At 39.8% G+C, this 144,179-nt stretch overlaps 3 protein-coding genes and 4 long non-coding RNA genes across 15 annotated transcripts in view; 4 read left to right on the plus strand and 3 right to left on the minus strand.

The window, feature by feature from the left end:
- LOC105923080 (Golgi apparatus protein 1-like) overlaps positions 1-29,204 on the minus strand; it is a gene marked incomplete at its 3' end in the record, with an annotated part of 52,340 nt that extends 23,136 nt beyond the window's left edge. Inside the window, 8 exon segments of the mRNA XM_036130875.1 lie at positions 6,086-6,300; positions 6,496-6,682; positions 6,914-6,985; positions 10,268-10,471; positions 16,376-16,591; positions 17,490-17,576; positions 17,844-17,873; positions 28,861-29,204. Of these exon segments, the coding sequence (XP_035986768.1) occupies positions 6,086-6,300; positions 6,496-6,682; positions 6,914-6,985; positions 10,268-10,471; positions 16,376-16,591; positions 17,490-17,576; positions 17,844-17,873; positions 28,861-29,190 (1,341 nt within the window).
- Positions 26,235-27,998, plus strand: LOC118560129 (zinc finger BED domain-containing protein 4-like). The gene is made up of 2 exons (XM_036130876.1): positions 26,235-26,695; positions 27,145-27,998. The coding sequence occupies exons 1-2, from the start codon at positions 26,561-26,563 to the stop codon at positions 27,577-27,579; spliced, it is 570 nt and encodes a 189-aa protein (XP_035986769.1). The 5' UTR covers positions 26,235-26,560; the 3' UTR covers positions 27,580-27,998.
- Positions 29,205-40,872: 11,668 nt separating the features above from the next.
- On the plus strand, positions 40,873-116,029 carry immp2l (inner mitochondrial membrane peptidase subunit 2). 9 transcript variants are annotated; one of them, XM_036130862.1, is made up of 8 exons: positions 40,873-41,106; positions 46,617-46,698; positions 56,449-56,537; positions 58,985-59,126; positions 84,256-84,359; positions 104,057-104,122; positions 114,208-114,310; positions 115,806-116,029. In XM_036130862.1, exons 4-8 carry the CDS (start codon positions 58,992-58,994, stop codon positions 115,929-115,931), a joined length of 534 nt encoding a protein of 177 aa, XP_035986755.1. In that variant the 5' UTR covers positions 40,873-41,106; positions 46,617-46,698; positions 56,449-56,537; positions 58,985-58,991; the 3' UTR covers positions 115,932-116,029. The 9 variants fall into 9 exon arrangements, 8 of the variants coding, with proteins under 8 accessions (XP_035986755.1, XP_035986756.1, XP_035986750.1 ...); XM_036130861.1 differs by lacking the exon at positions 40,873-41,106 and adding an exon at positions 46,900-46,975 and having other exon boundaries at positions 46,687-46,698; XM_036130864.1 differs by lacking the exon at positions 40,873-41,106 and having other exon boundaries at positions 46,556-46,698.
- LOC118560126 lies at positions 78,059-79,804 on the plus strand. Its single transcript, XR_004929098.1, has 2 exons — positions 78,059-78,480; positions 79,742-79,804. It is a non-coding gene; the product is annotated as an uncharacterized LOC118560126 (long non-coding RNA).
- On the minus strand, positions 92,876-98,639 carry LOC118560124. The gene is made up of 4 exons (XR_004929096.1): positions 98,381-98,639; positions 96,951-97,128; positions 93,762-93,968; positions 92,876-93,647 (listed from the first exon to the last, which is right to left on the minus strand). It is a non-coding gene; the product is annotated as an uncharacterized LOC118560124 (long non-coding RNA).
- A 20,700-nt stretch (positions 116,030-136,729) lies between the features above and the next one.
- Positions 136,730-140,570, plus strand: LOC118560127. Its single transcript, XR_004929099.1, has 3 exons — positions 136,730-136,969; positions 138,314-138,545; positions 138,640-140,570. It is a non-coding gene; the product is annotated as an uncharacterized LOC118560127 (long non-coding RNA).
- Positions 140,571-141,303: 733 nt separating this feature from the next.
- Positions 141,304-144,179, minus strand: part of LOC118560125 — a 5,698-nt gene continuing 2,822 nt past the window's right edge. Inside the window, exons 3-4 of the long non-coding RNA XR_004929097.1 lie at positions 142,192-142,407; positions 141,304-142,077 (exon numbers count right to left, since the gene is read on the minus strand). This is a non-coding gene — a long non-coding RNA (uncharacterized LOC118560125). The remainder of the gene's footprint in view (positions 142,078-142,191; positions 142,408-144,179) is intronic.

The following is a 144,179-nucleotide window of genomic DNA, read 5'->3' on the forward strand; positions in this document are numbered from 1 at the left end:
ATATCTGAATATTTGGAGCGTGTAACTAAAGTAATTTCATCATCTCAAGTCTCCGCTATGTGGAGAACCAACCCCCACACCCCGTCCCGCCCCCCTCCGCTGGCTGGCGCCTTGGTGTGGGCAGTGGTCCTTGGGTTTGGGGGTGGATGCCTGGGTGGGTGCCGGCTCATTCCTGGCGGCTGCTTCTCGGTCGGGGCTCCCGCCGGGGGGCGGGGCGCCCCTAGGGCCTCGGGTCCCTGGGGCCCATGGCCCGTTCCACTTCAGCATAGCTGGCTGCCGGCGGAGCCCAGGGGTTCTCCCCCGCGGCTCCTGGGGGATTCGGCATTGCGGCAGCTTCATCGAAGCAGTCTCTCCTCTTCCCTTGGTTGGGGGGCAGATTTCCTGTGTTGGCCCCTCTTGGGTGCCGTTGCTTTGGGGGGCCCTTTGGGCGTCTGGGGTTTTGGGTCCCCCGGCGCCTGCCTCGGTGTTCTGGTGGGACTAGTGTTTGGCTGTTCACAACCACTATTGAGCATTTTTCTTTTGGATAAACTTTACATACACAAGTGCACTCTCACAAACACCTACAGGTGCTGGGTTCCAGGTACTTAGAGATTCACTTCTATACAGAAAGCCCATATTTTTTTTAACTTCAGCTACCACATTATACATGTCGGATTAAATAATAATAATACATATAATTCATGCTATCAAGGTGTTACTTTATCTGTTATACTATATCCGTTGGTTGTGTTGTTCTTTTTACATCTCTCTTTGCAGGTGATGAACCAGACTGAAGACGTTTTATCATTCTCCCTTTTATCTCCTCTTTCTTTCACCTTTTCTTTTTATTTTTTTTTCTTCTTGTTCTTCCTTTCCTCTCATACTTTCCCATTGTAGTGTCCACATAATTTGAAATACTCCCTGCATGAATCATAATAAAACTATATACATGCATAAATCAAGCGGAGCAGTATGGTGAAAGCTGGCTGCTCCACTTGTGAAAGTAAAATCTGTTGAGCTGTTTTTGACTTTTGACTCGTGGAGCGGGGTGGGGTTGGGGTGGCGTATCCATGTATTTTCGCCTGTTTTTTCCCTGCCAATCACTGTATGCACGTGCGAAAGCAACAACAACCGCGTGTTAATGTCAAATAAACATGAAAGTAGATCGAGTTACTTTTTTTTTTTTTTTTTTTTTTTTTGGAATGTTAGCGAGGCGGTAGCGTGAGTTTGGCGAGGCAGCCGCCTCGCAAAGATAGCGCTGCGGGAAACACTGGTGTTATAAAGGAATAAGGATCCAAGTGTCTGCGAGACGAAGAGACGTATCCTTACGGAGCCGCGGCGTAAAATTGCCGGTAAGTCGAACAATGACCATGGTCGGGGTCATTGTTTTGCCACCCGCACACCCATCTGGAGTTACTGCGGCGCGTTAGATATTAAAGAACTATATAATTCAGCATTGGCTCTTAAGCAAAAACATTTAAAAAATGAAAGACCACAGATCTGTGTAAAAAATAGTGTGAAAAAACAGGCCTGCGTGTGTCTGTGTTTGTTTGTCTGAATGTCTCATTTTTGTGTCTAAATCTTTCTTAAATGTGTGACGTGCTTCAGTTTAAATTACAAATATCAAGGTTTTGGAAATGTTTATTTGTGTTGAGGCGAATGCAGCCCTGAAAACAGATTAATTTCAGAGACCTCAAATAAAAATTAAATACTTAACTCAAAGTTTGAAAGAAGGAAAAGAGAGAGAATGTTAAAGAAAAAAAACTTGAAGTTTAGCATTTCACGTTAAATGTCTGGCCCAAATTAAATAGATAAATAGAGAGCTTAACATATCTTGAACGAAAAATATTTCCAGTTTGTTACAAATAATTTGAAATGAAAATAAGCTGCACATAAAGGTTTGGTTTGGTGTACTCCAAAATTAACCTCAAGACAGCTGTAGAAATACCTGCTTAGAGGCTCTTAAATTGTGATTTTAGTATTTAGTATTTTAATAGAATGGCAAACAGCAGCACAGTGGTGCAGTGGGTAGCGCTGTTGCCTTGCAGCAAGAAGGTCCTGGGTTCGAGTACACCCCAGGGTCTTTCTGCATGGAGTTTGCATGTTCTCCCTGTGCATGCGTGGGTTCTCTCCGGGTACTCTGGCTTCCTCCCACAGTCCAAAAACATGACTGTTAGGTTAATTGGCTTCTCCAAATTGTCCTTAGGTGTGAATGGTTGTTTGTCCTGTTTGTCTCTCTGTGTTGCCCTGCGACAGACTGGCGACCTGTCAAGGGTTTACCCCGCCTCTCGTCCAGTGAACGCTGGAGATAGGCACCAGCAACCCCCGCGACCCCGCGAGGGATTAAGCGGTTTGGAAAATGGATGGATGGGCAAACAGCAGCAAAGCAGAGATCCTATCACTTGTTTTTAGCCCTACGTAATATGAAAATACAGAGATTAAGAAATTGGTTGTAACATTAATGATTCATAACAAACCTGTCCATTTGAAAGATAGCTCTAAATATACTTTGAGAAGTAATATATGATCAAATATATGAGGAGAATATGAGCAATTATGCACATGACCTTTGATTTAATACATGTATAAAATGCAGGTAGAATGTTTTCTTTGGCTGTGATCAAAACTGTATAAAATTAAATTGGACATGATGTGTTTTTTTAGGGAGATTTTTAACTAGAATTTTACTGCAAGTAAGAGAAGAATTTTGACGAGCTTCAAGATATCAAAAAGGCCACGCTAAGCACGTCATTTGATGTTGTCCAGTTGGCTGGGCTAAGGCGGATCTCGGAGGGACAGTTTGGCCTGAAAAAGGACAAAAGGATATGATAAAACAAATCTAACCATGAGGTTAACATTAGGGAGAGATTGCTCATCTGGCTTGGTGTCTTCTGGCCTTGATGGACTAGAGCTCGAAAAGGTTTTCAGATTATGTTTACAGGACGGGTGAAAAGGAACTACTAACTACTGGTCATATAATAACTGCACACTTATATTGTAAATACACAAAAGGGCTTACTGCTTAGAGGATCTTTTTATTTATAGAGTTGTGGTCTGTTAAGCATGAAGGTCAACAATGCTCTAGGGCGGTGTTTCTGGCAAAATGGTGGGAGCTTTAGCTCTGAAGGATCTGTATAGTTCGATTATTGTTCTTGGCTTTGTTTTAAACAGTCTTCTGGATGTGCTGAATTAGGGGGGGGGGGGCATTCCAAAAAGCACTAGAAGTTCAGAAACTCATTGCTTGTGCTCATGAATAATTATATTGAACAAAATGTAAGTCAGTTCACTTTAAAAGATTTTAACTTAGACCAACTGAGATTTGTAAGGTTATATATTTAAAGGCAAAGGAGCCGTAAATTCAAATGGTCAAAAGGACCAGACTGAAATCAAAAGTCTGAAATAAGTCAATAATCTGTGTATTAATGAGATAAACATAATTGTGCTCCCTGGGAGACATTTTGGTTTGTTTATTTTCTTGTACTTTGGTTATTTCTTTGTTTAATTTTTATTTGCTTTAAGTTCTTGGCATCTCCAGTGACAAAAAGGGACTTTATTCAATGTAATTTTACAAATATTAAAAAAAAAGATGTTTTTGAAAACATGGTATTTGCAATAAATTTGCAATATATTTTCCAGGATCAGCCAGGAATTAGAAAGATAAAGATAGATATAATGACAGTAAGAGGACAAGGTTTTGACTGCATGCCTTACCTAAATACTAACATAAATGTTTTTCCTGAGCTATTGCTTTCCAGACGTAAATCCTGAAATGCCACCTTTCTTCCAACAAAAGACTGAGAAGTGAGCTTTTGCAGGCGTACGGTAAGAAGTCATAATCAAATTTGGACATGCAGGGATAAGCAGATATGACTAATTTATGATAAGTTTTAACAAACTTAAAAAAAAAGATAAGATGAGATCTTCCAGCGGATAAAGGTGGTGGCTTTATAAATTTTGTTGGTTCACCTTTCTACTGACTAGTATTGACACTTCTATCTTGCTTTCTGCTCATTTATTTGCAAAGAAACCTGGTCAATATAATTGGAATGTGCTAACAGAGAGATTTTAGTCTCTTTTTAGACATTCTCAGATGCGAGTGACTACCTAACGGTGCAGCAGTGACATGAGAGGCTGGCCCTAGGAACAAAGAGAAAAGGTGATGTCATTGACTTCTGTCTAATCCAGTTTATGATAAAAAGTTTGGACAAATATTAAGAATGTTTGCAAAGGCTGCATAAAGGTTTAATGTGGAAATGTGATGTTACAAGGTTTTGAGAGAAAATTTCCGTTCCTCTATTGTTGAGGCGGCTAGTCGGAGTTGTGGCCGCAAGATTGTCGTGGATGTCGCGGCTACAACCCTCGAACATGCTGGTGGACACCAGCAGTGAAGGGAGCTGTCAAGCTGTAGAAGGAAGCCGCTGACGTGTACTGGCAGTCAAAGCGGCAGCCGGCTCGGCAGGTCGCTGAGGCAAAAGCTTGGACGTGGGAAGAATTTGGAGAGGCCATGGAGAAAGACTTCCGTATGGCTTCAAGGCTATTCAGGTCCACTACCCGGCGTCTCAGGGGGGAAACAGTGCAGTACCAACACTGTTTATAGTGAGGGTGGTGTACTGCTGACCTCAACTCGGGACGTTGTGCGTCGGTGGGCGGAATACTTCGAAGACCTCCTTAATCCCACCAACACATCTTCCATTCAGGAAGCAGAGCCTGGGGACTCCGGGTCAGGTTCTCCCATCTCTGGTGCTGAGGTCACAGAGGTTGTTAAAAAGATCCTTGGTGACAAGGCCCCAGGGTGGGATGAGATTCACCCGGAGTACCTTAGGGCTCTGGATGTTGTTGGGCTGTGTTGGTTAACGCGACTCTGCAACATTGCGTGGACATTGGGGGCAGTTCCCCTGGATTGGCAGACTGGGGTGGTGGTCCTATTTAAAAAGGGGGACAGGAGGGTGTGTTCCAACTACAGAGGAATCACACTCTTAAGCCTCCCTGGTAAGGTCTATTCTGGGGTTCTGGAAAGGAGGGTCCATCGGATAGTCGAATCTCGGATTCAGGAAGAGCAGTCTGGTTTTCGTCCTGGCTGTGGAACACTGGATCAGCTCTACACCCTTAGCAGGATCCTGGAGGGTGCATGGGAGTTTGCCCAACCAGTCTACATGTGCTTTGTGGATCTGGAGAAAGCATTTGACCGTGTCCCTCGGGGGGGTCCTGTGGGAGGTACTCTGGGAGTATGGAGTACCAGGCCCTCTAAGAAGGGCTGTTAGGTCTCTGTATGACCGGTGTCAGAACCTGGTCCGCGTTGCCGGCAGTAAGTTGGACTCGTTTCCAGTGAGAGTTGGACTCCGCCAAGGCGGCCCTTTGTCACCGATTCCGTTTACAACCTTTATGGACAGAGTTTTCTCCGTAACTGACACTTGAACTGTTTCAGATTACAGATAAACAGACTCTGGAGGCACAGAGCCTAACATACTTAAATTGGACAGAATGACTGATTAGGGGAAACGGGTCAGCTACGACATTTCTGCACTATAGTATCCTCTCCACCAATGTGATAAACAGAACACTGTTATTATACTGTGCACGCCCCTGAAACACCACATTATTCAGTAAAAGAACCTGGGGTGACCGCAGCAAGGTCAAGAGATTGTAATAGTAATAACCATTATTGTCAAATTAAGTGTTAGGGTTCTCTCAGGTCCACTTTGTTTGGCCTGCACAATGAACATGCAGTTTTAACTAGCATTAAACACAAATGTCCGGTACAAGCTATCCACCAGAGGGGACTACTCTGTTGTTTTTATGGTCCTAAAAGTAATGCAGTGGAAACTGCGTGTTTGGTATGCTTGGAAAAAGAACATCTTCTTAAAGTATTACAGGTCCCCAAAAGTCAAAGTATGATAATTAAGCTACTACAATTCAGTTGATGAGAGTACATTAGCATTGGCATCAGCAACAGTTTAGAAATGTATGTCTTAAAATGATTTGACAGGTAGACTTGGCACAAGGCTAACAAGTACAGCACCTAATCATAAAACTTAAAACTTCATTTTTTTTTTTTCAATTTGCCAATCCTTTATGGTCCAAATGAGCATAAAGATATTTCACTCACTTCTTTCTGACATTTGGTTTCAATGGCTCCCATGTCTCCTCGGCCAACCCTCATCAGGCAATGCAGTGTCCGACCTTTCCGATGCAAACCAGAGCAATGATTCTCAATTTCACTGCGGCAGTGCAGCACAATCTCAGGACTTAGGGAGAAATCTTCCATCAGCATCCGCCTGTAATCCATCATTTCTCCCTGACATTCACCATTTAAGACTCGACCTGAAACATATTTTATGGATCAAAAGACATAATGTAGAGTTGCAGTTCCCCTTAGGGAAGTTAGGATTCAAAACACCTCCACCCATATAGTTCTGTAACCAGTCACAACATATGCCAAAAAAACCTGTGTCATTAACAACAAATTCCCACAAATTATTGATTGGAACTGGTCTAGATAAGTGAAAAGGTGTTCACCTCGATGTACAGCAGCCTCAAGGCACAGCAGAAGGTAGGAAAGACGAGTTTCCCTGGCTCGAGGCATGTTTGTGTCCACGTTGCAATGGTACTTCCTCAGGTCCGATTTGCAAGCTTTGGCGAGCGAATAGCTCACCTTATAGTCCTGGGCAATCAGCTTCTGTCTAGTAGTCAGCGCCTCGCGACACTGAAGACACACACCATCAATATCAAAAACTTTAAAAAATGACCTGAAAATGTACACCACTTAGTATGGAATCAAGCCAAATCAACTGTGTTGAATTTTATCCCATTGTATCCTTTAGCAAACTGACTATGAACTGACTGAATATGTTTACTCTTTAGTAATAATTAAACAATGCTGTGCAAAAAAAAAAAAGAAAAACAATGATATGAACAGCGCATGAACTGCACTCACCCTCTCAGACATTGCCTCCTCAAACTTGTGATTGAAGAGGCATTTGTAAACTCTGCCCTCCCCAGCTGGTGTCTGAGAAAACAAAAGTACAAAACTATTATGAGAAGTGAAGCCTTTAACCGCATCTACAGACATGCTCCTGCTTTAGATTTTGATTAAATTATTCCCTGGTATGATGCGTCATTATTTGCATATCATCTGCACTTCATTATTCATCTCAAATATAAGATCTGCTCAAGATCACTATACACTGTTTTTTTTATATTTTATCTATGTTGAATTTGGCCGTCTTCATCATTAATAGTAGTAGCAGCTGCAGTAACATCAGCAGTATTAACAGTAGCAGCAGAAAGCATTCACTTTGGTACCTCACAGGAACAATACCTCACCTTGAGCTCTAGTACATATTACCATGTTTAAATAAATCCTGGGGTCTAAAGATTTTAAATTGGGGACACTAGATGACGTTTTACCCAATTTTACCCCCTAATTCCAGGCCAGGACTAAAATACAGTAAAGATTGATCAACGTGAGATCAATAAAGCCTATCTTATCTTATAAGTAGGGATGCAAGTTATCAATTAATGAGTTAATCTAAAGTTGATTGATCTTATCGCTTGACTAACGCTTAATTGATAAGCGTCCATTTTCTTAAAAACCTGATTTTTCTCTTGTATCAAGAGGATCTTTTTGTTTGTTTTATATTTTGTTTTCACAATATGCTGAATATAAAAAACGTATTTTTCACTATTTATTGTGCCACTTGTATTAAATACTGACTGAATAAGCAACAAATTGTAGTTTTCTCACACATTATAAACTTGGACATATCTAAACAAAATATTACAAAACAGGGACCTATTAGGTTACTGACTGGAAACATTAATGGAATAAAATACAGGTGCTGGTCATATAATTAGATTATGATGAAAGAATATACTTTTTTCAGTAATTCCATCCAAAAAGTGAAACTTGTATATTACATTCATTCATTACACACAGACATATATTTCAATTGGTTATTTTCTTTTGATTTTGATGATCATAACTGACAACTAATGAAATCTCCAAATTAGAGTATTGTGAAAAGACCCAATGTTGAAGACACCTGGTGCCACACTCTAATCATTATCTCGAAACACCTGCAAAGGCCTTTAAATTGTCTCTCGGTCTAGTTCAGTAGGCTACACAATTATGTGGAAGACTTGACAGTTGTCCAAAAGGCAACCAGTGACACCTTGCTCAAGGAGGACAAGACACAAAATGTCATTGCTAAAGCGGCTGGCTGTTCACAGAGCTATGTGTCCAAGCAGATTAATAGGGGGGCAAAGGGAAAGAAAAGATGTGGTAAAAAAAAAAAAAAAAAAAAAAAAAGGTCTTCAAGCAATAGGAATGACCGACCCTGGAGAGGATTGTGAAACAAAACCCCTTCAAAAATGTGGGGGAGATTCACAAAGACTGGACTGCAGCTGGAGTCAGTGCTTCAGAGTTCTCCAAAGTTATGTTCTTTGATGAAAGTAAATTTTGCATTTCCTTTGGAAATCACAGTTTCGGGTTTTGGAGGAAGGGGAGGCACAGAATCCATGTTGCTTGAGGTCCAGTGTAAAGTTTCCACAGTCTGTGATAGTTTGTGGTGCCATGTCATCTGCTGGTGTTGGTCCAACTGTGCTTTCTGAGGTCCAAGGTCAACCCTGCTGTCTACCAGGCAGTTTTACAACACACTTCATGCTTGCTGCTGTTGACCAACTTTATGGAGTTGCAGATTTCACTTTCCAGCAGGAGTTGGCACCTGCACATTGTCCCAAAGCTACCAGTATCTGGTTTAAGGACCATGATGACCCTGTTCTGAATTGGCCAGCAAACTCGCCTGACCTTAACCCCATAGAAAATCTTTGGGATATTGTGAAGAGGAAGATGGAATACGCCAGACCTAACAATGCAGAAGAGCTGAAGGCCACTCAGCACAGAGCAACCCGAACGATCAGTCCCTGTACATAATTTTGATCCAGACTACATCTATTGATCAGCTTGCCCCTGTATAACTGGCTGAATAACAGACAGGCCCCAACTTGTCCATCTGGGCAGTGTTCTGTCTGATATGGGGGTTACTGGTGCAGGGGCTCCACAAGGGACTGTGTTTTCTACTTTTCTCTTTACCTTGTACACCACTGACAGTACAGACTCATACTTTCTAAAGAAATTCTAAGATGACTGAGCTGCTGTAGGGTGTAAAAGAGGACAAGAAGAGGTGGAGTACCAGGGCACTCATAGACACATTTGTATAATGGAACAAACTAAACCACCTGTAGCTCAACGTCGAGAGATGAGACCAGAGGCTTACACTGTGACCTGTGTCAGGCTGGAGACCTTTGAGACTGTAGTGGAGGGAAGGACACTGTGGAAAATGTCATTCATTGTGGAGAACCCGGCCCACCCCCTCCAACCCAAACAGGACAGAAAGTGGGATACCTTCCCCAACAGACAATTACAACTCCACTGTTGAACAGATAGCTACAGAAAACCTTTCCTGTCATGTGCTTTCGCTCTGTACAATAAATCGCTTACATTTTTACTGCCACTGATCTAAATCACACTGTTGACTTTCACATGCACAATGCAACACATCCACATTACTTTTGAGTTCTCCTGTACAATTGCCACCAATATATGCAGCTATAATAGCTACAGTACATACACACATTTTTAGATAATACCTTTCTATTTGATATTCTTAGGTCTGGTGTTGAGCTTGTCACTGTTTTTTGTATGTTTTGCTGCTGCTGCCCAATAATTTACCAATTCTCAGATCAATAAAGTACAGCTTATATTACTATGATTTAAAAAAGCCCAAGGTCAGGAGTCAAGAGGAGTATGGATACAACAGAGTCAACAATGCCAATGAGCTGAATGCTGCAATTAAGGTCAGCTGGGCTTGCTAAGAACCTTGACAGGTGCTTCCTTTATGGAATGTAATATTAATTCATACAAGGAGGCCCAACAAAGAACTGAGTACACATACTGTACATTAAAATTCCAACACAAAATGGTCTTATGTAATATGCTAATGTTTAAAGAAACTGAAGTTTAGGTTTTCATTAGTTGCAAGCTGTATTAAAAAAAAGACAAATAACTGCTTAAATACATCTTTGTGAGGAGTAAGTATTTAAGAGTTTCACTTTTTGAATTTGATTAGTATAATTAACTTTTAAAGCTATTCTAATTCACTGAGATGCACCTGTCCTTGCAAAAACACAGGTTCTGACATCAAGCCCTAAAACAACAATTAGTCTTGTCACTACATCACTAGACAATTACACAAAGTAATTGTGGATAAGACAAAAAGGGCATTCTCACATTTTCACAGAACCGTTCACGGTCATCCCTGCAGGCTAAGTACAGGTACCGGTCGAGGTGGAAATCGTCAGAAGAGAGTTCAGCAACTCTCATGATAGCCTTCTTACAGTCGTCCCTGATGTGGTGTGCACCTAGTTGCTCCTCATTCTCACGAACTAAAGCTTTCTCCAGACAGGCAATCACTTCTCCCTGTGAATGGATGTCCTGCAAAAAGAAAGTCAGTTTGAGCAGGTCACATACAAGGTTTAAATCAGTACAGCTGTATCAATTTAACTTTTCAGTCCACATGTAAGGGGCAAAAAAAAAAGAAACTATAAATGCCTATTCTCAGCAGCCTTTTGTATTTGTATGTCCACTTTATTGGAATATTACTGAAGAATACCCTCCCCCCCCCAGGGTTAGGGGGCGGAGATGAACGGCTGAGATCTCGCAAGAGCTGTACATAAGTAAAATGGCAGTATACATGTAGTTGCAACCTAACCCACCCAGGTAAGAACAAGCCAATAATGAAAATTTAAATAAAGGTTTAAACATTAACACTAGTCTCATATTTCACGATAAAACAAACTGGACGAAGAGACCTTGACCAGCCTTGAGAGCTACCTGGACGAGTGTTTCGACAGCATCGTAATGGGGAAGCCGAAAAGTTCCATAACCACGAGCACACCATCAAGTAAACAAACATACTATCAAGTAAACGCTCCTGTTCGAGTTCAACCAGCACTGCTTCCACATTATCTCCAGATAGGAGCTACAACAAAGTCCTGGAATCCATCGATAAGAAGCTAACTAGACTGGATGCCAGTCTTGCCTTGGTGAAAGTTATACACTAGGAATTTCAAGCCCCGAGAGTGTCGCTGGAATACAAGCCAGGAGCAGCTAGCCTCCATCACAGCCGAGAACCAATCGCTGAGGGGGGAAGTCAGGAAGCTCACCGAGGGGATGATTCAGCTGTCCGATGAAAACAGGAAGATGAAGGAATCCATTCCGGACAGTCAGTCAAGTATGAGAGACAACCTCGTCTTTGCCAGCATTCCGTAGCAGCAAGGGGAGGATGTTGAGGGAACATTCAATGATTTCCTCCAGCAGAAGTAGAAAATCTCAACGGAACAAGCAAAAATCATCACCTTCCATCGAGATCACCGGCTCGGAGGTAAGAAGCCTGATAAAACCCTTCCTTGACCGATTTTAGCAAAATTCGAGCATTACAAACAAAAAGAGCAGATCAGAAGTCGGGGCAGAGAGCTCAGAGCAATGGATTTATGAGTAAATGACAAGTTTCCAAATTAAATTCTAGATCAAAGGCGAGTTTTATTCCCAATTAGGAAGAAATACATTCCAGAGGGCGTCAGGGCTACAGTAGCTGAAGATAAGGAGTGAAGTGGTGGTCTAGTGGTTAGAGCAGTGCGCTTGCGCTCTGAGAAGGTTATAAGTACCCGGTTTGATCCCCACAGCCTGCACTCTGGGTCCCTGAGAAAGACCTTTAACCCAAGATTGCTCCCCGGGCGCCGCACATTGGCAGCCCACTGCTCTCCAAGAGGGTGGGTTAAAATGCACAAGTGAATTTCTCCATTGTGAGATCAATGATGATCAATTATTATTATAAACTTTATATTAATGGTCAGCTGTTCAGGGAGATCACTCTGTGGCTTTATTTTTTAACAGGTGGATATAAAGCATGTGAGACTTGTTAAAAGAGAATAGAAAGGGGGCGTGCTTTAGTGGTTAGCGAGCACGACCCATGTACGGAGGCCTTAGTCCTCCATGCGGCCGACCCGGGTTCGACGCCTTTGCCACATGTCTTTCCCCCGCTCTCATACCCCCTGTCCTGTCAGCCCACTGTACGGAAAACGAGCTACTAGTGCTGTAAAAATCTAAAAAATAAAAAATAAAAAAAAAATGATGGAACACGGTGATAACTTAAATGTATGCACAGCTCAAGAGCACATTGGCACGGTATGGTTGTTAATCACAGCTGGGTTGTAATTATTTTTCTTTCACCCTTTCTCACTCTCTGCACTTTCCTAATTCTCTATATTCTTTTATCTTATTCCTCTGCTTCTTTCCTGTGGATCAGTCAATCACAAGCACTTTATATGATGTCACCTGGGTCTGTGTTTATTTATTCTATAGGGACACGCACATGTCCATCATTCCTACTCTCGTTTGGACTATTTCTTAATCAGCAGCTCCCTGCTGTCTGACATTTCAGATGCTGTAACACATCCAATTGCTGTCAGTGATCATGCTCCTGTTTCTTTATCCCTAATAAATAAAAAAATAACCTCACAAAACAAAATCTGGAGACTAAATACATCATTGCTTAAAGATAAAGAATGTATCAAATATTTTAAAGAGTGGGCTTCATACTTGGGCTACAATGATCTACCAGGGACATCGGCGTCTATCCTCTTGGAGGCAGAGAAAGAAGTGATGAGAGGTAAAATAATTTCATTCTCATTTCATAAAAAGAAGTTAGAAAACAAAAAGATTCAGGAATTAGAGGAACAAATTAAGTTACTATAAACCTCCCAAGAAGAGGAAAAGTTGGGTAAAATTCCGTAAAGTAAAATTAGAATTAATCAAATATATTATAAAGCAAAATAAATTTTTAATTCAAAGACTTTGAACAGAAAACTTTGAACTTTGAAATCTTCCTCAAACTCTAGGGTCACCTGTGGAGTACCACAGGGTTTAGTCCTTGGGCCAATTCTCTTTACGATATATATGCTTCCGATCTGCAAAATTATCAGAGAGCATGGGATTAACTTCCACTGTTATGCTGATGACACTCAGCTATATTTATTCATAAATCCTGATGAATCCAATCAATTACTTTGACTGCAGTCATGTCTTGATGACATCAAAAGCTGGATGACTTTAAATTTCCTGCATCTAAATTCTGACAAGACCGAAGTTGTAATCTTTGGGCCAGAGTCCTCAAAAAATAAACTTCTTAACCAATCACTTAATCTGGGTGGCATTAACTTGGCCTCTGGTAATAAAGTAAAAAATCTTGGTGTTATTTTTTACCAAGACATGTCATTTAAATCCCATATTAAACAGGTTTCCACAGTTTCCTTTTTTCACCTCCGGAATATCGGCAAAATTAGAAACATTCTGCCCAGGAGTGATGCTGAACTAGTCCATGCATTTGTTACTTCAAGGCTGGACTATTTTAATTCTTTACTATCAGGAAGTCCACAAAATGCAGTTCAAAGCCTTCATCTGATCCAAAATGCTGCAGCAAGAGTTCTGATGAAAATCAACAAGCGGGATCATATTTCTCCAATTTTAGCTTCCCTTCATTGGCTTCCTGTTAAATCAAGAATAGAATTTAAAATTCTTCTTCTAACGTATAAAGCCCTTAATAATCAAGCTCCATCATATATCAGAGCTCTGATTACCCTGTATGTTCCTAACAGAGCACTTCGCTCTCAGACTGCAGGTCTGCTGGTGGTTCCTAGAGTCTCTAAAAGTAGAATGGGAGGCAGATCCTTTAGCTATCAGGCTCCTCTCCTGTGGAACCAACTCCCAGTTTTGGTCCGTGAGGCAGACACCCTGTCTACTTTTAAGACTAATCTTAAAACTTTCCTTTGTGACAAAGCTTATAGTCAGAGTGGCTCATGTTACCCTGAGCTACCTCTATAGTTATGCTGCTATAGGCTTAGGCTACTGGAGGACATCAGGGTTTATTTTTCTCACTCTGCTGAGTTCTCCTACTATTTACCAATTTGCATTTCTTGATTGTTATTTCATCTTTTACCTTTTTGTTCTGTCATTTTTTCTTCATAGTAGGCACACCGGGTCTGACGTTCTGTTAACTGTGACATCATCCAGAGAAGACAGATCACCTGCTATTACCATCTAATGTAGAACAGATTACTAGATCAATGTGTGCTTCTGTGCTTGTTTGTCTCTCTTGTTGTGTCTCTGCTCTGTCTTCTGTAACCCCCAGTCGGTCGAGGCAGATGACCGTTCATACTGAGCCCGGTTCTGCCGGAGGTTTTTTTTCCCGTTAATGGGTGGTTTTTCTTCCCACTGTCGCTTCATGCTTGCTCAGTATGAGGGATTGCAGCAAAGCCATGTACAATGCAGATGACTCTTCCTGTGGCTCTACGGTTCCCCAGGAGTGAATGCTGCTTGTCGGGACTTTGATGCAATCAACTGGTTTCCTTATATAGGACATTTTTGACCAATCTGTATAATCTGACCCAATCTGTATAATATGATTGAACTTGACTTTGTAAAGTGCCTTGAGATGACATGTTTCATGATTTGGCGCTATATAAATAAAATTGAATTGAATTGAATATAGCCACATGATATGCTCATAAAAAGAACTTTGATCATGATAAAATAAAGTTATATACACCAAGCCTCCATCCTGATAATGTTTTGATGGTCCTTTTTGTGGATAAAAATAGTCCCAGCACCTTGCGCGATAATCAGATATAAACATATGTGGCGCTGAGTAAAATTATATTTTGGTTTGACCCACTCTGTTCATAATGGTCCATCATATTAATGTTGTTGCTCTTCATTTGTCTGTACTTGCTTGGAGAAACTTCTCATTTCCCGAGAAGTTCCCAGGCCAACCGAGAAACATAGTCCCTCCATCGTGTCCTGGGTCTTCCCCTGCCCGCTTCACAGCAGACGCTGCACCAATCTGCCTGTCGATCTCCCGCTCTATTTTCCCCTCATTCGTGAACAAGACCTCAAGATACTTAAACTCCTCCACTAGGGGTAGTACATCCTCCCCAATCTCCATTCTCCCAGAGTACCCCCCACAGGACCCCCCGAGGGACACGGATGAATGCCTTCTCCAGATCCATAAAACACACGTAGACTGGTTGGGAAAACTCCTATGCACCCTCCAGGATCCTGCTAAGGGTGTAGAGCTGATCCAGTGTTCCACAGCCAGGACGAAAACCACATTGCTCTTCCTGAATCCAAGATTCGACTATCCGATGGACCCTCCTTTCCAGCACCCCGGAATAGACCTTACCAGGGAGGCTTAAGTGTGTGATTCCCCTGTAGTTGGAACACACCGTGCGGTTCCCCTTTTTAAATAGGGGGACCACCACCCTCGTCTGCCAATCCAAGGGCACTGCCCCTGATGTCCACGCAATGCTGCAGAGCCGTGTTAACCACCACAGCCCCACAACATCCAGAGCCTTAAGGTACTCATCTCATCCACCCCAGGGCCTTGTCACCGAGGCGCTTTTTAACAACCTCAGCACCAGAGATGGGAGAACCCGACCCAGAGTCCTTAGGCTCTGCTTTCTCAATGGAAGACGTGTTGGTGGGATTAAGGAGGTCTTTGAAGAGCTACCCTCTCCTGAGACACCGGATAGTGGACCAGAATCACTTTGAAGCCGTATGGAAGTCTTTCTCCATGGCCTCACCGAACTCTTTCCACGCCCGTGTTTTTGCCACAGCAACCAGCCGAACCGCCTGCCGCTTTGACTGCCCCACTGTCATTTTCCACGCAGTTGCAATCCCCTAGCAAAACGAGGGAGTCCCTAGGAGGGGCACTTTCCAGTACCCCCTCCAAGGACTCCAAAAAGGGTGGGTAATCCGAACTGCTGTTTGGCGCATAGGCACAAACAACAGTCAGAACCCGTCCTCCCACATGTTTGCGGAGGGAGGCTACCCTCTCGTTCACCGAGATGAACCCCAACGTACAGGCACCGACATGAGGGGCAATAAGTATGCCCACTCCAGCTCAGCGCCTCTCACCAGGGTCAACTCCAGAGTGGAAGAATGTCCAACCCCTCTCAAGGAGACTGGTTCCAGAGCCAGATCGATGCGTTGAGGTGAGTCCAACTATCTCTAGTCGGAACCTCTCAACCTCGGTTAACCCAAAACCTGCACAAGTCAAACAGTACGTTTATAAACTCAATGATACATAGAAAGAAATAAGCAAACTTATTGACTCTAGATGTGCAAAACAATATCCAAGAGCATTTGAAACTCAAACCAATGACAAAATATATCTACAAAGTACTGGGCTATAGGAACCGTTGCTTTAGAGCTCTCAAATAAGAGAATTTTCCTTTCGCTTTTGTACATTATTGAATTGCCAGTGTAAAATGTACAGCTTACCTTCTCTCCAGTGCTGATGCTTCCACAGTGCAGAGTATTGATGTCATCCCGACATTTGTCCAAGAAGCCGCAGATCAATCGATAATCACTATAGATGATACTGGCCATCTTAGTGATGTACTGGTTGCACTGGTAGTCAGTGATGTTACCACGGTTATCCACCAGACAGGAGACAAGGAAGCCCTTCCCCAGCTCCTCTGCAGCACATTCTTTAATCTGCGTGTAGAGAAACCTTACTTTGTAAAGGAACTCCATCAAATGTTCGCTCCATCAAATGTTGAACTTGTTTGAAAAGTTATGTATAGGTATGCTTTCAGTGCCATCTTTGACTGACTTAATGGGGCATTCCTCAAATGATGTCAAATGACTAAATTTAGAGCAGGCAGTGCACCTGCGTAGCCGGCATCTAGTGGTCGGACAAGCTGTTTAGAGTGGTGAAGCAGACAGCTCTGTCCCGTACAAATATAATGGTAACAACAAAATACTGCTACTTCGGTGTCTGCTGAGTGACTCTCGATATGGCCATCGTGACAATATGAAAAGGAGGGTTTTTTTTCATCCCATTTCCTAAACCCTGAAAGAATGCCAAGAAATGCCATCGTTGGACGAGAGCGGGTAAGCGGCAGGGATTTACATTTCAAAATGTGACCAAACACCAATCATCTTAATTCATCAATACAGTTTTTAAAATCATTACTATGGAACCTTTATTTATGCAGGTAGAGAACGTTCTGACACGTTTGGAAGATTTTTTTAGACTACAATCAGTGCTTGTGAACTCTAATCTAGCACTAACATCTATTTAACATTGGAACTGGAAAACAGTTTGACCTGCCCTGACTCAAACTTCCTGGATCAGAGGACTAACTGACGCCCAGATACGTTTTGCTGTTTATCAAGCCAATTTAAAAAGAAAGTTTCAAAATCCATAAAAAAAATCTAATTAGCTCTGCAATAACATAGCTCATACTATTTTACTCATATTTCCGTTTAGCACATTTATCTGGTTAGTTTACATAAATTAATTTAGAATTTATGGTCAACTAAATATTCCTACATAAAATGTAAGAAACAGTCTGACTGTTAGGCCAAAGGCTTGATGTTAGCTTCTGACCTCAGAGATTGTCGTCTTGCAGACTTCAACAGCCACAGACTCAAACTTTGGATCAGTGGTGAGGTTCAACTTATAGTTCCACAGCAGCTGGAGAAGAAAGCATACATGTTACAAGTCAGTTGCATGGATTAGTTATGGTGGATATGTTATTTTCTGAATGTTTCATTTTACCAAAAGAATGGTTTTGAACTAAAACTATTAAAAACGGAAAACCATTGAGCTTTCACATTAGGAAGATGAACTGTAAAGTAGGAGGGCCAAACCCCTGCCACCATTCTATACATACCAGACACTGTCATGAGCAGAAGCACAAACAGAACAAGACACAGGCTGCTTTTGAATAGACAAACTTACATGATTGCATTCAGCAGCAATTTCGGTATCCTAAAAGAAACAAAAAAGATAGTCAAGAGCAGTGGTTGACATTAACAGAGTACATTTATTGGAGTTCTGCATTTTTTGAGTATCTTACTTTTGGGGAAATGTATGGCTTTTTTTTAACTCTTTCTGGGTTTCTACGGCACTAGTGGCTAATTTTTAATACAGTAGACTCAAAGAAAAGGGGGCTTTGAGAGAGGGGGCAAGATATGTGGCAAAGGACCACATGGCGGAATCGAAACCACGTCGAGGACTATGGCCTCCGTATATGGGCCGTGCACACTACCCCTCCGTGCACACTACCTCTGCGCCATCGGAGCATGCCCAACTCATTACTTTTACTCCACTACATTTCATAGACAAATATCTTAGTTTTGACTCCACTTCATTTTCAGGAAGCTTGTCCCTTTTAGGCTCAGCATGGTTTTGTAACCCGCTTTCTTTCTTTCCTGAAATGCAACTGGCCACACACTGTGCTCTTACCAAGAAGGGAGCCTATCAACAGATGCCGATCAAACCAGGGATGGGTCTGGAAATACGTCATCCTTGTTCAGTATTCCAAGCACTCTTGCCTTCATTTAAACATGAGCTCGGCAGTGAAGAAAATAGGAAAAACTCAAGTGAGAAACTAGAGCACCCATGAATGTCTACAACTATGGCAGTAATATCTCAAACATCTCAGCTTGATGTTTGAGATATTTGGAATAAAAAATAGTTTACATCAGTTATAACACGCAGCGTCAACGTAGTGTGCGTTAAGCTAATAACAGCTATTTATTTCAGTAGATTTTATCCCAAACGGGAACTTTATTGACCATTTTCTGTTGCTCTTAAGCATTGGGACGTGTCAAATAAACAAACTACATGTAGCCTGGCAAGGGCACGAGTAAAGTATAATAAGCCTGGAAACCCTGATTCATGTTAAAACTTTTCAATTCAATTTTATTTATATAGCTCCAATTCACTACACGTCATCTCCATGCAAATTACAAAGTCAAATTCAAGCAAATCATTCAGACAGATTGGTCAAACTATTTCCCAAATAAGGGAACACAGTAGATTGCATCAAGTCTTGACAAGCTGCTTTCACTCCTCCTTAAGCCGGGCGTACACTGTACGAGTTTTTCCCCTTTTCGGGCCGATTCTTCAGTCGTGCGAGCATTTTTTGAATCGGCCGAATTTCAGCTTGATCGTAGAGGGGGGGAGGAGGGGGGACTGGCTTCTCACGACTACCTCCAGATCAGGAATCGGACGATCGGTGAAAATCAAACATGTTTGAAATTCAGTCGGCTGTCGTGAGGTTTTTGTGAGCGCATCCTGCTGTTCAAGCAGAGCTACGAGGGGGCGCCCTCCCCTCCTCTCCGTCCCCGCCAGCGGAGGGAGGGAAGCGGGCGTCCCTGAAGCAACCTCCGGCCGGTGTTGGGGAGGGCGAGCCGTCCGGTCCGCGCAACGCGCTGGCCGCCTGTTTCGGCACTCCTCCGCGGTCCGCAACGCGCTGGCCGCCTGTTTCGGCACTCCTCCGCGGTCCGCAACGCGCTGGCCGCCTGTTTCGGCACTCCTCCGCGGTCCGCAACGCGCTGGCCGCCTGTTTCGGCACTCCTCCGCGGTCCGCAACGCGCTGGCCGCCTGTTTCCCTCCGCGGTCCGCAACGCGCTTGCTTCCTGTTTCGGCACTCCTCCGCTTGTTGGGGGGGCGGGCCGGGCGACCTGCCGTGCCGCGCGGCCGCCGGTGCGTCTCATCCCTCCTCTCTCCCCTCCGTTCCCCTGACGCCCGGTGCCTCCTGCGGGCTTCGCCAGAGCTGGGCTCGAACCCCTGCTCTGGGTCCCTGTCACCTACCGTCGCTCGCCTGCCTCTGCCACCACAGTGAGCGGTCCCAGAGGGGACACGACGTACAGTGTGAGCAGTCCGGTCTCGTCCGAGCGTAGCGCCGCACAGATCGTGAGCGGTGAACTTTTAAACCCCGCGGTTCCCTCGCACAGTTTGAGATGTATATAAGTACCACGACTGAAAAACTCGTACAGTGTACGCCCGGCTTTAAAGAGCATGTAGCCACAGTGGACAGTCATCTGCATTGTCATGGGCCTTGCAGCAATCCCTCGTGCCGAGCATGCATGTAGCGACTGTGGAGAGGAAAACTCCCCTTTAACGGCAATAATAAAAACCTCCAGCAGAACCAGGCTCAGTGTGAATGGTCAGAGAGCAGAGACACATAAAGCATAGAACCACATATTGATCCAGGAATCTTTTTTATGTTAGAGGTTAACGGCAGATGGTTTGCCCCCACGCCCCCACCCCCCTGCTTGCTTGCATTTTCCTGCCTTTTTATCCCCTTTTTATCTCTTAGCCAAAACTACAGAAAGTTGGATTTAGTTATTTTATTTATTTTGTTTTATTTATTTATGATTCAGTTTTTTTTCCCACGTGTGGACTATTTTAGTTTTCAGCTAATCCACAGAAGATGCCTCTTTACACCCCAGAGGAGTCAGTTCTAAGGAAAAACACTTATGGAAAGAAGTCAACATGAAGTGGATATGGAGAAGAATCACCCGATTCAAAATATGCCTCACTTCACCACAGAGGACTTTGACACGCTTCTACAGAAAATAGCTGTTATGGAGCTGTAACTCCGCCGACTCGAAGTGAATTATGATGTAAACGGCACATATGGAAATGAAACAACGCTGCCTGTGATTCTGAACGGTGACCACCAGCCCAACGACTCAGTGAACAAACAGTTAGTTCCCTGACGAAAATGAGAATCCCTGGACCACTCTGGGTGCAAAGTCAAAAGATCAACGAACCCCACACCTAAACAAAGAAAACTGTCAGATCACAGAGAGGTGTCCCCAGAAAAGTGAAACAACAATGGGCTGTTCTCACAACAAATGATAAGAGTAAACCTGCTGGAAATGTTGGAATTCCGTTACTAAACAGATTCGCTCCACTCCAACATGAGACCCAGGAGGATCATGACAACAACCAAAAGGTATGTCAACAATCTTCACTCTAAGCTACCAGAGAAAAAACACGCCACAGGGCCAAGGACCCCGATATTATGCAATGGATCTGTAAGTGGGATTAAACATTTCTGTAACAAGAAAAACAGAGGTGTTGATTTATAGCCCTTTGAACAATACCCTGGTGTCTAATGTATCAGACATTCTTCCAAAGACCATGAAAAAACACCCAACCCTGGAAAAACTCATCATACAAGCTGAAGCCCTGGGCGACGCCACACAGAGAAAATCAGAAATATTGAAAGAGGATTACATTCGTCTGCTTAATTTAGTTGATGGACTTAATGTCAAGGTGTTTCTCAGTGGCCTTCATGTGCCCATTAAGTGTGGAGATGAGATTTTTCCCAGAGTTCTGATGCTGAACAAATTACTGGAAAAAAACATGCAAACAAACAACTGTAACCTTCACAGACAACTTTAACATCTTTTGGGAGAGGAGGCATCTGTTCAACAGAGATGGTTTCTCTCTAAATATGTCAGGTGCAAAACGGCTGATTTCAAACATCGTCTAGTCTGTGAGCCATGCACCATCAGCTTTGTCGCAAAACAAAGCTCAACCAGTGCCAAAACAAATGATAAGCCCAATACAGCCCGAACAAGCCAAGATAAAGATAGCCAGAAAGATGACAGAGAAAGAGGCTACCACAGAGAATTACAGGAGGATTTCCAGATCTCAACAGGAGGACAAAGAGAGGACTCCCCTTTATCATCCAAAGAGAACCAAAAACCTCCATCCTCACAAACACCGATCCAGACTGCAACCACCTCCCCCTCTTCTCCACAAAGCCCAGGTGTTCCTTTTCTGGAATTTTCTCATAACTTGAACAAAGCTTTTAAGATTGGCCTACAGTTGACATCCTCTCCACATAGCCATTCTGACAACCCCAGCGGTGTGACTAAACCAGCATCATCCAAAGGCCGCAGAGCCCCAGAACCTCCTCTACGTATCACGGAAGCTCAGGACCTCCACACAACTTCTCTGTGATTCACACCAGGCTCTAGCAGCAAGTTTATCAGACATGACAGTTTCCAGCATCAGCTTGGGCCTCTTGTCGGAGAATATGGAATATCTGTGATGATACGTGGCAGAAATAAGAAAAACAAAAGCGTAACAAACAGAATCAAACACTTAAAAGTCATAAACTGTCAAATGCAACCTGCCACAGAGAAAACATCAACAACTAAGTTATATAAACTGGGTTTATTAAACATTAGGGGTCCGTTCTTCGTACGTTGCTTAAAACATCCGAGATCAAATGAGACATCCAAGATGATTTCATCCGGCTAGTCATGATCCGGCTAATTGGGTTCTTCGAACACACCTGTTTATGATTAGTATGGCTGGATTGAGTTATCTGAGACAACTGCATGTTCATGCGTTTGTTTAAAAGGGGAAATATATCGATAGTAGAAACATTGATCAGCAGCGCTGCTATTGGCTGTTCAGCATGGCCAAAGAATGCCCCCAGTTTTTCTCCCAAGCAGAACACAAGCTTTTAATGGAAGGTTATGCCGAATTTGAGTCATTAATTAAAACGACAGGTAGCACCTCAAAATCTGTTAAAGCCAGGAGAGAGGGCCGGCAAAAAGCAGCATACAAATTAATGCGTAAATACTGTCCATGGTAGATGTTTCTATCACATTCTACAGCATGAATTTTTGCATTTTAATAATTTGATATTATTTGTTCTTTTATATCAGAGCCTCCGTGGGACCCACTAGAACATGGGGACAAGTAAAAGTGAAATACAAGAATATTCTACAAAATGGTAGCCTTTAATTATTATACTTTATTTTAAAAAGGCACTTATGTCAAGAGATCCAAATTTCAGTATCATTCCTTAGAGACGGGAGGTAAAGGACACGTGCAAACTGGGAATTTTAACAAAAAAAAAAATCTTTATCCATAAAAAATGAAAATCTTCCTTTTCCAAGTCATCCACAGTTTACACGGTAAAACTGTATTGCTCCGTGTCTAGATAATCCGTCCATAGTTTTTTCTAATACAATATACGGCTCGACAGGAAGCAAGCCTTTCAAAGTAAAACTAAACTTCACAATAAAATGGCCCGAACAACTCTTCTTACTGAATATGATAAAAATAAAAAGCAAACTATCATACAAATAACTTAAATATTTTAGATTTATGGCTCCAACATCACGTTTTCCTCTTTAAAAGCCGCTATTAAATGATGTGTTTGTCTGTTTATAACAGCCACCAAGAGAAATCTCTCTACAATTACACTGTCGCGCTGCGCTAAAGGATCCTGTCTATTGCGCAATACGCGATTAATTCGAAAAACTCTGCAAATTATTCTTGCACCTTCCGCAACAGGTTGCTGTCGTAAAAAATGGACATGGCTACGGGAGACTTCCCTATCTCCTCCGCTTATACAGCCTGATCTAATCTTGTTTACATGAAATAAGCCTGCTCTGGAGCAGGCTTAAGCTGGCGCACATGTTGCTATGACAACAAGTGCAGGATGTCTTTCGAAGAACCAAACGATCCAAGATCATGCCAAATCGTCAACAATCAAATCCTGCTAACGGAGTTAGCGACGTACGAAGAACGGACCCCTGGTGGGCCATTCCTCCCAACCACGCCCCTCCAGGTCCCACTGTCATTGCCCACGTGAGCGTTGAAGTCCCCCAGCAAAACGAGGCAGTCCCCAGGAGGGGCACTCTCCAGTACCCCTTCCAAGGACTCCAAAAGGGGTGGGTAATCTGAACTGCTGTTTGGCGCATAAGCGCAAACAACAGTCAGAACCCGTCCCCCCACACGAATGCGGAGGGAGGCTACCATCTCGTTCACCGGGGAAAACCCCAACGTGCAGGGGCAAAATTCATGCTGTAGAATGTGATAGAAACATCTACCATGGACAGTATTTACGCATTAATTTGTCTGCTGCTTTTTGCCGGCCCTCTCTCCTGGCTTTAACAGATTTTGAGGTGTTTTAATTAATGACTCAAATTGGGCATAACCTTCCAAGCTCTTGTTCTGCTTGGGAGAAAAACTGTGGGCGTTCTTTGCTGAACAGCCAATAGCAGCGTTGCTGATCATTGTTTCTACTATCGATACATTTCCCCTTTTAAACAAACACATGAACGTGCAGTTGTCTCAGATAACTCAATCCAGTGATACTAATCGTAAACAACAGGTGTGTTCGAAGAACCCAATTAGCCGGATCATGATTAGCCGGATGAAATCATCTTGGATGTGTCATTTGATCTCGGATGTTTTAAGCAACGTACGAAGAACGGACCCCAGGCACCGAGATGGGGGGCAACAAGTATGCCCACCCCAGCTCGGCGCCTCTCACCATGGGCAACTCCAGAGTGGAAGAATGTCCAGCCCCTCTCAAGGAGACAGGTTCCAGAGCCAGAGTGGTGCGTTGAGGTGAGTCCGACTATCTCTAGTCGGAACCTCTCAACCTCGTGCACAAGCTCAGGCTCCTTCCCTGAGCCCATCGGAAGGGGGACCCATGTCGCCTCTTCGGGCTGAGCCCGGCCAGGCTCCATGGGCAAAAGCCCGGCCACCAGACGCTCGCCAACGTGCCCCACCTCCAGGCCTGGCTCCAGAGTGGGGCCCCGGTGACCCGCATCCGGGCGAGAGAACACGAAATCCAATAATCTTGCTCATCATAATGGGGAATTTTGGGCTGCGCTTTGTCTGGTCCCTCACCTAGGACCTGTCTGCCTTGGGTGACCCTACTAGGGTCACCCAAGGCAATGATAACTGGAAGTTATATATTCCATGATAACTGGAAGTTATATATTCCATGATAACTAGAAGTTATATATATATATATATATATATATATATATATATATATATTTTAAGGCTGGGACATTAACGCGTTAATTTCGATTAATTAATCACACAAATATTAACGCGTTAAAAAAATTAACGCATTTTAATCGCACACCACAGTCTCCTGGAAGTCGTTTGGGATTTCACCCAAGTAATTATTTCACCTGTGGGGGCAGCATTAGAACTATGGCCAGAATACCGTCGGACGGAAACTGAAGAAGAAGAACAGAGAAGAAAGTTGCTTTTAACTAGAAGGAGAGACAACCATGGAAGAATTAGACGAAGCAGATGAAATCATTTTAGTTGGTCCTTTGCAGGGGAAATTTTGTTTTAAAATACAGGAGGGAAGAGTCGATAAGAGCGCGGTCATATGTAAATTATGCAACAAGGAATTCGCCTATCACCGCAGCGTATCAAGCCTCAAATATCACCTGAACGCAAAGCATGTAGCAGCTAGCTTGGCAGATACTAGCGTGGAAGCTAGCCCAACTGGGAGGAAGACGAAACAACCCACACTACACCAGCTGACTGGCTTCAAGGGCAGGGTAAGCAAGACCAAGGCCGAGAAAATTACCAACGCGCTGACTTACTGGGCGGCTCTCGACTGCAGACCCATTGCTGTGGTAGAAGATAAGGGGCTGGAAAAGATTCTTCAGATTGCCCTGTCTGACCCCACGTATGAGCTGCCATGTAGAAAAACGGTGACAAAGAGGGTCCAGCAGCTCTACGACAGTGAAAAGGGGGAGAAGGAGAATTTGTTGAAGAAAGCCGAATGCGTCGCTATTACTGGAGATCACTGGCCCTCAGTCAGCAACGCAAATTACCTCGGCGTGACCGCACACTTTATTGACAACAAGTGGCGCCTTCACTCGTTTGCCTTAACCATCAAGAAGATAACCACGAGGCACTTTGCTGAAAACGTGGCAGAAGATTTTGAGTCTGTGACGGAGGCCTGGGAAATCACACAGAAAGTCACCACAATCGGAACAGATAGTGCCCGTACCATGATCGCTGCAATGAGACAGCTCACATTTCAGCACATCCCGTGTGTTGCTCACATGTTACAGAGGACGATCACAGTTTGTCTTAGTGACAGCGGGTTCACAGCCACACTGGCGAGATGTCGTAAGATAGTTGGGCATTTTAAACACAGCCCCTCAAACACAGAGGAACTGCACAACGAACAAACACAACTGGGCCAAGACAACGAGCCACTGATACAGGACGTTCCCACTAGGTGGAATTCCACCCTGTTGATGGTCTCTTGTCTGCTGAAAAACCAAGATGCTGTTAAGGCTACGCTCGCCAAACAGAAGCACAAGCTCACCATGTTGAATGCAGCAGAATGGGACAGACTGCAGAGGCTCGAAACCCTACTTTCCCCATGCAGGTAAATACTCATCAACGTTCATTAATGGGATTAAAAACGTTATGACTTGACTATGAGAGTCCTGTATAATTTAAATTGCCTTTCCAAAATGTATTGTACTGAATAATATTAATATCACTATGACTGTAGTATAAAGTTTTTAATCCAATATTAAATGGCAAAATAATGTGTCACTGTAATCAACGTTTTGGCACCTAGGAACGTTGCATAAATTAAAAATGCTGTATGTAAACAGAGTTTGCAGAAATTAATCCATGCTTTATTTACCTGTAGAGTTGACAATTGCAATACCATTCTTTCTTGTCTTTCTCTGCTCTTTAGCACATTGAATCACAGTAGTGTAAAATGTGCTATATAAATGATATTGATTGAGTGATTAACCATCCTCTGCAGAGACGTGACAGAGCTCCTTGGGGGTGAGAATTATGTGTCATGCTCAGTTGTGTTGCCTGCTCTCCGCCACCTGACCCGCACCATGAAGGCCTCAGATGATGACCCAGCCTATGTGGTGAAGTTCAAGGCTGCTTTTGAAAAGGACCTGTCTCAGCGTGAGGATGCCCTAAATTACAGATTTCTACAAGTGGCTACAGCACTCGACCCTCGCTTTAAGGTGTGTAATGGTCTTCTTTATTTTTCTCTTTTATTGCTTATGACTCTTTTATTTCCTCGGCCCCCTCCCCTCCCCTCTCTTATGGAATAACAACATCAACATGACTTGTATAGCACATTATCATACATAATTGTCATTCAATGTGCTAAAGAGTAAAAAAAATGAAAACAGAAAAAAATAATCCATGTTGTTTTTATGGATTGAAGATAATTAACCAACTATTACCAAAGGCAGATGAGAATAATGCTATTTTAATTTCTTTTTAAAACAAGATGCTGTTGGGGCAGTTCTAATTTGGACAGTTTAGACTTGACCATAGGCACAACCAGTAGAGGAGATTCTGGATGATGGAAACCATGTATACTAATGAATTTCATCCAGCTTGTACTCTGTAAATCTCTGATTAATGTGACCACAAACCTGATTCTGATTCTTTTTCTGATCTTTAGGACCTAAAGTGTCTACCAAGAGGAGAGCGAGGAGAGGTGTGGACCAGCATTGAGGCACTGGTGCAACAACAACCAGGCAGAGCCACTCCGGAACGCACAGAGGAGCCAGCAAGGAAGAGGAGCCTCCTGCTGTATAACTCCGACTCTGACTCAGAGGATGAAGATGGGCCCAAAGGAGCCTTGGCCCGCTACAAGGCAGAGCCTACCATCAGTGAGAGAGACTGCCCACTGCAGTGGTGGTCCACTCATGAGAGAGCCCATCCACAGCTCTCTGTCCTGGCCCGCAAGTATCTAGGCAGCCCTGCCACTTCGGTACCCTGCGAAAGATTATTCTCCCTGGCAGGTAATATAGTTCAAAAGAAGAGGGCAGCCCTGAGCTCCGAAAATGTGAACAGGCTAGTATGTCTCAGCAACTGGCTGAAAGAGAGGAAGTAATCAGTTAAATGTGTATCCTGAGGCCAGTTGGCCAGTTGTGTTTCAAATGGGGAAAATTGGAGGTCAATCACTGTCACTTTATGTTGAACTGAACTGTCTGAATGGCCAATGTTATAAAGAGTTGGACTGAATTTCTGACTTATTTTTTGTAAACAGTTGAACTGTTGATAAATCCACGAATTGTGTTAAAGCCTCAGAGGCTTTTTGTTCTGAATGTACTTGAGAGTATTGCATTTTTGCATTTAAAAAGCAGTATTAAGCTCTACCTATACCTATAGAGCTACCTGAATTTCTGAGTTTAGCGTTCCTAAATATGTTGAACTTTAAAATTTTAAAATTTTATTTAAAAAAAATAAACAAACAATATTTTGTTTATTAAGCTTATGTGTTGTCATTCAAAATCCATGTGGAAAAAGTTACTTCCTGCTGTTTCCAAGTATGCGATTAAAATGCGATTAATTCGATTAATTAACTTCACAGCCATGCGATTAATCGCGATTAAAAATTTTAATCGCGTCCCACCCCTAATATATATATATATATATATATATATATATATATATATACATACATTTTTTCCCCCAGTCTTGTACATTTCACACAGCCAGAAAACTGCTTGTTGTTGCAACCAAATCCTATGAGATTTTGAGAGAGTAGGGAGTAGCAAGATGGCGGCCTGTGACTTCAGTTTTTCGGCAAAATCAGCACTGCAGTGTCTAATATAGCTCAGTGGTCTCAATACCCTTTTTGCACTTTTAAATGATCTGTGCGTAACATCAGCTTTGTCCGTGTACAATAGGTGAGTCATGCACACGTATTTAAGGATTTGCATTCGTATGAGTAAATGTGTGTATCATTTTATTCTGTAATTTTCTTTATATTTATTTCATTATATTTTTTTATATTTGTATGTACATTTGAGCACACAGTTACAAATACCCAAAGTTACGCACATAATGCTTAAAAAGGGTTTATAAATCATGTTTTACACATACAAGTACCCAAATATACACACAAATAGGTTTACACAGCGTACGAATGATTACAGACACACGCCTATATTGAGTCTGTTTTCTCTCCATGTTATTGTGTACTCTAGCTTGTTTTGCATTGCAATTCACAGTAAAAAAAGGTTATCACTTAAAACCCGATTCGTTTTGACTGATGTTTTGAATGAGCCTCTTAAAATACGAGCGCTAGGGCGAGTTAAGTTAGCAGCAGCTAACGCGGGCGCACCCTGCTGCTGGTGTGAAACTACATCCCCCAACAGCACTCATTTACCTCTTTTTTGTCTTGAAGACACTCTAATATCGCCAAGTTGTTGTTCCAGGAATGTTTCGGACAACGTCGGGTCAAATCCTCCCTACAGGCCGCCTCATCAGATAACTTCCAGCCGGCAAAGCGCCTCCGAGTTATCAAGGCCCCCGCACCCTGATTCCTGTCAGCAGCTCCTGGGTTTACCAAGGGTCCCAAAACTGCGGCGGGATTTGGGGGGCTGTCAGCATTAGCAACGACTTTGCCGACGCCGGTGATTTCACCTCGAAGTTGAAGTGCTAATGAAAAGATGCACAACACCAGCAACATTTGAGGAACACGTATACAGTCCGCCATCTTCACTGAGCAGCTCATCCTACTGTGACGTTCAATGAAGCTCGGAGAGACTAGAACTGTAAATAAGGGTAGAAGGATTCGCTAATGAATTATGCATAAGCCCAAATATTTAAATGAATCCTGGAAGCGTTACTGAATCTTGGAAGCTTTTTTAACATTTACGGCTACATATTTTTGTATTATGTTTGTTTCTACAAAATAAAAATCACAAAAGGAACACTATGGGCTTTGTAAATTTAACAGAATAGAATGGTGTGTTTGCACTGTTAAACGACAAGACACTTTTATTAAAAGATAAAATAGATTGATGGATTTTAACTTGCTTTATTTCAACAATGGAAACACTCGTATTTGTCCAATCCTTTTTCTGCCACTCTTGGTTTTATTCACGTTAAGTGAAACACACTACTCAAAACAAGGTGAAAAGAGCTCATGAGGTAAATGCATCTAAAGTCTACTAAATAACAACATTGACAAAAAAATTTGCTGCTACTTCTGCTGGGCGGTAGAGGGATTTTCTATCAGTATGATTAATATTATTATGGTTTAACTAAGAGCCTTCAGATAATTTTGGCTTCTTTCTGATTTTGTTTTATTTACGTAGAGAACCACAAGGGGTCCGTTCTTCATAGGCCTACGTTGCTTAAAACATCCAAGATCAAATGAGAAATCCAAGATGATTTCATCCGGCTAATCATGATCCGGCTAATTGGGTTCTTCGAACATGAATAGTATGGCTGGATTGAGTTATCTGAGATAACTGCGCGTTCATGTGTCGCTTTAAAAGGGGAAATGTATCGATAGTAGAAACATCAGCAACGTTGCTATTGGCTGACCAGCATTGCCAACGAATGCCCACAGCATAGACATATGGCCCACAGTTTTTCTCCCAAGCAGAACAAGAGCATTTAATGGAAGGTTATGCCGAATTTGAGTCATTAATTAAAACGACAGGAAACACCCCAAAGTCTGCTAAAGCCAGGAGAGAGGGCTGGCAAAAAGCAGCAGACAAATTAAATGTATAAATACTGTCCATGTTAGATGTTTCTATCACTTTCTACAGTATGTATTTTTGCATTTTAATAATTTGATATTTACTTTGTTCTTTTATGTCAGAGCCTCCACGGGACCCACTAGAACATGGGGAAAAGGTGAAGTACAAGAATATTCTACAAAATGGTGGCCTTTAATTATTATACTGTATTTTAAAAAGCAACTTCTTCCTCTTTTTTAAAAGCCACTGTTAAATGATGTGTTTGTCTGTTTATAACAGCCACCAAGAAAATAGCTGGAAAAAAAAAAACAGGTTCTTTTTGCTTTTGTTGCGTGGGGCATGTTTCTATGGAGGACCAAGTCTTCCATATCTAAAAATAAATACAGAAATAAATAAATGCTCAATAAAGAAATAAGCATACAATGCACCAAATTAATAAATGTAGGTAGAAATTAAATTATACAGTGAGACATAAATGTATATATCTCTTTTAATTAGCTTATTCTTTTATTCGCCTTTGTAATAATTACCTTATTTATTTATTGTGCGTTATAATCTTCAACTTTATTTATTAATTACTTATTTTTTTAAGTATTTATTTTTGTGCATGTTATAATATTTTTGTCTGTTTTATTCTTCCTTAGTATTTTTTTACCCTATATATTTCTGTGATGTTATTTATTTCTGCCTGTCGTTTTTACATTTCTGCCTGTCCTTTTTACATTTCTGTATGCATTTCTGCCTCATTATGCAAATGAGGAGGGCTGTGCCTTAAGGGCTCAACTTCTTCCCATTGGTTGGTTAGCATTTTACTGCATCGGTCAAATCTACAGGGCTTTTCCCCGCACTAAAGCATTGTTTAGTAATGTCAAACTCAGCAGGCAGACGTTCAGTGGCCGACCTCTTAAGGAAAGCTGCTACTAGACTGGAAGAGTTAGAACGCTGTACATTTGGGATCTGAAATGTTTTTCGGTGGTTTCAGATTCGGCTTTCCAGATCAGTAACTTATCGGCAGATGATTTATTCTACAAAACAGACACCTCTCTGCAACCACAGCAAGGGAGACAGTGAGCTACAACCATAGTTTCCTCAAAACGAGTCTCCCATCGCGCTGGGTGAATTACATTGGACCCTATGCAGAGCTCGCTTGATAAGAAAATACTGTAGTTGATTATAAAAGTCCCGTTGACTCCACGGAGTCAACAGGATCTAGCTCATGGTTGATCCGGTTGAGGGACTCCAATTTCGGCCAGCGTCTATCAGCTGCTCCCTCCTCCTCCCACACGCGGTGGTGCATTTAGGGACCGTCAAAAAACGTTTGAACCAAGCACTCTTGAGAAACAAAAATCAATAAATTCCGTATTTTGTGACCACCTATGACAAAACTAATATAAAATCATGCCACTAAATAACATCTGTAAGACACACTTGTTTTCATTCCATTTTAAGCTATTTTCAATTTTTAAGATTTATTCAAAGACAATAGTTGGCTGAAGTAGTAGAACAATTTCACAAAGAATTTGAGTGAGTGGATCACATGACCTGGAAGCTATTGAAGAAAAGTCCCAATTTTTGTCTTGAAAATTGAAAATAGCTTAAAAATGAATAAAAACAAGTGTGCCTTACATATTTTATCTATTGGCATCAATTTATATTAGTTTATCTTAGCTGGTCACAAGATAATACATTTATTGATTTTTGTTTCTCAAGAGTGCTTGGTTCTAAAGTTTTTTGACGGTCCCTAAATGCACCACCACGTGTGGGAGGAGGGAGCAGCTGAGAGACGCTGGCCGAAATCGGAGTCCCTCAATCGGATTAACCATGAGCTAGATCCCGCTGACTCCGTGGAGCTTGAATGTCCAACATTCAACTTCAAACCAACTTCACTGCGGTGCTGGATCATGCTTAAAGACGCAGCATGAACCCCACGTGTTGCAGCTGAGGGGAAATGTTGGATCGGCTTGATGAAACTCCGCCTCCTTCACAAATTAGACCAACATGGATAGAATAATGATAATCTGTAGTGCTTTTTATTGCCTGGATGTGAATCTGATAATTCATACTGTGCCTTTTATAATCAACTACAGTATTTTCTTATCAAGCGAGCTCTGCATAGGGTCTAATGTAATTCACCCAGCGCGATGGGAGACTCGTTTTGAGGAAACTACGGTTGTAGCTCAGTGTCTGCCTTGCTGTGGTTGCGGAGAGGTGTCTGTTTTGTAGAATAAATCATCTGCCGATGAGTTCTTGATCAGGGGTCCGTTCTTCGTACGTTGCTTAAAACATCCAAGATCAAATGAGACATCCAAGATGATTTCATCCGGCTAATCATGATCCGGCTAATTGGGTTCTTCCAACACACCTGTTGTTTATGATTAGTATGGCTGGATTGAGTTATCTGAGACAAGTGCGTTTGTTTAAAAGGGGAAATGTATCGATAGTAGAAACATTGATCAGCAGCGCTGCTATTGGCTGTTCAGCGTGGCCAAAGAACGCCCACAGTTTTTCTCACAGGCAGAACAAGAGCTTTTAATGGAAGGTTATGCTGAATTTGAGTCATTAAAACACCTAAAAATCTGTTAAAGCCAGGAGAGAGGGCTGGCAAAAAGCAGCAGACAAATTAATGTGTAAATACTGTCCATGTTAGATGTTTCTATCACTTTCTACAGTATTAATTTTTGCATTTTAATAATCTCATATTTACTTTGTTCTTTTATGTCAGAGCCTCCACGGGACCCACTAGAACATGGGGACAAGTAAAAGTGAGATACAAGAATATTCTACAAAATGGTAGCCTTTAATTATTATACTTGTTATATCAAGAGATCCAAATTTCAGTGTCTTTCCTTAGACACGGGAAGTAAAGGACACGTGCAAACTGGGAATTTTAACAAAAAAAAAAAACCAATCTTTATCCATAAAAAATGAAAATCTTCATTTTCCAAGTCATCCACAGTTTACACGGTAAAACTGTATTGCTCCGTGTCTAGATAATCCAACCATAGTTTTTTCTAATAGGCTACAATATACGGCTCGACAGGAAGCAAGCCTTTCAAAGTAAACTAAACTTCACAATAAAATGGCCCGAACAAATCTTCTTACTGAATATGATAAAAATAAAAAGCAAACTATCATACAAATAACTTAAAATTTTAGATTTATGGCTCCAACACCACTTTTTCCTCTTTAAAAGCCACTGTTAAATGATGTGTGTGTCTGTTTATAACAGCCACCAAGAAAAATCTCTACTTTGTCACGCTGCTCTAAAGGATCCTGTCTATTGCGCAATACGCGATTAATTCGAAAAAGCTCTGCAAATTATTCTTGAACCTTCCGCAACAGGTTGCTGTCGTAAAAATGGACATAGCCACGGCAGACTTCCCATCTCCTCCGCTTATACAGCCGTGATCTAATCTTGTTTACATGAAATAAGCCTGCTCTGGAGCAGGCTCAAGCTGGCGCACTTGTTGCTATGACAACAAGTGCAGGATGTCTTTCGAAGAACCAAACGATCCAAGATCATGCCAAATCGTCAACAATGAAATCCTGCTAACTGAGTTAGCGACGTACGAAGAACGGACCCCTGGAAAGCCGAATCTGAAACCACCGAAAAACATTTCAGATCCCAAATGTACAGCGTTCTAATTCTTCCAGTCTATTAGCAGCTTCCCTTGAGAGGTCGGCCACTGAACGTCTGCCTGCTGAGTTTGACATTACTAAACAATGCTTTAGTGCGGGGAAAAGCCCTGTAGATTTGACCGATGCAGTAAAATGCTAACCAACCAATGGGAAGAAGTTGAGCCCTTAAGACACAGCCCCTCCTCATTTGCATAATGAGGCAGAAATGCATACAGAAATGTAAAAAGGACAGGCAGAAATGTAAAAACGACAGGCAGAAATAAATAACATCACAGAAATATATAGGGTAAAAAAAATACAAAGGAAGAATAAAACAGACAGAAATATTATAACATGCACAAAAATAAATACTTAAAAAATAAGTAATTAATAAATAAAGTTGAAGATTATAACGCACAATAAATAAATAAGGTAATTATTACAAAGGCAAATAAAAGAATAAGCTAATTAAAAGAGATATATACATTTATGTCTCACTGTATAATTTAATTTCTACCTACATTTATTAATTTGGTGGCAATTAATTGTATGCTTATTTCTTTATTGAGCATTTATTTATTTCTGTATTTATTTTTAGATATGGAAGACTTGGTCCTCCATATGTTTCACACTTTCTTTTTCTTTCACAAAATGACTTAGGGTGCCATCCGTTCTCTATATAAACGGCTTCTTCAACAAAAACAAAAAAAATAGTATTTTGATCTGAAAAAACCCAAATTAAGAGGAGAAATTGAACTCTACAACTTAAGAGAAAAATTGCACTAGAGATTGAGATGCTTCAAAAGGACCTTCAGAGTAAGTTCTAATACACCATTTGACAGTAGTATTGCTGACTTTACATAACTATTTATTTAAAAGATGACTTGCTGTCTTTTCTTTATAAAGAATTGTTTAAATAAAATGACAGGAACTAAACATTATTTGTTTCGTCTTTTATTAAACATTAAAAAATGGTGTTCCACAATTCTGTCCCGTCCTCTGCCACTAGGTGGTCCAAGTGCACTGGCTGGATAGACTTCCCTATCTCCTCCGCTTAGAAAACTGTGATCTAATCCTGTTTACATGCTGCTCGCAAGCAGGCTTAAGTTTGCACACATGTTGCTATGACAGCAAATCCAGGATGAGTTTCGAAGAACCAAACGATCCAAGATCATGCCAAATCGTCAACAATCAAATCCAGCTAACTGAGTTAGCGACGTTCGAAAAACGGACCCAAGGTTTGTGTAGAGGCATGGCACTGTACTTGATGTTTAGCACTGGTCACAAGAGGGAGCCAGTGTGTTTGGATATATGTTTGTGTGTGTGTGTATGTGGGTGTGGCTGGGTGTGGATGATGGCCTGATAATTAGCACCTGTGTCTGCCCATGGAGTTTTTGTTTCTTTTTGTCTTTTGTTTGTGACAGAGAGGGTTGAGATAGGGGCCGATATTTTCTGTTGACCGCAAAGTAACAAATCAATAACTAAAGTATTTTTCCAGTCCATATACAAACTTGTCAAAGTGTATTGTGCAAGAAGAAGAAAATAAACACCCTTCAACCAGTATTGGAGCCAAGTTTCCTCCTTCAGTCAGCGAGTCAGACAGACACCTACGTCCTTCCCTCAGTGACTAACCTAGATTGCGATAGTCACATTATAGTTTGTATTAGGAATGGCCAGATCAAACAGAAATTTAGGCTGAAAAGTCAAGCTGATGGATAATCTCGATCAAATCTACAATGTGTCTGGCCTAATTTTTTAATGATTTAGGACATCATAGATTTTTCATACACACTGGACAGTATTAGGCCTTTCCCCCGCTCAATAAAACTTTGGCAGACTGAAAATAAGTTAAACCAAAGAGCGATTGAATGCATGCAGTGTCTTCTATTTTCAGTTTTTGGATCAGAACCAAAGAGGTGACTGGTCTTATGAAATCCACTTCTGTAAAATGTTCAAAGATAAATTAGATGGCAAATGTAATTTTTTTGGCAAATCCATAGGAAGAACCCTTCTTGTAATACATACTGTGATCTTGTTGACTAAATTATTTTGTGTTTTAGTTAGTAAATAGTTGTTTTGGCAAACAACTATTTACTCGCTTGGTGCTTTACTGTTACTTTTGCTTTATAGTATAGGGGTAAAGAATGTTAAGAAGAATATAAAGGATGTTATATTCAGATTATTTTTCAAACAGTAATTGTTGTGTGGTAATAGTCTATATAGAATAGAATGTATTTATTTCACACAATCTAGGTAAAATTTCAATATGTTGTGCAATTATACAATTTAAAGTTATTTAATGTTTAACAAATAACTCTGTTAAGTATTGTCAGGTGAATATCAGCTCTTAAGCTGATATCAGGAGAGTGGTTGAAAGGAATGATTCGAGCACTAGCGAACATTCAAAAGCAAACTCTGCACACACATAGAATGAGGAGTGACAGCTTCTCTTCAAGCTCAAGAATTTAACAGAAATTAAAAGAACATCCAGACTACATCACTATATAATGATGTTTATCAGAATTAACACCATATTTCAATCAACAAATCCTCTCTACTAGGCTAGTGAAACTGTTGTGTTCAGAATTCAATCTGACTTAATATTTTCATAATGGCTTTTATGGCACAACAAATGGAACACATAGAAACATTACATATAAATAATGATATATAATTATATTTATAATTTAGGGAATTTGTTTGAAAAGATATGAAGAAGTGGGTATGAGGAAGTGAATTTTATTTAATTCCTTCTCCTTCCTAGTCCTGAACACCAACAATCTTCCTGATTCCTACTTCATTTATGAGTCCATACTACTCTAAAGTCCATTTAGTATACAAATAAATCAATATACTGTACATATAAACATATGTATTGTGGCATGAGAACAGTGGGATTGTAATATTAGAGGCTGTGGTGTCTCTGCATTTGGGGCCGGTGGGACCTGGCCCCACCAGATGTCGCTGTGGAGCTTTATGTTCACAATAATCAGTGGGACAGGATCGTTCTTTAGAGTAATACTGTAAAAAAAAAACAATTCCCTTACCAATAAAATTCTGTTATAAATATTTGGCAACTGTTTTAAAGAATTGAAAGCTTCTCCAGCTTCAGTAGTTCACACAAGGGGTCAGTTTTGATTCTTCATTCCCTGTTCCTTCACCATGACCCTAAGTGGATGTGTCAACCCTTGTAGCAGCCGGGGATAGCGCAGTTGTTGCCCTGATATGTAAATGAGAAAATGTCCCTGCATTGGTCTGCTAAAGGACAGAAAGACAGAAAAAACAGCCAGGTCAATGCAGGTAAACCATTGTTTTATGGGGTCAAGATTGGTTGGGGCAACATAAGGATTAGGCACATGTAGCAGTTTTGTCACCAGAATGTTGTTACTGTTTCACCGTGTCCCGTCTACGGTGAAGCACCCTCGGTGGACCCAGTTCTTTTTACCCAGTCAGGCGACCCCCACTTACTTATTACCTTGAATGTAGGACGCATAAAACAGACAAGTATGCTTTTAGTTATATTTTATCTACGTAAAGACAGAGAAATAGTTACAGTCACACCAGCGCTGATGGGCCCCTGATCGGCAGGAGGCCTCGAGTGCTCATCACACAAACATTATAAAGGGATCTCGGGACACACCCATACAAGGGCGGTACAGATCCAAACTGTGACATCAGCAGGGAAGCTGTGTCACCTCTGGGGTGGTATCTGATAGATATGTGCCAATCTTTTGGGTCAGTGCCATCTAAGTGTGCCATGCAGTTCTGGGATAAACAGCTCGTTCCACTTGACCTTGTTGATATCCTAACAATGTTGTCATGAGCCATGCAATAGTTACCAGTTCCCTTTTTCTCCACCGGTAAAATAGGAGTGTTCCAACAAAAAGCAGAGGGTTCTAACACTCCAACCTGCAATTCAATGGTGTCTTGTACTCCCGCCTCTGCCTGAGGGTTATGGAAATACTGAGGCAACCAAATGGGTGGTCCTCCTTTGACCTAAAATGAGACTGGTAAGGTGGTGGGTCTACCTGGGTGACAGCAAAGCCCACAACAGAGGTGGTGCGGTCCGACAGCATTTCAGACAAAGGAGTCACATTCAGAGTGGAATATATGGCTCTTGTGTCCACCAGAAAAGGTAGAGTCTCTTCACTGACCTGAATTGACAACATGGGGTCTGCCATTGCCCTGTTGTCCTTCGCCTCTCTGTAGGATGTGTCTTTATGCCACGCGCAGGAACCAATCCGAGTTCCAGTGACACAACACGCGTGCACTCAAAACCGGTCTGGCGCGCGCTCAACTCTGAACAATTCTTCTCAACCCACTGTCCTCCACGTGCTCAATTCCATCTCTGCTTGCGCGCTTGACCTTTTCCTTCCACGCTCAACACCAGCTGTGGGCTCGCTCAGCTGTCTCTGCGCTCACGACTTCAGAAACTAAACTGTCCACCTCAATCACAGACAGGTTTCTTTCCTATGGCTTGCAAATACTGCATTCAAATGGATTAAATCCAAATGTTGCAGCTTTTGGCAGAAATTACTAAACATAATGGTGGGATTTAAGAAAAACAAAAACAGTTTAATATTTTAGCCTAAAATATTACTAAGAATACTGTTGTCTCTTTTTAAAAGATTTTTTCCAGCTTCTGGCAGTTAATGTAAAATTCTCTTTGGTTTATATTGAAGGAATTACTACACTACATCCAGAATCAACATTTCATTACTGTATGTTTTTCAATATAGACCTGACCTGATAATACATATGGAAAGTCCTGAATTGAATGAGATCTATATGTGACCCCAGGTACGGTTTCTAAACCCTCAACTGTTTTGGTACCAGACCACAAAGAAAGGTTGCAAGGACTAACAGAGGCACAGGTTCAAATTGAATATAGTTTATTGGTTTTACAAAACAATTTGGAACAATTTACGTGTTTTATCGTGCAGGGAAGAATAACCACCTTAGCACAGGCACCTATGCTGGCCTGGAATCCAGATAGCTAAGAGGGATAGTTAAAAAAAAAAAAAACAATTGAATTAACTAGACCATTTGGAAGAGAACTACTAAAGAAAACACAAACGAAATACACCTTGGTGTCTCCCAACAAAAACACACTCACGCCACAAACCCTAGTGAATACAACACAAAAGACAAGAACTCTCCTCCCACTAGTCCCCTCAATCTAATCTGAATAAAACCGGCACAGGACCCAGGGACAGCATGGGACCCCAAGTGAGATAAAACCAGCCCGGGGAGCTAAACAATAAAAACTCTCCCCTCCATTTTGTTAAAACTAGAAATAGCTAAAATAGGGTCTAAGCAGTGGTTAAAACAGTAAATAAAAACACAACTGAAACAGTAGCAGGTCAGCCTGCACACAAAAGAAGTCATGTTAGAACAGCACCTTAAACATCCAGGTAACATGAAACTGTCAATTTATCTTTAGGGTGAAAACCGGTTCATGGTTCTTTGTGCTTCTTTATAAATGAGTTGCCTAAAATAATCGGAGAGAGGGATTTAACTAAATCATCCTGCAGTAGTGATGTTACGTGATGTGCCGAGGCTTCGAGGCGTGTGTCGAGTAATGGAGGGGGCGTTTCTGTAAAGCGCGTATCGAAGCTTGGTTCATTTAGGGGAGGAGCCGAAAACAATGACGTCCGAAGCCTCGCTGCCCGGCTGTACCACGTGACTGCTTCGGGAAGTGGCTCAGATTTTGCCAGATGACCGGTTCATTCAGAACCAGTTATGGCTGCACGCTGGATCATAAAACAGTTCTGCTAACCAGATGCCGTTTAAAACGCCACTTAGTCTGTTTATAAGTTTCGTTTTTATTAATTCTGCATTTTTTTAACTACATGCACCGTATTTCTGTGCCTCAGCGCTTGCTCCCCCCCCCCCCTCCTTTCCCTCGGAGCAGGTGCTTTTATCACCGTTCACCATTCAAAACGTGAATCATTACGTTTAATGTCCTCACATCGGTAGCAACGTGTGCCAGTTAAAGTCAATAGGACAGTTAGTAGCTGTGTTTCATGCTCTTTTGTTTTTAACAACATAGAATCAGTGGCGCTTCGGTGGGCTGCTGCCTCGCGCTTTACTTCAGGTGCGCACTTAAGGGTCATTTTAAAGAACTTGTAACATCAGGGGCTTCATCTCAGATCTGTCAGTACCCCTGTTCCCTTTATAGAAGCCCTTTACAGTATTTAGTCATGCATTTTCCCCACTGTTTATCCATCGCACGCAGCGCACCAACGGGGGTAAAATCCGCCCACCACACCGCTAAGAGTGCACTGACGAGAGCAATAGAAATTTGTCTGGGCAGACAAATGTGAAGTCATTCCCAAGAGTAATAATAGACAAAAAATCAATGCATCACACGTGTTAAAATACAGCTGGCTGTGATTATACACCTCGCCAGTAGGTGGTTTCGTGTGCACATGAAGCTCCAAGAAATGAACCCTTTCTCGAACCAGTTGGCTCAAGTGGTTCAATGCCTCATGAGGCTTCATCTCGCCATACCTTTACAGGAATCCTCAGCCTCGAATGTGCTTTCCTCACCTAATTGCCCCCTTTTAACTGGAAAGGCTGATTACCTTTCTCGTTAACCCCCAGCTGCACGCGATCACAGGCCGCGACCCGACCCCGGATAAGCGGAAGAAGACGGACGGATATATATATATATATATATATATATATATATATATATATATATATATATCCGTCCGTCTGTCCGTATATTCACCAATGTCTAAAGCTCTGATGCCTTCACGGAGTAGATGCAATTTTGGAGAGACTAAGTCACAAAAACTTGGACGTGTAGAGCAGTATCTCTCGATCTAATATTAGAAAAATCGCATTACAATATAAACAATATCTTTTAATCTTACTTGTGAAAAGTTATCCCTAGAGCCCTGACGTCAATAGTCCGTCGATTTAAACAAAAATACGCCGCCCAGTGCTGAGGTATAATTTGTGTGTTCAGCTTGAATCAGCAGGTTAGGTTAGCAGGTCGACCGCCCCAAGATGGCGGCTGTAATTCCTGCGCCGCGACAGTCAATGCGTGGTCTACTCTTAAATTATGTCTATGTGTGGCGCTACCGGTACGGATCGGGTAGTGACATTCACAATTCTCCAGTTTTGTACACTTGTAACCTGCACACTCGAACCCTTAAGTACACTTACACCTGGTGCACACTTCAAAGAGGGAGGATGTAGTGTAGGGTGTTGCGACAAGGCAATCGTATAGTGACAGGACCAAGTGATCATACGAAAAGTTGGACTAGAAATGAAGTAGCGTTGCTGCTTTTAAGGTAGGTGTGTTTTCTTCATTAAATTAGCCGTTGTATAGAAAAAGAAGAGCTCATATTTAGGATGGCTTCTGAGAGTGTTTAAACACCTGAACCAGTTTTTTGGCTGACATGTAGTTTTGGACATTTACCTCTACGAACTGGAGCATTTTACCAGCATGGCTAGATGTTAGCACCACTGATCTCTATTTATTTACTGGATTGCTGATTGGCCGTTGGTAGTACACGTCGCTGTGAAGCCACCAGCCGCCATATTGGTAGTTCCTATTTTCCTCCAGTAACTAGGGAATACGTGCGCTACAGCATCGAACATCGATGATTTTCTCATGTTCAGGGGGTTTAAGACTTTTAAAATGTCAAATGCCATATACTTTTATGCTGTGTCTGTGCATTGGCCTTTTAAATCTCTCATAGATTTACAATAAAGCTAAAATAATGAACCAATTTAAGATCCACAGTGCTTCAGTTTCTACACTAGAAAAATCACATACATTTGCAAAATACACTCAAGCGTACATGTATACATTACATACACAGCATGTGTACACACACACACACACACACACACACACACACACACACACACACACACACACACACACACACATATTTCTGCATAATAATAAAAATAATGCTAATAATAATGTAATCATAATAATAATATTGAAAGTAGCAGTAAACAAATGACCAAAAATATCTTCAATGATGTAATGATATACAGAGTTGTTGTTCTTGTTGAGAAGTTGCATATACTATACATACAAGTATGTATGCACATACTAGCACCCATTGCACCCTTCTTACATTCTGCAGCCATTGTTTCATCCGTGCAGTATCACGGTGTGGAAATCTGCAACCAAATCAATATACACGTGTGTGTGTGTGTGTGTATGTATGTGTGTATATATATATATATATATATATATATATATATATATATATATATATATATATATATATATATATATCAGGGCTGGGCAACGATTTAAAATATTTAATTGCGATTAATCGCATAATTTGCCTGATTAATCATGATTAATCGCATTGTATTTACAAACTCCAAGAATGAATTCAAAAGTAGTGTAAATATTGACAAATTTAATAAAAAGTTACTTAAAATTACCTTAAAAGGACAACATTTTTAAAAGTCAAAAGGCTTATTTAATGCTTTGAGAACATCTCTTCTATTCGGCTACAATATCAACCAAAGCAGGATAATCTTTTAAACTATAAGACCATTTTTAAGATGTCAATACAAAGATTTTAAGATGGTGGGTCGCCACTGCCTCCGGTGGCCAAATGCATCGCTGCATCAACTGATCTGCACCAGATTTTTTGCGAGTCGTGGGGGAGCACTGCTCAATGCCTTCGTGTGTATTACCCGGTGGACAGGCGGGGAAAATGCGTGACAGCTTCTGCCGTGGCTTGCGGCCGGCGTTGCGCGAACCCCTGCGGTGGCTAATAGGCCGGAGCGGAGCACAATAAAGATTTAAAAAGAATTGTAAAATATTTTTCTGGAGCTTGACTCAAAGCAAAACAATGTTTATAATTATTTGTAAACATTTGTATACTCTATGTTTATCTTGTTTTTAAGTATTTTATGTTTACAATAAAATGCATAATTTATTTTTTAGACTAGTTCCATATATGAGGTTGCAAGAAATCTTGTAACTTTACTGAATTTGCAGCTTAGGAAGATTGGGTTTGACAGACAACACCAACTGTCCCCTCAATCCAGTGCACACAATACCATAACAGACCTCATCACGCTCTACAGTACATCAAGAAAACTAAATCAACTAAAACAAGTTCACGAGTGCACATGAAATTAAATTAACCCATATTTGTGTGTCAGGATGTCTAAGCATTCTCCAGAATTTGACATCTCAGCAGAACCTGTAATAATTATAGAAAGTAACGTTATAGTTCTGCCTTTTGTTAAGACAGCAAGGAATTCATGTCGTGAATACATTACATAAATAAGATATTAATTAATTCTTAGTCAGAGGAAATCCATGGTAAAAACAGAAACGTTTTGGGTTCATATTTAATCAGTGAGACATCACAACTTTGTTAGATCTCTATGTGAATTACGTGAGATTATGAGTGCTCTCACCTGTTTAAGTTGAATTTGTTCTACACGCTTCTGCCTTGGAAAATATTTGTCTTTTTACAAAAACAATGTTTAAAGCCAGATTTGGGAACAAAGGTTATTCAGAGAACGCAAGAAAAGGAAGCTTTGTGTGGGGAACTTTTGTCCTAGCTGTCTAGCTGCATATGGCCCCAGGACAGCACAATAGTTTTCTTGAAGTATAATTTTGGAGAAGTAGAAACAAGTATTAATTTCAAAAGGTAGGTAAAAAAGGAAAAAAGTTTTTACAAAAGCTTAAAATGTTGGATAATCCTTATTTCCATCTTGCTGTGAAAATTGGTGAAATATAATTTTTAATGCTTAGATATAAAATTGCAAGGCAATTACTAAAATTGCCTTTTGTTGAAAATGTTTTTTGGCATGCCATACTTTATATTTATAGGTAGCCTAGATGTGCATAATAAAAGAGTGGAACTAAAACCTGGTCTAAAATTTTTATGGAGCTTTAACTTGCTAAGAGTAATAACGTTAGATGATTATATCTTTAAAATGAGATAACTGTCTCATAAAATGATGCAATTCAATGTTATTTATATAGCGCCAATTCATGAAACATGTCATCTCAAGGCGCTTTACAAAGTCAAACTCAATCAGATTGTACAGATTGGGTCCGATTATACACATTGGTCAAAAAATCCTATATAAGGGAACCAGTTCATTGCATCAAAGTCTTGACAAGTAGCATTCTCTCCTGAGGAAGCGTAGAGCCACAGGGAGAGATGTCTGCATTGTCCATGGCTTTGCAGCAATCCCTCATACTGTACAAGCCTGAAATGACAGCGGGAAAAAAAACCTCCTCATTAACGGGAAGGAAAAACCTCCAGCAGAACCGGGCTCAGTATGAACGGTCATCTGCCTCCATCGACTGGGGGTTACAGAAGACAGAGCAGAGACACAACAAGACAGACAAAAAAGCACAAAAGCACACATTGATCCAGTAATCTGTTCTACGTTAGATGGTAGTAGTGGGTGATCTGTCTTCCCTGGATGATGTCACAGCTAACAGAACGCCAGACCAGGTGTACTTACTATTAAGAAAAAAGAGAGTGAACAAAAAGTTAAAAGCTGTAATGACAACAGTGATGCAAAACTGGAGAACAGTAGACTGGAGAACAGTAGAACTAGGTAGAGTGAGAAATATAGGCCCTGATGTCCTCTTGTTACTCAAGCCTATAGCAGCATAACTATAAAGGTAGCTCAGGGTAACATGAGCCACTCTAACTATAAGCTTTGTCAAAAAGGAAGGTCTCAAGAGCCAGCTTCTAGTGGAGGAGTTCAAGTATTTTGGGGTCTTGTTCACGAATGAGGGGAAGATGGAGCGGGAGATCGACAGGCGGATTGGTGCGGCATCTGCTGTGAAGCGGGCGCTGTACCAGTCCGTTGTGGTGAAGAGAGAGCTGAGCCAAAAGGCGAAGCTCTCGATTTACCGGCCGATCTACGTTCCTACCCTCCTTTATGGTCACGAGCTTTGGGTCGTGACCGAAAGAATGAGATCCCGTATACAAGCGGCCAAAATGAGTTTTCTCCATAGTGTGTCTGGGCTCTCCCTTAGAGATAAGGTGAGGAGCTCAGTCATCTGGGGAGGACTAAGAGTAGAGCCGCTGCTCCTTCACGTCGAAAGGAGCCAGTTGAGGTGACTCGGGCATCTGGTCAGGATGCCTCTTGGACGCCTCCCTGGTGAGGTGTTCCGGGCACGTCCCACCGGGAGGAGGCCCAGGGGACGACCCAGGACATGCTGGAGAGACTATGTTTCTAGGCTGGCCTGGGAACGCCTTGGGTTTCCCCCGGAGGAGGGCCTCCCTACTAAAGCAGCTACCCCCGCGACCCGACCCCGGATAAGCAGAAGACGATGGATAGATGGATGGAAAAAGGAACGTTTTAAGATTAGTCTTAAAAGTAGACAGGGTGTCTGCCTCACGGACCAAAACTGGGAGTTGGTTCCACAGGAGAGGAGCCTGATAGCTAAAGGATCTAACTCCCATTCTAGTTTTAGAGACTTTAGGATACACCAGAAGACCTGCAGTCTGAGAGCAAAGTGCTCTGTTAGGAACATACGGGGTAACCAGAGCTCTGATATATGATGGAGCTTGATTATTAAGGGCTTTATATGTTAGAAGAAGAATTTTAAATTCTATTTTTGATTTAACAGTAAGCCAGTGAAGGAAGGCTAAAATTGGAAAAATATGATCCCTCTTGTTGATTTTCATCAGAACTCCTTCTGCAGCATTTTGGTTCAGTTGAAGACTTTAAACTGCATTTTGTGTGCCTTTTTTTAAGTTAAACTTCTTGGTAAGCTGGCACACATGTTCTCATTTAATGTGTTGGAACTGCTCCTAGCAGATAAGCTGATTTATTGTTTCAGTTTTTGCACATTTTCAGTTTTTGAAAGAATGTTTTATGTTTAAAAAGCATTTATTTGATAATTTAACAAGTACATTCATAGTGATAAGCACTACATAAATAAAAAGTGGAGCAAAAGAGATTAAAACTTTAAAGGGACTAGTCACACTTGCAAATTGTGACTGCAGACAATATACAAAGGTATTTTGGGATAAATTTGTAATTTTAAGTTATTTAAAATGGAAACTAAACAGCTAAGCTGTGATTTGTGTTACATTTTGTTTATTTACAATCTAAAATCCTCTTTAGAAGGGTTTTCATAAGAACTGTATACACATTATACTGTAAAATGTAATGTGTTCGCCATATGTAAGTGAATTCATTGATAAAATGTTATATTTCATTTTATTGTACATTTTATTTGTTAAAATTACATTTTGGCAACAATGGAGATTTTATTTTGGAAATGACTAGTTAACCGTTGTTAACTCCTGTTGGTTATTATTCCAACTGAGAATTTGAATTTCTGTTGTACAACACATTTAAATGTGTTGTACAACAGAAAATTGACGTTCAGACCTCAATAGATCCAGTCAACTGTGTCGTTCTCTGCAGCCTGAACTTAAATAAACATCTTAAACTGCGCTCTGTCCTCCGTTTTGTGTATGCATGTGTGCATAACATATAAAAACCATGATATATATGTATGTATGTATGTATGTATGTGTTAGGTTTAAACACCAAACATCTTATTCAGCAACCTGCACAAAGAAGACACAGAGAATCAGTTAAATTTGTCTTGCAAGGAGAGTGCTCGGAGACTGCTCAGTTACAATCCTCCAAACCACTCTGAAGCAGTCTCCGCTCGCCAGGCTTTTTATTGAAAATTGGAACGCCCTAGTTACACAGGATTTCAACTGCTGAGGGAAGGGGAACAAACCAGTTGAAATCCATTAGGCAGGGAACCAATACACAACAACAGCATTCATTGTTATGGGAGTAACTTCTTTATCTTCCACAGGCAGCTGCAAGATACAATTGGGTGCAACCTGCAACTGCTCGCATGCTTGTGTTCTGATACAAGGAGAAATAACACTTCAGTTGTAAGTATAATATAATATTGTAAATGGTCAAGAATGTTATTAGTAAAATATAAGATTGCATAGTCATTTAGTTATTATAAGTGAAACATAATATAACTGGAATATAGATTAAAAGTAGAATAACTATAATAAATCCAACATTACCCTCCTGTTTATTCACTTTAAGCTATGTTTCATCCTTTATTGGTCTCTTCTTGTCAGATTTTCAACCATAAATTCATTCACAACTTAAAGGTTACACTCAGAGGTCGTCACAGTCGTCGGGATCAGGATTCAGGTCTGGAAAATTAAGAGATGTCTCTTCGTCTTCATTTTCAGAATCAGCTGGTGATTTTTCAGTTACAAGCAGCGCATACATTTCCTCTTTTACGGGCTGTATGGCTGTTGTTATCACTCTAGTGCACAATGCTCTTATACACGGAATACAACAACATCCACATAAGGTCAGAATAGCTGCAAACACAGCAATAGACATTAAAATTGATACCATTAACTGTTTGTATTTTCCAAACATTTCTCCAAAGCCTTCCCACATAGATGTATCAACTCCAGAATGGTCTTTCATTTTGCTGTTTAAGGAACGGAGGCCTTCTAGGGCCTTTGTCAAGCTGCCATCTGCCGCAGTATTATTTGGAATAAAGGTACAACACTGTTCTCCAAAGATGGCACAGACACCTCCTTTTTCTGCTAGGAGCATATCAACAGCAATTCTGTTCTGGAAAGCCATTATAGAGGTAGCTGACAGTTGTTCATGGATGGCTGCAAAACCTTGTTCTGTTTTATTACCTAATCTCTGAACGTTATAATGGATGTAGTTGATCCTGTCTACGTTTTTATTTATAGTGCACCACCAACAAAAAAAAGATTCAAATCCTGCTGCAATCTGATTTACGATTTTGTACTCATCTGGAACTCCGCGGGGAACTCCTATGCTATCAATATAAGTTGGATCGTCCTCACTCCAACCTTGTACTGCTCTCTTGTTTCTTTTTTGCCAAGTGTGTGGAAAAACACTTTTCATCGCGGTCAATAATTCCCGTACTGTAAATGGAGTTATAGAAACTGGCAAAATCAATGTTACAGATGCACAAAGGCCAATGGTGTTATAAGGGAGTTTGTCAAACAATCTATTATCACCACACCACCACCAGATGTCACTACGTGCTACAGGTTTGAAAGTTATGTTTACTGAAAGTATTTCTGTACACTGGGTCTCATTTAATTTTCCTAATTTTTCGCCTGATCCAGTTCTATTTACACATGTGAAGTTACCTGGAGCCACATGTTTTGAAAACAGCGGTTTTCCTTTATCTTCAGTAGTTAGAGGGTAAATAGTGTCCCAGAATGTACAGTTTCCAGAAGGAACTGTGTTATTCATTATTTCAGTCAGACATCCAGGAGTCATTGTTGCTGGTACAACCTGTAGCAAGGGTCTGGGACCCATACAAACTAAACAACCTGTGGATACAGTATGAGCAGCTTGTTCCACCATTAAAAGCCAATTATTGCTTTTTCCGGACATTCCTGTGGTAATTTTGAACCAATCATCTGCAGTAGGATCTACATATATGTGTGGAGTTATTGGAGAGACAGTTTTTTGTCCTAAAGTAACTTCAGACATCATTATTGTTGTCAGGTTTGGGCAGAAAAACAAGTAATGCACGGATCTGTCTGGTGAGGGCGCCAAATACACAGGGCTAAACCATGACAGGGAGGATCTTTAAATTTTCTGAAACTGGCTGGTTTTCCAAAAGGTTTATGGGTGGTATTTATCGTCAGGAAAATAGTATTACTGGCATCAGTTAGTTTCACCTTTCCTTTCCACTGTCTGGCAATGTTACTCGTACCATATGTGTTTTGTCTCCACGTATGATCTGTTGTCTCAAACACATTTTCCCAATTGTGCCCAGTCTGTTTCATTCCTGTGCCATCTAAATACCATTTGTAACCTTTCCAATCAGAAGCTTTGTAACCTCCTATCTTGAATTGGTCTTTATTAAAACTAATCAGTCCGGATCTTATTATTCTGATACCAAAAATATAGCTCTTCAGTTCTTTTGTCATCTTTCGACTCTTTACATGGATTTTGTAATAGTTTCATAATTTGGGAAGGTTTAGGATTGTAGTGCCCCACTCTTCTTGGTTCTCTGGCTCTTTTAGTTCCATGAGGAATTTGAGCTTCCCATAGCCATATAACTACTGCTGCCACTAGGGGTGGGTATTGCCAAAGAAGTCACGATTCGATTCGAATCACGATTCACAGGCCACGATGCGATTCTATCACGATGCATCATGATACTTGAATTATTGCGATGCATCTCGATGCATTGCAATATTTTCACTGAACACTGTTAGAAAAAAATGCAGCCATTACCAGTGGCTGACTGGCTGAGTATGATCTGGGTAGTGTCTTCCAATTGATAAATAACTGAAAGCAACTGCATTCAGAAATGGCTTTTGAAGGTATTGCCATGAAAACAAATATTACTGTAACTGGACACAAATATTACTATTGCTGGAGTGGACACATTGAAGTGCTTAGGATTTATAAAACTAAAAATAACAAAATAAGGATTATCAGTGCCGGGTACATGGTCTCAGTGGTCCTTTAATTCAATGAAATGAAAACATTTGGAAGTAGCTGCCATTATAACAATATCATTCCATAAACACAAGAGGACAAACTGAGACAAGAAAGTGCATAGGCTTTATAAAACTATAAAAAATTTAAATATATATTGCAAACATCCCTTGCAGCGAAATACATTAACTGTGCCCAGTGTCTACTCAAAAAACAAATGAACAAGTATTAAACTAGTAATAAGTACAAAGGCAACAGCTACAATGCCATTCTTAGTGCTTAATGTTTTTGTTTAGGAACAGAAGCTGGTCCAGGTGCTCAGGGGAAATTACACTCCTTTTGGCAGTGATAATGTCCCCTGCAGTAGAGAAAACTCTCTCCGAGGGGACACTAGTACCTGGAATGCTCAGGTGTTTTTTAGCGACTCGAGACAGAAAAGGATACTGGCCCTCATGTTCTTTCCACCAGCCAAGCGGATTATCACTAAGGGCTAGGGATGCTTCCTCCTTGTATCTTGCCATCTCGTCTTTTGCCTGGTCTTCAGCAGTTTTTAGTTTCTTTGCAGGACCTGCAGTATGGGAGGACAAGGCAATAATCAAAATAAAATAAAAAAAATATATATAAGATATATACACTATATTACTCAGTACATTAAATCGTCATCATCATCATGTTATTTGTTACATTACATTATAATTAAATGATATATGCATGTATAGTTTGTGGGGCATCCTTAAATTAGGAAACACTCACTAAGAATATTTCTTTCAGCATGTTGTGATAGCATATTTTTAAACTAACCCGCTGCTCCATACGCCTGTCCAAGTAGGTCCGCTAGAGAACAACGTTTGGATGTTTTTGATGAAGATGCAGCAGGCATGTCTTCTTGTTTAGGGTTTGGGCTGCCGTTGTCCACGTCCATTGAGTCTGCCTGAAGTCCACTTGTGCCTTGCTAGAAAACAGTAAATCAACACAATCTTCAGAATTATGAATTATTTTATCTTGCACAACACATTATCAATGACAGCTACATTTACCTATGATGGATTTACTTATTCGTGAATTGAGTTATAAAGATGTATTTCTTATTTATTTATGCTTTTTAAACTGAATATATACGTTTATATTTTATATTTCTATAGTAAATTTCAACTGTATTGCTATTAATGTTACCTGTAATGCCCACTTGGTCCTGGTAGCTTCTTCAGTAATTCCATTGTAGACATCTTCCCTCTCATCCTCGGAAAGGAAAGGCAAGGCCTTAAAACGGGGATCAAGAGCCGAGGCTTTATACAGAGCTTCCTTTTCGTTTAAGTATCTCTTGTTAAGATCCTGGCACATTGTGGTTTTTAGCTCCCTTGTTAAGGTGGAATCACTCGGTTTGTCTTGGAGCTCATGGACGGGTTGGGCATGGAGTGGCGCTACAATCGATAGCGTTGGGCTGACCTCCTCTGATACGGCGAGTGTAGCCACTTTCATAGGTTTCATGGCAGCGACAACCTCCTCTGCAGTTGTTATGTCAGAATCGGTGAGTGTGCAGATTTCCTTCTCAGACTTCCGTACTTCGGTAGACAGGAGCGCAGCGTGGATGGCAGGCTGTTGCTCTAAAAAGCGCTCCAGCATATCGTGTGCGCTGTTCCAGCGGGTGGCGACATCGGTTATCAATTTGTGGAGAGGGAGGTTCAACAAAGCTTGCTTCTCACGCAGTACATGGAACGCAACAGTGCTGCGTCTGAAAAAAGTTGTCACCCGTCTTACTTTCACTAGCAATCTAGTCACAGCGGGTAGTTTCAGGGCACGCTGGGATGCCAAATTTAGTGTATGAGCAAAACACCTGAAATGTGGCATATCGGCCAGCTGAGCAGCGATGGTCATGTTCGACGCGTTGTCCGTCACTATTGCAGGGTCTTTGTCGGTCAGATCCCATTCTTCGAGTGCTGCTCTAAGCACCTGTGCAATGTTGGTGCCGGTATGAGACTCGAACAAAGCTCTGGTTTGCAATACATGGGAAACTAATTCCCAGCCGTCGTTTATGTGGTGAGATGTAATCGTGATGTATGACTCGGTGGCTCGCGAAGTCCACCCATCGCACGTTAGAGCAACGCATTCGGCGGAGTCCAGGGATTTTTTTACCTGTAGTTTCACCTCATCATACATCTGTGGGACCAATACTTCAGTGAACTGTTTCCGGCTCGGGATTATATAACGAGGCTCCAGTGTGCTGATCATTTTTTTGAACCCACGGTTCTACACCACACTATATGGTCGCAAATCCTGGCAAATGAATTCGGTGATGGACTCTGTAATCTTCTTTGCACGTATGGATGTTGGGGCTAGCTTGCAATCGAACGTTGTTTGTTTTAGCACATTTTGCGGCGCTGGCGGCTCTTGATTTTCTGGATGGCGCCTCTGCATGTGTGTTTTAAGGTTCGTTGTGTTCCCACAGTATTTAATTCTGGTGTAGCAGTGTCTGCAAATTGCGTGCGTCATATCAACTTCATTTTTACCTTTGTTTTTAAAACCGAAATGCTTCCAAACATCGGATTTGAAATGTGATGGAGCCGGACGAAGTTTTTCAATCTCCTCCATGTTTTGTTTTTGAATGACTCGGCGCAGTATCCCGCGGCCGGAAATGCTTGTGACACAAGGCAGCGTGCGTCAACACATCTGCAGCGACATCTACTGGACTGGAAGTTGTATTACACTTGTTTTTGGCTGATGTTCGCCAACCATTCATGCAATTTTATTTATTCATTTTTTTAAATTAATAATCGATACTTGGCGTCAAGAATCGATGCAGTAGATCATGAAAATTAGAATCACGATGCATCATCATGACGATTATTTTGCACACCCCTAGCTGCCACGGTTAGGATGGCTATCCCCAACCACACAAGTCTTTTCCCTTTTTCAGTTAGCATTCTGTTTGCAGATTGAAATCCTTCCTAAAGACCCCTCGGCAGAGGTGTGGACAATCTTCACCGATTTGAGACGATTGTATACTAGAAATACAACCCCCTTTGTACAACGGACTTACTCTGAGGGTCGTTGAAGAATTACAATACTACAACAGATACCACAAAGCAATCACTAGGAGGCAGACTAATACAGTCAAATTGAATGCAATAATGGAAATTGTGACTTTAGTCATGTTTAATGATTCTTTTGCAATGTGTTAAGTGAATCCACGTGCTCCGCTCTGCAATCTTTACAGCAGTTCCAGTGGTCAGCAAAACCTGGAAAGGTCCTTCCCACTTAGGTGCATGCCAATGTTTCTTCTTTATGCTTTTTATCAGAACCCAGTCCCCTGGTTCAACTAACTGGTTTTCTTGTGGAGACACAGAAGTTGTAACACTGTCAGTTTGTTCTGTCACTTGTTTCTGTTTTTCCAGCATTTTTCTCATATAGTCTGCTAGAGTGCTTTCATCGTCAGTTTCCCATTTGTTCTCAAAATAGGGCAGTTTATATGGTTTACCAAACACCATTTCATAGGGTGTCAGGCCATTTGTGCTAGTAATGTTTATGTGCAGTTTAACAAGGTCCAGGCACTGAGTCCACGGCCTTCCTGTTTCTTCCATGCACTTTCTTAGTCTGTTCTTTATTGTTCCGTTAGTTCTCTCAACTAACCCTGTGATCCATTATCACTGTAGATTTTTTCTGGTATCCCATAACGAGGGATAATGTCTTTACATAAAGCTTTTGCCACTGTTAACGCATCTGGATGTTTTGTGGGAAATAGTTCTATCCATTTGGAAAATGAATCAACTATTACCAGACAATATTTTTTCCTTCACTAGGACTTAATTCAATAAAGTCCATGTGTAGATGTTGAAACGGATAATCAGGTTTTGGAAACTGACCTCTTTTTGGTCTCAGGTTCCCCTGAGCATTGTGTTTTGCACATATCAGAAATGATCTACAAATTTTTTTGGAATAAGAATTAAACCCATAGGTGGTGTATACTTTGTTTATTAACCCCACCATCCCTCCTGTTGAGACATGGGACTTCCCATGGCTCAAAATTGCTGCCCATTTATAGAGATTTTTAGGCAGAATGGGTTTATTTGCTGGTCAGGTGTACAAGCCATCTGTCTGTACAGCACCATTGCGCTGCCACAGTTTTATTTCTTGTTGTGGGGCCTGGTTTTGCATTTCCCTTAAAACATCATGAGTTAAAGGCTCAGGGTCCGTAGAAAGTGTGCACACGAAAGTGTCTGTCATTGCAGCTGTTTTGGCAGTTTTGTCTGCAAAAGCATTTCCTTTAGAAATAGGGTCAGTAACATTTGTGTGTGCAGCACACTTGCAAATAGCGAGTTTCGCAGGAAGTTGTACGGCTCGAAGGAGTTCTTTTAACAAATTTGCATGAGTTACTGGTTTTCCAGTCGATGTTATCATGCCTCTATTTTTCCAATGTTGGGCAAATGTGTGTGTGGTTGCAAAGGCATACAGGCTGTCAGTGTAAATGGTTACTTTTTTTCCTTTCATGAGTTTACAGGCCTCAGTCAAGGCCACTAATTCTGCAGCTTGGGCAGAGTAGTGCTGTGGCAAAGAAAAAGCTTTTAGTACTGTGTCAGCGGTGACTACAGAGTAGCCAGTTCTTGTTTTGCCTTTGTCATCCTTTTTGGATGAGCCATCTACAAACAATGTTTCTCCCTCAGTCAGGGGAACGTCCTTCAGATCAGCCCTGCTTTTGGCTGTCTGTTCGGCTAAAGCTTGACAGTCATGATGCTCGCCATCAAATTATCTAATTTAGAGAATGTGTTTACATTAAAGAAATACTTTGGGATCTGCCCTTTAATTTTTCCAAATCCTTTTTTGTTCCTGTTGATTTCTGTCGCTCTGCAAAGTTTAACTTCTGTGGTAAAACAATTTAAACCAGTAACATTCTTCATAAATTCTTAAACATCAGCAACTCCATCTGAGGATAACTGTAAAACTGATACATGACTAGACGTAGGGCTGATAAAATCTATCTAATCAACCGGGTTGTACTTTTACCAAACAGCTTTAAGTTCCATTTTAACTTTTAACTTTTGTTTCTGCTAACTGGTGATTCCTAGACCTACAATTAGCAGAAGTTGTTAGTGAGCTAATTCCTGCTTTCCTTAGATCAACCAGATTTAAGTCTAGTGTATTATATTCAAACTAGGGCTTTCAAACTATTAAAATTTTAATTTCAATTAATCTCGTATTCTATCTTTTATATTTCTGAAAGTATAAAAGCTCATTTGGAAATTTTAATATGCACTTTTGCAATAAACCACACTAGTTAAAATTATGCTTATACAAACACAGATATAAGTTTTATTATTCATTTATTATTCACTCTCTTTCTCAAACACATATTCCTGAGCGGTCCCTAAGTTTGTCAATGCAGAGACAGCAAGTCTGCCTCTAGAGGGGAGGGCTGCGCCCTGAGCAGCAGGCGGGACATATCAACTATCAGTGACCAATCCTCGGCTGTTTTCAGCGATGTTGGGGCTGTAGGTGTAGTAACAGATGACGCGCATAGTTGGTGGGTGTTTCTAATAATGTGTTGTTCCTGGGGGTGTCACCAGGAACCGTTAATTCTCCACCCAACACATTCAGATGTTTAAATCATGGTCAGGTTTGTTTATCATATCTATTGTCCTGCTTTAGGTCAAACCGTCCCCCCGAGGTTCGCCTCAGCTCAGTGTAAAAAGTCTCCCCTACACATATTCCATCCATCTCCACTTCTCCCATATAATCTCCCCACATGCTGTTTGCCAAGTTAATAAAGTTATAACATTACAATATAAAAAGACCCTACTCTATTATTTTTTACAGCTGTCATGAATCCATTGATATCCATGCTGCACAATTCTATTTATTTTCACTAATATCCTGATCAAATGCACCGTAATTCTCTTACGCTTCAGTTGCTATTCTCAGCTCTGTCATACGCACAAATCTACACACACAGACTTACACACCAAAACCCATTAGCGCACAGACATCAATCTCCGCGGATCCAAGCAGTCTCTCCCCGACTCACTCAAACAAAATGATCTCATTTCCACAGACACAATATGTTGTACAAGACAGACAGACAGCTTGCGCGTAGTGTTCTGCGAGACGTCTCTCTCTTTCTTTTTTTCTTTCTTTTCTTTTTTTTTTTTTACGAAACGTCCTTGTTCTAAAAAACTCCCAGAGTGTTGCTCTGTATTTCCCCTTTAGATTTCCCGATTTATTAATGATAGCTTCCTGGAATTTTAGCTATTTTCTGTTTGTTAAGTCACCTCTTAAACCTGAATTGTATTATTTTACCCATGTAGCTAAATGTTAAATTTGATCAGAGTGGGTCCTGCTGTTTTTATCCAGACTTGGGTCTGGGCAAAACCTTCTTTTGCCATTTGCTTCTCCTTGTTTTTGCATTTAAATTTAATTTTTTCCTGTAGTTCGTTTATGTCAGAAGTGGATAGTTTGCCATTGAAGTTGTACTTTTTTATCCAATAACATAAGGGCACAATTGCTGCTTTATCTTCTTTCTCAACAACTTTCCAATCTTTACATGTAAGTTCTTCAAGCAGCTCGCGTTTTTGTTCACTTTGTCCCTTTCCCATTTTGGTGAATGTTTGGACCCAGTGGGTTGCAACACCTGCTGTGTTCTAACACTGGGTTTATTTAGACAAGATGACGATCAATAACTGTTTGTGGTAAAACTCACTTCAACCTTCAAGGTGGAGTTTTCTTGCCTACATGCATCCACAAAAGCTCGTCATATTTGTTCTTGCCTGTTTTGGTATGAAATAAAATACCTAGTGGTATTTGTATTTCCTCACACACACACAGTCACACTTTTGAGCTCTTACTTTTAATCTAACACAGAGGACGCCGCCGTCCTTCACAGAATTTAACTAGTTAGTTTAAACTAGAGGAGTCTGTCCTCCTGCGGACTTTAACTGTTTAGATTTCCTATTTTTTTAAAACAGAGGACGCCGCCGTCCTTCACAGATTTTAACTAGTTAGTTTAAACTAGAGGAGTCTGTCCTCCTGCGGACTTTAACTGTTTTTTATCTGCTACCTGATAGTGCCTAGGATTGTCAGGGTTTTATCTTGTTTCTCAGAAATGTTCACTCATTCCTCTTTAACGAAATTCTACTCACAATTCTCTGTGTCCCTGGAATTCTTCAACCTTCGGATCCCAGCCCGTAAAGGAGGGACCAGTCCCGGAAAGGGTCTTAGTGCTGTGGCCACAGACTTGCTGGAACCTCACTTTACCTGCTGGGATCGTTAGGTATGTTGAAATCCGGCTCGAAGGACCATTTAATGTTAGGTTTAAACACCAAACATCTTATTCAGCAACCTGCACAAAGAAGACACAGAGAATCAGTTAAATTTGTCTTGCAAGGAGAGTGCTCGGAGACTGCTCAGTTACAATCCTCCAAACCACTCTGAAGCAGTCTCCGCTCGCCAGGCTTTTTATTGAAAATTGGAACGCCCTAGTTACACAGGATTTCAACTGCTGAGGGAAGGGGAACAAACCAGTTGAAATCCATTAGGCAGGGAACCAATACACAACAACAGCATTCATTGTTATGGGAGTAACTTCTTTATCTTCCACAGGCAGCTGCAAGATACAATTGGGTGCAACCTGCAACTGCTCGCATGCTTGTGTTCTGATACAAGGAGAAATAACACTTCAGTTATAAGTATAATATAATATTGTAAATGGTCAAGAATGTTATTAGTAAAATATAAGATTGCATAGTCATTTAGTTATTATAAGTGAAACATAATATAACTGGAATATAGATTAAAAGTAGAATAACTATAATAAATCCAACTGTATGTATGTATGTGTGTGTGTGTGTATATATATATATATATATATATATATATATATATATATATATATATATATATATATATATATATATATATATATATATATATATATATATATGTGTATGTATATATATATGTATGCAAAATATTTCAGCCCCTGACTTTCTCAGTACTTAATACTGTTAGTACATCCACTGACTGTAAAAGTACCTGTGAAAAGTTTTCCCACAGCCAGAAATTTGCTTGTTGTTGCAGCCAAATGCTATGGGGTTCTGTGAGAGTAGGGAGTAGCAAGATGGCGCCCAGTGACTTCAGTTTTTCGGCAAATCAGCAATCCAGTGAATAAATAGATATCAGTGGTTAGCACCAACATGGCCCTGCCTGTGCCCCCATCCACTGGGTTCCAGTGAGCCAACACTTAGAAATAGACATTCAAGCCAGCTGACGTTAGCACTGTCGTAAAGACTAACTTTGCGCATATATGCTGCATTACGGTAACAGACCACAGGCCACTACTAGTGTATATTTCAAAGATAAATACTGTATATTTTAAAGATAGAAATAAAGAAATCAGAATCACAGTCAGAATCAGAGATACTTTAATAATCTAACTAATAATCCAAATCTTTTGTAAGCATAACCCTTACAAAATGTATATCTATGACAGAGCTATTACGTTAACACACACACACATATTATAACCCGAATAAATATTTCAAAATTTTACTGTGAATTTTGGGGAAAAAGAGTCAAAAGTTCCTCATAATGCATATGGATAATAGAATTAATCTAATTTTCTGGTATTTATTTCTCCAAAATCATAAGAGGAGACAACAAACTCTTAATTTTGTGTTAAGTAGTCACTTATAGTATTACCAGAATTAATAATTCTTAGACTTTATTGTCATTTTGTATGTACAGAGTGCATACAGAATGAAATTTCGTTACATACAGCTTACGACAGTGTAATGAGATTGCAGTTGGAATAAGGCAAAGCAAGGCAGGCAAATTCATTTGTATAGCACTTTTCAGTACAAACACAATGCAAAGTGCTATACATGATTAAAATATAGGAAAATAAAACAGAATAAAAGCAGTTGGAATAAAATGTAGAAACAAAATAAACCATAGGAAAATAGAAATTAAAAGCAAATAGTATAAACAGTTGGACTAAAAAGTTGAACTAATGATGTTTCAGTAACACAGTTTAACTAGAACAGTCGAAGGCAATCCTAAACAAATGAGTTTTTAATCTTGATTTAAAGGAACTCAGGCTTTCTGCACTTTTACAGTTTTCTGGAAGTTTGTTCCAGATAAGTGGAGCATAGGAACTAAATGCTTCTTCTCCGTGTTTGGTTCTGGTTCTAGGTATGCGGAGTAGGCTGGAGCCAGAAAACCTTAGTAGTCTGTGATGTATTTAGGTGCTACGCCATTCAGGGATTTATAGACTAACAGAAGGATTTTAAAGTCTATTCTCTGAGATACAGGGAGCCAATGTAAGGACTTTAGAACTAGGGTGATGTGCTCTACTTTCCAAGTGTTCAGTGGAAAGGTTCAGGAGTAATACTTAATGTGACACCAAGAATACTCTGACATACAGTGTCTGTGTAATTCAATTAAACTGAATTTTATTTATATAGCACCAATTCACGAAACTTGTCATCACTTTAGAAAAGGCTGGATTTTTATTTAAAAGTTATTTCTGTCTTTCAAAATGCTGTTTGTTTGAGAGGCATTATTTTTATGTTGTTGAAATTGTTTTTGTATTGTTGCTCTCTATCAGTCCTAATTCCTATGTTCTGTCTAATATAAATGTCTTAATCTAGAATAAATCCTGCCGATTGCCTAGGATAATGTAAGAGTTCTGATTATGTTTTGTTCTATTGTCTTTTCCAGTTTCCAAATGGCACAGCAGACATCAGCATGGAGGCGATACATGCAAGCGTTCATTAGTGGATTCTTTGTTGCTGTTCCTGTCACAGTTACTCTACTAGATAAATTGGCTTATGTGGCTCGAGTTGAAGGAGCTTCAATGCAGGTGAGACTATATGATTCATCCTCTCAACCAAAGAGAAATTCTCACATTGCACCGTCTAGGACAGCTCTAAAGAAGATACATTATTTTACTTATCTATTATTGGAAATACCTTATTAACAGCAGGGAACAGTCAAAGCTTTATTACAGCATTCCAAAAAAAAAAGATTTAAAAAAACCAAAACAACTGGACTTCTTTCTGAAGCTGAAGATGTTTCGCTTCCCATTCAGGAAGCTTTCTCAATTCAAACTGTCTGGAATTGTGTGGAGCAGGCCATGTGGAGAATATGGGAATTCTCTGCCCTCTGAATCTGTGAGAAAGGCTTCCTTTTTCATTCATCATTTCATTCGATCAGAATCAGTCAGTTTTGTTGGCCATAATGCGGGATCATTGAAATTAACGGTGTGATCCATCTCTGAGCGAATATGCTCAGATTATCCAATCGGACAGTAAGCCTCTCCACCCGCACTGTCTCTGTTTTCGCTGGGGATGGCTCTTTCTGTCTCCTCCTCAAACACACGCTGGCCCCCCTCCCCCCCCCCCCAGCTCCCCGCTAGAGGTGTGCGATACCGGGAATTTTATCGATCCAATCCAAAGTAAATACAGGGTGATTATCGGCGCTATCAATACAATATCGATACTTTTGACATTTAAGCTTGATGTATCATGAAACTGTTGACCTTTCGGGTTTTGTGATTTTTATTTTATTATTACAATTAAATAATAATAATAATAATAATAATAATAATAATAATAACAGACAGCTTTTGTAAGCAACCCTGGTTGTATTTTATGTACCCCTGTTTGAATCTTGTATGAAACAAACCTTTAAACTTTAGTATGCTGTGAGCAGTAGCTCCTTGTTTCTCTTTAAAAACATCTCCTCCTGATCATGTAACTGCTCCATACTGCCCTAGATAGATTTTTTATGAGACTTTAAACCTGTCTCAGTCATCTAACATTTGTTCCATTGATAATACTCCCAAGCATAATTTTAATCCCATGTAAATCAACCCTTTAATAAGTATCCTGTTCTCAGTTCTCACGTGTTTAGTTTACCTTTGAAGAACTTTAAGCAGACATTACTCGGAGTGATTTTCTTACATTTTCATTTATCCATTATTACTACCGTTGCTTTTTCTACAGTTTTTCCAAAATCAGGATCTGTGTTATGTTAACTTATATCACCCAGTGAACCATGAATCCTTATATGATGTTTGCACCGTGTCATGTCCCAGCAGATAAAAAAATTCCCATTCTAGAATTTGCGTTATTGTTTCATCAATCACTGTCTGTTGTGATTATTGAATAAATTGTGCAGTTCCTTTGAACTCTCTTAAATATCGACCACCCATTGGTAAATGATCAGCATTAAGTTTTGCCCCTCTTCTAATTCTTTGTTTAGCCTTATTATCTGCATCTTAATTTGTGGATTATTGGAATTCTTTGTATGAACATTTCTATGTGTCCGTATTTGTTTAGGCCTCTGTAATTTTGTTCTTTGCGTTTTAAGTGCGGACCTGGTCAGGATGGAGAAAGTCATCTCCGATGCTCCTTTTGGCAACCCCAGCAAACCCAAAAACAAATGCATTCACAGTCAGTGTTGGGTTACAGGTAATCCCTGTGGGAACACGACGTCGTCTCCTTGGTCCAACCTGGTTCCAAGTGCCTGGGCCATCGAAACACTCTACCACCTGTGACAAATCTTTGACATTTTCAAACCACAGCAGCTATTTCTGGGTGTCCATACCCCCTGTTTGTGAAATGTCTGTCGTCGTAAGCCCAGGCTTTCAGCTCATCTCCTGCTAAGTGTCCCCCTTTAGAGCCCATTTACCCCAAGTTGCATATTGTTGAATCCCCATTTTCAAATGTTCTTTAGTTAAGTCCAAGAATGTGTTCTAGGTGCGTTTCCTGAACGCCAACCTGTCCATGTCCTGTTCGTGAAACCTTGTAGTTGAAATCCATCACCTATGAAGCAAAGCAGTCATGCATAGTCCTGTTCAAGATGTTCTTAGCACAGCAGGAGTTCCACTGTCGGGTGCCATTGCAGCTCTGATGTTCCTCAGAGTCAACCTTCATTCATTTGATATCATTTTCAAGCTCTTATCATCATCTTGTGTCCAGGAGTCGCTTCTGCTGTCCTGACCAGATTCCAAATGTCCAACTAATCTAATTGACCTAATTTCTTTTCTGTATGTACGCAAGAGGACAATCATTAGATTATCCTGGTCTACAAGACCTCTAGGTTAATAGTTGGCTAAACTCTGTTTATGCGTTTTTCCCCTCTGGATGTTTTAACATCTAGTTAAAGGAGAAATATTGTGCTATTTTACATTCGAACGGAGAGATGTTAAGTCTCCTTAGATCATTTAAGTTACTGCGTACAACTCCAAACCATTTGCACTGGTGCTTTAATCCCTAATTTACCCATGTTATTTAGTAGAATAAGGCATTATTCTAATCTTGCAGTTTTATCCATTTAAATCTTTAACCTTTGTGGTGCTTATTGATGTCTGCCGGAGTGGCAGATTTTACAGCCATCCTACCTATTTGGTTCTTATTTGCGCCTCTGCTTACTTTAAGATACCCAGTAAATGTGGTGCTCACAATTTCTCCTTCGCTTCAACAGGTAGCTTAAAAGGTTCAGAGTTTATTATGCTTATATAGAAAAATTAGTTTGTTCACTCGTTCATTCGTTTATCTTATTAACAGTTGCTGTAATGCCTACTTCAACTTTTTCGCCCACTAGTTCTTTCATGATCATAATTATCTCTTATTAATGTAAATTTACTTTTCCCATATCGTCTGGATTACAAATGTTTTCTGACTCACTTTCCTTTTCTTAAACGGCCCGTCTATGTATCCCACTTGTTGCTTTAATTACTAATATTCATAGGTTGTCGAACATGTTTATGTTTAGCATAATTTCTTAAGATGCTCTATGCTTCCTTCCTGCAAATTAACATTTTCATGCAAAATGAATTTGTTTTAGCGGTGTTCCCTATTTCTTCTCGTGCATGTTGTATTTTGCAAAGTGTTTGTATCATAAAGGTGCCTCTTTAAATCTTATTCAAACACCTTGTGGGGTTAATTAACTCCAAAACATATCTATTTATGTATTAGATGATTTAAATAAAAGCTTTGTTAGAAAAGTAAAAGAAAATCCCTCATGTCATCTTTGTGTCCAGACCAGAACCTCTTGTCCGAATGCGTTTGACCCTCTTATCGCTCACTAATAACAGCTCTGACTTAAAACAATTAACATCCTAGTAATAATCTTGATTGCTTTTAATCTGAAAGTTTTCTCCTAAGCGCATCCGCCAATGTGTTTGTTTCTAATGTGTGTTTTGTTTTTTAATTGTGTACAGGAAAATCTGAAGTAAAATGCAGAAGGGGTGTCTGCCAACTCATCTTTGTTTCAAGTTGCGGTCCATTGAAGGTTATCCGATGCCTCTGTCTTTGCCCCCGCCATTAGCTGTCCATTTTCAGTCCTCATGTCTGAGTTCAGCAGCACAACATCGTTCCAGGACGAGTATTGTCCATGAATCTTCTTTCTCCAATCGTTGTGTCTGAAACCACAAGGAATTCTGCCAGCATTTTGCCAATATGGATTTTGTCCAAAATCAAATTGTCTAACACAAGAATTGTCCATCTTCATCCGTAGTGTAGTGTACATAAGGTAAAAAGAAAAAATTAAAACAAAAAGCACGGTAAAACTGTCTCAACCAAAATCAACCACAGCGTTCCCTCTAAAACGAAATATTAAAGTTCTTCACCTTTACCACAGATCTTGATCCCTTAAAAAATGTAACCAAGCAAAATATTTTACAGATAGTTCAACCTCTTTGTATAAGTTCAATAAAAAAAACAGATTTCTCTTAACCTTGTAGCGTCACATTCCCCATTAAACCTCTATGTAGCTTCTGTAAAAATTACTAATTTTTGTCCAAAATTTTATTAAAAACTGGATTAGGCTGGAGTCAAGTACATCACCTTTTTTCCTCTGTCCCCTGGACCACTGTGGCACCGTTTGGTACTAACATGTCTCTGAGAATGCCTAAGAAAAGAGACTAAAATCTCTCCGTTAGCACATTCCAATTATATAAAGGGAATAAAGTTTGCTTCAAAAAATCTCGGTCCAGCGAGAAACTCGAGCACGTGGCGTGGGGGGGGGTAAGGGGGGGGGATTGGAGTAGCAGCTGCATGCCTTCCCTGACTGGCTGAATGCCAACAAGAAGAAAGATTTTGGTCTGTTGCTGGGTTTATATAGCCTCGTGAGACCATCCTGATCTCGCGAGCTTTCAAGGTTTCACTCGCAGATCAGTCTGGCTACTCTCCGTTGAAGAAAATTTGGAGCCGTTCACCAAACGAACGTCCAATCAGCGTTGGCTTTGAGGCGGGTTGAGGTGTGACGCAACGGGAAGCGCGACAGTTCAGTCTAAACAACATGGCGGCTTCAGCCGATGAAACTAGCGTTAGCGTGGCTATCGAGCAAGTTTTATCGGAATTACAGAGTATTTCTTTGCTGAGCTAATGAGCCTTTACCTGCAGCAGCAAGAGTAGCTTGGCTTGTGGTTGTGTTTTCGTCGTCGCTCTGTTACGAGCGACGACGAATCTGATTGGTTTATTTGGCCCGTCTATCACCAACATAGGCCAATCAGCTAACCAGTATTTTCGCCCCTTCCCAAAATTACTTCAACGGAAGGTTTCCAGATGGATATGCGGAGCAAATCTATCTGGCGGAGTCAGGTAAGGGTTTATAGTCATCACCCTTGTAACCTTATCTCGATCGGCGGCCATATTTGGGTCGTGTTGCATGATGGGAGTTGGTGGCCATTTTGACCACATTGCATCATGGGAAATGCAGTTTGTCACGTCCCGTCACGTTTGAATTGGAAAAACAATTCTGTTAGTGTTTTAGGTGACAAAAGAAAACCTGGTCTGTCTAGTGTCATGGTTGCTAATGTGATGTTTCTAAGTTCTCAGTTGGTCCAGGGGAGGTAGGAATCTTTCTTTCCTTTTGTTTCAGCATTTTGTAATAAAACATTTCCTTCTCTTAAATTATCTGCAGAACTACCTTGAATGTTGTCACTTTTTTGTCACTTGTGATACAAAAATTAAAGCAAATGAATCATTTAACAAAGAAATAACCAAAATACACGAAACAATAAAAACCCAAAAGTAAAATGTCTCCCAAGGATCGCAATGTGTGTTCCAATATGACATAGATTATTGTCTTATAACAGTCTTTTTACTTCTTTCTGGTCCTTTGACCATGTGTATTTCCCGTTAGCAATACTTTTATTTATATGTATATACAACTTTCCAATTTCAATTAGGGTGAAACTTTAAAGCAATGATTCTCTCTTGTAGTTTTTGAACTTCTAGTATTTTTCTATAAATGATAAGAGGTTTCCCCGTAAGTACATTGAGAAGACTGCCCAAAACAAACCGAGATTAGAATTAGAATTTAACCCTTCAGAAGCTCGCTTTGCTGATATATTTTTCAAGCCCCCCCCCCCCTCCCCCCTTTCCGGCCAGAACACACTGACCCAGCCTCGCCATAAACATTCAGATGTTTTCACTGCGTGAGCAATGGTTTGTTGCTCCAGATTCTCTCGCTTTTATCTTTAATCTATTTGCTGTAACATCTGTTTCTAACACATAAGCACTTTGAAAACATTTTCTGTTGCTGCACATCACGCTTGGGAACTCCTCGTGTTTCACGGTTTGCTCTCTTGGCGTGGTAGAAGGGCGCTAGCCTAGCTTTAGCCTAGCCTAGCTTTAGCTCCACAATGGCTTCCTCAGCGACACACCCGCTCAGAAGCCGACCCTGATTATTGGGAGCTCAATAGTCAGAAACGTGGCACTAGAGACACCAGGGACCATAGTTAAATGCCTGCCAGGGGCCAGAACGGGCGACATAGAATCTTACCTAAAACTGCTGGCTAAGGATAAGCGTAAATACAGTAAGATTGTTATTCACGCTGCCGGTAATGACACCCGATCACGCCGATCGGAGGTCACTAAAGTTGGTGTTGCTTCGGTGTGTGAGTTTGCTAAAGGCAAGGCAAGGCAAGGCAAATTTATTTATATAGCACAATTCAGGACAAGACAATACAAAGTGCTTTACATGATTAAGATATACCAAAATAATAAAATGTAGATAGAAAATAGAATAAAAGCAAGTAGGGATAGAATGTAGTAACAAAAAAGAACATTAAAAACAGTAAAACTGTTTAACTAGAACAGTCAAAGGCAATTTTAAACAGATGTGTTTTTAATCTTGATTTAAAAGAACTCAGGCTTTCCACACTTTTACAGTTTTCTGGAAGTTTGTTCCAGATAAGCGGAGCATAGGAACTTAATGCTGCTTCTCCATGTTTAGTTCTGGTTCTAGGTATGTGGAGTAGACTGGAGCCAGAAGACCTTAGTGGTCTGGAGGGTTGATACACTGATAACAAGTCTGTGATGTATTTAGGTGCTAAGCCATTTAAGGATTTATAGACTAACAGAAGTATTTTAAAGTCTATTCTCTGAGATACAGGGAGCCAGTGTAAGGACTTTAGAACTGGGGTTATGTGCTCTACTTTCTTAGTCTTAGTGAGGACGCAGGCAGCAGCGTTCTGGATCAGCTGCAGCTGTCTGACCCACTTTTTAGGAAGTCCTGTGAAAACACCGTTGCAGTAATCAATTCTACTAAATATAAACGCATGGATTAGTTTTTCCAGATCCTGCTGAGACATTAGTCTTTTAATCCTAGAAATGTTCCTCAGGTGATAGAAAGCTGACCTTGTAATTGTCTTTAGATGCTTTTGAAGGTTCAGGTCTGAGTCCATCACTACTCCCAGATTTCGGGCCTGATTGGTGGTTTTTAGCTGAAGCGACTGAAGCTGTGTGCTAACTTTTGATCTTTCCTCTATTGGTCCAAATATTATTACTTCAGTTTTGTTTTTATTCAATTGGAGAAAATTTTGGTACATCCACGTATTGATTTCTTCTAGGCATTTACTCAGTGCTTGAACTGGTTTATAGTCACCTGGTGACATGGTGATGTAAAGCTGTGTGTCGTCTGCATAGTTATGGTAGCTGATGTTGTTATTTTTTATTATCTGGGCTAGAGGGAGCATGTAGATATTGAAGAGGAGGGGACCCAGAATGGACCCTTGGGGAACCCCATATGTGATTTATGTCATCTCTGATGTAAAGTTACCTACTGATACAAAAAAGTCCCTGTCCTTTAAGTAGGATTTAAACCAGTTGAGAGCTGTACCAGAAAGGCCGACCCAGTTCTCCAGGCGCTTTAACAGAATGGAGTGATCAACAGTATCAAATGCTGCACTGAGGTCCAATAGAACCAGCACGGTGGTTCTTCCACAGTCTGTATTTATATGGATGTCATTAAACACCTTGATAAGGGCGGTCTCTGTACTGTGGTGAGCACGGAAACCTGACTGGAAACCATCAAAGCGGCTGGTCGTTGTTAAGAAGGTGTTTAATTGTTGAAATACAACTTTTTCAATAATCTTACTGATAAAGGGGAGGTTTGAGATGGGCCTGTAGTTCTGGAGTAGAAGTTTGTCTAAATTGTTCTTTTTCAGCAGTGGTTTGATAATTGCTGTTTTTAGGGACTGGGGGAAAACACCTGACAGAAGGGACGCGTTTATTATCTGAGTCAAATCAGATGCTATGACAGGTAAAACTTTTTTAAAGAAAGCTGCGGGGAGAACATCAAGGCAGCTTGAGGAGGAACTTAACTGCTGAATTATCTGCTCTAAGCTTTTGGAGTTTATTTGGCTGAATTGGGACATTTGGTCAAAATCAATTCTGGTAGGAGACAACGTTGGTACTGAACTTAGTATGGATGTACAAACAGATCCTCTAATCTTTTGGATTTTTTTCAGTAAAGAAGTTTGCAAATTCATTGCAGGCCCTGGTGGAGTGGAGTTCTGAAGCCACGGACACAGGAGGATTTGTTAACCTGTCGACTGTGGAAAATAAGACACAAGCATTATTAATGTTTTTCTTAATGATCTCAGAGAAGAAAGATTCTCTTGCATTTTTCAATTGTAAGTTATATCTGTTAAGTCTCTCTTTATAGATGTCATAGTGAACCAGGAGTCTATTCTTTCTCCACCTGCGTTCAGCTTTCCGACATTCCCTTTTTTCACTGCTGGAGCATTTCTCCAAGGAGATTTTTTCTTCCCGGAAACAACTTTCACTTTAACTGGAGCAATGCAGTTAATGATGTCTGAGACTTTAGACTGAAAGTTATCTACTAGCTCATCTACTGAGTTGCAGCCCAAGGTTGAAGTAGCAGAGTAAGCTTGAATAAAAGTTTCAGTGGCATTGTCCTTAAAGGTGCGTTTTCTTACGATGTCCCTTTGGCTAAATGAGTCACTGGTAATGATACATTCAAAGGTAACGGAGAAGTGATCGGATAAGGCAACATCAGTTACATTGACCTGTGAAATGTTTAGACCTTTAGTGATGATTAAGTCTAAAATATGCCCCTGCTTGTGTGTTGGCTGTTTAACATTCTGAGTTAAACCAAAGTTTCTAAGTGTGTCACACAGTTCTTTTGCACTTCTGTCTTCAGGGTTGTCAACGTGAAAGTTGAAGTCTCCCACAATAATTAAACAGTCATAATCAACGCATATCACAGACAAGAGGTCACTAAAATCCTTAAAAAAGTTTGATGTGGACTTAGGAGGCCTGTAAACATTCAGAAACATAGTTCGTACCGGGCTCTTTACCTTGAGAGCCAAATGTTCAAAAGAGTCAAATTTTCCCAAAAACACCTTTTTACACTTTAGTGAATCATTAAACAATGTTGCTACTCCTCCACCTTTCCTCTGCTGTCTGCTCTCACAAAGGAAATTGTAGTTTGGAGGAGTCGACTCCAGCAGAATGGCTGCTTCATTAGATTCATGTAACCATGTTTCTGTTAAAAACATAACAGCAAGATTGTTGTCAATAATAAAGTCATTAATTAAAAGGGATTTTCCTGACAGAGATCTAATGTTTAATAAACATAGTTTATATGATTTGGTGGTTGATGATGTCTCTGTGGCAGGTTGCATCTGACAGTTAATGACTTTCAAGTATTTGTTCCTGTTTATCCTTTTGTTTTTCTTTTTTCTGCCACGAATCATCACAGATATTCCGTAATTCCCGGGAAACGACCCAAGCTGAATCTCGAAACTGTCTTGTCTGATAAACGTGCAGCGAGGGCCCGCTGTGTATCACAGCGAAGTAATCTGAAGGTCTTGAGGACAGGCATGTTCCGTGATACGTAGAGGAGGATCTGGGGCTCTGCGGCCTTTGGAAGATGCTGGTTTAGTCACAGAGCTGTGGCTATATGGAGAGGATGTCATCTGTAGGCCAATCTTAAATACTTTGTTCATGTTGGGAGAAAATTCCAGAAAAGGAACCTCTGGGCTTTGTGGAGAGGAAGGCGAGGCGGGTGTAGTCCGGACCGGTGTTCGTGACGATGGATTTTCTTGGTCCTCTCGTTGTCCTGCTGAGATCTGGGATGAATCCTCCTGTAGCTCTGACGAAGCCTCTTTCTGTGTCATCTTTCTGGCCATGTTTATCTTGGCTTGTTCGGGCTGCACTGGGCTTATCTTTTGTTTAGACACTGGATGTACTTTGTTTTGGGACAAAGCTGATGGCGTATGGTTCACAGAATAGAAGATGTTTGAAATCAGCCGTTTTGCACCTGACCTATTTAGAGAGAAGCCATTGCTGCTAAATAGATGTCTTCTTTCCCAGAAGATGTTAAAGTTGTCTATGAAGGTTACAGTTGTTTGTTTGCATGTTTTTTCCAGCCATTTGTTTAACATCAGAATTCTGGAAAAAATCTCGTCTCCACAGTTAACTGGTGCGTGAGGCCCGCTAAGAAAAACCTTGACATTAAGGCCCTGAACTAAGTTCAACAAACGAATGTAATCCTCTTTCAATACTTCTGATTTTCTTATCCGGGTGATGTCGCCCAGGGCTTCAGCTTGTATTATGAGTTTTTCCAAGGTCGGGCGTTCTTTCAAGATCCTCTGAAGGTTGTCTGATATTTCAGACACCAGGCCAAAGTTCGAAGGGTTATAAATCAGCACCTCTGTGTTTTTCTTGTTACAGAAATGTTTAATCCCCCTTACAGATCCATTGCATAATATCAGGGTCCTTGGCCCTGTGGCATGTCTTTTCTGTGATGTCTTAGAACGAAAATCGTTGACATACCTCTGATTGTAGTCGTGATCCTCCCTGGTCACATTTTGGAGCGGAGCGAATCTGTTTCGTAATGGAATTCCTGCATTTCCAGCAGGTTTACTCCTATCATTTGTTTTGAGAACAGCCCATTGTTGTTTCATTTGTCTTGGGACATCTCTCTGTAGTCTCGGCCAGTTTTCTTTGTCTGGGTGCGGGGTTCGTTTATCCTTTGGTCTTGCACCCAGAGTGATCCAGGGATTCTCATTTTCCTCCGGGGACTGTTTGTTCGCCGAGTCGCTGGGCTGGTGGTCACCATTCAGAATCACAGGCAGGGTTGTTTCATTTCCATGCGTGGCGTTTACATCATAATTCACTTCGAGTCGACAGATTTTCAGTTCCATAACAGCTATCTTCTGTAAAAGCTTGTCAAAGTCCATTGTGGTGACTTAAAGCAATGTCGGACTCCGTAATTTTCTCTGGTCCCCTGCCTGATTTGACTAGTGATGACATGTTTAGCCGCATGTCATCATTCAACCGCTGGTTGTCTAGGTGGTGTCCTGAAAACGACGTGGGCTACATTGATAACTGGAGAACTTTCTGGGGAAAACCTGGTCTGATCCGGAGAGACGGCATCCATCCTACTTTGGATGGTGCAGCTCTTCTTTCTAGAAATCTGGCCGGATTTATTAGTCCTCCTAAATGCTGACAACCCAGGGTCCAGACCAGGAAGCAGAGCCGTAGTTTAACACACCTCTCTGCAGCTTCTGTACTGTTACCCATCCATTATCCTATTGAGACGGTGTCTTTCCCACGGCCAAAACTTAACAGATCAAAAACTTATCTAAAAGGAACAAATCATAAAAACCTAATAAAAATCAATACGGTTCACCTTGAACCTAAAAATAAAACAATTAAATGTGGTCTATTAAATATAAGGTCTCTCCCTCCAAAGACTTTGTTAGTTAACGAATTGATTTCTGATAAACAGATTGATTTGTTTTGTCTCACAGAAACCTGGCTACAAGAGGACTACGTTAGTATAAATGAGTCAACTCCCTCCAATTATTCAAATTTCCACATTCCCAGATCTGTGGGAAGAGGAGGAGGAGTGGCAACCATCTTTCAGTCTGATTTATTAATTAGTCCCAGGCCAATTAATAACTACAGTTCTTTTGAACATTTAACCCTCAGTTTCCCTCATCCAAACTGCAAAGCAATAAAACCTCTTCTGTTTGTTGTTTTGTATCGTCCACCAGGCTCTTACACTCAGTTTTTGGATGAGTTGTCAGATTTCTTATCTGATTTGGTGTTAAATACTGATAAGGCTATTATAGTGGGTGATTTTAACATCCATGTTGACACAGAATGTGATAACCTTAGTGTAGCCTTTAAAACTATCCTAGATTCAATTGGTTTTGCTCAAAATGTGCATAAACCGACGCACTCTTGGCTCCATACTTTAGACATTGTGCTGACATATGGCATTGATTGTGAAGAATTAACAGTATTTCCTCACAACCCTGTCCTATCTGATCATTTTTTAATAACATTTGAGTTTAATCTAACTGAGTTCTCCACCCCCAAAAGAGGGTTCCATTATAGTAGATCTTTATGGGATAATGCTGTATCAAAACTTAAAGAGTCTGTCCCCTTTTTAATATCCTCCGTATTGCAGAAATGCCCTGTAGATGGCAGCAATGTTGTTTCTTCCAATTCACAAATAGATGTCTTTGTAAACGGTGTGACTTCGTCATTGCGTTCTGCATTAGACAATGTAGCTCCCTTGAAAAAGAAGGTAATTATTCACAGGAAGCTGGCTCCTTGGTTTAATTCAGAGCTGCGTTCCTTGAAGCACAATGTTAGGAAATTGGAGAGAAAATGGCGCTCTACACACCAAGAGGAATCCTACTTAATCTGGAGGGACAGACTATTGTTGTATAACAAGACCCTCCGCAGAGTTAGAGTAGCATATTTTTCATCATTAATTGAAGAGAATAAGAATAATCCTAGATTTCTCTTCAGTACAGTTGCCAAACTTACCCAGAGCCACAGCTCTGTTGATCCATCCATTCCCTTAGCTCTTAGCAGTAATGATTTTATGGGATTCTTCATAAATAAAATTGATTCCATTTAAAATAAAATAATTGGCATCCTCCCAAACATGATTACCTCATCCTCAGTAAGTGAGGCAGCATTGGAGGAATCCTTAGAACCTGCGCAGTGTCTGAACTGTTTAAAAGCAGTAGAGCTTTTTGAGCTATCTAAAATTTTAGCTTCATCTAAACCTTCTACCTGTATGTTAGACCCAATCCCAACGAAGTTGTTTAAGGAGGTATTCCCTCTGATCAGTGGTCCTATTTTAGACATGATTAATCTATCCTTGGTAAATGGATATGTACCACAGGCTTTTAAAGTAGCTGTTATTAAACCTTTACTTAAGAAACCATCTCTTGATCAAGATGAGTTAGTAAATTACAGACCTATATCTAATCTTCTTTTCTTATCTAAAATTCTTGAGAAAGTAGTTGCTAATCAACTATGTGAACATTTACAAAGTAATGACCTACTTGAGGAGTTTCAGTCAGGCTTCAGAGCTCATCACAGCACTGAAACAGCTCTGGTGAAGGTCACCAATGATATTCTCATGGCCTCAGATAATGGACTTGTGTCTATACTTGTCCTGTTAGATCTCAGTGCTGCACTGATACAGTTGATCACAATATTCTCCTACAAAGACTTGAGCATACTGTAGGGATTAAGGGAAAAGCATTAGGCTGGTTTAAATCTTATCTGTCGGACAGATTCCAGTTTGTTCATGTTAATAATAAATCTTCCTCAAACTCTAGGGTCACTTGTGGAGTACCACAGGGTTCAGTCCTTGGACCAATTCTATTTACTACAGTTTTGGTCAAAAGTGTACATACACTTGTAAAAAAATCATAATGTTATGGCTGTCTTGAGTCTTCAATAAGTTCTACAACTCTTATTTTTCTGTGATAGAGTGATCGGAACACATACATGTTTGTCACAAAAAAGAGTCATAAAGTTTGGTTCTTTCATAAATTTATTATGGGTCTGCTGAAAATGTCACCAAATCTGCTGGGTCAAAAATATACATACAGCAACAAAATTTGTCAACTTTGGTGATGTAGCGAGTTGTGTCAATCAAATTAGCTTCATGTCATGGCCTCTTCACTTCTTCTAAGTGATTCTGATTGACTACAGCTGTTGACTTCTCATGAGCCCATTTAAATAGGGCTCATTTGACCCAGTGATTAGACTCAGCTACAAAAGCTACAATGGGAAAGTCAAAGGAACTCAGTGTGGATCTGAAAAAGCGAATTATTGACTTGAACAAGTCAGGGAAGTCACTTGGAGCCATTTCAAAGCAGCTACAGGTCCCAAGAGCAACTGTGCAGACAATTATACGCAAGTATAAAGTGCATGGAACAGTTGTGTCACTGCCACGATCAGGAAGAAAACGCAAGCTATCACATGCTGCCGAGAGGAGATTGGTCAGGATGGTCAAGAGTCAACCAAGAATCACCAAGAAGCAGGTCTGCAAGGATTTGGAAGCTGATGGAACACAGGTGTCAGTCTCCACAGTCAAGCGTGTTTTACATCGGCATGGACTGAGAGGCTGCCGTGCAAGAAAGAAGCCCTTGCTCCAGAAAAGGCACCTTATGACACGGCTGAAGTTTGCTGCTGATCACATGGACAAAGATAAAACCTTCTGGAGGAAAGTTCTGTGGTCAGACGAAACAAAAATTGAGCTGTTTGGCCACAACACCCAGCAATATGTTTGGAGGAGAAAAGGTGAAAAAATCCCAGGAACACCATGCCTACTGTCAAGCATGGTGGTGGTAGTATTATGCTCTGGGGATGTTTTGCTGCCAGTGGAACTGGTTCTTTGCAGAAAGTAAATGGGATAATGAAGAAGGAGGATTACCTCCAAATTCTGCAGGAAAACTTAAAACCATCAGCCTGAAGGTTGGGTCTTGGGCGCAGTTGGGTGTTCCAACAAGACAATGACCCAAAACACACATCAAAAGTGGTAAAGGAATGGCTAAACCAGGCTAGAATTAAGGTTTTAGAATGGCCTTCCCAAAGTCCTGACTTAAACCCCATTGAGAACATGTGGACAGTGCTAAAGAAACAGGTTCATGCAAGAAAACCATCACATTTAGCTGAACTGCACCAATTCTGTCAAGAAGAGTGGTCAAACATTCGACCTGAAGCTTGCCAGGACCTTGTGGATGGCTACCAAAAGCGCCTAGTTGCCGTGAAAATGGCCAAGGGACATGTAACCAAATACTAATGTTGCTGTATGTATATTTTTGACCCAGCAGATTTGGTGACATTTTCAGCAGACCCATAATAAATTTATGAAAGAACCAAACTTTATGACTGTTTTTTGTGACAAACATGTATGTGTTCCGATCACTCTATCACAGAAAAATAAGAGTTGTAGAACTTATTGAAGACTCAAGACAGCCATAACATTATGATTTTTTTACAAGTGTATGTACACTTTTGACCACAACTGTATATATATGCTTCCGATTGGCAAAATTATCAGACAGCATGGGATTAATTTCCACTGTTATGCTGATGACACTCAGCTATATTTATCCATAAATCCTGATGAATCCAATCAGTTACTTCGACTGCAGTCATGACTTGATGACATCAAAAGCTGGATGACTTTAAATTTCCTGCATTTAAATTCTGACAAGACAGAAGTTGTAACCTTTGGGCCAGAGTCTTCAAAAAATAAAGTTCTTAATCAATCCCTTAATCTGGATGGCATTAACTTGGCCTCTGGTAATAAAGTTAAAAATCTTGGTGTTGTTTTCGACCAAGACATGTCATTTAAATCCCATATTAAACAGGTTTCCAGAGTTTCCTTTTTTCACCTCCGGAATATCGCCAAAATTAGAAACATTCTGTCCAGGAGTGATGCTGAAAAACTAGTCCATGCATTTGTTACTTCAAGGCTGGACTATTGTAATTCTTTACTATCAGGAAGTCCACAAAATGCAGTTCGAAGTCTTCAGCTGATTCAAAATGCTGCGGCAAGAGTTCTGATGAAAATCAACAAGAGGGATCATATGTCTCCAATTTTAGCTTCCCTTCATTGGCTTCCTGTTAAATCAAGAATAGAATTTAAAATTCTCCTTCTAACGTATAAAGCCCTTAATAATCAAGCTCCATCATATATCAGAGCTCTGATTACCCCGTATGTTCCTAACAGAGCACTTCGCTCTCAGACTGCAGGTCTGCTGGTGGTTCCTAGAGTCTCTAAAAGTAGAATGGGAGGCAGATCCTTTAGCTATCAGGCTCCTCTCCTGTGGAACCAACTCCCAGTTTTGGTCCGTGAGGCAGACACCCTATCTATTTTTAAGACTAATGTTAAAACTTTCCTTTTTGACAAAGCTTATAGTTAGAGTGGCTCATACCCTGAGCTATCTCTATAGTTGTGCTGTGATAGGCCTAGGCTGCTGGAGGACATCAGGGTCTAATTTTCTCACTCTACTGATTTCTACTGTTCTTCAGTCTACTGTTCTCCAGTTTTGCATTGTATTACATTGAAATGACTGTCGTCATTTCAGCTTTTAACTTTTTGCTCTCTCTCTTTTTCTTCATAGTAGGTACACCTGGTCTGGCGTTCTGTTAACTGTGACATCATCCAGAGAAGACGGCTCACCCGCTACTACCATCTAATGTAGAACAGATTACTAGATCAATGTGTGCTTCTGTGCTTTTTTGTTTCTCTTGTTGTGTCTCTGTTCTGTCTTCTGTAACCCCAGTCGGTCGAGGCAGATGACCGTTCATACTGAGCCCGGTTCTGCCGGAGGTTTTTCCTTCCCGTTAATGGGTGGTTTTTCCTCCCACTGTCGCTTCATGCTTGCTCAGTATGAGGGATTGCAGCAAAGCCATGTACAATGCAGATGACTCTTCCTGTGGCTCTACGCTTCCCCAGGAGTGAATGCTGCTTGTCGGGACTTTGATGCAATCAACTGGTTTCCTTATATAGGACATTTTTGACCAATCTGTATAATCTGACCCAATCTGTATAATATGATTGAACTTGACTTTGTAAAGTGCCTTGAGATGACATGTTTCATGATTTGGCGCTATATAAATAAAATTGAATTGAATTGAATTGAAATTGAATGAAAATTTAAAATTTACTCTCATTGTTGGCAATCGGTCTTACAACATTACCAGCCGCTCTCTAACAGGGAGGCAACAGCAACGTATGCACGTCACGGGACGTCCAAATATGGCAGCTGAAAGCACTAATGTATTGGCCAACGCATGCACATATCGGCCAATACAAGACAAAAGCGCAAATATCAGCCGATGACGTCGGCTGGCAGATATATCGGTCGACCTCTAGTACTGGGACATCCAATGTCAATAAATTAAGTGAGCTACCTTTAAACATTGTCTTCAATTTCCCTGATGCCCATATCACATTTTAATCAGGAAATTGTTTTTAACACTATCTGGTAATTAATTTGGGTGTTTCCTATCAGATTTATTGAGGAGAGGGGTTTACATATCACTGATCCCAACTTTTGTGTCTCAAGCCAAGGACATTGTGACTGCCCATTGTTCCATGAGGAGAGGAATCTGGCCTTAATTGCCAGTATATAGTTTTCTTTATTTGGTCTGCTCCACCATCCTTGTTCCTTTGGCATTTGCAGAGACACTAGTGTTAATTTAGGCTCCCTGCCAGATAAAATAAAATCTGATATGGTTTTATTTATCTCTTTGATATCCTCTGGTATAAATTCACAAACAATATAGATACAGGGTAGATTATGTTTGGGAGCACAGACATCTTGATAAGATTAATTCTTCTTAAAAATTACAATGGGAGCTTCATCGATCTGGTCAGATTTTCTTGGAGTTCTTTCATTAAAGAGTTAATATTTAGATATAATTGGTCAATTTTCTTTGTGATTTTGATTCCTAAATAAAAGAATCCTGTTGGTGCCCAACGGAAGGTCTTAACATATAAAGGTTCAGTATTACCACTTTGCCCTAATGGCATTACCTCTGATTTGTCCAGGTTAACCTTATAGCCAGATATTAGGCCAAACTCCAGGATACATTTTCACAGCTGGTAGGGATTTAGTTGGTTCTGTTAAGATTAACAGGACGTTGTCTGTGTATAGCAGAATTTTTTGTTGCATTGTGCCAATGGTTTGTCCTCAAATATTCTGGTCTTGTCTAATAGAGATAGCCAAAGGCTTGATTGCCAAAGTAAAAAGGAGAGGGGATAATGGGCTTCCTTGTGCTGTACCTCTGCTAAGTTTAAAAGGAGCTGATAAGAGACCATTTGTTAAAACTGAAGCATTGGGAGCTCTGTATATAAGTTTGACCCAAGCCACATAATTTGGTCCAAATCCAAATGTTTTATTATCTCAAACATATATTCCCACTCCATTCTATCGAATGCCTTCTCTGCATCAGCTGACGGAGTAACTACATTGTTTGTTATTTTAATTATTGACAACGGTTTCACATTCTCCGTGACTACTCTGATTGTCACCGTCAGTGGACCCGCTTTCTGTTGTTCACCATAAAAATGCGGAACAACTCCAGTTTTCTGATCTGTTCCGGTTTGTCTGGCTCTGGCGGGGTCAAGCTCCACAATTGCAATCATAGCAAACAGGAAAAAGAAGAACAACCTCCGGTTTGTCAAATTTAAATGGTGTAGACTTCCGGTGTCATGGCGACTACTGTACAATAACTGCATAGACCAGTGGTCCGGCATCGATAGATTTAAAAAAAAATAAAAACTCCCCAAAGTTCAAGCTTCTTACACATTAAAAGCTACTTACTCAAGAATAATGAATGGGGATAAAAACAAGGAGGGCCGAGTCCCATCTCGGAGCTCAGAAATGCGACACAAGATTAGACCGTGTGGAACATGCTTAGGACAAGAGGACAAGAAAATGGAAGTCGAGGCCTCCCCTACACTCAGTTCACTCAGACAGGTGGTGTGTGAGGTAGTGACAGAGGGTATGCGGGATAGGGCTGGACGATAATTCAATAACAATATATATTGATCGATAGACGTGTGGCGCGATAGGAAAAAAGGGGTCGATAAAACTTCGATAGAGACAGTTTTCCTTCCTTCCTTTCAGCCTATCATATTAGTTGATGCTACAGTCACTACTTCCTCTCGACCAATTGTAATCGCGGACCCAGGCCAGTGTTGCCAACTCAGCGACTTTGTCGCTATATTTAGTGACTTTTCAGACCCCTCCAGGCTCTTTTTCAAAAAAGCGACTACCGACAAATCTAGCGACTTTTGGAGACTCTGACGTGAAAGCACGTATCGTTCCTACTCTTGTCCTCCAGTGGCAGGTGCTGCCGTGGGGCGCCTCCCCCGTTCTCCCGCTACCGCAGGAGTCCCTCTCAGCGCCCTCTCAGCGCTGCAGTGAAGCGCGCATGCGCCGGGATTGACGGCGCAGGTTGATCATAAGTAACTGAATTTGAAATACTTTATCCTAAATAAATAACAGCATTTGATTCACACAGCCACATGTGCGTGTTTTACGGTGATTTGTAGGCTCCTTGGTGGACCACAAGGGAAAAAAGAAAACGTTAAAAAAAGTTTTTTTTTTTTTTTGTAACTCCGCCATATTGTCTCTTTATGGTTCATTTTGCCGGTCTCAAACCCGGGTAAAGGAGGAGGGTTAGTATTGTAATAAAATAAACATTAATATAAAATAAAAAATAATAAATAAACATTAATGGACAGAAAAAAGTAGCTCTATATATATTCTGAGTGTTTTTACTCACTTTTTGTCTCTAATGACGTTATTTCTCCCACAGCGTCAATAATATGCACATCACATCATGTGGCAGATTATGCAAATTAGGCGTTGACGTCATTCAGCGACTTCTAGCGACTTTTAGCACAGCCAATAGCTACTTTCCTTACTGAGGAGTTGGCAACACTGACCCAGAGCCATAGAGCTAAAAAGAGTCGCGACACTCCCATTGGACTCCGTTGTAGGCTGTTTGCCGCCCACTTCCGGGGTATGCAGCCTCGCATAGTTCCAAAAAGCCATTCTATGGCGTCGGACATCATTCACTTCCATTGCTGACTCTCGAGTAACTTCTGAGGTAAGTTGATTAAATAGCTACCTGTTTTGAATTGTCAACTGTCTATATTGTATCATAGGCCATGTATGATGCATATTCTGATCTTTTGTTGTATGTACACAGCGTAATTATATATATATTTTATATCTTGGTAGACGACCGATTGCCTGCTAGTTTGTTAGCTTGACTTGCCTTCTGTGAAGGTAAAGTTATATCCAGGGGTAAATTGATTAAATAGCTACCTATTTTGAACTGTCAACTGTCTATATTTTATCAGAGGTCCTTTATGATGCATATACTGATCTTTATTTGTATGTACACAGCGTAATTATATATATATTTTATCTTGGTAGACCACCGATTGCCTGCTAGTTTTGTTAGCTTGACTTTGCCCTCTGTAAAGATAGCACTAACGTTATATCCAGGCGTAAGTTGATTAAATAGCTACCTCTTTTGAATTATCAACTCTGTATATTATATAAATAGGCCCTTTATGGTGCATATACTGATCATTTGTTGTATGTACACAGTGTAATTATATATATATATATATATATATATATATATATATATATATATATATATATATATATATATATATATATATATATATATATATAATTTTTTTTTTTATCTTGGTAGACGACCGATTGCCTGCTAGTTTGTTAGCTTGACTTGCCTTCTGTGAAGGTAACGTTATATCCAGGCCTAAGTTGATTAAATAGCTACCTCTTTTAAATTGTCAACTCTGTATATTATATTAATAGGCCCTTTATGGTGCATATGCTTATATTTATTTGTACGTGCACAGTGCAATTTATAAATATATTCTTAACTTGGTAGACAACCGATTTTCAGTCATTGCCTGCTACTTTTATCTCGATTTTGCCAGCTGTGAAGAAGGTATCGCTACACCAGAAATTACACAGTTCATTAGTGAATCTCTGACATCTTTTATTAAGTAAGTTATTGATGTTAGATTACTAGGATCATTAAGGTTGACTAGGACGTTTTTTTTTTAGGTTGTATCTGCTGAACCTGGCGGTGTTAGCCAGTCAGCTGAGTACTGTGTATCTGATGCTAGTAGAAATAAGGTTTGTTTAATCACACCCTTGAAAGGGCTGTTTAGTTGTATTGCATGTAGGAATACAAATTATTCCACACAAAAAATTATCATAAGCCATAATAAGCTTTGAGTCTGATGTATGCAAGAGAAAGTATTTTTCTAGGCAGTCCTGAATGAACTGGCTTAATGAACATATTTGTGCCCCTGTCTCAACAGATCTTGCTGGACCAGCAGTATCGTTGTTGTGGCCATCACAGGTTTCAGTGGAGCCCCCCCCCCAAAAAAATGGTTACAATACCTGTTCTTAACGCCTGTTTACACATTTGTTGTTCTTGTTCACACATACTGTACGTATGTTTGTTGATATTATTCATGCTTGTTCCCATTTTTTTTGTTCCACATTGTTAATTTTTATCTTATGCCAGCTTATACCTTTATTATTAATGTTGTCCTTCCCTTCAGCCCTGATGCACTCTGAAGCCTGATGTATGTGGAGGATTTTTTTTTTAAATGTATTTATAATATTCCTCCCTGTTCCTTCACTTTGTTCTTGTTTTTCCAGTTAGATACATACATTTACACACACACACATCTTGTTGTCTCACTCAGTATTTTTTATTAAACAATATTTTATTCATTCATCCAAGCTTAATGAGTTGTTATTCTTTAATATATTTGATTCTTTGTGCATGGCTTAGTATTAAAATTATCATTGTTGTGTGGCCAACTTGTGCCTCATCAGAAAAAGTGGGTGTAAATGCTGAATGGACTGTTCTTTCTCAAAAAAGCAAAAAGCAACAACGGAGTCCAATGGGAGTGTTGCCTGTCACTGTTCTCCATCACTCTCTCTGCAGCTAACCTTACTCTTACTCTGTGCATTAACCCAGAGACGTAGAGAAAAATCTTAATAGCTCTGCACTTACCTATAGACCCAAACATATAAGCATAATGCTTTTGATAATATGTGAATGGCTTAATCTTAAAATTATATTCTTAGTCTTAACATGATCATGTTTCACGTTGTGGTCTGGGGGTGACCACTTATCAGAAGTGAGCTAGCTGCTAGGCGAATGCTGAATGGACCACGGCAGACCTAACGCTACCACGAAGGTAAGCTAATGGCTGAATGGGAATTTATAAGCAAAATCACAGTAATCAATAATACAGCCCAGTCGCCATAAAATGAAAATCATGAAACATCTGTCATCACATGAATGATATGGAAAAGAAAACTTAAGTTAGAGCCGTTCTAGCCTGTACTCCTGTCCATACGAACATGAACATAAGCTTTTCCCTCCAAAAAATGTAAAACGTATCTAAGTAATATACAGCTTTTTGTTGTCACCCTGCCTCTCAAAATGGAAAAATGACATTAACAAATATGTAATCATGCAATAACAGCTGAAAAAGTAGTAGGGTGTATGTTTATATATGTATTTACCGTTAAATAATGCAATCGCTGCTGTCTGTCCCATAGAAGAACATGACAGCCAGCGTATGTTTTGGAACTATAGCGGTCTACATGAACCACGTGACTGCCCTGGCGGTGACATCAAAGAGTGTCGCAACTCTTTTCAATCTCTATGGCGCTGCACTGACCCAGGCACATCGTCACAAAGTGCCGCCCTCTCAAACCACAACACACAGCACGTGAATATGTCCCAGCAAGGAGCGGCGGAGGAAACGGTCCTAATACGGGGTTTTACTAGTTCACCAGTCTGACAGAAATAAACAACATTGATTTGTAAAACTTGCAAGGAACCGGTAAAAACACAGTCTGGTAACACAACCAACTTGTTTCATCACGTAAGCCGCTCAGCTGCTCACACCCGCAGCAGCTCGAGCTGTGTCAGCCCCGCCGCGCACCGCGTCTTCGTAGGAATCTTCTGGAAGTTCTTCCAAAACACAGCAGGTACAGCAGCTAAACTGGGCTCCCTTCTTTGTTATGCCGCCTGGACGCTTTGTCATTTTATAAGGACATCACGCATGCAGTAACATGCTTCATAGTGATGGAAAAACCTGGCTTGATCCGCGATATAAAGTTCTGGGATGCAAGTTTTTCACTCCTTAAATTGTGCAACTAATGCAGGGAATCAGTGCAAAATGAGCTGCAATCTGTGTCTTTCCATGCCACAATCTCAGACCTCAGCCCTGCGTCAGCCTCTCAATTATAAAACCTGAGAAGTAACTAGTGTACTATTCCCACCTAAATAGGCTATTTTATTTATTTATTTGGTATATTTATTTTGGTCATTTTACTGGTCATTCTTTGTCTGTATTTAATAACATAACTCAGGTCTCTTAAGTTATTTTTCTTTAAAAAAAAATTCTGTTATGGTTAAAAAAGTTGGTTAAATAAAGATTTCATTGGAATTCTGTGTTTGTGTTCTTTATTAAAATTAAATCATTTAGCAATATCATAAAATGTCCAGGCAGAGCTGCACAAAAAATATGGTTTTAAAAATGTTAAATAATTATCGATATCGATCAATATGCATTTTTTTTATCGATAAGCTTTTTTTATATATCGCCCAGCCATAATGCGGGACATAAAATAAGAAATGAAGGAGGAAATACTGCAAGTGGGACAAACCTGATGGAGGAAATGAATGACCAACTGCTCACAAGTGAAATAAACCAACAGGTCAACGGCATCATTACCAAGATTGTGTAAGTGGGTAAGTGCCTTAAAGAAATAAAGAGGAATATGGCAGGGAAAGGGAAATGGGACATTGGATGCTCCAATGGATTGGATGTTGGATGTTTCAGCCACTGAATGATCAAAAGTTGCTTCAGGAAAAGATTACAAACTTGGAGGGACGCTCTTGTCAGAATAACATACAGCTATATACTTTACAAGCATCTACTGACATCATTATGCTCAAGTCTAGTGCATGTAATGCTGTGTTAATGTTTGACATTGAAAATCGTCCACTCTTCCACTCCCTCAGTGTCACAATGCTGCATTTGATTTTACGTGAATTGGTACCCGGTAGTGCCTACGGGATTCGGTCAGCGACTATAAAAGCATAGAATTCGGTACCCATCCCTAATGCTAACCATCTCTTTCCAATCTGACTCACCATACAGCCTCCCCAGCCAACACACTTGAGCACAAAAAAATAGATGCCACTGAGCCATGCAACAACCCTACACCAAGACAACCCTACACCGAGACAAGAACAACCCACTTGCCAAGCAGTCAGTGGGGACCCACTGCCTGCATACGTACCCCCGGCGAATAGCACCAATTTCAGTCCATCCGTCCATGACAAGAATACATTCCTACCCCAGCCCAGTACCTGCACCCTGGCCAATCCTCTGCCCCAGGCCCAGCACACCACACCCGCCCCCACAGTGCAGAAGAAAACAAAACAAACCTTTATAATCAATCACTTTATCTGGATGGCATTAAATTGGCCTCTGGTAATAAAGTAAAACACGGTGGTGTTATTTCTGACCACGACATGTCATTTAAATCCCATATTAAACAGGTTTCCAGAGTTTCCTTTATTCACCTCCTTAATATTGCCAAAATTATAAATGTTTTCTCCAGGTGTGACGCTGAAAAACAAGTCCATGTATTTCTTATTTCAAGGCTGGACTATTGTAATTCTTTACTATCAGGAAGTCCACAAAATGCAGTTTGAAGCTGATCTAAAATGCTGCAGCAAGAGTTCTGATGAAATAAGAGGGATCACATTTATTCTATTTTAGCTACCCTTCATTGGCTTTCTGTTAAATCAAGAATAGAATTTTAAATTCTTCTTCTAACAAAGCCCTTAATACTTAAACTCCATCATATATCAGAGATCTGATTACCCCGTATATTGCTAAAAGAGCACTTCGCTCTCAGACTGCAGGTTTGTTGGTGGTTCCTAGAGTCTCTAAAAGTAGAATGGGAGGCAGATCCTTTATCTATCAGGCTTCTCTCCTGTGGAACCAACTGCCAGTTTTGGTCCGTGAGGCAGACACCCTGTCTACTTTTAAGCCTAGGGTTAAAATGTTCCTTTCTGACAAAGATTTTAGTTAGATTTGCTTATGTTAGTAAGCTATCGCTGTAGTTATGCTGCTATAGTCCTAGGCTGCTGGAGGACATCAGGATCTATTTTTCTCACTCTGAGTTCTCCCACTCCCATTTGCATTGTTTGTTGTTATTTCAACTTTCAACTTTTTGTTCTCTGTTTTTGTTTTCATAGTAGGTACACCTGGTCTGCCGTTCTGTTAGCTATGACATCATGCAGGGGAGACAGATCATCGGCTATTACCATATTATATAGATTCCTGGATCAATGTGTGCTTCTGTGCTTTTGTGTCTCTGCTCTGTCTTCTCTAACCCCCAGTCGGTAGAGGATGATGACTGTTTACTCTGAGCCTGGTTCCGCTAGAGGTTTTCTTCCCTGTTTTCTCCTCTACACTATCTCTTCATGCATGCTCAGTATGAGGGATTGCTACAAAGCCGTCGACAATGTAGATGACTGTCCACTGTGGCTTTATGCTTTTTCATTAGGAGTGAATGTTCGACTTGTTGAAACTGTTAAAAATCAGCTAAAACAGTAATGATAGCTGTGAGCTTTCACAACTCTGATTTATTTTTATGTCCAACAACCTCAGGTTCACGTTGCATCTTTCTATGACAAAGGAGAGAATTATTAGCAATATTACCTTCACAGAACCTCACTCAAAATAATCTCCAAACCAACATTTAACATTGCTGTATTTCTGAACAGCCGTTCCTTAACCCAGACGTGGGAGCCCAGTGTGATGTTGTCCTGCTGAATCGTTGGAGTGTGAAAAACTACCATGTTCAAAGAGGGGACATCGTCTCTGTTGTGTGAGTAAATGTCTGAAACACCATGTACATACATCAGGTTTTCTTTTTGTTTTTTAATGAAGCACACTGAATTATTTAAAATTCAATAAAACCAAATACACACCACTGGACACCAGCAAGGATCAACCGACACCCTTTATATAAAATTTCTCTCCTACATTTGACATTTTGCACTTTTTGTTACCATAATTTGCTGTAATGTCTTGCTGTTCCGAGAATAAGAATAACAATTCTTTGACATACATTTAATGGCAAAAATGTATTATCGCTCCATGACAACTGCTACCAAATACCTGTTATTTTCACACATTTGGCAGCATCTGTCTGAAAGACTTGCCTCTTTTTAAATCTTTTTTTTTTGGAATCTCCTTTTTGATTTTTGGTACTCTCTGTTGTCCTCTGTTCTCTCTGTGATGATTAATTAATTGACAGCAGTGACCCAGGAGGGAGGGAACATTGGCCCTCGGCTGCTGTAATTGTTCCGGTCCAGCATCAATCATGACTATTGGGCCAATCAACAGTTTTGTGTACCAATAAGCGTCATAACTAGGAAAATAAAAAACAGACCGGCCCAAAATCACCACCAGCCCACCGGGCAAAACATGATACATTTAAGTTTTGTCTAGAAGGCAGCTGCTGTCTAACTTTGAGACTTAGAGCAGCTGGCTGCTCTCTTAGAACTGCCCACTTCGAGCGGCTTGCAGCTAACCTGACTCTCGCCTGATGGATTTTGTTCCGCAGAGCTCTTCACATCCATCTGGGATTGTTCCATTGGAGATTTTCTTGCATATGATTGGATAAACCACTTGGCCGTCATCTTTACTGACAAGCTACTTCAACCACTCACATTGAAACCAACCCATGACGCTAACTAGAGCGACGCAGGGAAAACCAAAACAGAACAGCTGTCATCATGGATATAGCACAATGTCGGTAAATGACTGATGTTGATATTCTTTTAAGGAATTACTGGCACACCGGATTATAAGGCGCATTAGACATTCTTCCCCTATCAATCCACCCCTCCACGGACACATAATGGAGTGAGAGAGCTATCCGTCTCTGTTGGAGGACGGTTTTTAAGTACAGTATCGCACATTTTTGATCACAGCTAAATTATTTTTTATGCAGGTTGAAGCCAAGCTATATGAGCTGAGCAGTTCTCAGTCAGGTAAATGTGTATGGAAACGCTACCCGTGATTTGTAAAGCCACAGGCTTATGGGAAAGGGTCTATTGTTGGCGCTTGTTTCCTCGCTGCGGGCCTTCTTCTTCTTTTTCGTTATTGGCTGATTGCAAACAGCTTCAAGGTGCATACCGCCACCTACTGTACTAGAGTATGTAACTTCATCACCTCCACAGAGTAAATTCTATTTTTCAGTTTAGTATTATGTAAGTGTATTAGTAATGCTTTCCTAACATTATAAATATCTTCTTTGTCCCCTTCTGTACCTAATATTCCTTTCAAACTCCATTCTCATCCTGCCTTTTGCCACCTTTCCTTTAATTTCTTTGTTTCAGCTAAATATACTACACATTTCATTAATACATGTTTAACATTTTCTTTTTCTGCACAAACTACACACTGTTCATTAGTTTCTTCACTGCAGGCCGCCATTGTTGTCTGAAAATAAATATTCTCTTCTCTGATACGTCACATCTACAAAAATCCCGTCCGGCAATCCTGACTGGCTCATGTGATCGCAATGGCAGCGAGTCCAGATGGATGTGTTGAGCTGTGTGGAGCTTGGCAGAACTACATCCATCTGGCGAGAGTTAGGTTAGCTTGGAGAAGGAAAACTCCTGAAAGCTCTCCCTGCTGAGAGCAGCCCATAGCTGGAAGGTCCTTGTTTCTTTGACCAAATTTTAACTCTGTTAGGTAACTAGATAGCCTCGTCTCCCCTCTGCTTCTGTTTCTGTGTTTCTCTGTCTCTCTCTCTCTCACACATAAGCAGTGCAGAGAGGAGCTATGCCTTATTTAGGGTTCCAAGCCCGCAGTGCAGGCGAACGGCTATGCCGTTCGTCTGCTCTGTGAGCAGAGAACCCTATTGTTTTTCATCTATTTTTCCATTATTAGGGTTCCAAGCCCACAGCGCAGGCGAACGGCTTTGCCTCTATAAAGATTCATATTTTTTTTCTCTGAAACGCTTTTTTCAATTGGCGTTTAAAAACATCACGTAGTTAGATAAAGCACTCTTTGAGATCCATGGATATTTTCAGAATTTTAGAACAAACCGTTGATTTTTAACAAATTTATGAATTTTGTGATCTGTTCACATCTCTCACCATCCAGAGCTCTGACTATCCAGAGCTGTGAACAGGGCGGCCATTTTGCTCATATTTGGGCACATCACCAGATGTGACGTCACATCCCGTGATTTTTCTAAGCGGAGCAGAAACTTGAAGAGGGAGGAATTGGAATTTGAAATCAGAAAAGCTCAAATTAATAAATAAAGTATTGTAGCAGTGTTTTTTGATATTGAAAAGGCATATGATATGTTGTAGAAAGAAGGTTTATTAACTAAAATTATAAAGATGGGTATTACAGGTCGGATGTATTGGTGGATCAAAGATTTTCTAACTAAAAGAGAAATACAAGTTCAAATAGGTAATTATCATTCTGAGAAATATATTGTTGAAAATTGTACTCCACAGGGAAGTATAATAAGTCCTTTATTATTTTCGATAATGATAGATGATGTGTTTCAAAATATAGATAATGGAATGGGTTTTTCTCTTTTTGATGATGATGGAGCTATGTGGAAGAGAGGAAGGAATTTAGAATTTATTACTAAAAAGATGCAAGAAGCTATTTTTAAAGTTGAAGAATGGTCCTTAAAATGGGGATTTAAATACCCAGTGGATAAGACTAAAACAATGTTCTTTTCAAGGAAGAAAATTAATGATGTTATATTAAAATTATATAATCAAGAAATAGAAAGAGTGAAACAATTTATATTTTAGGGGTTTGGTGTGACGAAAGAATAACATGGAATATATACATTCAAAGAGTCTTAGACAAATGCAAGAAAGTAATAAATATTATGACATGTTTAATTGGTAGGGAGTGGGGAGCAGATAGAATAGCACTAAAGAATATATATATACAGGATTAATTAGATCAGTGACCATGGAAGTATTTTTTATAATTCAGCAGCAGAGACAATTCTACTAAAATTAGATCAGATTCAGTATCAAGCATTGAGATTATGTACAGGCGCAATTAAAACTACTCCAACAGCAGCATTATTAGTAGAAATGGGAGAAATGCCACTTGCATTTAGAAGAGAGCAATTAACATTAAATTATTGGGCTAACTTAAATGGTCATAGAAAGGATCACCCAACTCTGCAGGTAATAAAACCATGTTACCAAAAAGAAGTAAAAGATATTCAAAGTTTTAATTGGACTGTGCAGGAAAAAATAACAGAATTCAAAATAGATCAGATTAGTATAAGTCAAACAGTTCCATTATCAGTTATACAACCATGGATAATTCCAGATGCTAGGGTATGTTTTACTTTGTTGAAAAGGAGAAAGGATAAGGAATTTATATTAAACTCTTATATAGTACAAGAATATATTAATAAATATTATACTTATGTAAAAATGTATACAGATGCCTCTTAAAATATAACAAATCAAATAGAAATAGCCTTTATCGTACCAGAATTTAATGTTAAAATTAGGAAAAGAATAAGTGATGGACTTTCAGTTTATACAGGAGAAATGATTGCAATATTATTAGCTGTTCAATGGGTTGAAGAAGTTAACCCACTAAGATCAGTCATATGTTCAGATTGTAGTTCATCCTTAGTTAGTTTGCAGTATAATCACTCAGAAAGCAAGCCAGATATTTTAACAGAAATTCAACAGACACTATATAGGATAAATATGATGGGTTTAATTATAAATTTTGTATGGATACCGGCACATTATGGAATTAAAGGAAATGAACAAGTAGATAAGGCAGCTAAAGAAGCTAGAGTCATCTCTAACCAGGCCCACCACCGTTGTGTCGTCTGCAAACTTCACGATGTGATTTGTGGTGAACCTGGGGACACAGTCGTGTGTCATCAGAGTGAACAGCAGGGGGCTCAGGACGCAGCCCTGAGGGGAGCCCATGCTGAGGGTGATGACATCAGAAGTGTTCTGCCTGTGTTGTGAAGGGGTGTGCTGATGCCCAGATGTTCCAGTTTTTCCATCAGATGCTGTAGGATGATGGTGTTGAATGCTGAACTGAAGTCCAGGAACATGATCAAGGGGGCAGGGCGTGGGTGAGCTTGGAACCCGTTAATAACTGCTTGCAGTTCTAGTTAGTTTTTGTTATTTGCTCTGATAATTCTCCTTTGCTGTTTTAATTCTAATTCCCTCAATGTTTTTTCTAGTTCATTGTATTTTAACCTTTTTAGTTTTTTAAGATAAGCAGTTCTAGAAATTAGTCTTCCTCTCATTACTGCCTTGACAATGTCCCAGATTAAGGTAGGATTCACTTGCTCATTATTATTGTCTTTTACACATTCCGTTATTTATTTTCTAATCTCTTTTGTTGTGGTTTCATTATTAAGGATACCTATATTTAAGCGCCATAGTGTTTAAATATAATATAAGGCCTCTTAGACAAACCAATGGACAAATAGATAATGTTGTGGTCCGAAACATCAGATGTTCCAATTAAGCATTCCTTCACTTTAGATCTATCACTAGTATTCACCAGAAGCAGATCGATCCTGGAGTGGACTTTGTGTGTAGAAGAATAATGAGTAAATTCTCTTTCTTTATTATGAAGACCCCTCCAAACTTCAAACAAGCCCAACTCCCTGATCAAGATATTTACATCTTTTGACCTGCCAGTTTTTTGTTTCTTATGACTTGTATCTAGAGCATAATTAGGAATTGTGTTCAGATCTCCTGCACAAACAAGAACTCCTTTTCTAAATGAGATAATGGTGTCAAAGAGCATTTTTAAGAAGGTCCTGTCGCTCTTTGGCAGAACATATATATTGACAATTGTGACCACAATGTCATCGATTTCCCCATTTATAATGACAAATCTGCCCTCTTTGTCTCCCTTCTCAGATATCAGTTCAAAATTCAGTGAGTCAGAAATAAGGGTGACTACCCCCTTCTTTCTACTATTTCTACAAGAGCTGTAAAACGTGTTTGAGTAACCAAATGACTTAAACTTATCATGTTCTTGTTTAGACATATGTGTCTCTTGTGAAAGAGCGATTTGTATCCCATCTTTCTTTAATTTAGCTAAGACCCTTTTTCTTTTTACTGGACTACCCAATCCGTTTACATTTAAGGAAGGGATTTCTAAATTATATGACAATATATAAAGAGAATTACCTTGAATGAATTGGCCCTATAACCCAGAACACAAACTTTAATAATCCAAAACAAAATCCAACTGACTTCCAAGATAAGAAGAAGTTCCCTCTTCTCATTCTTGACCCCATTGGTGAGTCGAGGGTTTAACCTCTCAAACTGAGAGGGCCCGAAAAGGACAGTAGAAGCGCCTTTAGGAAAAAAACACATCCATCCTATTAGTCCAACATAAAAACCTAGAACTGCAAGCAGTTAATAACAGGTTCCAAGCCCACCCACGCCCCGCCCCTTTGAGCATGCTCCTGGACTTCAGTTCAGCGTACAACATCCTCATCCCACAGCATCTGGTGGAAAACTGGAACAACTGAGCTTCAGCACACCCCTTCGCAACTGGCTGCTAGATTTCATCACCAACAGACCTCAGTTGGTCCGGGTTGGACAGAACTCCTCTGATGTCATCACCCTCAGCACGGGCTCCCCTCAGGGCTGCGTCCTGAGCCCCCTGCTGTTCACTCTGATGACACACGACTGATCATGATTTTTGACCAAGACATGTAATTTAAATCCCATATTAAACAGGTTTCCAGAGTTTCCTTTTTTCACCTTGGGAATATCGCCAAAATTACAAATATTCTGTGCAGGAGCAATGCTGAAAAACTAGTCCATGTATTTGTTGCTTCTAGGCTGGACAATTGTAATTATTTACTATCAGGAAGTCCACAAAATGCCGTTCAAAGTCTTCAACTGATCCAAAATGCTGCAGCAAAAGTTCTGATAAAAATAAACAAAAGGGATCATATTTCTCCTATTTTAACTTCCCATCATTAGCTTCCTGTTAAATCAAGAATAGAATTTAAAATTCTTCTTCTAACATATAAAGCCCTTAATAATCAAGTTCGATCACATATCAGAGCTCTGATTACCTTGTATGTTCCGAACAGAGCACTTAGCTCTTGACTTCAGGTCTACTGGTGGTTCCTAGAGTCTCTAAAAGTAGAATGGGAGGCAGATCCTTTAGCTATCAGGCTCCTCTCCTGTGGAACCAACTCCAAGTTTTGGTCCGTGAGGCAGACACCCTGTCTACTTTTAAGACTAGACTTAAAACTTTCCCTTTTGACAAAGCTTATAATTAGAGTGGCTCATGTTACACTGAGCTACCTATATAGTTATGCTGCTTAGGCTACTGGAGGACATCAGGGTCTATTTTTCTCACTCTACTGAGTTCTACTGTTCTCAAGTTTTGCATGACTGTTGTCATTTCAGCTTTTAACTTTTTGTTCTCTATCTATCTATCTATCTATCTATCTATCTATCTATCTATCTATCTATCTATCTATCTATCTATCTATCTATCTATCTATCTATCTATCTATCTATCTATCTATCTATCTATCTATCTATCTATCTATCTATCTATCTATCTATCTATCTATCTATCTATCTATCTATATATATATATATATATATATATATATATATATATATATATATATTGCGGCCCCCCGCTCGTCAGCTGCCAGAAGGGAGAGGGGAAAACGGGGCAGCACCCATATGAAGGCAGATTTGTGTCTTTATTATTCAATCAAAAAAAAGGTTGCTTCAATCAAAAAATATATTTTCAATTAAAAAAAAATTCACTTCAATTAAAAAAAAACTTTTCAATCAAAGAAAAAAAGTATTTGAATCCAAAAATATATTTGAGACTCAAAAAAATACATTTGAACACTGATTTTCTTTGATTGAAAATGTTTTCTTTGATAGAAGTCCGTTTTTTTTTTGTTTGAAGCAATGTTTTTAATTGAAGTAGCATTGTTTTTTGATTGGACCATATAATGGGTAGGACATTTGTGTCTTTATCATTCAATCAAAAAATAAGTTGCTTCAAACAAACAAACAAGGGAATCAATAAAAAAAAGTCACTTCAATCAAAAGATAAACGTTTTCAATCATAGAAAATAGTTTTGAATGCAAATAAAATATTTGAGACTCCAAAAATTGCATTTGAACACTTTTTTTTAATTGAAAATGTTTTCTTTGATAGAAGTAATCTTTTTTTTGCGTTTGGGGTATACATGGGTAGGACATTTGTGTCTTAATCATTCAATTCCAAAAAAGTTGTTTCAATCAAAAAAAATATTTTCAATTAAAAAAATAAATAAATTAAATGCAAAAAAAAATTACCCGTCAATAAAAAGGTATTGAAGAGAATGTGTTTTTTCGTTGTTGTTTTTTTTTTTTTTTGAAGAAAAATTTTTTTTGAAGTTCAACATTTTTTGATTAAATAACTTTTTTTTTTGAAGAGAAAAAAGTTTTAAAGTTCAATTTTTTTTTATTGAATCATTTTTTTTTAAGTGAAAAAAGTTTTGAAGTTCAGATTTTTTCGTTTGAATCACTTTTTTTTTTTGAAGCTCAAAAAGTTTTGAAGTTCAAATTTTTTCGATTGAATCATTTTGGAACAAACGTATATATATATATATATATATATATATATATATATATATATATATATATATATATATATATATATATATATATTTCTTTTGTGGGGAATGTTGTATTTATATAATTATGTTGTTTTTATATCTGCAGCGTGTAACGAAAATAATTTCCCACTGAGATTATTAAAGTATTTCTGATTCTGAAATAACTGTTGGGTGCGGTTCGATGAAACCTTGCAGTCAGGCCGCTGTGAGGAACTTGTAAACTTTAGTTCAGAAAAAAGGAAGAAGCATGAATACCGTCACTGTATCCCTAACCTAACCTTCGGATGTTTGCGTTTCTACCACATTTTAATTGTGCTCTGAGCGAAAGATTCCGTTTTGCAAATTTAGATGCCCAACTAAGTCAAGACGACAGACGCTCACAACATCTCTTCTATAAGAACTCCAAAGGACTGTACACATTATGCACAAACACATCAGATAGACTAGGTAATATAAAACAGCTTCTTTATTGACTCTAATGGGAAATTCTACATAGTTTGCATATCTTATGTTTCAACCTCTCCCTTACATCTGGAGCTGTTGTCTTACAGGAGTTGTCTGGACCAACATGATCTCACATATAGAACCTTCTGAAAGTATTTAGCCCCCTTGAACTTTTCAACCTTTGGCCAAATTTCAGGCTTCAAACATAAAGATATAAAACTGCATGTTTTCGTGAAGAATCAACAAGTGGGACACAATCATTAAGTGGGACGAAATTTATTCATTCTCTTTCTTTTAAAAAACACATTTTTATTTTGGCCCTCTTCTTGTGTTAAACTTCTCCCTCCTTTTGGCAAAAATATCTGTTTATTTATTTTTTCTTTGTCATTAGTGGCCATGATAAGTTCAGTTTAATATTTTTTTATGTATCAAACTTTAATTTTGAGTATTTTCTTTATTGCCATAAAGACAAACCTAGAAGAGAACATATGATGGTCTTGGATAACAATTTGTCAACTTCCTGAAAGTTGTTAAAATCTAAAACCATTTCAGAAGTTTAATGACAGAACCTGAATCATCTGGCACAGTCTTCTGATATTTTATCCTCAGGACCAGTTAAAGGCTTTTAGTAAAAAACATATGAACAGTATTTTTTAAACACTGGTACACTTTTCAGACTTGTAAAACCACGTTTTACCTTAAAATTAAGTAAAACATTAACAACAGCTGGACAAACATGCAAACCCGTCATCACCTTACAGCGTAACCTTTCATAGTCACATTCGTGATCATTTAAGAAACTCCAAAAGGTTGGAGCTTGCAAAATTCCCTCCATCATGTATATTCTAACAGCCTTGTAGGAGGAGTGCAGCGACAGATACAACAGGACAACAACACTAGTATTGGCTTCTGGGTAAATTGTCTTGGTGTCATGCAGAAACTGGATTTCAGGCTGGCAGGAAAAGCCAAGTGGAGGGATGGCAGAGGCTCCAGAGGTGAACATCGAGAGAGAGGGTGGACCATCCTCCTCTTCTATAAGACAGAACAATAGAAGAATACGACTGTTAGACATGGAAAAAATACCCCTGATGTATTGTACAAAGTAATTTTAAATTTATGGAAATTGACTAAAATGCAAAAACAGACCTTTAATGTCAATCAGCCAGTCACTCCTAAAGCAGACCAATTGGTTCTCCAGAACGCGCTGATTGCTGCCCTGAGCAGAATAGGCCACTGTGGCTCATGTCCCTGGCAGTGAGGGCTTTCTCCTCACACACGGACATGTCAGAAACAACCGCTGGGTTTTTCTGGAGCTCTTTCAGTAGCCCCAGAATCTTGAAGCCCTCTGCAAACCTAAGAGGCAAGGCAAGTTTATTTCTAAAGCACATCTAATGTACAAGACAATTTCTACAAAAACCTTAAAGCAAGGTACAGAGGACATTAAAAAAAGTACATATAAAAAAACAAACATGATTAACAAACAATTTATTAAAGGAACAATAAGCATTATTTTGACACAAGGTTGTGCTTTAGCATTGTCTGTAGACCAAAACAATAATGGGTGCTTTCAAAGGCTGCCTGCACCGCGGCGTGGTGACCACTCTGCATTTCTCAGCGTATTATTAGCATGGTGGACCACCAGGCTAATATTAACTATAGACCTAAGAACAGGTGGGTCTTTAATCTGGATTTACATAAAAATGTTTTAGCTGAGTCTGGGAGTTTGTTCCAGACATGTGGAGCATAGAAGCTAAATGCAGCTTCTTTAGGTCTGCTGACTATGGGAACCGGTCCAGATTGCATCCAGATGACCTGAGAGGTCTTATGGATTTATGTTGGATCAGAAGGCCACTGATGGATCCTGGTCCTAAAACAATCAGAGCTTTATAGACCAGCAGCATAACTCAAAAGTCTGTCTTCTGACAGTGAGGGAGCCAATGGAAAGACCTCAGAACCAGACTGATGTGGTCCTAGGGTTTGTTTTTAGCTAGGGCTGAATGAGCTGCAGTTGTCTATTACAGGGGTTGGACAATGAAACTGAAACACCTCTTATTTTAGTGTGGTAGCTTTCATGGTCAAATTGGACCAGCCTGGTGGCCAATCTTCATTAATTGCACATTGAACCAATAAGAGCAGAGTGTAAAGGTCCAATTAGCAGGGTAAGAGCACAGTTTTGCTCAAAATATTGCATTGCACACAACATTATGGGTGACATACCAGAGTTCAAAAGAGGACAAATTGGATGCACATGGTCCTCCAGAATGGAGGACCATGTGCATCCAATGGTTCAAACTAGTGATGGGTCCGGCAACACCGATGCGTTGGCGCATGTGTCGAGCTCATAGAGCAAAACCCGTGTCGATGCGCGTATCGACACGGGAAAGTCACGTGACCGATACAGGAACTGTTTTGAACTGACTGACGCGCCAAACTGTTTCTGTTCCCTCTAAGCTGCACGCGTGTGCATTTGCGCACAGCAAAGATATGCTGCGCAGTAAATAAAATCCAAGTTGAACTGTTAACAAAGTAACGGCTAATAATGGTTCATTTTTAACCATGTTGCAACTCTGGTGTGATGGTGTTCTACCACAGTCTCGCTCAGTGAGCGCCAGGTGCTGATCGGAGCGCGCCACTGATGGATGGGTTGGGCAGACGCCTTTACGGTTGGGCGGGTTGCGCTGTGCGTCTTTGTTCTGAGCGTTGTTTCAGAAAATGGCTGATCTACACTTTGTAGAAAGCTGCTACTCTGAGTAGTTCGATCAATCATTGAACGTGAGCATGAGCATTGAAAGGACATGGCAGCAAAAAAATTTTAATAAATAAATAAATATAAAAGCCAGTCCACAAGCATCCTCGTTCACATTATTTATTGACTGTATCTAAAAAAAAAAATCAAATATATGTTTAATTCAAATGAAAATATAAAATAATGCAATGCAACATACAATGATTTAAATTGTAGGGATTTTAAGGTCCAGCAGGTGTCAGTATTCAGTGACACAGTATCAATACAGTTTGGCAATGTGTTGAAACGCTTCATGACGCCTCATCGACCCATCACTAGTTCAAACATTGTATCCTGAAGGAGGTGCCGTGTTTCAGGATGACAATGCACCAATACACACAGCAAGACTGGTGAAAGATTGCTTTGATGAACATGAAAGTGAAGTTGAACATCTCCCATGGCCTGCAGTCACCAGATCTAAATATTATTGAGCCACTTTGGGGTGTTTTGGAGGAGCGAGTCAGGAAACATTTTCCTCCACCAGCATCACGTCGTGACCTGGCCACTATCCTGCAAGAAGAATGGCTTAAAATCCCTCTGACCACTGTGCAGGACTTGTTTATGTCATTCCCAAGACGAATTGACACTGTATTGGCCGCAATAGGAGGCCCTAAACCATACTAATAAATGATTGTGGTCTAAAACCAGGTGTTTCAGTTTGATTGTTCAACCCCTGTATATTTAAATGGTAGATCTGTAAACATGCTGTTACAATAATTAGGCTGACTGCAGATGAATGAAGGACTAGTTTCTCCAGGTCCTGCAAAGTAATCACACATTTCATCTGATATTCTTAAGGCTGATTTTGTAATTGCCTTAACTTGTTTCTTAAAATTTAGGTCTGAATCTGTCACTAAATCCAGATTTCTGGCCTAGTTGGTGGTTTTTAGAAGTATAGATTAATATCCCTGTCCATCAATCTTACTGATAAAGGCACCACAACACAAGTATGCTAACAGAAACATGGAGGAACCCATTTTTTCCCCTCAGATCTTATGACAACATCAACACCTTTGTTAAGATAAGAGGGTGTGAATATTTTACTGGTCGTGGGCAACTCTCATACGTCTGTTGACAATAAACTTGACAGCGGAGCGAACTAGGGAGTCCTTTTTTCTCCAGTTTGGGACATGCCTAAGGCAACCCTTGATGCTAATGCTGTCTGCAGCTTCTTCAATGGCAAAATTAGCCTCATTGGTGGTTTCACCTTCTTTTGTCTGAATAAAGATGAATACACATGAGTCCACCCAGCCTCTCCCCCAGTGACCGCTGGAGATAGGCACCAGCAACCCCCGCCACCCCATCAGGGATTAGGCGGGTCTGAAAATGGATGGACGGACACATGAGTCCCACCAATAAACTCATACTAAGTGCATGTCTTTGGACAATGGAAGGAAACCGGTGTGCCTAAAGGGGGCCACATATACACAGGGAGAACATGCAAACTTAACACAGAGGCTGTTGAGCCTCATCTGTGGTAGGCCCACCTTATCCAGGACTAAGCATTTTAAAAAGTATTGAAGGTGACAAATGACAGTTTATACTCATACCTTGATTAGCTGCTCCCGGAGTTTGTGATCATGCAGAACTTCTGGTCTGAAAGGGGCCTTTGGAAGCCCGCAAATTGCTGAAACAGCCCTTCTGAGAAAAAATGGTGGGCAACTCCTCCACGGACAACACAGACTGTAATAATTTTTGCTACAAAGTAGTACAACTTTGCTTCCAATGCTGCAGAAGAAACATAAAAGGATTGTTAGTTAAATGACTACCCAAGACTAAATTCCTCTGCTTAAAATAGACTGAATTCACTAGAATGAGGAAGGCATGATTAAAAACGAACCCTGACATACAAAATACCCTAGCACTATGTGACGTTTATTTGATGGCTGGCTGGAGAAATACTCATGTCCACTCCACTGATCAGCTAAGACAAAATGGCTTTTAGGGTAACTCTGAGAGATGGGAAGAGGAGAAAGATTAACTGTAATGTAACAATTCTATAATCTCATTTTAAAAGTTTTGGTTTTTTGTGACCAGTTCAATTCAATTTATTTAAATGTTATTTATATAGTGCCAATTCACAACACAACCTTGTATAGGCATATTGAAATTTTAGATATCTGAAATTCCAATTTAATTCGTCACATAATCAGTAGTGGATATATGTGATGTCATTTCTACTAGTAGAAATATATTTTTGATGTCAAGAATTATATATCTGGATATCTAGAATGTTTTATTTATTTTTTATATCTGAAATGATGATGACTAGTATTGACTGGATTATGGAGATCTGAAATTAGATTTCATCCTAGTCGGAATTCAGTTTTAGACATCCGGAATGTTTATTTTAGATTGGAAGAATGTTATTGCAGATGTCTGTAAATAAAAGCCCTATACACATGAATGGGGAAAGTGACGTAATTTGTACTACTTTGAATTATATTCAAGATATCTGAAATATTCATTTTAGATAGGACAAATGTTATTGTAGATGTCTGAAATGTAAATTTTGACTAGGAAGGAATGTATTTGAGATGTCTGGTATACATATTCAGTCAAGCTAATAAATGTTAAAACGGCCTGCCATACCCTGCACAGTACATGGCACTTGGCCGACACCGGACCCAGCGGTAACTGTATGGGGGGAGGGGGGAGAGAGACGCATGCACCTCGACTAACAGCAGCTTAAGCAGCCTATATCCCGCTCTCAAGATAAAAGCATTTACTAAACAGGCAGCGCTGTGGCCACTTTACTCAACACAGTAGCTCTAGCTAGCAGATAGCAAGCTGCTGCGTGGGGGCCATAGGTTCGCCCACTTTGCTTGCCTGTCTGAAAATATTTAGACATCTAACCTCACACCATTACAAACATTCCTCAACGTGAACAAAGTTAGTAAGCGTACAATTTATTGTAAATATCAACAGAATAGGCTAATAACATGACAACAATTATTTTCAACCTGTTTTATCTACTTACCGACAACTTCACCGCTGTTCCCTCTTGCTGGTAAAAAGCTGTCTGGCCTGGGGAGTGCCGAACAAGACTTCTTTGTCAGAAAGACGTCGTTGGTGTAGACACTTGTCAATCAAACATGTCTGACCAATAGAGAAGCACCCGCCCACCACGGTACGTTTGTTCCAAAATGATTCAATCGAAAAAATTTGAACTTCAAAACTTTTTGAGCTTCAAAAAAAAAAGTGATTCAAACGAAAAAATCTGAACTTCAAAACTTTTTTCACTTAAAAAAAAATGATTCAATCAAAAAAAATTGAACTTTAAAACTTTTTTCTCTTCAAAAAAAAAAGTTATTTAATCAAAAAATGTTGAACTTCAAATTTTTTTTTTCTTCAAAAAAAAAAAAAAACAACAACGAAAAAACACATTCTCTTCAATACCTTTTTATTGACGGGTAATTTTTTTTTGCATTTAATTTATTTATTTTTTTAATTGAAAATATTTTTTTTGATTGAAACAACTTTTTTGGAATTGAATGATTAAGACACAAATGTCCTACCCATGTATACCCCAAACGCAAAAAAAGATTACTTCAATCAAAGAAAACATTTTCAATTAAAAAAAAAGTGTTCAAATGCAATTTTTGGAGTCTCAAATATTTTATTTGCATTCAAAACTATTTTCTATGATTGAAAACGTTTATCTTTTGATTGAAGTGACTTTTTTTTATTGATTCCCTTGTTTGTTTGTTTGAAGCAACTTATTTTTTGATTGAATGATAAAGACACAAATGTCCTACCCATTATATGGGTAAATCAAAAAACAATGCTACTTCAATTAAAAACATTGCTTCAAACAAAAAAAAAAAACGGACTTCTATCAAAGAAAACATTTTCAATCAAAGAAAATCAGTGTTCAAATGTATTTTTTTGAGTCTCAAATATATTTTTGGATTCAAATACTTTTTTTCTTTGAAAAGTTTTTTTTTAATTGAAGTGAATTTTTTTTTAATTGAAAATATATTTTTTCATTGAAGCAACCTTTTTTTTGATTGAATAATAAAGACACAAATCTGCCTTCATACACCCAGCCCCTTTTGAATGAAGGGTCTCTTTCTGTGTGTGTAAAAATCCATCTATAATCAAATGCTGCCATCTAGAGGAATTTTTAAATTAATTCACTTCATGCCCACATTTCCACGTTATTTCACATAAGAAAAACGGTTTGCTCTAAAATTCTGAAACTGTTCATGGATGTCCAAGAGTGCTTTATCTACTTATGTGATTTTTTTAAATGCCCATTCAAAAAAGCGTTTGAGAGAAGAAGAAAAAGATAACTTTATAGTCTTGCACATTTAAATTTCAATGTCTTGTAAATAAGTCAAAATAGCCTGGAAGTTTAATCTGCATGTGCTTTACAAATAGAGGCCATTGTTTTGGGGATTGAACAATATTTGTGGAAAATACATTGATATCTCCATTTTCCAAACTTTTAAAAAATCAGAGTGTGCAACTTTCAAAAACCTCAATACATGTAGTGAGAGAATTGTTCCACCTTATTCAAGAAACACATGCTGAAAATCCAAGATCGGTACACCACAAAATTGATTTTTGGTAATTTTTGAAGTTTTCAAGTTTTTTTTCACACTTTTGGAAATAGGCCCCGCCAACTTCCTTCAATCATTACCATATTTAATACTGTAAGATGATTTATTTTTCCTTTAGGAATTGATGTTGTGACATACAAGATCAGTTACGTGTTACAGTTGATCCATAACTAAGGAAGTGTGCTATGCCTTTAAGAGGAGTTGTTTTGTTGTTTTTCTTCTTCGGGGGTTTTGGCTGTTGTAGCCCCAGGAGTGAGCCCGGGACGGGGGCTTTGTGTGTTAAAAAGAAAAGAAGTATGGAGGTTGAATAAACGTCTGGACCGCTACGCTATTCCCTCTCAGTATCCTGCTCTTTCTCCACCCACGACCTCTAAGATTATAGTAACACCGAGACAGTTCATCTCGTAGTGTTACAATACTTTACTTCAGGGCTATGACTGGAAGGGGATGAAGAAGGTTTTGTAAAAATCCGATCAGCCATTCTTGTGATGGAGGATCCTTAAACGCGGGACACGTGTGCAAAATCTTATTTGGAGTATGGGTTATGAAGGACATGTTAAAATCTGTTATGGTTTCAGAATACCAGCAATTACATTTAGAGCTAGCTAGCTAACAATCTTTTATTTTAGCATTATTTTTCGAAAAAGTCAAAATTCAAAAATCAACATTTTTTCTGGATCGTGACTCTAAATCAAGCACTTTGAGCTGTGTTTTCCTCTGTTGTTCAATGCAGGAACACAGCGCCTCTGTCACCTCTTTTGCCCAGTTCTCCACTTGATGAATGCGGAACTCCGCCTCGTCGACTCGCTCTGCCAGGCTCTGTATCTCGGTGGCAATACTGTCCAGTATAAGTATGCCCGCCGAGTCCATGTTCGTTCCGGTGCTCTCAGCTCATGAATTAGCCGCGTTGTCGCTAGCTTGATTCAGTCGTTTGCTAGCTTTAGCGCCCGGGACATATTTATCCTGAGCTTTAGGCATCTTTATCGACTTTTTATGACTCAACATGTTTCTCCTCCCGTTCATAAATAATTTTGTCGAAACAGTGAGCTAGTTAACAAGTTTTGAACAGGATTTTCTTGTGTTAAAGTGGGAGAGAGGCTCTGATGCGACCGCCTACTCCATTTACATCCCGAAGTCCCCGGAGTAACAAGTTTTAAGATTCTTCATGAGTAGCTTTTGTTAAACTATAGACCTGTTCTCAGTCTCCCCTGGTTCTTGTATCTGGTAATGTGGTGTTTCTATTGTAGACTTCTGTAGTAATAAAAAGACTCTTCGAACCGTAACTATATTTTCCCACATTTAATCTAAAAGACAGAGGAATGTTTACAGATTCAGTACTGGATTTTCATAACACAACGCAACCAGTACCTGAGAACCCTGCTTGTTCTCCCAAACAGACATTAAATACCAAGCATGTGTCCACCCATTGAGGGGTGTGCACAGTATGATATCAGCGTTCCGTTCATCACACTGGTGGAGAAGATCATGCTGTAATGCAGACGTCCTTGCATACGTATCACCCATAACGGTCATTCTGTGCAGTCTGAGTATGTCAGACGCTTTTTCCCCATAACAGTGATTCTGTCCTGTTTATCTGTAATTTCCATGGCAACCAACTTTGCAGTCCTGTCTCTGTAATCTCATAATCTCCAACACTTTGCATCCCTTGAAACCATAAAGCCGGCCTCAGATAGTGGCTTTTTGAACTTTTCATGAAAGCTCATAGACTTCAAACCTAAGCTGATTAATGTGTCCTCGTTAGGGAGGCAGCTTTTATATTGTATTCGGGTGAAGTTATATATTTTCTCCTGTATACACTGAGGGGCTCTAAACGCGCGGTGCCATAGGTTGAAGCGTTCTTCGGGGACCGGAACCTTTGTCCCCCGTGTATTTCAATCATGTACAACCAGGCGTTACTCTTAACTCTTAATTATTCAGAACCATTCCTCTGCCTTCAAATATACAAAACATTTGCTCACACAGGATCTAACATCACAGCCCGTGGAGATATTTAAAAGGAATCTCCTCACCTTATTTTCTCTGTGCACAGCTGCTGGGCGTGATGTCATCCCTCAGTGGCCCCTCAGCCAAAAAAAAAGAGAAGAAAATCCGCTTCCAGTTGTAAGATTACTGCTCCCGGTTTCTCCCAGTCCTTTACCCTGGAGAAGTGGTCTTCTTTTATTGATGACTTCTGAAGTAAGAAAAGACTCTTGAGGCAGAAACTATGCTTTAACCTATTTAATCTAAATAAGCCAGAGAAATGGTACAGCTCCAGTACTGGGCTCTCATATTGATCACTGTCACGTTTGTAGGTGTGAACCCGATATGCAGCCAACACACAGTACATTTTAAAAGGTTTATTGAGACTTAGTATACTGGCAGACAGGCAGGAATGGATAGGAGACCCCAGACAGACAAAACAGCAGGTGCAGGCAGTGATGAACTTGAGCCGGTAGTGAATGTAGGAGTTGACTTGAGCAGACAATGCAGGCCGAAGGCTCACCAGAGCCTTCGGCCTGCATTAGGTCTTGGTGCAAGCAGCAGGGCCTAAGGGAAACAGAGCAGACAAGCAACACACTGACACTGGAAACTTTCTTCAGTTAGGGCTAAACACAGACAGAGTTTCCACATCTAGCAGGTTGAGCACACAGGACTGGGAGCGTTACTATGGCAGAGCAAAAAAGGAGACTAGATCAGTGGTCCCCAAAAGTGGTCCTCGAGGGCCGGTGTCCTGCAACTTTTATTTGTTACTCTGCTTCAACACACCTGAGTCAAATAATGAGGTCATTAGGAGGACTCTGGAGAACTTGACAGCACACTGGGGAAGTAAGTCAGGTGTGTTGGATCAGGGACACATGTAAAACCTGCAGGGACACCGGCCCTCGAGGACCAGGATTGGGGACCAGTGATCTAGTCTCCTGGACTAGATGGACTAGATGATCTGGCAGTGAGTGGGTGAATGAGGCACGCATATGAAGACTGGGGAACAGGTGAGTAGAGTAAGAAGTGGCAGCAGGTGGAACTGGTCTGGGCTGATGAATGGTGACTGAGAAGTGGACTGAGCTAATTGGAGGGTTTCTGTGGCTGGGAAGTGACAGAGCTGATTCTAAACAAGTCTGGAGAAGTCAAAAACAAACAAACAAAACCCTAAATCATGACAGATGCAGGAAAAGGTAAAATGAGGAAACTGGAGCACCGAACTCTCGGTTACATCAACTTAAACTGATTAGCAAGGACACAGCCCTACAGGAGTAGTCTATCCCTTCCATGTTGTCTGTGGGAGATGTGTCACTGTCAGACTGTAAAATAGCATAGGCTCCAAAGTTTATCCATATGTACGTGCTGCCCCGAGATAACTGTGAATTTGTTTATGTGTGTCACATTTTATTTATATAGCACAAATTGACAAGAAGTCATCATAAAAAACTTTACAAAATCAAAATTAATCAAAATCTGTGATCCAGGGTTTTTTGTTGAGGAAGCATCACACTGCTATGGTGGGGATAGTGTTATCCACCACGGACGGTTTTATAGTCAGTCACACACTTAGTCCTGGCATTAATTTGTCCTCTCTATGTGGCTGGAACAGTGCATCCTAGTCTGTTGCTTCGATCCAACCCTTATGGGTTTCTTCTGCTTCCTGTAATGATCTTTTCAAAGTTATTTTTACTACAGGTTGCCTCTGAAAAAGAGGCTTATATTCTGAGCAGAGAAAAACAAAAGTGTGATCTGATCTGCCAAGAGTAGGTCTTGCTTCTTTCTGGTTTGGAGGAGGAGCGAATGATGCGTTCACAGCATGTGGGAAAAACTAAACTCAGAGTGAATTAAATACAGGGGCTCAATCTTGCCATGAAAATTTACACTTGATGGTTGCAATAAAGTCATTTTAACCATTGCGCGGAGGAAAACTTAAGATACATCAAGTATATTCGATATATTGCCCACCCCTACCTGGAGGCCTGTAAAAGTCTCATATTTCAATTTCTTTAAACTTTAGTCTGATTTTATTCAACAAGTGTATGTAAATATTTTCTTATCTGCCTATTGCTATTTACAAATATGTATCAAGTGCCTATTTATATTTATTTCAGGTCTCCTAGAAATCCCAAGCAAAAGATCATCAAGCGTGTTATTGGCCTAGAGGGAGACTTCATCAGGTAGGACAGTTCTCTCATTCTCCTTAAAGTAAAAAAAATCCTGTTAATTAACCTGAGGTATGCAATTGTGTATCACTTTCATGAAAAACATGCAGCGGTCACAGGCCATGAAGTAGTCGTCACCCATTTTGATCAAGCCTAACAACCATAAGCTTTTAATAATTCACTCATAAAATCCTGGCTGTTTTGTGATTATATGTTTATACTTTTTTCTATAGCCAAAGACACACCGCATACTTTATATTGTGGTTGTAGGCAGGTCCTTGCCGTATACTTAAGTCAGATTTTTGCTTCTTTTAAAGAAATCCTTAGGATTATTAAGTAATCTGTTGTTTCATTTTTAATTAATTCATTTATGTATTTATTTGTGTTGTTTCAAATAAAAGATTTATATTAGCTTATTGTCCTGATGCATCTAAATTATCCAAGTAGAAAAGTACACAAAAAAAAAAGAAATTAAAGAAATTAAGTAGGTCCTTCTGGACAGGTTCTTTGTTGAAACGTTTCATGTTTTCTTCAAGAGACCTCTTCTGTCTGAAGAGTTACAGGTAAACGCATCTTTATAAGCAGTACCTTTGCAAAACAGCACATGGAGGAAGAAAAGAAAGCTTTAATTCAATTCAATTCAATTTTATTTATATAGCGCCAATTCATGAAACATGTCATCTCAAGGCATTTTACAAAGTCAAATTCAATCATATTATACAGATTGGGTCAGATTATGCAGCTTGGTCAAAGATACCCTATATAAGGGAACCCAGTTGATTGCATCAGAGTCCCAACAAGCAGCATTCACTCCTGGAGAAGCGTAGAACCAATGGGAGAGTCGTCTGCATTCTCCATGGCTTTGCAGCAATCCATCATACTGAGCAAGCATTAAGCGACAGCAGAAAGAAAAATGCCCCATTAACCGGAAGGAAAACCACAAGCAGAAACAGGCTCAGTATGAACGGTCATCTGCCTTGACTGACTGGGGGTTACAGAAGACAGAGCAGAGACGCAACAAGAGAGACAAAAAAGCACAGAAGCACACATTGATCCAGTAATCTGTTCTACATTAGATGGTAATGGCAGGTGATCTGTCTTCCCTGGATGATGTCACAGCTAACAGAACGCCAGACCAGGTGTAAATATAGCTGAGTGTCACCAGGACAAGTATAGACACAAGTCCATTATCTGAGGCCATGAGAATATCATTGGTGACCTTCACCAGAGCTGTTTCAGTGCTATGATGAGCTCTGAAGCCTGACTGAAACTCCTCAACTAGGTCATTACTTTATAAATGTTGACAAAATTGATTAGCAACTACTTTCTCAAGAATTTTAGATAAGAAAAGAAGATTAGATATAGGTCTGTAATTTACTAACTCATCTTGATCAAGAGACGGTTTCTTAAGTAAAGGTTTAATAACAGCTACTTTAAAAGCCTGTGGTACATATCCATTTACCAAGGATAGATTAATCATGTCTAAAATAGGACCACTGATCAAAGAGAATACCTCCTTAAACAACTTGGTTGGGATTGGGTCTAACATAGAGGTAGAAGGTTTAGATGAAGCTAAAATTTTAGACAGCTCAGAAAGCTCTACTGCTTCTAAATAGTTCAGGCACTGCGCAGGTTCTAAAGAATCCTCCAACGCTGCCTCACTTACTGAGGATGAGGTAATCATGTTTGGGAGGATGCCAATATTTTATTTTTAATGGAATCAATTTTATTTATGAAGAATCCCATAAAATCATTACTGCTAAGAGCTAAGGGAATGGATGAATCAACAGAGCTATGACTCTGTGTAAGTTTGGCAACTGTACTGAAGAAAAATCTAGGATTATTTTTGTTCTCCTCAATTAATGATGAAAAATATGCTGGTCTAACTCTGCGAAGGGTCTTGTTATACAACAATAGACTGTCCCTCCAGATTAGGTAGGATTCCTCTTGGTGTGTAGAGCACCATTTTCTCTCCAATTTCCTAACATTGTGCTTTAAGGAACGCAGCTCTGAATTAAACCAAGGAGCCAGCTTCCTGTGAATAATCACCTTCTTTTTCAAGGGAGCTACATTGTCTAATGCAGAACGCAATGACAAAGTCATACCGTTAACAAAGACATCTATTTGTGAATGGAAAGAAACAACATTGCTTCTTCACATTAATTCTTCACAATCGATGCCCTATGTCAGCACAAGGTCTAAAGTATGGAGCCAAGAGTGCATTGGTTTATGCACATTTTGAGCAAAACCAATTGAATCTAGGATAGTTTTAAAGGCTAGACTAAGGTTATCACATTCTGTGTCAACTTGAATGTTAAAATCACTATAATAACCTTGTCAGTGTTTATCATCAAATCATATAAGAAGTCTGACAACTGATCCAAAAACTGAGAGTAAGGGCCTGGTGGATGATACAAAACAACAAACAGAAGAGGTTTTATTGCTTTGCAATTTGGATGAGGAAACTGAGAGTTAAATGTTCAAAAGAACTGTAGTTATTAATTGGCCTTGGACTAATTAATAAATCAGACTGAAAGATGGTTGCCACTCCTCCTCCTCTTCCCAGAGATCTGGAATGTGGAAATCTGAATAATTGGAGGGAGTTGACTAATTTTTACTAACGTAGTCCTCTTGTAGCCAGGTTTCTGTGAGACAAAATCAATCAATCTGATTATCAGAAATCAATTCATTAACTAACAAAGTCTTTGGAGGGAGAGACCTTATAGTTAATAGACCACATTTAATTATTTTAATTTTTTGGTTCAAGGTGAGCCATATTGATTTTTATTAGATATTTAGGATTTTAGGTCCTTTTAGATCAGTTTTTGATCTGTTAAGTTTTGTCCGTGGGAAAGACACCGTCTCAATAGGCTAATTAGTACAGAAGCTGCAGAGAGGTGTGTTAAACTACGGCTCTGCTTCCTGGTCTGGACCCTGGGTTGCCACCATTTAGAAGAACTAATAAATCCGGTCAGATTCCTTGAAAGAAGAGCTGCACCATCCAAAGTGGGATGGATGCCGTCTCTCTGGATGAGACCAGGTTTTCCCCAGAAAGTTCGGCAGTTATCAATGTAGCCAACGTCGTTTTTAGGACACCACCTAGACAACCAGCGGTTGAATGATGACATGCGGCTAAACATGTCATCACTGGTCAGATCAGGCAGGGGACAAGAGAAAATCACGGAGTCTGACATTGTTTTTAGCAAACTTACACACCGAAGCAACACCAACTTTAGTGACCTCCGATCGGCGTGACCGGGTGTCATTACCGCCAGCGTGAATAACAATCTTATTGTATTTACGCTTATCCTTAGCCAGCAGTTTCAGGTAAGATTCTATGTCGCCCGTTCTGGCCCCTGGCAGGCATTTAACTATGGACCCTGGTGTCTCTAGTGCCACATTTCTGACTATCGAGCTCCCGATAATCAGGGTCGGCTTCTCAGCGGGTGCGTCGCTGAGTGGGGAAAATTTGTTAGAAACGCAGACGGGTTGGTGGTGACCTGGGGGCTGAAATCTAGAGCTATGCTTCCTACGAACCGTCACCCAGCTGGGCTGGTTACCTGGCTGCACGGGTGCTTCTGGAGGACCACTACATAAATTTACTCTATGTGGCTCCGCGCTAGCAAAGGGGCGGCTATTAGCTGGTTTTTCCATAGCACGGAGCCGGGTCTCCAATTCTGACACCCTCGCCTCCAAAGCTACAAAAACACTACATTTATTACAAGTACCATTATTACTGAAGGAGGCAGAGGAATAACTAAACATCTGACACAGAGAGCAGGAGATAGGGGGAGACTTAGACAGAGACGGAGAAACTGAAGTAATAGTAGGAGAAGAAGCCATTGTGAAGCTAAAGCTAGGCTAGTCTGAAGCTAGGCTAGCGCCCTTTTACCACGCCAAAAAAGCAAACCGTGTGAAACACTAGGAGTTCCCAAGCGTGATGTGCAGCAGCAGAGAATGTTTTAAAAGTGCTTATGTGTTAGAAACAGAGGTTACAGCAAAGAGATTAAAGATAAGAGCGAGAGAGTCTGGAGCAACAGACTCACACCATGAAAACAGGAAGTGACACAATACGCCTTAACGCAAACAGGAAGTGACACTACAGATGTTGCTCAAATGGCAAAGTGACTTTGACCTTTGCAATGTTCTGTACGCTGTTAAGTTCAAGGAGGACTGCAACCACATTGGGGAAACAAAGCCAAAAGGATGGCCAGTTTTGTAGAGGTGTGATTTTTAGAGAGAATAATCCATGGTCTTATTTCTACTCATCTCGACTATCGTAGTGCACTTAATGCTGGTGTTAGTCAAGCACCTATTTCATGCCTTCCGCTTGTTCAAAACGCTGCAGGCATGAGCACATCTCAACTTTCTTGTCATCCCTTCCTGTGCATCAGAGAATGAATTTTAAAATCTTAATGTTGGCATATTAAAGCTTATACGGTATATGGTCTTGCTTTTTTCTCTGATTTACTCCAGCCTCATTACCTTTGCAGACCCTAACCAGTCCATTTAAAAAATGTAACTAATGGGATAAATACTATGCTGGTTACTTTAGGAATCAAGAATCCAGTGGCGGCTGGTGAAATAAAATCTTGGTGGGGCTGGCCAATAGATTTCCCTGCCTAACCCAGTACATGCATTTAAATTAAAAGTCGGAAAATTACTACGATTCCACAATAAGCATTAAATTAATAAAAAAACATTGTTCACAAAGGATTATTTTGGTGGTTTTGTTTTATTAATCCTTTTCACAGACTCATGCCAGAGGGTTTGCATACATTGTACATGTACGTATATTATTACGAAACGAACGTTTACGTCTTGACTTAAATATATATCCTAATTTTTTATTTATATAATGATTTAAGTAGAACAATGACCAGTGCAAAATTAAGTTGTATTTACCGGAGATGAAGTGTAGACTGCAAATTCTGTCATGGTATGATGGCTCCTAAAGTCCATTGGCATCCTGCATCCTTTTCATTGAAATTATCCATTTCTTTCTTCTTTCTTCGTCCTTCGGTAAACGAAAGAAACGTACATCCGACGATTTGGAATGCCTCTGTGTGCAACCGGGAGCACAACAAGTCGTAGGCATTGTTTACATTCCAAAAATAAACTAAAAGTACGCTCTAATTCACCCGTTTTATCACGCTGGTAAGCGAAAACAGTACTGTTTTGCCAACCACCGTGACCCGGATGTAGCGCGGATGTAGCTTGTAACATCACGCGTGAAGTGCACCTATCACTGTGCAGCTAGGGCTACGACTCCAGGAGCCCCAAACCCATTCATTTTGGCGATGCTGATTGGCCAAATATTTATAAATCTTCCCTAGCAACAGTATACGATTGGTTATTTCGCTACACTTGTAGGGCTCCTTGAGTCATAGCCCCAAAAGTGTAGAAGAAGAGAAATGATACGTTCTGTTGGTGGAAATGCACTGTTAAATGAGAGTCAGTTGATATATTCTATTAGTAGAAGTGTTTTAATAATTCTTATCACATGTAGCCACATACTATTAAGTAAAAACTGACAATAATACTTTTAAAATCTATATATATTTTGACTTTTCCCCTCCACATCTAGGGAGGGCAGCACCCGAGCACCCCCTATGGGCCAGCCGCCACTGCAAGAATCTTTATTGTCACCATGTGTTACCATGGTGAAATTTCCTTTGAGACAGACACTGGCTTATGATGTACACGGATAACATAAAACACAGACTTAGCATTTATAGTTTATTTTTTTTTTTACATTAGATTTGTATCCAGGTCTAAGATCTCAGTCGTGGAATCAGTCTCTTAGTGAATGATATGAATTACTGTGAAGTTACATATATTAATCCTTCAGTGCTCCTTTAATGATGCACTCATGCCTGCAGTGATTTTTGTGCAGTAATATTAAGGCATCATTTGTAGAAATGTGCAATTTCGTGTGTGCAAATAGTCTTAGGTCCTGATACCTCTCCACATGTCGCTGCTTAAGTGATCCTATATGTGCTGCTCATATCTGTGCTTTGCCTTTTGGATGTCTTTTTCACTCCTAGCCCTGCTGTAGGCTTGTCTGTCTCTTGATCTGAATGCTGCATCCCAAGGCTTCAGTAGGGACTGCACTGTGCTGTCCACCCACGGTTTCTGGTTAGGAAACATTCTGATTGTCTTTGTGGGTAAGATTAACCTGACAACAGCCAGATGCATGTCTCGCTCCGCCTAGCTCCACTCACATACATCTGGGACACCGCCATAGGAATTGCCTTTATTGAAGCCTAGGCCTTATCAAAACTTCTTGCATATGATTGGATAAGCCACTTGTCTGTCATCTTTATCGACGTGCTATTTCAACCACTCACACCGAAGCTAACCCGTGACGCTGATGAGAGCGACGCAGGAAAAAAAAAAGAGGGGGAAAGACAGGCGTCAAAGCGCCGCGGGTCGGAGTCGATCCCGGGCCGACCGCGTTGAGGACTAAAGGCCTCCTAATATGGTTCGCGCTAACCGCTAATTGCTCCGGGGCGCGTCCGCGTCTGCAGCGGAGCGCAGACGCGGACGTGCCCCGGGAAACAAAACTTGCCAAATCCGGTCGGGAGAAGGACGAAAACATCGGAGGCGTTCTCTGATGTTCTTTTAATGAAACAATATTAGGTAGATTGGACAACACGGAAGAAATAGCAGCATCAATGTTAACGCTTGCTTCCTTGACGAGCCGCCATTGCTATCAAAACAGTCTCCCGTCATGGTCGCGTCTCCACTACGTCACATCTATGAAATGCCAGCCCTGCGTCCTGATTGGCCAGACCATAAAATTGGTTGGAGAAATCACTTTCAACGGGCGATGTCCCAGATGTATGTGAGTGGAGCTAGGCGGAGCGAGACATGTATCTGGCTGTTGTCAGGTTAGGGTAAGATAACATCAGTACAGAAGTGAATATGAGACAGCACAGATGACGTGCAACCTTCTAGATCAACGCCCTCTTTAAATACAACCCAGTCAGAACAGAAGATTTTAAAAGGCAGAACATTGTTTTGATCCCTTCCACGAGGACAACCTTACACAAGATGGCAGCGATGACAATGCCCAATGCTATGAGCAAATAATTGAGCAGCGGGTGGTTCTTTGGTTGCACACCATGTGCCAGGGTCTAAGGTGAACATAAAGGTTAGATCTCCAGAAATAGTCAGGCCAGATGGATTTTTCTTTGGAATAAACTGTGGCCAAATATTGATTCTCCAATAATTGTCAGATAATTGGGGGCAAGGCTTTTAATTCTGGCTCTTGCAACCCCAACTAGCTGTGATCGAGATATCAAGTCCCAGTCCATTCTGTCCAGACTTGCAAGTTATGCCGTGGGGAGGTGTTGCAGGACTGAGCAGTTATATAAGGATTTGCTCATTTGCCAATGCAAATCAATGAGGCTGTTGAAAATCCATTCTGTCAAACACTTATCTATTTTAGCAAAATCACCCTTTGGGGCTGTCAGAGGTTCATCAGGAGTGGGGACACGGCGAATATAAAAACTGAAAAAATAAGGCCCCTTCAACCCGTCTTGAGAGCGTGTGGCATCATCAGTAAAATCACAAATAAAATGGACTAAGTGACCAGCAGCCAAAAACCATGGAAAGCAAGTGTTAAGCCAATCTTCATACTCAACCTTACGAGTTGTCATGATTTTTGCTGTTAAAAGGTCCTTTTTATGTGATATCCGAAAACAGCCAAAACATTTATTTGGTAAATACATTTGTTATATACCATATATAAAGTAAAGCACAATCAAATAATGTTATTTAGATTAATCTGTTTTTGGGAAAAGGCTTTGAAAAAATTTAGAACATTTTGCAGATGTTCTACATTATTTTATAGTTATATATATATATATATATATATATATATATATATATATATATATATATATATATATATATATATATATATATATATATATGTACACTACCGTTCAAAAGTTTGGGGTCACATTGAAATGTCCTTATTTTTGAAGGAAAAGCACTGTACTTTTCAATGAAGATAACTTTAAACTAGTCTTAACTTTAAAGAAATACACTCTATACATTGCTAATGTGGTAAATGACTGTTCTAGCTGCAAATGTCTGGTTTTTGGTGCAATATCGGTGTATAGAGGCCCATTTCCAGCAACTATCACTCCAGTGTTCTAATGGTACAATGTGTTTGCTCATTGGCTCAGAAGGCTAATTGATGGTTAGAAAACCCTTGTGCAATCATGTTCACACATCTGAAAACAGTTTAGCTTGTTACAGAAGCTACAAAACTGACCTTCCTTTGAGCAGATGGAGTTTCTGGAGCATCACATTTGTGGGGTCAATTAAACGCTCAAAATGGCCAGAAAAAGAGAACTTCAATCTGAAACTCGACAGTCTATTCTTGTTCTTAGAAATGAAGGCTATTCCATGCGAGAAATTGCTAAGAAATTGAAGATTTCCTACAACGGTGTGTACTACTCCCTTCAGAGGACAGCACAAACAGGCTCTAACCAGAGTAGAAAAAGAAGTGGGAGGCCGCTTTGCACAACTGAGCAAGAAGATAAGTACATTAGAGTCTCTAGTTTGAGAAACAGACGCCTCACAGGTCCCCAACTGGCATCTTCATTAAATAGTACCCGCAAAACACCAGTGTCAACATCTACAGTGAAGAGGCGGCTGCGGGATTCTGGGCTTCAGGGCAGAGTAGCAAAGAAAAAGCCATATCTGAGAATGGCCAATAAAAGAAAAAGATGGGCAAAAGAACACAGACATTGGACAGAGGAAGGCTGGAAAAAAGTGTTGTGGACAGATTAATCCAAGTTTGAGGTATTTGGATCACAAAGAAGAATGCTTGTGAGAGGCAGAACAAATGAAAAGATGCTGGAAGAATGCCTGACGCCACCTGTTAAGCATGGTGGAGGTAATGTGATGGTCTGGGGTTGCTTTGGTGCTGGTAAGGTGGGAGGTTTGTACTGGGTAAAAGAGATTCTGAATAAGGAAGGCTATCACTCCATTTTGCAACGCCATGCCATACCCAGTGGACAGCGCTTGATTGGAGCCAATTTCATCCTACAACAGGACAATGACCCTAAACACACCTCCAAATTGTGCAAGAACTATTTAGAGCAGAAGCAGGCAGCTGGTATTCTATCGGTAATGGAGTGGCCAGCGCAGTCACCAGATCTGAACCCCATTGAGCTGTTGTGGGAGCAGCTTGACCGTATGGTACGCAAGAAGTGCCCATCCAACCAATCCAACTTGTGGGAGCTGCTTCTGGAAGCGTGGGGTGCAATTTCTCCAGATTACCTCAACAAATTAACAGCTAGAATGCCAAAGGTCTGCAATGCTGTAATTGCTGCAAATTGAGGATTCTTTGACGAACGCAAAGTTTAATGTAAAAAAAATCTTATTTCAAATACAAATCATTATTTCTAACCTTGTCAATGTCTTGACTCTATTTTCTATTCATTTCACTACATATGGTGGTGAATAAGTGTGACTTTTCATGGAAAACACAAAATTGTTTGGGTGACCCCAAACTTTTGAATGGTAGTATATATATATCATATTACCTTGTGTGGAATGTTGTAAATATATATATATATATATATATATATATATATATATATATATATATATATATATATATATATATATATATATATATAAAAATGTGTGTATATCAGGAGCATGTAACAAAAGTAATTTCCCTCTGGGATTATTAAAGTATGTCTGATTCTGATTAGTGGGTTACAGCACAAAACTAGTTTTTTTGTACACAGCTCACAATGTGTACAATTTTGAGCAAATAGTAATTTTATAGGATGTCTGAAAGAAAAAAGAACAATTTGCCCATGTTGAACGTGATATACGGATTTTTAAAAATGCATCACAATGCCACCCATAGAAAAAAATAATTAGAATGGCCAAACCCTTCAAGAATCAGCAAGAATCAATTTCCTGCAAGAGACCAGGAAATTTGTGGCTGATGATGGAGCTGGGAGGGGCGAGGCAAGGAGCAGACTTGGAACCTGTTAATAAATCTAGACTTTGTTGTTGATTAGTCAATTGATTTTTATATGATTTTCCTCTAATCGTTACTGCAGGACTCTGGGCTACAAGAACCAATATGTTCGGGTCCCTGACGGTCATTTTTGGATTGAAGGGGATCATCATGGACACAGTCTGGACAGCAACAGCTTTGGACCAGTAGGAACCAAATCTGTTAAAATATCCATGTGGTTTAGAGGAGCGTGAGGGTAGAAGTAGTCAGCCACCTATCAATAATAGACAAAAATTATATTTAAGCAAAAATCTTGTCATTGTACCAAAGTTTGCCAAAAGACTAACGAAATATTAATCATTAAGTAAGTATACTTGTAATGTAAATAGCCACATTTTTTTTGTTATTGTAATCACATGGGTTGACATCACAGTTGCATTTAAAATTTGATCATCTGGCACCATTGTATATGTGGCAGGCATCGAAGAAAGAGTCTCAAGTATGATGTGTAGGTCTGCACCAGGGCCTGCCTATTTATGTATGTATGTATGTATGTATGTATGTATGTATGTATGTATGTATGTATGTATGTATGTATATTTTTTAATAGGGCTGGACGATAATACAAAAACAATATATATCGATCAATAGACGTAAATCGATGATGGAAAAAAGAGTCAATAAAAAGTTCAATAGAATAAAAGTTTTTCTTCCTTTAGCATTCTATCCATGTAGGTTAATGTTACAGTCATCCTCCCAACCAATCACAACGCAGACCCTGGAACCAAGCTCCGCCCGCTTCAAAGAGTTCAGAGAAGACACGTTCTTTTTACGTTTTTAAAAACTTGTAGTTTTGAATTCAGTGTTTATGTGTTCTTTATCTAAAAATAGATTGCTAAGCAACAGCTTAAAATGGCCACTTAAAATATATGTTTTGAATTTCTTGATAATTATTGGTATCGATTAATATGATTTACATTTTATCGATAAACTTTTTTCCTATATTGTCCAACCCTAATTTATAATGCTTTTTTTTTTGGCATTGAGTTACACAGTTGCACCATTCTTCTTTAGGAACTTCTTTTAGGCTTTTCTATGCTGTTTGTACTTACACGTACTGTAGTTCATATATGAGATGCACTTGACATCTTTGTGAGTCTGGATATTGTACCCCAGGAAGAACCATACTTGCGCACTCCACAATTCTTTTCCATATAATTTAAGTGATTTCTTTTGGATTTCCCACAATTGCACACAAGTAAGCAAAGTGTACCGTTAAAATACACACAATGCTGTGCCTTCAACAATATGAGTTAACCTATGCAAACCTAATAAAGCCTGAAATTATCATCGGTGCTTTCCTAATTTGCTGAAGGGCATAATAATCTCGATGTATTGAAACTTCTAAATTATCTTGAATCCTATCTTTTATTATTCTGAATGTTGTGTCATTTGGCATTTTATATTTATTAAATAACTCTTGGTCTGTTAGATCAATTTGAGTTTTTGAATCAAAATTACTGAAATACATTTAAATCTCTATTACATTTTAATGTAATAATATACACCTTTATATTAGACAAATAAAGAGAATATATGACTAAGGCTATTCAACATTTGCATTTACACTAAGGTAACTCAATATGTATTAGATTATGAATTGAGTCCTTATTTTAAGTTTTTTTTACCCTTTCTCTTTAGGTATCAGTGGGGCTCTTGCATGGCAGGGCCTCACACATCATCTGGCCACCAAATCGTTGGCAACATATCAAACCATCTCTACTGCCAAATAGAGAACTGCTGTATACTGAAGAGGACGGTGAATGAAAAAACATGGTTTTTATATAAACATTGTACAAGCATCTGTTTTTTTCAATATGTAATCTTTTAATTAAATTATTCGAATACTTTCACATAAATGTTAAGGGATTGCATTGATTCTGTTTTTTATCACTGACAAGGGATTGACTGAAACAATTTTTGACTTCAAACAATAAGTTGCCAGTTTCACTTCTGGATTTCCTTATTTTAAAGGTATACTATTCAACCGGGGTTGATTTTTCAGCGAGGCTCCCCCCAGAGGGCGAAAGTAAAAGTGCACTGTCGTAAAGATGCTCAGCTGTTCTGGTTTCTCCGTCAAGCCAGGTGCGGTTGTTTTGAGCTTAGCAGACAGGCGAATGCAACCAAAAGTCGAAAAAACGGCAGTACAAACAATGACTAACACAGTGAAAGTATGAACATGCACAGAGAGAGAGAGAAACCATTCCAATGTTACTTACAATCGCATCAGCAGAAACGCGAGGTCCGCGTCAGCCTTGCAGCCTTCTTTTTCTTTTAGCTCTCGCCAGAGCCATAGAGAGAATGAGTTGCGACACTGTTTGATGTCACCGCCACGGCAGTCACGTGGTTCGTGTAAACCGCTATAGTTCCAAAACATACGCTGGCTTTCATGTTCTTCTATGGGACAGACAGCAGCAATTGTGTTATTTAACGGTAAATATATATATATATAAACATACACCCTACTACTTTTTCAGCTGTTATTGGCGCAACTCTTTCTCTCTATGGCTCTGGCTCTTGCCATTCGGAAAAAGCATGCCCGATGTTCACCTGTGTACGACTCCTCTCTCTGTCCAGAGCCCTTTTCCTCTTTCTTGCCTGCTCCGACATGGGCTTTCGCTGTTTTCTCGCTGGTTCCGCCATGATAACTGCACAAATATCGCCACTGCGCTAGCAACGAGCATGCCTTTCACTGGGGGCGTGTAGCAGTTCTCGCCGTAAAGCAAGACCGACTCTCGCGATGCACCAGACTTCTGAGCCTGTGGGTGCGGGCTGAGGGCTCCTTCAATTGCAAGTACGGTATTTCCCCTACAGACCACCAGGGCGGCCGAGAAATCTTTGTTCGACCTGAAATGACTAATTTAATCATCCAAAACTGTATGGAACACATTAATTAACTGAAAAATGTTGCATAGTATGCCTTTAAACACTTTCAAACAAAGTATGATCCAACAAAACATGTTGATTCTCAATTCTGTTCGGAACACTAACAGTTTGCTTGATACTGTGGACGTAGTTGAGCGGCGCATTTCCATAGCACAGTGTTTTTATAAGTTTGGCTCTAAATCCCACATGCATCATCCAATTTGCTTCAAACTGGATATGAATGATAATTGTTAACCTACCAACAGCTTCATTAGATTACATTAGTATTTGGATCAATGGCGTCCCCTCGGAGACATACAATGCTGTATCTCTGTGATACATCATTGGATCTTCCCCCGAATTTTGTGTGCTTGACAGTAGATGACTTTGTTTTAGTTTTTTTAATAGTGTCCTGTCTGGCAATGTGGTGATAAAAATTGTTGTCTTGTGACAACCTGCTTGTTGTACAGAGCTCGCTGCACAGTTTTCCTCTCTCCCTCTAACCTCCTGTCCTCTGACAGCCCAAGACACGCCCCTAACCACATGCACTCACCCGATTTGTCTGCCGTTCAAGCTGGCTCCCGACTCCAGTTTCAAAAATGCCTCAGCAGAGATGAGACAGAGACAACCGCGACCACATCTGATATCTGACCAGTCATACAGAGGCTTTAAAAAAAATTCATCCGAGGCTGTTTAACCCCTCGGGCTTTTTTATTTTTTATTTTTTGTTCTCTCTGCTGCATGGATTTTCCTCTCGCAGATCATTTAAATAAAAAATAAAAAAACATTAAATAATACATCCACTTCTGTGCTCCTGCCCTGCCGACGTGTCACCTCAAACTTCCCGGAAGCTGATGACGTCACAGATGCAAAAAACTCCCCTAAGTTTTAGAATTATTCAAAAGCTGAAAATTAAGCAACAAAAGAAAACCTGTTCCTGCTTCTGCTCTGTGCCAGATTTCCATCTCTTGATCTGTAAGTCTATATTTTTTCGTACGTTTTGTTTGCGGTGGTGTGATTATGTTGGTGTATTGTAGAATTTTAATTGTGTATAGGTTCTTATGTATTTTCTGTTTATTCACAGCTATTGCTGTGGGGTAATTTGTGTTAGAGCCTGCCTACTTGGGAGGAAACAAGGACACTTTTTTAGTGGGGAAGGGATTTATGTTTATTTTTGGATGGATATTTAAAAAATACAAAAAACTGTGGGACAAGCATTTCTGTCATTGATCTTATGTGTAAAATTGTCATTCATTGTATTCAAGGGTCTACACCTTGAAGTGTACCCGGTTCGATCCCCACAGCCTGAACTCTGGCATTTTCATTACATTTGGCTCTAAATCATACATGCATGTTCTCAACCGCTTCAAAATAGATATGAATGATCTTTGTCAACCTAGAATTTGAATCAATGGCACCCCCTGGGACACTACAAAGCTGTATGTCCCTGAACATCCGCCTCCGCCTCTATGCCTGCTCTGACGCTTTTTTCTCTGCTCCCTGCTTGCTTGCATTTTCCTACCTTTTACTTTTTATCTCCTTTTTATCTCTTAACCAAAACCACAGAAAGTTGGATTTAGTTATTTTCTTTTATTTACTTTTTGATTTTGATTTTGAAAAAATGCCTACCTTCACCACAATAGACTTTGACAAGCTTTACAGAAGATAGCTGTTATGGAACTGACTTGAAGTGAATTATGATGTAAACGCCGTGCATGGAAATGAAACAACCCTACCTGTGATTCCGAATGGTGACCACCAGCCCAGCGACTCAGCGAACAAACAGTTCCCTGAGGAAAATAAGAACCCTTGGACCACTCTGGGTGCAAGACCAAAGGATCAACGAACCCCACACCTAGACAAAGAAAACTGGCCAAGACTACAGAGAGATGTCCCAAGACAAGTGAAACAACAGTGGGCTGTTCTCACAACAAATGATAGGAGTAAACCTGCTGGAAATGCTGGAATTCCGTTACTAAACAGATTCACTCCGCTCCAAAATGTGACCCAGGGGATTACGTCATCAATCAGAGGTATGTCAACGATTTTCGTTTTAAGACATCAAAGAAAAGACATGCCACAGGGCCAAGGACCCTGATATTATGCAATAGATCTGTAAGTGGGATTAAACATTTCTGTAACAAGAAAAACACAGAGGTGTTGATTTATAACGATAGGAACTGTGGCCTGGTGTCTGATGTATCAGACATCCTTCCAAGGATCTTGAAAGAATGCCCGACCTTGGAAAAACTCATAATACAAGCTGAAGCCCTGGGCGACGTCATCCGGATAACAAAATCAGAAGTATTGAAAGAGGATTACATTTGTCTGTTGAACTTAGTTGATGGCCTTAATGTCAAGGTGTTTCTCAGCGCCCTCATGCACCCGTTAATTGTGGAGATGAGATTTTTTCCAGCATTCTGATGCTAAACAAATGGCTGGAAAAAACATGCAAACAAACAACTGTAACCTTCATAGACAACTTTAACATCTTTACGGAGAGGAGACATCTGTTCAGTGACAATGCTTTCTCACTAAATAGGTCAGGTGCAAAACAGCTGATTTCAATTCAATTCAATTTAATTTTATTTATATTGCGCCAAATCATGAAACATGTCATCTCAAGGCACTTTACAAAGTCAAGTTCAATCATATTATACAGATTGGGTCAGATTTTACAGATTGGTCAAAAATGTCCTATATAAGGAAACCAGTTGATTGCATCAAAGTCCCGACAAGCAGCATTCACTCCTGGGGAAGTGTAGAGCCACAGGGAGAGTCGTCTGCATTGTCCATGGCTTTGCTGTAATCCCTCATACTGAGCAAGCATGAAGCGACAGTGGGAAGAAAAACTCCCCATTAACGGGAAGGAAAACCTCCGGCAGAACCGGGCTCAGTATGAACGGTCATCTGCCTCGACCGACTGGGGGTTACAGAAGACAGAGCAGAGACACAACAAGAGAGACAAACAAGCACAGAAGCACACATTGATCCAGTAATCTGTTCTACATTAGATGGTAATAGCAGGTGAGCCGTCTTCTCTGGATGATGTCACAGTTAACAGAACGCCAGACCAGGTGTACCTACTATGAAGATAAAAGAGAGAGAACAGAAAGTTAAAGCAGAAATGACAACACATAATGCATAATTGAAGAATAGTAGAACTCTATAGAGTGAGAAAATTAGATATCCTCCAGTAGCCTAAGCCTATAGCAGTAAAACTATAAAGGTAGCTCAGAGTAACATGAGCCACTCTAGTTATAAGTTTTGTCAAAAAGGAAAGTTTTAAGATTAGTCTTAAAAGTAGACTAAAAGTCTGCCTCATGGACCAAAACTGGGAGTTGGTTCCACAGGAGAGGAGCCTGATAGCTAAAGGATCTGCCTCCCATTCTACTTTTAAAGACTCTAGGAACCACCAGCAGACCTGCAGTCTGAGAGCGAAGTGCTCTGGTAGGAACATACGGGGTTTCAGAGTTCTGATATATGATGGAGCTTGATTATTAAGGGCTTTATACGTTAGAAGAAGAATTTTAAATTCTATTCTTGATTTAACAGAAAGCCAATGAAGGGAAGCTAAAATTGGAGAAATATGATCCCGCTTGTTGATTTTCATTAGAACTCTTGCTGCAGCATTTTGGATCAGCTGAAGGCTTTGAACTGCATTTTGTGGACTTCCTGATAGTAAAGAATTACAATAGTACAGCCTTGAAGTAACAAATGCATGGACCAGTTTTTCAGCATCACGCCTGGACAGAATGTTTCTAATTTTGGCGATATTCCGGAGGTGAAAAAGGGAAACCCTGGAAACCTGTTTAATATGGGATTTAAATGACATGTCTCGGTCAAAAATAACACCAAGACTTTTTACTTTATTACCAGCGGCCAAGTTAATTCCACCCAGATTAAGTAATTGGTTAAGAAGTTTATTTTTTGAGGATTCTGGCCCAAAGATTACAACTTCGGTCTTGTCAGAATTTAGATGCAGGAAATTTAAAGTCATCCAGCTTTTGATGTCATCAAGACATGACTGCAGTTGAAGTAATTGATTGGATTTATCAGGATTTATGGATAAATATAGCTGAGTATCATCAGCATAACAGTGGAAATGAATCCCATGCTGTCTGATAATTTTGCCGATCGGAAGCATATATATAGTAAATAGAATTGGTCCAAGGACTGAACCCTGTGGTACTCCACAGGTGACCCTAGAGTTTGAGGAAGATTTATCAACATGAACAAACTGGACAGCAGATTTCAAACATCTTCTATTCTGTGAACCATGCACCATCAGCTTTGTCCCAAAACAAAGCTCAATCAGTGCCAAAACAAATGATAAACCCAGTACAGCCCGAACAAGCCAAGATAAAGATGGCCAGAAAGATGACACAGAAAGAGGCTTCGTCAGAGCTACATGAGGATTCATTCTAGATCTCAGAAGGACAAAGAGAGGACCAAAAGCTTCCATAGTCACAAACACCGGTCCAGACTGCACCCACCTCCCCTTCTTCTCCACAAAGCCCAGAAGTTCCTTTTCTTGAATTTTCTCACAACATGAACAAAGTATTTAAGATTGGCCTACAGTTGACATCCTCTCCACATAGCCATTCTACTGTGACTAAACCAGCATTTTCCAAAGGCCTCAGATCCTCCTCCTCTACGCATCACGGAACATTCTGGTACTCAGGACCACCAGATTACTTCGCTGTGATACAGATCGGGTTCTGGCCGCACGTTTATCAGACATGACAGTTTCCAGCATCAGCTTGGGCCTTTTGCCGGAGATTATGGAATATCTGTGATGATACGTGGCAGAAATAAGAAAACCAAAAGGATAAAAAGGAACAAATACTTAAAAGTCATAAACTGTCAGATGCAACCTGGTACAGAGACATCAACCAGTAAGTCATATAAACTGGGTTTATTAAACATTAGATCTCTGTCAGGAAAATCCCTTTTAGTTAATGACTTCATTATTGACAATAATCTTGATGTAATGTTTTTAACAGAAACATGGTTACTTGCATCTAATGAATAATTTATTCTGTTGGAGTCAACTCCTCCCAACTACAATTTTCCTTGTGAGAGCAGACAGCAAAAGAAAGGTGGAGGAGTGGCAACATTGTTTAATGATTCACTAAAGTGTAAAAAGGTGTTTTTGGGAAAATTCGACTCTTTTGAACATTTGGCTCTCCAGGTAAAGAGCCCGGTACGAACTTTGTTTCTGAATGTTTACAGGCCTCCTAAGTCCACATCAAACTTTAAGGATTTTAGTGACCTCCTGTCTGAGATATGTGTTGATTATGACTGTTTATTGTGGGAGACTTCAACTTTCACGTTGACAACCCTGAAGACAGAAGTGCAAAAGAACTGTGTGACACACTTAGAAACTTTGGTTTAACTCAGAATGTTAAACAGCCAACACACAAGCAGGGGCATATTTTAGACTTAATCATCACTAAATGTCTAAAGATTTCTAAGGTCAATGTAACTGATGTTGCCCTATCTGATCACTTTTCTGTTACCTTTGAAAGCGTAATTTCCAGTGACTCATTTAGCCAAAGGGACATCGTAAGAAAACGCACCTTTAAGGACAATGCCACGAAAACTTTGATTCAAGCTTACTCTGATACTTCAACCTTGGGCTGCAACTCAGTAGATGAGCTAGTAGATAACTGTCATTCTAAAGTCTCAGACATCATTGACTGCATTGCTCCAGTTAAAGTGAAAGTTCTTTCCGGGAAGAAAAAAAAAAAAAATCTCCTTGGAGAAATGCTCCAGCAGTTAGAGGTGAAAAAAGGGAGTGTTGAAAAGCTGAACGCAGGTGGAGAAAGAACAGACTTCAGGTTCACTATGACATCTATAAAGAGAGATGTTACAGATATAACTTACAATTGAAAAACGCAAGAGAATCTTTCTTCTCTGTGTCATGATTTGTTTACCGAAGAACTCAGGAAGCGCACACGGGACTAAAGCTTAAGAGTTTGTATTTTAAGGAAGTGTGCTGGATGGCAGATGATGAAGACCGGAGGTTCAGGGCTGCAGAAGGTCAGGGATGTAGGTGATGGCAGGAGCTGATGGCCCGGAGCGAGAGTCCACAATAATCTAAGTGGCCAGGAAGCTCAGTGCTACTTAGTTCGCAGATTGCAGGAGACACCAGGGCACTGAGCAGAGCTTTCTCAGAGCGGCTAGTCAGGTTAGCAGATCTCTGGAGACACTGTGGCACTGGGCTGAGCTTCTCCAGGGAGGCTAGTCAGGTTAGCAGATCTCTGGAGACACTGTGGCACAGAGCTGGGCTTCACCAGAGCAGCTTGACAGGTTAGCAGTTCTCAGGAGACACCAGGATACAGAGCAGAGCTTCACCAGAGCAGCTTGACAGGTTAGCAATTCACTGAAGACACCTGGACAAAGAGCAGAGCATCTCCAGAAACAAACCACAGAATAAAAAGACTTACAGCGGGACTGGCATGGAGTGGTGGCTAGCAGATGACGGCCCAGTGCTGAACTGAAGACAGAGGGAGGTTTAAATAGAGCACTAACAGGTGAAACAAGGGTCTGACTAATTAACAAGCAAATGATTATCAGGTGTGACTGACTGCTGAGGAGGTGAAGTGAAAATTGACAGAAAATAACTGATGACTGAAAACAAATAAAATTAAACCCAACTCAAAAGAGATGAAAAAATGAAAATAATAGAAAAACAAAGCCAAACCAAAACTCAACCATGACACTCTGAGATCATCAAGAAAAACATTAATAATGCTTGTGTCTTATTTGCCACAGTTGACAGGTTAACAAATCCTCCTTTGTCCGTGACTTTCGAACTCCACTCCACCAGGGCCTGCAATGAGTTTGCTAACTTCTTTACTGGGAAAATCCTAAAAATTAGAGGATCACTTTGTACTTCCATATCAACACCAGAACCAATGGTGTATTCAGCTGGAACTATTTCTGACAAAATGTCCCAATTCAGCCAAATAAACCACAAAAGCTTAGAGCAGATCATTCAGCAGCTAAGTTCCTCCTACTGCTGCCTTGATGTTCTCCCCACAGCTTTCTTTAAGAAAGTTTTGCCTGTTATAGCGTCTGATTTGACTCAGATAACAAACACGTCCCTTCTGTCAGGTATTTTCCCCCAGTCCCTAAAAACAGCAATTATCAAACCATTGCTGAAAAAGAACAATTTAGACAAACTTCTACAGGCCCATCTCAAACCTCCTCTTTATCAGTAAGATTATTGAAAAAGCTGTGTTTCAACAATTAAACACCTTCTTAACAACGACCAGCCGCTTTGACGTTTTCCAGTCTGGCTTCCATGCTCACCACAGTACAGAGACCGCCCTTATCAAGGTATTTAATGACATCCATATAAAAACAGAGTGTGGAAGAACCATTGTGCTGGTTCTATTGGGCCTCAGTCCAGCATTCGATACTGTCGATCACTCCATTCTGTTAGAACGCCTGGAGAACTGGGTCGGCCTCTCTGGTACAGCTCTCCACTGGTTTAATTCCTACTTAAAGGACAGGGACTTTTTTGTATCAGTAGGTAACTTTACATCAAAGACGACAAAAATCACATGTGGGGTTTCCCAAGGGTCCATCCTGGGTCCCCTCCTCTTCAATATCTACATGCTCCCTCTAGCTCAGATCATAAAAAACAACAACATCAGCTACCCTAACTATGCAGATGACACACAGCTTTACATCACCAGGTGACTATGAACCAGTTCAGGCACTGAGTAAATGCCTAGAAGAAATCAATGCCTGGATGTGCCAAAACTTTCTTCAATTGAATAAAAACAAAACTCAAGTAATAATCTTTGGACCAATAGAGGAGAGATCAAAAGTTAGCACACAGCTTCAGTTGCTTCAGCTAGGAACCACTGATCAGACCCGAATCCTGTGTGTAGTGATGGACTCAGACCTGAACCTCCAAAAGTATCTAAAGACAACTACAAGGTCGGCTTTCTATCACCTGATTAACATTTCCAGGATTAAAGGACTAATGTCTCAGAAGGATCTGGAAAAACTAATCCATGCATTCATCTTTAGTCGAATTGATTACTGCAACAGTGTTTTCACAGGTCTGCCTAAAAAGTGGATCAGACAGCTGCAGCTGATCCAGAACGCTGCTGCCCACGTCCTCACTAAGACCAAGAAAGTAGAGCACATAACCCCAGTTCTAAAGTCATTACACTGGCTCCTTGTGTCTCAGAGAATAGACTTTAAAATACTTCTGCTAGTCTATAAATCCCTGAATGGCTTAGCACCTAAATACATCACAGACTTGTTATCAGTGTATCAACCCTCCAGACCACTCAGGTCTTCTGGCTCCAGCCTGCTCTGCATACCTAGAACACAAACCAAACACGGAGAAGCAGCATTTAGTTCCTATGCTCCGCTTATCTGGAACAAACTTCCAGAAAACCGTAAAAGTGCGGAAAGCCTGAGGTCTTTTAAATCAAGATTAAAAACACATTTGTTTAGAATTGCCTTTGACTGTTCTAGTTAAACTGTTTTACTGTTTTTAATGTTCTTTTTTGTTTCTACATTCTATTCCTACTTGCTTTTATTCTATTTTCCTATATTTTAATCATGTAAAGCCCTTTGCATTGTCTCTGTACTGAATTGTGCTATATAAATAAATTTGCCTTGCCTTGCACAATCATTGGATGTCCCCCGAATTTTGTGTACTTGACTGTGGATGACTTTGTTTTTTGTTGATTTTTTTAATAGTGTCTTGTCTGGCAATGTGGCATTGAGAATTGTTGTCTTAATGCCAAAAAGAGCCCAACAGATTTTACTTTGACTAGAGGAGCCTTACCGCATTCGCCATAGTGCTCCGCTTGATTTACACATGCAAGTAGCTTTATTATAATTTATTTAGGGAATATTTCATGTCATATGGACACTAAAACACAAATGTAGAAGAGAAAAAGAAAGGAGAAAAGGTGAAAAATAGAGGAGATAAAAGGGAAAGAATGGTAGAACGCCCTCAGTGTGCTTCATCACCTGCAAAGCGTGATGTAAAAAGAACAGCACAACCAGCCGATCAAGTATTACAGATACAATCAATTAACACCTTGGTACCATCACTAAATTATGTACAGTATTAATTAATACATGTATAAAGTGACAGCTAAAGATAATAATAGGGGTTTTCTGTATGGAAATAAGTGTGTAAGTAGGCTACCTGGATCCAAGCACCTGTAGGTGTTTGTGAGAGTGCACCCGTGCATGTAAGGTTTATCCATGAGAAAAATGCTCAATAGTGGTTGTGAAGAGCAAAAAAAAAAGAAAAAAAGAATTTGGATCAATGACGCCCCCTGGGACACTTACAAAGCTGTATGTCCCTGATCAATCATTGGATCTTCCCCAAACTTTGTCTGCTTGGCCGTGGATGACTATTTGAAAGATTGATTTAGTCAGCTGATGACAGAACTTTAGTCACGCCTACTGAAGACTACGTGAATGACTTATTTGCTAATTTCTCCTCATTGACAGTTTTTATCTGTTTCAAACATTAACTAACAGACAATTGTTCAACATTTTCAAAACACAACAGGAAGTCGTTAATCATTAAAAGTCATAAACAGGAAGTGACCGCAGGTTCCAACCGGAACATTGCATTTGGCCCAAATTTTAAGCACTTCTCACTGGAGCACATCTAAGCCTGGTGGACAGCAGTGGGGAGGCTTGCTCGTGGTATCTGCTGGTGGCACCCTGCGGAACGGTAGGCGAGTACTGAAGAGGTGCATAGGTGGCAATGCTGTTTTCCCGCAGTTGCAACACAGGCTGGAGCAGTGTTGAGCTGCCAGGGCCACATATCGCCGCTTGCGGCTTTAATTATTATTAGTGTAACAAGCAGGAAACTGGATCCCGAATTCAAACCAGACAGGTCAGTGGCGTTTTAAACAAGTTTATTTTAGATACGCCGCCGCAGGCACTCGGAGCTCGCTGCGCGCTCTGTGACTGGAAACCTCCCTGCAGCAGAGACAACAGGTTAAGCCGGGCGTACACTGTACGAGTTTTTCAGTCGTGGTACTTATATACATCTCAAACTGTGCGACGGAACCGCGGGCTTTAAAAAGTTCACCGCTCACGATCTGTGCGCCCGGACGAGACCGGACTGCTCACACTGTACGTCGTGTCCCCTCTGGGACCGCTCGCTGTGGTGGCAGAGGCAGGCGAGCGACGGTAGGTGACAGGGACCCAGAGCAGGGGTTCGAGCCCAGCTCTGGCGAGGCCCGCAGGAGGCACCGGGCGTCGGGGGAACGGAGGGGAGAGAGGAGGGATGAGACGCACCGGCGGCCGCGCGGCACGGCAGGTCGCCCGGCGGAGGAGTGCCGAAACAGGCGGCGGACCGCGGAGGAGTGCCGAAATAGGCGGCCAGCGCGTTGCCGCCCTCCCCAATGCCCCCGCGAGCGGGCCGGGCGGAGGTCGCTTCAGGGACGCCCGCTTCCCTCCCTCCGCTGGCGGGGACGGAGAGGAGGGGAGGGCGCCCCCTCGTAGCTCTGCTTGAACAGCAGGATGCGCTCACAAAAACCTCACGACAGCCGACTGAATTTCAAACATGTTTGATTTTCACCGATCGTCCGATTCCTGATCGGGAGGTAGTCGTGAGAAGCCAGTCCCCCCTCCTCCCCCCCTCTACAAGCTGAAATTCGACCGATTCAAAAAATGCCCGCACGACTGAAGAATCGGCCCGAATAGGGCAAAAACTCGTACAGTGTACGCCCGGCTGCTGGTGGTGTCGGGCAAGAATGAGGGAGGCTGGATCACTAACCTGGTAGTGGGACTCCGAAGCTTGGGCTTTAACTTCGGGCCGGGGTTCCAGGACTGAAGCCGTAGAGCGACTACAGGCGGGCAGACGATCCGTTCAGGGAAATCCAGGGGCGTTATCCAGGGGGGTCCGGGTCCGATCACAGAGCGGTAGTTATCCAGCGGCAGCACAGAGAGGGGAATCCGATAGGCGAGGTCCAGGTCCGGTCCAGGTCCGATAACAGGCGGGCTCAGAATAATCACAGGGGCAAGGCAGAATCCGGTACTCACAGGCGGGGGTCAAGGCTCCAGGCAGAATCAGAACGGGGAACAGGCAGGCTTTCCCAACATGGACCTAAAATTTCCCGAGTTGGATGATCAATTTTATTGCTTTGTACATTTAACCAGTAATTTATTTCTAATTTTGTTCTTCTTAAATCTAATGGCATTTCTCCCATTTCTACTTCTATTGCAGCTGTTGGTGTGGTTTTAAATGCTCCAGTACATATTCTTATTGCCTGATGTTGAATTATGTCTAATTTATTCAGATGTGTTTTAGCAGCTGAACCGTAAACTATGCACCCAAAGTCTATGTTAGATCTTATCATTCCATTATAAATCTGCTTCATTGATTTTCTATCTGCTCCCCAGTCACTGCCAGCCAAGCATCTTAAAATATTTAAGATTTTCTTACACTTATCAACCACTTTTTGAATATGTATATTCCAGTTTAGTTTTTCATCAAACCATATTCCTAAAAATTTTATACACTTTACTTGTTCTAATTCTTGATTATATAATTTTAATTTTATTTCCTTGTTTATTTTTTTTGTGAATATCATTAGTTTTGTCTTTTCAACTGAAAACTTGAATCCCCATTGCAACGCCCATTTTTCTATTTCAATGATAACCTTTTGTACTTTCTTTACCATATGATCTACATTTTTCCCTCTTTTCCAGACCGCTCCATCATCTGCAAATAATGAACATCCTATTTCTTTTCCAATACCATTAAACACATCATTTATCATAATTAAGAACAGTAAAGGACTTATAATGCTTCCTTGCGGAGTTCCATTTTCTACCTTATATTTTTCTGAATACGCTTCCTCTATTCTCACTTGTATTTTTCTATTTGTTAAAAAGTCTTTAATCCATTTAAATAATTTTCCTTTAATATCCAACATATATAGTTTAATCAATAATCCCTCCACCCACATCATATCGTATGCTTTTTCTATATCAAAAAATACTGCCACCACACTTTCTTTATTTACTTGTGCTCTTCTAATTTCATGTTCTAAACATAACGTTGGATCATTAGTGCTCCTCCCTTTTCTAAACCCACTTTGATACTTTGATATATATCCTTTACTATTTAAATAATAAACCATCCTATTGTTAATCATTCTTTCCATTATTTTACATAAATTGGATGTTAAAGCTATTGGTCTGTAGTTTCCTGGGTTTGAATTATCTTTTCCTGGTTTTGCTATTGGTATTATAACTGATTCCTTCCAATTCATTGGTAATTTTCCTTCCTCCCAAATTTTATTATATACTTGCAATATTACATCTTTTGATTTCTCACTAAGTTGTCTTATCATTCTATAACAAATCTTATCTTTACCTGGTGCTGTATTTTTTGTCTTCCTGAGTGCAGAATTCAATTCAGCTTTTGTGAACTCAACATTTAACAAATTATTTGTTTCTTCAACATTCTCTAATAGCTCTTTATATTTAAGTTTTGTTTTTTCTCTCCCTCTCCTTCCCTCTTCACTTATATTATTTGAACTATGAACTTTACTAAATGTTCTTGCCAATGTTTCAGCTTTATCTTCATCTCTTACTATATTTATATTATCCATTTTTAATATAGGATATTCAAACTCTTTCTTTTTGCCATTCATTCTTTTAATTATTTTCCATATTTTTTCCATTTTGGTTTCTCTCCCTATTGTACTACAGAAATTCCTCCAATAATCTCTTTTTGCGTTCTTAATAGTTCTTCTTACCATTGCTTGCTTTCTTTTATAATCAATTAAATTTATATAAATAGGATTCCCTTTTAATACCTTAAATGCTTTATTTCTTATCTTTATTGCTTTTTTACATTCATCTGTCCACCATGGCACCATTTTTCTTATCACTTCTACATCCTGTTTTCTTTATTGAATTATCTGCTGCTTCCATAATTATTTTGCAAATTTCTAGATTAACTTCATCTATATCCCTTGTCATATCTACTTTCTCTAAATTTATTTGACTCAAATACCTAAATTTAATCTAATCTGCTTTATTAAAATTCAGTTTTTTATTTACCTTTATATTCTTATTTAGATTTAATCCTACCTTAACTACGATGGGATAATGATCACTACCTATTGTTGTATTTTTATCAATGAACCACTCGCATATACCAGCTAAAACATTTGAAACAATTGTTAAATCAATAACTGATTCCATCCCTGTTCTTACATTGATTCTTGTTCCCCTCCCATCATTAATACATACAAGATTTTTCACCTCCATTAATTCCTCTATAACTTTTCCATTTTTATCATTACTTTTACCCCATAATGTACTATTTGCATTAAAATCCCCACACCAAATTACTTTCTCTTCCAAATATACCATTAACTCCTCCATTATTTCAATTGATAATGTTTTGCATGGATTGTAAAAATTTATTATTTTGAATTTACTTTCTTGTTCCCATATATCAACTATTATAAATTCAAGTTCTTTCCCCTTCCCTAATACCTGATATTGTATCCCTTGTTTTATAAATATTGCACATCCTCCTCCCCCTCCCTCCTGTCGATCTCTTCTTACACTATTATATCCCTTAATCACAAAATCTAATGTTGTTTTTAACCATGTTTCCTGAACACAAATAATTTCTGGTTTTTCCTCAAGACTATCAACATAACCTTTAAATTCCTGTCCGTTAGCAATTAAACTTCTTGCATTCCATTGTAATATTAACATTAATTATTTTCAGCTGGTGGTCCTGATGTCCCATCCCCCTCCAGCTTTTTGTTTATGTTCTCCCATGATCCCTCTTTAAACCCCAAATATTTTTCTGCTCCTCTCACTATTATTTTGATTTTCTCAGTTTTATGCTTGACTTGGTCAGTGCAGTTGATAACATATGCTATAAATAGTATTAATTTTTCTACTGACACTGTGATATTTTCTTCTAACTGCACTTTGCTTTGCTGTGGGATTTGATTCACTGTTTGTTCACTCTTTCTTGTTGTCTGCTCCTTCACATTTTTAACAGCCTCTGCATAACTAATGTTTTTAATTGTTTTAATCTGAATGATTTCTTTTGCCTTCTTCCTCACCTCACATCCTCCATACGTAACTCTATGTTGCCCTCCACAATTACAACATTTTTCTTGTGCTTCTTCTTTACATTCCTCCATTTTGTGATCTTCACCACATTTTGGACATCTCTGCTGCCCTTTACAAACTGCTGCTATGTGTCCATACCTTTGACATTTAAAACAACGAAGTGGTGGAGGGATATAAGGCCTGACCTGAAAACTGAGATATCCTATTTTGATGTTTTGTGGCAAATCCTTCTCTTCAAATTCAATGAGAATTGACAAACTACCTACTCTTTCTCCATTTATTGTTCTTGACAACCTCTTCAAGTTATTCACTTTTCCTCCTGTAATATTCTTCTTAATTTTCTCAAGATCTTCCTCTAGAGGGATCCCATAAATAACTCCTCTAGTTTTTTTATTTTCGCCTACTATTTTTTTCTCCATCACAGTTTTTTTTTACATATATTATCCACATTTAAAACCTTATTTTTTTGTTCTTCATTTTTACAAACTACCAATAAATTTCCATCTCTCAATATCTTCACCATTTCAACATCTCCGATTTTCTTTTTTACTTCTCTTGACACCACAATGGGGCTGATGTTATTCTGTTCTTCTTCATTTTTTAGTTTTAATATTATTTTAACTTCCTCCCTCACAACTTTCCTTCTCACTATCCTTTCTTCTTCAGAGCTACTTCCTTCCAGTTCTCTTTTATTTCCTTGAATATCACTAATACTTTCCTTCGTTTATTTTTTGTCTTTCCCGTCCTCTCCCTCTTCCTCTCCCCACTGGCGTCCACCCTTCATATTCCATATCTTCCTCAATTCCTGTCTCCATTTCCATCCGAACCATTCACATACCAGCTTATGCCAACTCCACCTTTTCCAACTCCAATATACGTTTTCGTTTTGCCGCGCTCACAACCGTCCAACCACCTCCCTCCAACTTTTTCAGACAGCACTGTCGAAGCGACGTCCCGTTCAACAATCCCAGGTCTACTTCCGGGTCACCCCGTCCTGGCACTGGCTTCTGATCTGCACGGGGATTATAAGGAGGTGAAAACAGGTGGAACCGATGAGGACTAATTGCAGGCAGGGTGGAGAATGAGCAGGTGTGGTGAACAGAGGAAAAGATTAGAGCCAGTGCCGAGATCGTCACAATTAGGACCTTTATTACAGTACACTATAAGGTTGTATTGTGGCCACTATGTTTATATTTTTAGCAGTGTAATTGTGTGAAAACAAAAATATGTTTTGGTGGTCGAGGTTTCCACTTCACATATTTTTGCTTCTAGGTTGGAATATCGCTAAACCTGCAGAGTGAAATTCAGATTTTTTAATAAAATGTTAAACATATAAACATATGCACGGTGTTTTGTGCTATCATTTTACTAGATTTTTATCTATTTTATAACTCTATGTTAACTATTTTGTAATACATCATGGTACACTGAATTGTAAACGTTATGTTAAATTTGTACTAATATTCAGCACTAAGATCCAGTCCAATGTGCCCACTTTTTACTTTAGTACCGCTCAGGGGCGGCTCTAGACAGGGGCCCACAGGGGCCAGTGCCCCTGTAGAAAGGGTCCTGGCCCTGTTAAGGCCCCTGTACTAAAGACATAACATTAAATAAACTTCTTACAATTTTGATTTGTCACTTTGACCAATTTTATTTTTTTTACCTTTACAATTTCACCCTAACAAGGGTTTAAAAATCAAGATGTTTTACTTTTAGCTTCAGCCGTATTGAGCTGGGATCACAGTTTTCATCTGCTAGATCAGGGATCTGAAACCTGCAGTACCAGAGCCCCAAGTGTCTCACTTCATATTATTAAGTGATTAAATATTGCCCTGTTTTATGATTTCATTATTTTATGTGCCCCTGTGAAAAAAAAAAAAAAGGCCCCACCTTGGCCCCCCTGGTAAATTTGGTCTAGAACCACCACTGGTACAGCTCCATTCAGTGGTCTCTGCACGGCCCTGGTCAGCTATACTGCAGAGACCTCCTCTCAGCTGAAGATTCCTCGCATTGAAACACGTGTTGGGAACAATGATCATTGCCTTGCTGGACAAAGCTGGACATCACCTTTACCTCCTCTGTCATTGAGTTGACAGAGGAGGTCCTAGGACTTTAATCAGGCTGTAGTGTGAAACCAAAGGAAGAACAAGGAGTTTCTTCCCCCTTTTCCGTTGATAGATGAAGCCGTCATTTCTGTTTTTGGCCAAACAGTTCACAAAGACCGCAGACGTATCTCTCCCTCCACTGGACAAGGAACGATATCTTTTATTTCTTATATAGAAACCAATCTTTGACTGGGAAGAATTTTAGAAAATGGTTTAATGCCAATGTTTTACTCCAGAAGGAGTTGTTGAGCTGTCTTTCAATGTTTTAGATGCTGTGACTGAATTCAGGTGATAAGCTGCTTACTGTGTTTTCTGCCAGGAACTCATTAGTGACAGGTTTATTCTGAACATTATTAGAATCCCAATCACCTTGTTGGCCTTTGTGTCGGGTTAGCTGTCCCTCGGTGACAATGTGCTGGTGCTGTCTAAACTGTGGGTGTGGTAAACTCAGGCATAAGCCGTAGCCATTTGGAGCTGGTAGCTTAGCAGCTAAACATAGCTCATTTTAGCCACTCGATTAGTAAGATAAGATATACTTTATTGATCTCACAGTGGAGAAATTCACTTGTCACATCGGCTCAATAATCAAAAGAAGTAGGCCTTACTTTAAGGCACAATCACATCACTCAAGGCACAATCACATCACTCAAGTTTTTTATTTTTTTTATTTTATTTTATTTATTTTCACAGATCAAAATAAAAACTCAGAATACATCAATAGAATAAAAAATAAAAAATGTGATGGAGTGTGACAGAAACCCCTTAGGGCTTATACCAAAGGCCACACCCCAAAACCAACAAAACATCAGGCAGCTCACATTATGAAAGTCCTTTCAGAGAAAACAGAATAGACATGTACAGTAACATTATTTTTACATTTTAGCATTCAGATTTCAGGGGGTCAATATTTGTAAAATCATACATCACTGTCTTTTTTGGATAACAGTATTTTTTTCAAAGACTTTCTACCATTTATTTCTGAAGATTCCAAATATTTTCCATATTCATTCCATAATTTTGCACCACGATGCCGAAAAGAAAATTGCACTTGAGTTTTAATACTTAACGGTAAATGAAAAGACAAAGCTTGTCTAGTATTATAAGAATGCACTTGGCAGTTCTTAACAAAATATTTCTTGAAAGTATCAGGAGACTGACCTTGTTTTATCATAAAAACAAAGGTACATGTTTGATAAATATTAATTTCAAAAATATTCAACAGCTGTAATTTGGAAAAAAGAGGAGCACTAGCTGCATCAACTTTAGAAAATGTTGCTAAGCGAACAAAAGCTTTTTGCAAAAGTAGTATTTTTTTAAGATAACTAGGAAATGTACTTGCCCAAACAATATTACAGTATGACAGGTATGGATAGATTAATGAATAATATAGAGTTAACATCACTTTATTGTGAACAAAATTTCTAATCCTTCTCAAAATACCTAGAGATTTAGTGACTTTTTTGCAGACTGTACCAATTTGTTCTCTCCAAAGGAGTTTGTCGTCAAGTTTAACACCCAAAAAACGAACAGTAGAAACTTTATCAATTTGTTGGTTTTGAATACAAATTCTTATATCATCAAATGTATAATTTCTGTGCCCAGCAAAAAAACATGAAATTACATTTTTTCACATTCAAAGATAACTTATTGGCTTGGAACCAGGTTGAAAATTGGGCTAGATCTCTGTTCAATTTCTCTGTAATAGTAGTCAAGTCTTTATGAGAGATTAGAAAATTTGTATCATCTGCAAACAAAATAGGTATTGTAGAACTTGTGACATTAGCAAGATCATTAATGTAAACTAAAAACAATAAAGGTCCTAGGATGGAGCCCTGCGGTACTCCAAATTGTATTGAATTTTGCTTTGAATCAAGACCATTCATTGATACATACTGATATCTATTTTTTACATAACTAGTTAACCATTTATGAACAAAACCTTGAAACCCATATTTAAATAACTTTTTCAGTAAAATTTCATGATGAACAGTATCAAATGCTTTAGAGCAGGGGTGTCAAACATATGGCCCGCGGGCCGGATCCGGCCCGCCGAACAATTTAGTCCGGCCCTGTGCCTAAATGCATTATCATTATAAAAAAAAAAAAATTTATTTATTTTTTTTCCCCACCCAGTGTCCTGTCTGGCAATGTGGCAATAAGATGCCACAAAGAGCTCATCAGATTTTGACTTTCACAAGTGGACAAGATAAAAGGAAGAGAATGATAAAACAATTATTGAAAAAAACATGTACTTTGTTTAATTGAAAATATGCCGTTCCTATATTGTCCGCGAGGGGCGCTGTGTTTTAATTAGCAGATTAAGCTTCAGGTGTGGAAAAATTCAAATAATTTCTTAATTTTTATCTGTTTGATGTATTTTGTCATGCAGGACAGTGTTTTTAAGTTCCAAAAAATGTGAATAAATGTTTTTCAACATTGTATAAATCACTGTGATCAGTTCTTATGCATAACGCACAAGTAAATGTTTAACCGAGTAAAAGTATTGTTGAAATTGCACATACTTTTCTTAAAAACGCTGAGGTTATTCATAATATATTGTGTAAAATGAAATTAACTTAATATAAAAATCAACAAGTCCACATTTATTAGTTCTATTTAATCTTGCAATGAGTTTACTCGTGTGGCCCTCTTGAGATCAGATTAACCTGAATGCGGCCCCTAAACCAAAATGAGTTTGACATCCCTGCTTTAGAGAGATCCAAGAACTCTCCTATTGTATGAAGGCAGATTTGTGTCTTTATTATTCAATCAAAAAAAAAAAGGTTGCTCCAATCAAAAAATATATTTTCAATTAAAAAGAATTCACTTCAATTAAAAAAAAACTTTTCAATCAAAGAAAAAAAGTATTTGAATCCAAAAATATATTTGAGACTCAAAAAAATACATTTGAACACTGATTTTCTTTGATTGAAAATGTTTTCTTTGATAGAAGTCCGTTTTTGTTTGAAGCAATGTTTTTAATTGAAGTAGCATTGTTTTTTGATTGGACCATATAATGGGTAGGACATTTGTGTCTTTATCATTCAATCAAAAAATAAGTTGCTTCAAACAAACAAACAAGGGAATCGATAAAAAAAAGTCACTTCAATGAAAAGATAAACGTTTTCAATCATAGAAAATAATTTTGAATGCAAATAAAATATTTGAGACTCCAAAAATTGCATTTGAACACTTTTTTTTAATTGAAAATGTTTTCTTTGATTGAAGTAATCTTTTTTTGCGTTTCGGGTATACATGGGTAGGACATTTGTGTCTTCAATCAATCAAAAAAAATATTTTCAATTAAAAAAAATAAATTAAATGCAAAAAAAAAATTACCCGTCAATAAAAAAGTATTGAAGAGAATGTGTTTTTTCGTTGTTGTTTTTTTTTTTTGAAGAAAAAAAAATTTGAAGTTCAAAATTTTTTGATTAAATAACTTTTTTTTGAAGAGAAAAAGTTTTGAAGTTCAGATTTTTTCGTTTGAATCACTTTTTTTTTTTTGAAGATCAAAAAGTTTTGAAGTTCAAATTTTTTCGATTGAATCATTTTGGAACAAACGTACTGTGGTGGGCGGGTGCTTCTCTATTGGTCAGACATGTTTGATTGACAAGTGTCTACACCGACGACGTCTTTCTGACAAAGAAGTCATGTTCGCCACTCCCCAGGCCAGACAGCTTTTTACCAGCAAGCCAGGGAGCAGCGGTGAAGTTCTCGGTAAGTAGATAAAACAGGTTGAAAATAATTGGTGTCATGTTATTAGCCTATTCTGTTGATATTTACAATAAATTGTACGCTTACTAACTTTGTTCACGTTGAGGAATGTTTGTAATGGTGTGAGGTTAGATATCTAAATATTTTCAGACAGGCAAGCAAAGTGGGCGAACCTATGGCCCCCACACAGCAGCTTGCTATGTGCTAGCTAGAGCTACTGTGTTGAGTAAAGTGGCCACAGCGCTGCCTGTTTTGTAGATGCTTTTATCTTGAGAGCGGGATAGGTTGCTTAAGCTGCTGTTAGTCGAGGTGCATGCGTCCCTCTCCCCCCTCCCCCCATACATTTACCCTGGGTCCCTTGTCGGCCAAGTGCCATGTACTGTGCAGGGTATGGCAGGCCGTTTTAACATTTATTAGCTTGACTGAATATGAATTTCAGACATCTCAAATACGGAATGAGATTTTTGCACTTAAAATAATAACAGTTCATCTACATCATCTTATTTCAAGTGCAGAATAGCTAATAACCTTCTTTTAGGGGTAAGAATACTCATTCCATTGGCAAATAGTCTTATTTAGCTGCTCAAATCAAGGAAGAATACACTGATTTCAAGAAAGTTTTACTCACTTTTAGTTCCCTTTTTGCAGTGCTAAAGTCTTGACTTAATGTGTATTTCAGATATCTCCAACAGAATTCTTGCTATCTAAAGTGGAAACTTTAGATATCTTAAATATAATTATTTATAGTAGAAATTACATCACTTTTCCCATTTATGTGTAGTGGGATTTTACTTTCGGATATCTAAAATAACTTTCTTCCTATCTAAAATAAACTTTCTGGATGTCTGAAAACTAATCCTGGATCTCCATAATCCATTTTTTACCGGTCATAGTTTTTATTTCAGATATCAAAAATCAATGATCAAAAGTTTTGAAACCAATAAGACATCCAACTTTGTAAATTCCGCTTTCTGTCCGTCAATTTGCGTTGGTAGTAATTGACAGAATTGCAAGAAAAGGGCATGAAACTGAGCGAGCCCTTAGCCAGGGAATGTGTAGCGACAGAGAGCTATGTTCAATAGAAAGTTGTGTAAGAAACCTTCACAGAATTGAACATTTATTGTCTACAGAAACCTACAATGAACAGTAAAGCAGTTTGAGCGCTAGCAATAGCTCATTTCCATCGAACCGAGGATCGTCGTTTCTTCATAAGGCGGGTTAGTTCAAGTCCTCACAAACAAAATTTATTTTCTTTTTTTTATTAATTGATTTCTATTTTATTTTTTTGCTGTTAAAGATTGGGTTGTCTTCTGTATAAAATGTAATACTTAACATTTGTTTTCCTAGGGCGGAGTGGCAGACCATCTATTGTTACCAGAGAGCACATAGACGTACTTATGAAGCAAGGACATACAATAAAAAAAAGGCAAAAATGATCGGATGTTCCTCGTCGTTTTTGAACAACAAATCAAAGCTGGTGGACCTACGCATAAGAGGAAAACTGTCTGCCTTAGATGACAATCAGCTGCAAGAGCGTGTGAGCACATTGCAGGACCAGTATCCAAACTCTGGGAATGAGGTTTGTCTTTTCTACAGAAAATTGATATTTAAGTTGGATCCGCTTGTGAGAGTATTTTTTTAATCATTAATGCTTTCATGTTTGTATTTTTCAGATGATAAGGGTGCTGCTTCGTGCTCAAGGTGTGATTGTCACACGGGCCAGGGTACGCTAAATGTTGGGATGGACAAACCTGACATCTGCTGCAAGAGTTTCGGTCTTTTGAGTTGGAGGATTTTTCACCCTCCTCATCCCCGGCGGTGTAGGAAGGTTTTTGTGGAGCCAAGCAGGCCAGACTCTGATCAATTTGACCTGCTGGCTCAAGGCCCTGACTCAGTGAAGCCACAGCCTGGCGCTGCAGAGTCAAATGGTGGACAGAATTGGTCCTGTATATATTATCATGTATCAGAATCAACATATATTTCCTGCTTTATAACCCAGGCGGGATCACTGGCAGCTTTGTGCATAATGATTCATTTGTAATGTGGACACAGCCCCAGATCACCCTCTCTGTATCGTCTCAAACAGCAGGCAGATACCGCAGATCGCCCATGTCCAATGTCCAACCTAGAATCAACATCACAGTCTCACAGCAGCCCCTTGCCGGCCGCCTCAAGACACTAACTGCAGAACAATTGATTGCTTTCACATACACTCCCCAACAACACATAAAAAGTTGGTAAATTTGTTTTTTGAAGATAAAAAAGGTCGCTAGAGAGTTTGAAAAGTGCAATAGTGCTCTCTATGGAGGCACAAGAAGATGCTCTATTTTTTTGTTTTGTTTTTTAAGACTGAGCTGGCTTTTATAGTCCTGAGCAGCCAGGGGACCAATGTCACACACTCAGATTTACGTTGCACGTGCAGAAACTAATGTTAATTTGAAATTCAATGCAAGAAGTTTGACCCTAGGAAGGCGCCATACTGAGTTTTGGACACAAAAGCCGGATTTCAACAAATATGCATTATAATTTTTCAAAAATAATGACCAGGATATGTAGAAAGTACTATAAAACAACCATGTTAAGAGTTTATTGGCAACAAACAGCTGATTTGGGGAAGAGTTACACTTTAACAGAATTTAGCAACCTAGACACCAGGCTTTTCCATATTTGTTAAGCCTCCTATCTGGGATACCCTCCAGGTTGATATCAGTAGCTCTTTAAGTTCTATTGTTGAGTTATTGTGCTCTGAATTGCTTTTTACAGAAAATTATCAAATGAAACAATATAGTGACCTTGAGTGTTTTTCCAGCAATGAATATATAACTTTGTCTTTTTGAAGATTGATAATGTTGATTTTTAGCACTAGGTGATAACGTGTTTCAAATATTTGCTGATATACTAATTCAATTATTCATAATTTCAGCAAAAAATGTTGAAACCGTTGATTTATTTCTAATACGGGTTTTCTGATCATTATCGTATATTGTCTCCAGGTAGGGGGTTGTATCCTTATTTTAAGTACTAATTTTATTTTGTGTTGTTTCAACTTTCTAGATGGGGCTTTGTGATACATGGTGCCATCGATGGACACTCGTGTCGGATTACCTCAGCTGCAGCATAAACAATAGGGCAACAACAGTACTCTGTCAGTTTTTGAAAGCAACATCTTACTATGGACTACCATCAAGAGTCAGATCAGACCATGGGGATGAAAACATGCTGCTTGCTTTATGCATGCATCTAGTTCAAGGGCTGGAACACAGAGGCTTCATAACAGGACAATCAGTTCATAATCAGCGCATAGAACACCTTTGGCAGGATGTATTTTTGCATGTGCTGCAGCATTTCTACCATACATTCTACTGTCTGGAGGACGCAGAGAATCTTAACCCAGATAATGATATCCACAGACTTTCTTTACATATTGTATATCCACCTGAGATTCAAAGGAGGCTGGAACAGTTCAGACAGGCTTGTACCACCATGGTTTGCCCACAGAAAGTAATCATACAGCAGCTCGTCTGTAATTCTCATTCAGAATACATTTGACAATTATTGACATTTAATCATTCTTTTGCACATTGCCATTATCACTTTATTTTAGTTAGATCTGTAAATATTTATATATATATATATATATATATATATATATATATATATATAGTTACATATGTATATATTTATATTTCTTTTGTGGGGAATGTTGTATTTATATAATTATGTTGTTTTTATATCTGCAGCGTGTAACGAAAATAATTTCCCACTGAGATTATTAAAGTATTTCTGATTCTGAAATAACTGTTGGGTGCGGTCCGATGAAACCTTGCAGTCAGGCCGCTGTGAGGAACTTGTAAACTTTAGTTCAGGAAAAGGAAGAAGCATGAATACCGTCACTGTATCCCTAACCTAACCTTCGGATGTTTGCGTTTCTACCACATTTTAATTGTGCTCTGAGCGAAAGATTCCGTTTAGCAAATTTAGATGCCCAACTAAGTCAAGACGACAGATGCTCACAACATCTCTTCTATAAGAACTCCAAAGGACTGTACACATTATGCACAAACACATCAGATAGACTAGGTAATATAAAACAGCTTCTTTATTGACTCTAATGGGAAATTCTATATAGTTTACATATCTTATGTTTCAACCTCTCCCTTACATCTGGAGCTGCTGTCTTACAGGAGTTGTCTGGACCAACATGATCTCACATACAGAACCTTCTGAAAGTATTAAGCCCCCTTGAACTTTTCAACCTTTGGCCAAATTTCAGGCTTCAAACATAAAGATATAAAACTGCATGTTTTCGTGAAGAATCAACAAGTGGGACACAATCATTAAGTGGGACGAAATTTATTCATTCTCTTTCTTTTAAAAAACACATTTTTGTTTTGGCCCTCTTCTTGTGTTAAACTTCTCCCTCCTTTTTGGCAAAAATATCTGTTTATTTATTTTTTCTTTGTCATTAGTGGCCATGATAAGTTCAGTTTAATATTTTTTTTTATGTATCAAACTTTAATTTTGAGTATTTTCTTTATTGCCATAAAGACAAACCTAGAAGAGAACATATGATGGTCTTGGATAACAATTTGTCAACTTCCTGAAAGTTGTTAAAATCTAAAACCATTTCAGAAGTTTAATGACAGAACCTGAATCATCTGGCACAGTCTTCTGATATTTTCTCCTCAGAACGAGCTAAAAGCTTTTAGTAAAAACCATATGAACAGTATTTTTTAAACACTGGTGCACTTTTCAGACTTGTAAAACCACGTTTTACCTTAAAATTAAGTAAAACATTAACAACAGCTGGACAAACATGCAAACCCATCATCACCTTACAGCGTAACCTTTCATAGTCACATTCGTGATCATTTAAGAAACTCCAAAGGTCGGAGCTTGCAAAATTCCCTCCATCATGTATATTCTAACAGCCTTGTAGGAGGAGTGCAGCGACAGATACAACAGGACAACAACACTAGTATTGGCTTCAGGGTAAATTGTCTTGGTGTCATGCAGAAACTGCATTTCAGGCTGGCAGGAAAAGCCAAGTGGAGGGATGGCAGAGGCTCCAGAGGTGAACATCAAGAGAGAGGGTGGACCATCCTCCTCTTCTATAAGACAGAACAATAGAAGAATACGACTGTTAGACATGGAAAAAATACCCCTGATGTATTGTACAAAGTAATTTTAAATTTATGGAAATTGACTAAAATGCAAAAACAGACCTTCAATGTCAATCAGCCAGTCACTCCAAAAGCAGACCAACTGGTTCTCCAGAACGCGCTGATTGCTCCCCTGAGCAGAATAGGCCACTGTGAAAAGTGTGGCTCATGTCCCTGGCAGTGAGGGCTTTCTCCTCACACACGGACATGTCAGAAACAACCGCTGGGTTTTTCTGCAGCTCTTTCAGTAGCCCCAGAATCTTGAAGCCCTCTGCAAACCTAAGAGGCAAGGCAAGTTTATTTCTAAAGCACATCTAATGTACAAGAAAATTTCTACAAAAACCTTAAAGCAAGGTACAGAGGACATTAAAAAAGTACATATAAAAAAACAAACATGATTAACAAACAATTTATTAAAGGAACAATAAGCATTATTTTGACACAAGGTTGTGCTTTAGCACTGTCTGTAGACCAAAACAATCATGGGTGCTTTCAAAGGCTGCCTGCACCGCGGCGTGGTGACCACTCTGCATTTCTCAGCGTATTATTAGCATGGTGGGCCGCCAGGCTAATATTAACTATAGACCTGAGAACAGGTAGGTCTTTAATCTGGATTTACATAAAAATGTTTTAGCTGAGTTTGGGAGTTTGTTCCAGACATGTGGAGCATAGAAGCTAAATGCAGCTTCTTTAGGTCTGCTTCTGACTATGGGAACTGGTCCAGATTGCATCCAGATGACCTGAGAGGTCTTATGGATTTATGTTGGATCAGAAGGCCACTGATGGATCCTGGTCCTAAAACATTCAGAGCGTTATAGACCAGCAGCATAACTCAAAAGTCTGTCTTCTGACAGTGAGGGAGCCAATGGAAAGACCTCAGAACCAGACTGATGTGGTCCTAGGGTTTGTTTTTAGCTAGGGCTGAATGAGCTGGAACACCTCTCATTTTAGTGTGGTAGGTTTCATGGTTAAATTGGACCAGCCTCGTGGCCAATCTTCATTAATTGCACATTGAACCAATAAGAGCAGAGTGTAAAGGTCCAATTAGCAGGGTAAGAGCACAGTTTTGCTCAAAATATTGCACTGCACACAACATTATGGGTGACATACCAGAGTTCAAAAGAGGACAAATTGGATGCACATGGTCCTCCAGAATGGAAGACCATGTGCATCCAATGGTTCAAACTAGTGATGGGTCCGGCAACACCGATGCGTCGGCGCATGTGTCGAGCTCATAGAGCAAAACCCGTGTCGATGCGCGTATCAACACGGGGAAGTCACGTGACCGATACAGGAACTGTTTCGAACTGACTGACGGGCCAAACCGTTTCTGTTCCCTCTAAGCTGCACGCGTGTGCATTTGCGCACAGCAAAGCTATGCTGCGCAGTAAATAAAATCCAAGTTGAACTGTAAACAAAATAACGGTTAATAATGGTTAATTTTGAACCATTTTGCATCTCTGGTGTGATGGTGTACCACAGTCTCGCTCTGTGAGCGCCAGGTGCTGATCGGAGCGCACCACTGATGGATGGGTTGGGCAGACGCCTTTATGGTTGGGCGGGTTGCGCTGTGCGTCTTTGTTCTGAGCGTCGTTTCAGAAAAAACAGCTGATCTACACTGAGTAGAAAGCTGCTACTCTGAGTAGTTCGATCAATCATTGAACGTGAGCATGAGCATTGAAAGGACATGGCAGCAAAACATTTTTAATAAATAAATAAATATAAAAGCCAGTCCACAAGCATCCTCATTATTTACAGCACAGTCATTATTTATTGACTGTATCTAAAAAAAAAAAAAAATCAAATATATGTTTAATTCAAATGAAAATATAAAATAATGCAATGCAACATACAATGATTTAAATTGTATTGTGTATACTTGGTCATCAAATCAGTGTCAGTTAACACTGTCAACCAGGTAGCCTGTAGGGATTTTTAAGGTCCAGCAGGTGTCAGTATTCAGTGACACAGTATCAATACAGTTTGGCAATGTGTTGAAACGCTTCATGAGGCCTCATCGACCCATCATTAGTTCAAACATTGTATCCTGA

Source organism: Fundulus heteroclitus, unplaced genomic scaffold (genome assembly GCF_011125445.2).
Source record: "Fundulus heteroclitus isolate FHET01 unplaced genomic scaffold, MU-UCD_Fhet_4.1 scaffold_39, whole genome shotgun sequence".
In the NCBI taxonomy this organism is placed as follows: domain Eukaryota; kingdom Metazoa; phylum Chordata; class Actinopteri; order Cyprinodontiformes; family Fundulidae; genus Fundulus; species Fundulus heteroclitus.

What these genes read in the sequence shown, in the direction of transcription:
- immp2l (XM_036130857.1), top strand. Translation starts at nt 46,589, where the DNA reads ATGGGAGTAACTTCTTTATCTTCCACAGGCAGCTGCAAGATACAATTG. An exon ending in GGAGAAATAACACTTCAGTT is followed by an intron (nt 46,699 to 58,984) that starts GTAAGTATAATA and finishes TGTCTTTTCCAG; the next exon opens with TTTCCAAATGGCACAGCAGA. An exon ending in CTAGAGGGAGACTTCATCAG is followed by an intron (nt 104,123 to 114,207) that starts GTAGGACAGTTC and finishes TCGTTACTGCAG; the next exon opens with GACTCTGGGCTACAAGAACC.
- LOC118560129 (XM_036130876.1), top strand. Translation starts at nt 26,561, where the DNA reads ATGAAGGCCTCAGATGATGACCCAGCCTATGTGGTGAAGTTCAAGGCT. An exon ending in CACTCGACCCTCGCTTTAAG is followed by an intron (nt 26,696 to 27,144) that starts GTGTGTAATGGT and finishes TCTGATCTTTAG; the next exon opens with GACCTAAAGTGTCTACCAAG.